This window comes from Coffea eugenioides, chromosome 1, assembly GCF_003713205.1.
Source record: "Coffea eugenioides isolate CCC68of chromosome 1, Ceug_1.0, whole genome shotgun sequence".
In the NCBI taxonomy this organism is placed as follows: Eukaryota; Viridiplantae; Streptophyta; class Magnoliopsida; order Gentianales; family Rubiaceae; genus Coffea; species Coffea eugenioides.
In genome coordinates this window covers 44612075-44752455 of record NC_040035.1, presented here as the reverse complement: position 1 = coordinate 44752455, position 140381 = coordinate 44612075, and the positions used below count along the sequence as shown (strand labels likewise).

Genomic DNA, 140381 nt, shown 5'->3' with positions numbered 1-140381 from the left:
GAATACATATTTTCCAATATCCATCAACATTTTATACACAAAAACAACTCCTTTGGCCATTTTGGCACCTTCACATGTGAGTCTCCTCCATGTGGACATTCTTCAACATCAGTAGCAGCCAGCCAACCCATGCTCTATCTACCTGTAACACAGACAAACTCACCAAAGAAACAAAACAGATTGAAACTAAATTTAGTCCAATCGCCTCGAAATTAAACAGAGAGAGCGGAATACAGATTTGTACAGATAAATCTCATTCACAAGTCATAACCAATGAAATAAGTGGTATTGCAGATTCCACCACACGACTATCAACATTATAGCAAAGGAGATCAGCAGCAGTAACTCGAAATGCAGTCCGCGTCAATAGCAGGCCTCCCTTTTTTTTTTTTTTAAGTTGGATACAAGGGAGGGGCACGGCCTCTTACTCGGAATTAGTCTTGGGGCAGCTACCCCAGTTACATCCGCACCTGGTAGCTCCTTAAGTTTTTCTGGTGGGCGATCTATTGATCCCTGGTTCCATTGGCTTGGGGCTGCCTCTTTTGCTAACCAATCAGCACATTTGTTGCCTTTTCTCCATACATGTTTAAAGCTGCATGATCACTCCTTTCTTTTTCAGCATTCTGATTTGTTGCACCATGTTATGATATGGTGATGTTTCCTCCGCTACCTCAATCAAGCCCATCCCTGCTTTGGAGTCTGATTCAATAATCACTTTCCTGTATCCTTTCTCCCAGGCTAGCTGTAGGCCTCTGAGGATTGCCCATAACTCTGCTAGAATATTGCTAGCGGTCCCTAGCCCCACTGAGAAGCCTCCTAGCCAATGACCCGCCTCATCTCTGATAATTCCTCCTAGCGGGGCGGGGCGGGGGGAATTAGTAGGCAGCGGGGCATCCCTACACAGAATCCTCTGGAGGTGGCCACCATTTGATGTAGCATTCCTGCCTAGGCATCTTTCCAATTCCATTTGCGAGTAGTTGCTTTGCTTGCTCTGCCAATTGCAATAGTACAGTATGAGAAATTTTTAATAGTTGATCTTCCCAGTGCTGTGGCTTTACCTGACTTCTCCAAACAGGCTTTATCCAATCACAATCCCTTATAGCATGCATGGTGGTTTCTGTGCACTTCTTGCGGATTGGGCAGATGTCTTCTTGTACTAGCTCTCTCCTTTCTTCTCGCTTTGAGTCATCAATTTATCATGCCTGCCTGAGCATCCAAAGAAAGAACTGCCATCTATCCGATCCTTTTAGCTTCCAGATTTTCTCCCAACCTGTAATCTTCTGCTGTAATTCCTCTGCTTCCCCAGTGAGTTCATACCAGGCCTCCTTAATCCATCAGTCCAACGATGTTTGGACACGTGTCAAGTCCGTGCATGTTTGTGTAAGCTACTATACAATAGAAAGAGAAGAATGCCAGATTCTGAAGGTGATAATCCCGTTAGTTAAAGCCGCCCCAAGCCCCGGGGCTTCCCCGCCCAGGTGGACGCAACCCTGCCTAATGCCTTCCCTTTTTTAAAACCCTAGTTACAATACCTACATACCCCTTAAATTTCGTACGATAATATAACTGCCCCATCGCAACCAAATGCCTACAAAACTTACGTTTGAATATATACCCCTCAATTTTCTGAAAAGTTTCTTCAGTTGAAGAAAGATGGCAGTCCTTCCCCTTCATTGTCAAGTGCAAATTTCTGTAATCTGATTCCGATCGAGTCTGAAAAGAAAATACACCACCAAAAATATTTTGGGAAACAAGATATGTATGTTTACCAAATTTATAAATACTTGTTTTCACGTTACTATCACGGGAAAAAATCCATACCCAGAAGCTACATACATTAAAAAAAAAAAAATTCCTCGAACAAGATATTGATAGTGCCAAGATCAAAGATCAATTACCAAACTGAAACACAACCTACCTATTAACAAACATACCATAATGTAGACTTTTTTTCTTTTAAAAAGTAGTAATTTATGTATCCTCTCGGCATGGTTGAACATTTCAGCCATAGCATCTTATGGCATCATTGCAACCCTTAGCAGCAGACTGCCCAAAACCAAATCTACCCCCTTTTTCAAGGTATTGTTGGTGATACTCCTCAGCTCTGTAAAATTTCTTGGCAGGCAAAATTTCAGTAACAATCTTCCTGTTCAAAAGCTTCTGATGTTGGTCTCGGGATTCAAGTGTAGCCTTCTCTTGTTCAGGTGTATAAAAGTAAATTCCCGATCTGTATTGAGTTCCAACATCATTCCCCTGCACATTGCAAGTCAAACTGTTAAAAAAGTAATACAAAATTGATATCATGAACCTGAGAGCAGAAGGCCAAAGCTCCCAAGACAACAATGCGCTCCACTGACCACAAGTAAAATAGAGAAAAATGTTGCCAATTTCATAAAAGAAAATGGCCTATTATGAGGGTGTTAACTATGGTTTCAACATTAAAGGTACTAACTATAAAATTAGTCTGGATCTCTACACACTAAATTTTAAAGCTGGAATACGTTGAGGGACCCTTCAGATACTACATAAAAGCTATTTACTTTACCAAAACTTATTGGGAAAACATTATCTATCTTTCAAAAAAAATTACTTCCTGAAATGAAGTCCTAGGTTGTGACAAAAATTCTGGCACAACTTCTACAGACTTCTCGAACTCTTTTTCTAACAATCCGAATAGCACATGAGAAATCACCATTATAAATTCCCAATATGCTACATAACCTGATTATGCCATTCCTAAAGTCACCACGATCCACCTTTCCAAACAAACAGCAAATGCTACACCACGTTTCACTTAAAAATACTGTTCATTTTACCACCAATCATTTTATTTATCAACTTCATGAAGTCTCATTATATTGTCATGTCTAATCTTGAATCAAAATATAGAAAGGGGCTCCATCATTGTCCTGCCTCAGTTTCCCCACCAACACCTACCCGTAGTCCACAATACACTAATAAACAGTCATATGATCTTCTCACCTCCACAACTCCCCCCCCCCAAAAAAAACAAAAAAACCCCAAAATAATAATAATAATAATCATCATCATCATCATGATCATGTGAACTAATACTTAGCAAGCCAATATGGAGAAATGCAATGGTGCTGCCTATCTGAATGAGTACAGCACAATGAATCAAGGAACAGCACTCATGCACAACATCAGCGGCAAAAATGCAGCTTTTTTATGTAAAACCTGTAAAATAAAACTGGATTAATCTGGATACCAAACTCCATCGGGTAACTTCTAACTTCTCAGTTCCTGACACCACCAACCCCCCCCCCCCCCCCCTCCTTTCTGAGGAAAACAAAGTATCATATGCAGGCTTCGAAAACACCTCAAAATTACAGGCTCCAGAAGCCAAAAATCTAAAAACAACAGAAGCAAAGAGGTTCAAAAGTCAAAACAACCAAACTACAATGAAGATGTCAGTTTGTCGAAGTCTTCCAGTTTGTACAGTAGTTGTCCCAGAAAAAAGGGGAAAAAATTTGACATCAGAGGTCCATAATACACTATAATTATCAGCCTGATGTAAAACTAAGCATCAAATCTTTGACTTGTCTTAATTTCAGCTCAGTTAAATGTAAAAAGGAACTGAAAATTATCCTTAAAAATCTAAGGAAAACACAATGCTACTTCAATAGAAATTATCCGTTATCAACAACTTGGAATACTCAAAAAAGTTGGAAGTCATTAGCAATTCCAACCGAAATTCATCAAAATCAACCATCAAAATAACCAAAAGAAGCAAGATAAAATTCCGAAGAAAAGCTTACCTGGCGATTGAGAGTGGTGGGGTCATGGCGAGCCCAGAAAACATCGAGCAAAGTATCAAAGCTGCACTCTTTGGGATCATACTGCACTCTCACCACTTCGGAATGATTAGTAGTCCCCGAGCAGACGTCCTCGTAGCTGGGATTGTGAAGATATCCCTGTGAATACCCGACCTCTGTTTTTGTGACACCTGGCACTCTCTGGAACGCTAACTCCACACCCCAGAAGCAACCTGCTCCGAATTGAGCGAACTGCTGACCGGGAGCGGGGATATCATCATCTGGGCCTTGGGCAGTCGAGGAGTCCATGGAGGATTCGGTCGGGGTACGCGTCCCGAAACCCAGCTTGTTGAGCCAACTCATTCTCGGGGATGAAAAGAGAGAATTGGGACGGTTGCTGTCGGAGGCGGTGGTGGTACAGGGGAATTTAAAGGAGGGTTTCGGGAAGGAGAAAGAGGGTTTTGAGAGGGACCGGAGGAGGAGGAAAGGAGGGGAGGCTTTGGTGGAAATGGCGTTAGTGCTGGTGGTGGTGGTGGTCTTGATGAGGAACATCGTGATTGCTACTGCTGCTACTACTCCGGAATATAAAACTAGTAATTTTGGGGGCATTTGTTTGTGGCCAAAGGTAAAGATGGAATTTTGCTTTTGATGAGGTGCCAGCATGCGAATTACGTGAAGATTCCTTCAAAAAAAAAAAAAATACGTGAAGATTTATCTAGTACTAGTATATTATCAAGGACTGATCCTTCCTTTTCTTTTCTTTTATTAGTTTGTTTCTGTGTTTGGAATTCTTTTCTTTTATTACGTTCATACATTTTTATCTTATTTTTCTTTAGATTACTATTATTTTTGGCTGTTGGTCCTATTTTTTATTTGATTTTGGCGAGCAACTTTGATCGAATGTGGAAGTGCGGTGTACTATTCTCAAACAACAAAAACGTCGGATACGTATTACTGCTACGCGTGAAGATAGAATATACACGTGGGCTTGCAATGTTCACTTGCAAGAAACGTCAATTTATTGCAGCAGAATTAACTGAATTCTTTTTGTTTTTTTGCTGGCAGAGAGGAAATAAAATACTAGCAAATGCTCGTTGAACCGCAGTAGTACTTAACCCCCCGCTTCAATGTTCTGGTGGAAGTTCAGAGCCTCTGCTTCAATTTGTCGAAGTCCTCAAACTTTGTGTCTCATACAGAAGGATTTTCTCTTCTATGGTGGAAGAATCCAGAACGCCAGCAGGCTCTCACCATTTTGGACACCGGGGGATGTTGGACCAGATTCCGTCTGGTGAATGGGAATTTTAAGGTACCTTCATATAAATAATCAAGAACTTTTTGGAAATGCGTTGAAGTCGGCGAACTTGGTCTGCTTATCCTAGCCATCGTAGCAAACAAACTCATTTAACGAAATTTATTCATACGTGTCTATGAATAGTTGGATATAGGTATCTTAAGCTTTTGTCGTATAGTTATGAATGAGTTATCCAATTATATTCATTTAATAAATAGATATAATTGGTTAACCCACCAAACTCAATTAATCCATTTAGAACTGTCTTCCCCAAACCTCCTCTTTTCACCCACCCATTTAAAAGAAATTTGAGATCCACATTTGATTATCGAACTCATTGTTAGAGATTTTCATGCATTAATATTGCTGAAACCATATATATAGTGGAATGTTTTATTTTTTAGCCTTAATAAATATTTGATGCATTTTTTACACAGATATATATTACTTAATTTTTTTTCAAAATTTTCATTTTGTCATGATGTTGACTACTTTGTTTTATTTAATATTATTTTTTATTAATTTTGTCTTATCATTTTATTTTTTTCTCATAGTTTGTTAACTTGCCCATTTTTTTAACATTACAAATTTATGACAAAATTTAGTCTCTTTTCCTACCTTACCAAAACAAAATTTTGAATTCACACAAAAAAATGATAGGGATTCAAAATTTTTGAATTAAATTTTTATGTTAACTTTCATAGTACATAGTTCAAATTTTTATATTCTTATTATTCAATTATTATATAGTATATAATTTTGCAACATAGAACACAGATGGAAAAATAATTGATAATTGGAGTTATTGAACATTATAAGTAAATATTTAAAACTAATGATGGGTGCAAAAAGTGATATAAATTGATAATTTACTTTGTAAAAATGAATTTAAATAAATTTACAAAAACTTAAAATAAATGAATTATAAATAAATAATTGGATCATCAGACTCATTTTTTGACTTACTCATTTATATCCATCTAATTAAATGAATATAAATGAATTGACTCACTTGTACCAACTACCCATTTCAACCCCCCCAAATCACCCATTTTCACACCTCTATCTATAAAGATCCCTGAGGAGTTCGTTGTGCAAACTGGGAGTTCACATATATCGGAATCATGGGATGCTTTTAATTCGTCTAGAGTCCAGAGTAGATAATTCATGTTGCTAGACTCAATCGCCCCCGGAATCTGAAGAAATTGACCATCAAATCTTCGCTTTCCCCTGGACTTGTATTATTTCAGCTATTGGATGACTAGCTAGAAAACTTGGCAGTCCTGAAATTACTTACTGGAGCCCTTCAGGGGCAAAGTGGGGACACGAGGGAAGGGGAGTTCCTTGGACTTGAGTACTTACTGCTCATGCTCATGACAAACATGATTATCATTGCTGAAATCCAGTCGGTGAACAAAGAGTCGGTTAAATATACTGAGTGGGGATTAAAATCATTATGAGTACCAAGATTCATCTTTGAGATCGTCATCTGATCTGATGACGATGAAGTGCTGCTGTATTGTTCCACTTCGATCAATGGCTGCGGCCTGGACAGGAAGCATCGTCAAGGCTTGGGCACCTCAAGAACGGGAGGAGGATGAAGTTCAATGCAAATATGGGTTCTTGCCCAGCTTTGAATTTGAACTCTCGTAAGACCAAGTTATCATATTGCCGTTATATAATAATAATAATAAAATCCAGTATTCCAACCCAAGCCAAATTGAAAAATCAACTGCTAAACGAATATGAGGCAAACAGAACAACTCTCACATTTTGAGTCCCTGCGCTACTCGATTGGGACTTTGTCTCACTTTGAGAAACATAGCATCGTAGTAACAACCAGCAAATTAGAAGATTGTGCACAAACTCAGACCGACAGAACATGCTGACCGGAAATAAGAAAAGACAAATATCTGCATCACTAGATTTGTTTTGCGTTACACAATTCACCCTTTAAAACTAACACAATACCTACACCACCTCCGAGATGCAATAATCACGTCTTAAATTAGAAACAGGAAGGAGGGGCTGATCAGATGCGAGTCAGCCTAGGCTCAAGCCTGAAGATCCACTGATTAATGCGGAAAAGAGGGCTTATCAAGAGCAAAAGGAATAGATCTTCAATTACACAACTAGCATATCACAAACTTCATCTACTCGAACAATCACCCAAATCAACGCTATTTATAAGTTTAAATATATAACGAACTTATCAAGGCAAAGGACAACAGACCAAGCAACTTCAAAACACATGGCTTTCCTTCTGTTCCAGGGGGTGATATGGCTGACACTCAAATGGGTTTGATCTTGAAGTGGAGTGAGATAAGAGAAAACACGAAACACTTCAAATCCTGCGATTACATGACAGAACAAACAGATATTCTCAGAGAACCGAGAGTCAAAAAGCAGTATTCACGCTCAATTCTATCAAAAAACCTAGCAGTTTGAACAGCGAGAGGGTATCATGGTTCTGATTGTAGGAAGCTTTAAGAATAAGCATGATAATGGAGGAATCAATGATGTTGCAATCACAACCATCTATTCAGCCATTCATCAGATCGGTAACAAGAAACATAGAGAGAACAGCACAACACAGACAGATATGTACTTCAGAAACTTCAAATCCGTAAGTGTCAAACAATGGGAGTACCTATTGACATCAAGAAAGAGAGTGCACGGTGAAGCCAAAACGAACGTGATCCTTAAAACTTAATGCTAATACCCTTTGATTAAATATTTGACAGTCTAACCAAGTTGCCCTTCCAAACTGTTGATGTAGATAACCCAAGTTCTAACTAATGCTACTCTATACTAAGCCCAAAAACACAAATTACTAGCACGCAATTTTCATAAAAACATCTTCAACTTTCTATGCACAATATGTACGCCTAAAACCGAAAATTCGATACTGAACCAAGTGGACACTTGCAATATAAACTATACAACCCACTATAGATATAGTGTCATATGATGACAAATTCTAGCCATCCCTTCAAATTTGAACATCAGCAAGACAACAACCTTGAAACCCCAGCCCAAAGAAGCAAGAAAATGAAAAATATGGAATAAAAAGTAAGGGGGAAAAGGATACAAATGCATGTCATCAAAGTTTCTGCCTTGGTTTAGACAAGCACAACTATATTAATGTTATCCTGTTTCTTTTTCTTCAGATCCTCAAAGATAAGCCCAGATACCCATTCTATTTTCACCCAATTAATATTTTAAAAAAAACACTGTGCAAATGCAAGGTTATTTAAATGCATCAATGGCCTGTGAAAAAACTAAAACAGATTCTTCTTCAAAAGGAACAGTTGAAGAACAATTTAACAAAATAACAAGTATGCCGCAAAGAATATAGTTCTCATGGTGCAATGGCAGAAAAATCTTACAACGAAGCATTGGTACAACAAATGAGAATAGACTCCAGAAAAATAAATCTTTCCTACTTCAATCATTTCCAAAAACAGCTGCCCATGAAAGAGCAGCAGGATCCTCCCATTCCCTACTATTCTACTAACCTTCTGCAGGAATACTCCCATGTGGCCTACGCATTCTATTCATATATAGAATACATGCCAAATGCACCTTAAACAAACACAACGCCATAAAGCTAAACCAATAAAGTGCTAAGAAAGCTCCTCTATAGCAATCCAAGAACTAAGCGTGCTTACAGTTACAAACCTGTGCCACAGGTTTGAGAGAGAGAGATAAAAGGCAGAAAGGGGCCACTAATGACCAACCATTAAGAATCATGCCGAGTGAAATATGAGTGCCAGCTCCCTTTCAAGTAGGGAAATGATTCAACAAATAGACAAGCTCAAGAGATCTAAGAAAGAATCAGACAACTTTAGGATTTCCTTACTTTCCAAAGTCTTTTAACTGTATCCCTTAAACTTCTATTTTATTGTGCCAACCATCTGCTTAAACGCATTGCTCATGACCTCAAAACACTATCTTCCAATTCCTTACTCTTGCAGAAGAAGGACGACTATAAAATTCAAGGAAATTGAACAAGGAACAAAAGTAAACTGAATAGCGTGTCATGAACATACATTAAGGGGCCAAAGCAGTAGACACATTACCTGAACAAGATAATAGAAGATTCGAAGACCTTCAGGATCTTTACTGGTATTGACATCCACGAGAGAACCAATCTTAGCAGTAGTAAAAGATATGTGCTCGTTCCCCATTACAATCTCCAGCTCTTGCCTTCCAACGCGATCTGGTTCTGGCCAATTGTTGTCATCTTCCTTCATTATCTAACAAACCAACAAGAACTATTTGAGTAAGTCTAACAATCTCCAGCACATCTCACACCAAACTCCCCACCTGGGGAAATTCCCTTTCATGATAAGAGGGCTAGGGTTTTTCCCCAGAAAACCCAAATTAATATTTTAAGAAGAAACTAAATTCACCAGTCAAGAAATTTTAAAAATAAAAATAAAAAGCAACATCTATGGGTTATTAATCCAAATCAAAGATATAATGTAATTGTTGGATGCAACCACAACACATCTAAAGAACTAAGCCCCCAAAAAAATTAAAGGAAGGAATAAGAAGGAAAAAGGTCGGACCTCGCTTTCAACGACGATGCGACGGCATTCTTTTAGAACGGCGGGGGTGACGAAGACCTCTTTACGGATCATGGTGTCGTTCTTATAGTTGGAATTATTAGCATACCGGAGCTTGCCGTCGGGCCTAAACTCGAACTCCAAGAACTCATGCCCAAATTTACCCTTGTGGCCGACATAGTACCTCAAGTAAAACTCCCCTGCATTTTCGTCCCCTGTCTCCGCCATGACTCTCTTCCTCCACCTCCTCTTCTTCGTTCCTAGCCTTAATGCTTTTTCTCGATTCTTTTTAATTCTCAGCCCCTGCCCTTCTCAGAAAGCGGCGTACAGGACCGCAAGACTTCACTTTTAGGCTTGGGCCGTGGGCCTTCTATAAATGTTCCAAGTGTTGGTGGTTATGTGCTTTCTCGATTCTTCAGTGTGTTTTGTCCCCGCCAAATGTACACATACTCTAAGGGTGGCATGGAGCAAGAAATTTCTCGGATAATTTTTGGAAGAAAAAAAAAAAGTTACAGCAATTTTTTATGTCACGTGACGTATGTAAAATAAAAAAATTATTAAAAAATATGTTCATACAAGCAAATAAAATTTAGTAAATATTTCACTATAAATTATGTCACGTTCGGTCAGCCGATAAAACTATATATTGTGACTGTATATAAAAAATTATAGCAAATAATATAACAACGGCATGAATTCGAACAAAATTCAGTCGTACTTGTCCCAAGCCTTTAGTTACTACCCAGAGAATTGAACTTGGCCTTATTGCACTCTTTAATAAGAGCATTATAAGTTCCAAACCAAATAGATGGAAATCTAAGGCCTTGCTTAGATTGCTGTTTTTCGTAGAAAAATTTTGTCATTTTCCGTGAACACATTTTCTTATTACCTTTTTTCCTCACATACATCAAATCGTTATAGTAATTTTTTCATGAAAAATGACGGAAAATGCATTCCAAACGGGACCTAAATCATCAATGCATTCGAACCGTATAACGCTTTCATTGTATGAAAACATGTTTCTATTATTGTATTGTACGGCAATTGCATGTAAGCTGTATAATTATAATCTGCTATTGTATGGTAACTATGGTTCAGCAATTACATATAAATCAAGTGTTTGTGCATGATATCAGGTCGAGCTTTGAGTGGGTTGGACGTGTTGTAGCCCAATTCAATGCACCATGAAATCTGGCTCAATTATGCCCAAAGTTAGCTCTGCTCACCTGCACATGACCCCGCACTTTAAACGCAAACCTTTAATTGACTCTGTCCTGTTGGCAATCCAAGACTCCAAGTTGAACTAATCTTGCTAGATATTTCAAAGGGCAAAAAACCTCAGCCACCATTAAACTATTGTCAGGATTATGTTTTGACCATCGAATTATTTTTTGTCAATAATTGATCACTAAATAACTTAATCAATAGATTCGTGGCCATTTCGTCGGTAATGACTCTTAATTTCTAAAATTAGCATGACACGTGGCAAAGCACAGGGACAAAGTTATCCAACAATTTACTGACCGTTTACCTCAGTTTTCATTAAATCGTTGAAGAGAAGGGAAGGGAAAATCTTGGTTTAGTGTGTCTGGTCTTTTGTGGAGGAAAAAATAGGGACTCAATTGGGAACCCTAAATTGGATGTCAGAAATCGAAGAAGCCAAAGAATGTCGAAACGCTCTCCTAAACCCATACGGTGTCTTGCAAGATCAGTTGAACTGTCGAGTTAAAGGCGAGTCTGTAAAGCCTTGTACCTTCCATTATCCTAAGGTTCGTGGGTTGTTCGCCGGTGTAGTTATACCGGATTGGCAGATTCCCCAGGAAATCATCGGTGAAGACACTGCTGATATTAAAGAAAGGGAAAATAACATGTTTTACCCTTCACATTTCGCAAATATATTCTTTTCGTCTCTCACTTTTAAAATAAAGCAAATTCATTCATGACATTTAAAAATTAAAACTATTACATCTCTGAACCTAATTTTCAATCTGAATCAAACCATTCAATAGCCCAGTAATAAATTTCGAAAATAGAATTGATAGATCACTCGGTCAATTTCATCATATTCACATGAAACCAACAAAATAAAAATTATAACATAAAAGGCCATTCTTTATCTTGGAATAGTGAGATTTTTTTGGTAAAATTTTTCATATACCGTTACTATATCCGCTTGCGAATTTAGATGTGTATCATAAATATAAAATTTGGTGTTTAAATTTAAATTGAAATGATATGGCGGTACATAAAACCGTCAGTGTATACAATGATAATGTAGGAAAAATTATTCTTTCTTTTTTATGTTATAATTTTTTATTTTTTCTTTTTTGGTTCATTAAATTTTACATGAATATCAAGTTGAGTTAACCAAATGATCTACCAATTACACTCTCAAAATTTGTAATCAGGTTGATTGGTGGTTTGATTCAAATTGAAATTTGGGTTTAAGGATGTAAGAATTTCAGTTTTTAAATGTCAAGGATGAAATTGTTTCGTTTTAAAAGTGGAGGATGAAAAAAATATTTTTGTGAAATGTGAATTGCGTTTCAAATTGGTTAGAGTGAGCTTGCCAATTCTCCGACCCAAAAAAAAAATAAATTAAGAAGTTAGGTTGTAATCTTGAATTGCCACCTAGCTTTCCGGAGGCGATCTAAAGAGCTAACAAGTGTCTCCAGATTCATTAGCTTTCTGTTAAAAATTAATGCGTATATCCCATAATGACCAAATAAATTTGTGGTCTTGTAAGAATCTAAACTAAAATAGGCAAGCTTTGATCCTCGAGGACTTCCGCTTTTCGAGAATCAAGATGAAAAATGAACGAATTTTGATCGAATCATTGGATCAACCTCGTCCAATCGGTTACCACACATCAACACAGTAGTGGCTTGTGTCTGGACGAAAAAGGAGATGTTTGTCCGTTAGTACGGGAAATTTTTTTGTCGAACTGTAATTGATCCGACCGACATGAAAGTTTCCGGTACGGTTAGTACGAGAAGCTGCACCTGATTCCGCAAAGCCGGGGGCCTAAAAAGCCGTTCGATCGATCCCTAATCATCCATCATCCCTTGTCACCCAGCATGCTGTATATGGCTACACGCAAACTTCTATGCGGACGCGCGCACTTAATTAGTACAACCACAGACAGAGACGCCAAAGGGCCCACAATCATGCATGTAAAACCTTTTAGGCATTTATTGTACCTTTTTGGCATTTAGTGATGCGCCCCCAGAAACCCAGCTAGTGTGTTTGAATAATTAAATAATGGCTAAAAATTATTTACTTATATCACAAATATAATTTTTAACATATATTTTTATTTTTATCATATCACAAAAAATGTTACAGTAATTATTTCAAATAATCTCTTATCCAAACACACTCGTTATTTCTTTATATGCAATAACCCACAAGGCCACGACACAATGTGCTTTTGGAATATGACCTTTTTGGAAATTCATTTTCTTTTGAAAATTTTTAAGTTTTTCATAAATATATTTTTAATAATTTTTTATTTTATATATTAAATTGTTACAATCTATTTTTTTACGAAATTTCAAAAAATAACAATTCAAATGGAACTAAAGTTAGATGATCTTTTTGGCATAGAAATGTCCAAACCCGGCAAGCCGCTTGATTCTTGTTTCGGGTTTTGGGTTTTGTTTACATGAATAAAAAAACAGTAGTATTTAGCACAACGTTTTTAATGGTCCTTATTCGTAGCACTGGATTTGCAGTTGTATCCATGTTTCAGCGGCACATATTCAACTTGTCATTCGCTTTATTTCAATTCATAATCATAGATACCCATACAAGTTGGGATTTGGGGCAGGGACGGTCATACTGATGACCGTCCCTGCACGATTGAGGGCCAAGATTGGCCCTCAAAATTTTGTGCGGCTGAGATTACACCATGTAACTCGATTTTCGCGTCAAGTGTGGGACCCATCACTATCTGTTGTGAAAATACATCCTGTGAAAAAAAAGTTACACGATGTACAAAGAAAATTACATGGTGTTGATAATGACCAAAATTAGCAGGGACGGTTGCACCTCCGTCCGTGCCCCGAGTCCATACAAGTTGTGGGCTGATCAACATCTTCCATTTCTCTGATTTAGCTGACAACTTTGAGAGCCTGAATGAAAAGCAAGTTTGTGACCTTGATGGAGGCGAAACATGAGGAATACAGCTCTTTTCCAATGGGCAAAACCCCGCAGGAGAAAGGGGGTTTCGGCCATGTTCCTCAATGCTACAAAGTTGCACCCCTGAGCAGGCCTAGTTTACATCCAGAAATTGCAAATATCCCTGTGGTCGATTTGAATGGTTTGAATAACTCTACAAGACGATCTGCGGTCATCAAAGACATTTCAAGTGCTCGTGGAAACAATGGTTTCTTTCTTAAGGCCGTTTGGTCACGGTTTCTTCCTTAAAACCGTTGTCCAGCCTCCCGCAAGGGTTCGAATCCCTTGGTTACCGTGTTCGGAGGGATGGGACCTCTTTTCCCGGATCGGAGTGGGATTAGTCGGGTCCTGTAAGGATTGATCCGGACACCCACTCCGTCAGCCAAAAAAAAAAAAAAAAAAAAAGATTTCTTTCAAGTACATGTTCTTGTCTCACCAATTAATATAATAGACCCGTTTAATTTTATCCCTTAAGCTTTGTTCCACTTCTTCCCACCATGTTGTACCTTTGTCTTGACCAGGAGGCAAAATCTTAGCACTGATTAGCTATATTTTGAAAATCTTCACCTGAAAATAGATTTGCACGTGAATATTAAGGCTTTGTTCTCGACTACTTTTAAGCATGTAATTTTTTTTTTAATTTAAAAGGATCAATAGTAAGCTCCAACTTATCTTTCAATCATAGGTGAACCCTTTTAACAATTAGACTGCCTTTTGTTGTTGAGCGTTAAAACTTGATTTTAGAGAATTTAAATTAGAAAGTGTCAAAATAAATGCTTTTGGTTATCAGCTTTTCTAAGTTCAAGAAATCCAAAATCACGACATGGAAAACGAGAAAATAATCTATATGCATTAATTTTTTTTTAAATTATTGTTTCGGAATTTTGAAGATCGTCGACCATGGGATATCTCAGTCAGTTTTGGATGGAGCGCTTTCAGCCGCCTTCAGCCTTTTTCAACCTGCCGTCGGTGGAGAAGGTGAAATTCATGTCTAATGACGTTCGCAAGCCTGTTAGGTACGGCACGAGCATAAAGGACGGAGTTGATAAGGTCCAATTTTGGAGGACATTTCTCAAACACTACGCAAATCCTCTAGACGACTGGTTGTCGCTATGGCCCGATACCCGTCATGACTACAGGTACTGCAGCTCTGCACTTAAAATTATTGTACCCTGATTGATTTTTAGTTTCATTCCCAAATTCCAGCCACTGCGATTGGCTAATAGCTGACCTAGATGACTGCCAGTAAGTACGTCGCGTTTTTTTTTATTTATTTATTTATTTATTGGAGGACTCGAACCCGAGACCTCTCGCTTACACTCCCTCCCCCCGTACCACCCAACCCAACCCTCCCCCAAGTACGTCGCGTTTCATCATTGTTCACGCATCACCTTGCTAGAGTATTACTCAACTAGTATTTTATAATAATAAAATAATAAATTTTAAGTCATAAATGATACCGTAAATTAATTAATTAGTTACAATTAGTGCCGGGCGGATCTATGATGGGAAACTGGGGGCATGGGCTTCACTGTCCTCCTTAAATTTTTGATAGTATCCATAGAATTTTGATATAATTTCAAGTATGTCCTTTGGAGTTTTGTGTATCCATTTATTTATATATTTCTAAAGTTAAATTTGATTTTGCCCATTGCTATAGCTAACGTAGAAAGAGTTTTTTCAGTTATGAATATAACGAATAATTGGTTACGAAATAGAATGGAAGACGCGTGGATGAATGATTGTTTAGTTACGGACACTGAGAAAAATATACTTCGTTAAGTTTAAAATGAGAAGGTTGTAAACCATTATCAAAATATGAAAACTCGTCCTAAGCAATTGTAAATAGTTTAGTTTGTTTTTTGAAATAAAATAATTATTGCATTAATAATTTTGAGTTTTTTTTTTATATTTTTCATGGAATATATGCATCATTTATACTTGTTAGTGAATGTTTTTCTTGTTTAAAAAATTAGAAAAAGAATAGGTAAAAAATTTTAGAGTTGCTTTTATTCCACTGAGGATTTTTTCCGGCTCCACCACTGAATTAGTGAGAATTATGATATGTCGACCATTTGTCGGTCAACATTCATGGATGCTAATTGCTTAGCCTTCTGACTGACAGGGAAAAGATGAGCGAATATGCCAGGGAAGCAAAAAAATTAGGAGTATCCATCATGGGCAATCACTGAAGGGCTAGGACTTGGCCCGGATTATATAAGCAGGAAAATGGAGGAAGGAATGCAGGTGATTGTGGTGAATTGTTACCCACCATTACCAATGCCAAGCCCCCAGCAGGGTCTGGCACTGGGATTGCCCCCCCCCCCCCCCCCCCCATTTCTGACTACTCTTGCTTAACCATTGTCCTCCACAGCTCGTCTGGCCTACAAACTGTGGACTCCCGCGACGGGAAATGGACCGCCGTCCGATGTATTCACGGTGCCTTGCAGGTTAACGTCGGCGATCAACTTGAGGTGCTTAGCAATGGCTTGTACAAAAGTGTGGTTCACAGAGTCACGCTTAGCAGCGACACCATCAGAATCTCCATCGCTAGTCTTCATAGTTTGGGCATGGATGAGAAGGTGGAGACTGCAAAAGAGCTAATTGATGAACAGCATCGGAAGGGTTACAGGGACAGTAGCTTTAAACACTTTCTCGATTTCTTTGCTCAACATGACATTGCAGATGGGAAGAACTTCATCGATGCTCTCAGGATTACAAATCAATAATCCAGGAGTAGAAGCCCTGTCAAGTTCCTGGCCCCGAGGACCCTCTTTTGGGCTCTGAAAACAAAAGCCTTTTGTGATGTATCAAAATGTACGGCTGAATCTCCTCCATGCTTCAGTCATAGCGGTCTGTACCTTTGGTGAATAGATAGGCCTGCAGGCTTTTCATTATAGGACTGCTGTCGGACAATGAAAGCAACGAGTACGGACTACCGTGTTGCCGTCCCCACGATATCTGTGGTTCAATTTCCAGTTTTCCCTCCTTTGAACTCAAAAAGGACTGGATTGTTATTTATGTCGTCTAATTTTGGAAATGGGGCTTACAAATTGAATTCTATTCAGTTGAAATCATTAATCTAATTCTTACAGCTTATATGTATAAATTTAAATTTATCAGCTTATATAATTAATTGATGTAAAATCTACTATTACATTAAAACCATAGGAGTTTACACCAAATGTATTAAAAATTACGTAAATCGGTTTGAACCAAATAAAACTCAACTCTTAAAGCCTCGAATCCTCTACTTTTGTGTTGTTCTCGTTGTTTGTCCATCTCAAAGGTCCTTGTTATAAGGCTTGGAGGATATTTCAGCTTGTTTATCCCAAAAAAGTATTTAATCATGGGTAGCGTTTTGTTGCAGATTCCAAAACCACCATTTATTTTAGCATATAGTCTAATAAATAGAAACTATATAATTAAAATATAACGAGCGTGTAAATAACAAAAATGAGAGTGTAAATAACATTTTCTTTGAATAACTAGTAGTAACAAATGAAGTTATCAAAATGGTTAGTGAATCCCATGATATCTGAAAAGTCGGACAACTTTGGATTTGGTCCAAAAGAAAGTAAAAGCTGAATCCCCCAATTTGCTTATTGTTACACAAATTTGCTAAAATTCAGAAGATTTGGCAATACAAGCAAGAATATATGGTCATAAATATGCAGTACCATATAACAGATTCTCCCAAATCCCAAGCCGCTTGCATATATTTCGGCAACTAATCGCTTTCCCTCTCAGTTCTGTTCTTCTTCTACTACCTTTGTTTTTTTTTTTTTTTTTTTGTACTGTTTCCAAATTCCAATCGTCTCTTTGCTGTGAATCGAAATAAACTAACAAAACATGTATAGATCAGCAAGCACTAACCGAGTCACCGATGATCACTTCAACTACCTTTCGCCGGCTGCGTCATCGAAGGTGTCCACAGCCCTGAGAGCGCTGTCGCTGGAAACTAATGAGTTGCCCGTCTATGAACCACTCTCCGAGGCCTCTAAGAAAGAGAGAAGCCGTGCCAAATTTGCAGAAAATGCGGTTCATATCATTCCTTTAGTTCTGCTCCTCTGTGCATTCATTCTCTGGGTTTTCTCCAATCCAGGTAGTTTCCTCTGTCTTTCTTTACATGGACGCTAAAAACAATTACAAAGATAACATGTATTTTTGGTTAGCAAGAAACGACAGCATGTACTTCTGATTAACTTAGTTTTAAAAATTAATATTCACCCTACCAATCTCTACATTCTAGGTTTCTTCTTTATTTTTTAAGTAATTTACGAGCAAAAGTTTAAAAAAAAACAGTGAAGTAAATTTACAGTAAATTTTTTTTCGTAACGGCATATCTAGCATAACTTACTCCTACTTTAGGGGTGGCCTAACTGAGTCGAGAGAATCGATGAAAAGTGAACCACCATCGGATCATACGAGTGCATAACATACGAGTACACCACGTATTCGTATGAATTTAGAAAAAGTTACATATAATAGCATATTGATTGGAAGTAAGGTGCCATATTGATTGAACCCTCGACTTCTCAGCCCACGATACATGTGGTGGCCAACTCCTCTAGAGGAAGTTAGTTAATTTACAGTAGTTTATATGGAGTTCCTATAATTGAATTGTAGATTAGAACTCATTCAGTCGCATCCTGTCTCAAAAGATTCTCCATATCAAAAAGTTGTGTGATTAGAGGAAATTAACAGATTTTTAGTTAGAGAAGGACTGACCAACTTTTGCTAAGAAGCTATCGGTTGGGGCATCATTCCTCTGATTGTAGTATTGGCTATAAATCAGGAACCAAATAGTGGTTTACAAACAACAAATTCGTTTGTTTTTGTTTACTAAACTAAATTTCTGATTGCAAATGCACTGACTGAACCATTGTGTGCAAGGCAGATATTAACCTGCAAACGAAAGGTAATTCTGGTGCGGCAAAAATCGAAGGATTGACAATCGAAGGCGACGTAGATAGCGATGGTACTCAAACGGCAAATTTACCCGTAGAGTTGGGAGATCTGGATTCAACAAAACAAGAAGATGGCCTTCGCAAAGCTTCTATTTTCGGGAAGGCATCACCATGACGACGATGCTCTTCAGCCTTTTTCAAATACTAATTTCTTTGCCTACCATTTCTCAGTATATTTTCTTGGAAAAAACGCCATCCCAAATTTTCGGTTTGATCTATCTTGTTTTTCCGAGCTATTTATATTCATTGATCAGCATCTGAGAAAAGTTATTTAAATGTTTGTGGTTCTTTAGTTGGCCTTTTTGGGACTTTCATTGGGCCCTGCCTTTTGCCAATTCATACTTGCATCTTGCCCAGATACATTTTTTGTAGGTTACGCCTACGTTTTCAAGTCCAAAAGAATGCACAAAAATACCCAAGGAAATATCACTGGAGTTACAACTTCTATACATACATACATATATATATATATGACGATTCACTACCTAAATCTCTCTAGTTTGCCGGTTGGATCGTATTACCATGTGAGTGCTAATTATTGAGCTAAATTTGTATAAATACACACAAATTCGATTAAATCAGACTAGAGTTATTAAAATCTATTAAATTCTCTTAAATTCTATTATATTAAGTGGGTTTATTATATGTCATTAAATAAGACTAGAGTGATTTTCATTTGCCTCAAATTCTATGAAGAGAATAGCAATTAAATATCCATTGGCTCAAAGTGACAGGTGAAAGAAATTTAAGTACGGATGCAAAATAATAATTAATAAAAGTTTAATGTAAGAACTATCAAAATACCTTTATTATGGGTTGCAAAGGTGGCATTAACTTACTTTTAGCGATTTATTTTTTGGTTAAGAATATACGAAATGAGATTTAAGATTATGCACCACTCTAAAAGGTTGATAATGAAGTTCCACCTAATGTGAATGAAGTCATAGACAAAAGATAAATATCTATTGATCTTATGGACAAACGATTGCACGATTAATTGGCAAATAAGTGTGTTTGGATTGCCAATTATTCCATTTTATTTACATCTTATTTACATACACTAATTTGCTTGTATCATCATTATATTTTTCAATCATTTTTCAATCATCTTTTTTTTTCATACACATCATATCAAAAAAAAATGCTACAGTACTTTTTTCACAAATTTATCTCAAATAATTTACAATCCAAGCACACTTTTTGTTGATTTATTTCCGTAGTATTTGGTGGGATTCCAGGACCTGTGATTGAAGAGGAAAATTTTGGACCCGTAGGGTCTGTTTGTTTGGAAGGAAAATATTTTCCAGAAAATGTTTTCCTGATTTTCTATTGTTTGGTTGGGTTATTGCTTTGGGAAAATTTTTTCCTACCGAAAATATTTTACATCAGATGGTGTAAAATGACTTCCCATATAAATAAACTGAAGTTATTTTCCATGTCCGCCTCGTAAGTCGTAAGACTACCCATTCAAGCTCCCCACCAGCCTTAAGATTCAGAACAAAACCCACCACTTGTACAATAGCCCACTAAAAATTTGTAGTTTTCATCTCCTTCCAAACACCGGAAAAAACATGGAGAAGGTAATTTTTTTTCTCGATAAAATTTTCCATGAAAGACATTTTCCGTTGAAAATATTTTACATTGAATCAAACGGACCCGTAGTTCTTACAAAATTGCAAATATTCCATATGGAAAGCCAAAAAGAAAAAAAAATATAAAGCAAAAGAAAGTAAGCCACCTCGGCAATTGCACCTCATATGCATCCTGGAAATTGTCAGGTGATGCGATAGAATTAGTGACATGATAGCATGGAGTATTTTTTAGGGATAATTTCAGAAACCTCCCCTGAGGTTTCTGACACTTTCACTGACATCCCCTGAGGTTCTCAAAATTTCACTTACCTCCCTTGATAAAAAATTGGGCCCCTTTTCTGACGTCATCAGGGCCAAAATTACAGATATATCCCAAGTAGTTGGGGTTAATTACTACCGTTTATGTTTAAGTTACATAATGAATTTTCTTATTCTTTACGTACCTATTCTTGTCATGCAAGATTACACGCCTGACTTCAAATTACGTACTTTGCAAGAAAATGTCTGTGGAGTCATTTGTTACAAGACAAGAAGTTCAATCAAATAAGAACAATTTATGTACACAGGTGGGATTGGGAATTCAAGCTTGTCCTTTTTGGTATTTAGGATAATGTTTTTATATGAACTCAAGGAAGATGGATAGCCTATTTTGCAAGGTTATTAGGTAATTTACCTTTGTGGAATTCTTGATATCAAGCCATTTGATTGCTAATGTGGACAGGTGGCTTAAGCGCGTAATAAGTGCCATGGATTCGAAGTTCGGCTGAAATATCACATATCGAACGAAGTCTTTATTAGAAACCTAATTAGAAACCTATTAGAGTTCAGTGAGCTCTCGTACTAAGCTCCACCGCCAACCCTCCATTTCGAAAAAAAAAAGACAAAAGCAAAACAAAAGCAAACACACGAAGCGCAGAATAACGTTGAAACCCGCAAGCGGGATTATGTGGTTTTTCTATTTCAAGGTTAGCTCGCATGCGGGTTAATGTTATATTTGAGCGCGAGAAGAAAAAATTGGTAATTAGGCTCTTTGGGCATTATAAGTAAATATTTAAATTAATGGCAGTTTTATTACACCAATATTATTGTATTATCATTATTATGATTATTGTATTATTTCTTATGCAAATATAACATTTAATTATTTAAATTTGATTTTATTTTTACAATTTATAAAATTTTTATCACTTATATAATATTTTTAAAACCCTAATACATCTAAATTTGATTTTATTTTTCAAATTTATAAGATTTTTATTTAAAAAAATGGGATACGGATAAGATATCCGGTTGGTTCGATTTGCATAGGTGCATATGAGAATATCCGAATACTCCTGAAACCCGCAAGCGGGATTCTGTGTTTTTTCTATTTCAAGGTTAGCTCGCATGCGGGTTAATGTTATATTTGAGCGCGAGAAGAAAAAATTGGTAATTAGGCTCTTTGGGCATTATAAGTAAATATTTAAATTAATGGCAGTTTTATTACACCAATATTATTGTATTATCATTATTATGATTATTGTATTATTTCTTATTCAAATATAACATTTAATTATCCAAGCAGTTTGATTTTATTTTTACAATTTATAAAATTTTTATCACTTATATAATATTTTTAAAACCCTAATACATCTAAATTTGAATCTAATTTTCTACAAGTCATACTTATAAATGCGAAATCTAACAAAAAAGTTAAATACAATTTTTGCAGGTCAAATTTAACAAATGCGAGCTATTTGCAAAATTTTAAATATTTGCAACATTTTTTAAAACAAAAATTAGAAGCTTTCTGCAAATAATTCCCTACCTCTCAAAAAATACCAAAATAAAAAAGATAAGAGCTCGCATTTGCTTCCTAGAAATAATTCCCTAGCTCTTAAAAAAGGAAAAAAAAAATTGAGAAGAGCTCGCATTCGTGGAATGCGAGCTCAATAACCAGAGCTCGCATTCCACGAATGCGAGCTCTTGTAAGCTCGCATTTGTGAAATTCACAAATGCGAAGACCCCCCTGACGGAAATTAAACCCAAAATCACCCCTTTTGTAGAATTTTTTTAAAATTCATCACAAAGTTGGAAATTTCTCAATAGAAATACAACTTGTCTGGATTCCTTTCACTCTCTGATATCATTACGGTTGCTTTGCGATTACAGCGGCAAAACCTGTTTTTAATGGAGAAAGATGTAGGTGAATTCCATGATTCTCCCCTATGGCTTGAAGAGGCCATGGTTGCAGCTAAAACTTTTTACTCAGAGCTCTAATTGTAGCACAGCAAATGCACTTGTTATCACTCCAAATTAGTAGCAAAGAATGTTAATAGCTTGAAACCTCAGAGGTAGTTAAGTTGCTTTGCTTTATATGCTATTGCTACTGAAACAGCAAACCTTCTGGCCGTTGCAAAATCTGCCAAATAACTGTTGCATGGCACATCTGGTGCATGCAATTTTTTGTATTGCACTTACCCCCCCTCAACTTTACTAATTAGTCCAAATCATTTATTCTTCTTTGAATCTTCTACTAATACAACTTCTGCAAAGGGTAGCTATGGAATAAAAATACCTTCTCACACATGAAAATAATATTTTAATCTGATTTGGACTGGATTGTTACCACAAAATCAAAAGCAAGGGAGGTAAGTGAAATTTTGAGAACCTCAGGGGATGTCAGTGAAAGTGTCAGAAACCTCAGGGGAGGTTTCTGAAATTATCCCTATTTTTTATCTGACGGTCATCTACAAAGCGGTTATTAATACACGTAGATTACACATAATACACCATGTTATTTGTATTTATTACTGTCTTCTATATTTAAATATATTATAAAATAAAATTTTTCCAGCCAGTGTCACACTCATTAAGACATCTAAATATTACTATCAGACACTCATTAAAACATACTCATATAAGAACAATACATTTATTGCACATTTGAATTATAATACTTTTTTGAAAAAACAAACATCTGAATTCCTCTTAATCGCACTTTTTTTCAAAAAACTAAACATCTTAATTCCTTTTATTATTGAATGCTTAATGATCACCCGTTAATCAAACTGTTTTAAAATTAGTTTTACATCTACCTGAAATCCATTCCAATGAATTCCCATTCACCAAACCCAAACTAAGCCCAAACGAATTACAATATTCCCTCTGTCCTAATTATTTGGTTCTGTTTTAGGAATTTAACTTTTTAAAAATAATAGTTTAATTGTGATATTTATATATATATTTTAACTTTATCCCTATAAATTTAAAATTTTAAAAATATGATTAGATAGAGGGGCTATATTAGAAAAAAAAATTAAAAGGTGTTTTGATTTTCTTAATAGGATAAATGTTTTGAAACATTTCAAAATAAAAAAATAAGACATTTTCGATATGATGGATAAGAAATTTTTAATCAACTATCTACTTGGATAAGAAATACCCAATGCCCTGTTAGAATGACGTTTCCAACATCGAATTCCTTTATTCATGATTTATAATTCCAAAAAATATTATTGAATATACAAATCAGAAACAAAATGAGGGGATGCAAGTACTGCGAATGGGTGGTCCTTATAAGTTTAAAGAACCCAGAAGGAGACGCCTTTCGAAGCTAACATAAGAGAGAACTTCCCCGTCGGTGCATATAAATATCCGACAAGTAATCATCCCCTTCGATCCCATTCTCCTGAAAATCCATCGTTCCCGGGCTCTGCGGTTCCTTCGGTCGGTCAGCTACTCTAGCCGCCCAAACTTCCGGCTCCAAAAGTTTGGATCGACAGGCACAATCCGCTTTTAAATCATGAATCCTGAATAGTGAGTCACCCGATCTTGTCTCTCTGTTTCTACACTCTTTGAGTAATTTATAGGGTTTGCATATTTCATTTTATCTTGGCTTGATTCATTATTATTGTGGTTTTAAATTTTATTGAGTCTGCATTTTCGTGCCAGATTTAGCTTTGTTTACAATCATGCACTTCAAGTTTTGAAAATCATCTCGTGTTTCAGATCCTTGATGGAATGATTGTTCTCAGCTATACATTTATCAATTGTTTCGTTCATGTCAACAGTTTTCCTACTACAACTACTGCACTAGTTGTGGCAGATGTAAGGCTTTGATGCCTTGCATTAAAAAATATTCATAAATCCGAATGCCGTGACTTTCCTAAACCCGACTAACCTCCCTTCTTGGAATTGAGCTGATTGGAGGTGTTTCTTGTTTCTTTTTCATGTTTTTCATGCTAAAAATTGCGAGTTCTTAGACAACGTCTCCCGATGATTTTGGGATTATCTGCTGGCCAAAACCTATTTTAGTGTAGTTTGTCTGTTTGGAGTGTGGACTCTGGGAGTTCTTGTCAGTAGGTCCAAATTTAATTTTTCGTTTATTTTAAAGCTTTTCTCCGTAATTTGCCAAAAAAAAAAAATTTTTTTGCCTATCAATTAGCATTCTTCTAGCTTTCTTGATATCTTTTGGATCATGTTGAATAAGTGTGGGATTCATGTTTGGAATGTTCTGTTCATTTTTGTTGCATTACCACCTGGTCTCATTGGCTTTGTTTTTACTTAAGATTTTTGAGGAGGAGAGCAGTCTCCTTTTGAACTATTACTTGAAATTCTATGATCTGAGGACGAAAAATTGGTACTCATTCCGCACTAATTTCTGTTGCAGTGATTACCTGTTCAAGCTTCTGTTAATTGGAGATTCAGGTGTTGGCAAATCTTGTCTTCTTCTGAGATTTGCGGTTAGCTTCTTGCTTCTCATATTCTTTGTTGTATCCATTCTATCCTCCTCGTGCCCTTCATTTGGCAAGGCAGTTCTTGGTTAATTCTGGAAAAGTATGTGCTCCTTGACCAAGAACTATCAACTACTAACTGTTGATAACAAATTGTGGCAATCTTAGTTAAGAGGAGCTAATTCACATTAATAAAAATGAATTATGGATTTCTCTTCTTGCTAAATTGGCTTCGTATCACCATATTGGTTGACTTTCCTACTGGTGTGTTTGATAACTCTTCATGTTTGAACATTTAATTGAAGAATGACTTCTCGCTAGACATTGATATGTGATAAGAAGTATTGAATGTATTGTTCACTTTTTAAACCTGCACAGCTGAATTATTTTAGGGCTTTTTATAAGTTAATCTTCTATGCCTTTGACATTGAATGAACCTGTCAATATACAAACATTCATTTGCTTGGCTTTCTTTATGTGTGCAGGACGATTCGTACTTGGATAGCTACATCAGCACAATTGGTGTTGATTTTGTAAGATTGCATAATTCATGCAGTGGTAAAGTCTTCTCTTACCTTATGACACTGCTCTAATTGCTGCTTTCTTTACACTGTTGGCAGAAAATACGAACTGTGGAGCAAGAAGGGAAGACCATTAAACTTCAAATTGTAAGAAACTCTGTTATCTACCCTTTATGTATATTAGTTTATCTGTGCTGCAGAAAGCTTTTTAGCATTACATTTTGTCCATCCTTTTCTTCTTCGTGCTTCCACTTTTCAGCTGCCATTTAAGCTGCCTAGTCCTTGTCTATTTTTTGACTTTTGTGTCCATACTCTTTTAGCAAAATGGTAAGGTTAGTTTTCCTTGACCTGAGTAGTGATTCCTTGATTGATGCTTTTAAATCGCTTCCCTGCTTCAAAGGTTAAGGTTTCGTATACCTTGCTTTTCAAGAGCCTGCAGTGTGCAATGGACCTAATATCATGTGGTTGGGCGTTTTATCTTCATTTCTCACATATGATGGCACTTACATTGCACACTTTGGGTTTTTCTGTATCTTGGAATGATAAAAAACGTATTTCGGAAGATAACTTGCAATGTTCTTCTTTTATCAGTCTTTGAATAAATGTTTGAATGCATTCACATCTTTTTTTAAATCTTTGTCTGGTGCATGCAGTGGGATACAGCTGGACAAGAGCGTTTTAGAACAATAACTAGTAGCTACTACCGTGGGGCACATGGCATCATAGTGCGTAATTTAAGATTCTTTCTTATAATTCAGCTGGTTGAGTTTATGTATTTTTACTAACTTGTTACCTGATGTATTGGCAACTATGTAGATAGTGTATGACATAACTGATCAAGAGAGCTTTAATAATGTCAAGCAATGGTTAAACGAAATAGATCGTTATGCAAGTGAAAATGTAAACAAGCTGCTGGTTGGAAACAAGTCTGACCTGGCTGATAACAGAGCTGTGTCTTATGATACAGCCAAGGTAGAAATCTTCTTCCCTCTCTCTCTCTCTGTTTTTTTTTTTCGGGTGCATGCTCGTTGAGGGACCTGCATTCTTGCTGTTCCTAAAAGGCTTTTGCGGATGAAATTGGCATTCCTTTCATGGAGACCAGTGCAAAGAATGCCAGTAATGTCGAGCAAGCTTTCATGGTTATGGCAGCTGACATCAAGAATAGGTAATTTCTTTTCTTGTACTCTGTTTTTGTTTGTATACTGTCTGTTTACTCGTGTAATGGATAGTAGTATTACCCTACAAGTAATGTTACAAGTGAATTTAAGTAATTGTCATTGTTCAAAAGTCTTTTACTCACATGATTACAGTCAACTAAATTACGCCTTCTTCTTCTTATTACATTTTCCTCTTCTTCTTCTTGTTAATATTTTACCACTATGTTGGATTATCTGGCCTTCCTGCCCTTGTCTTCCTTTCTACTGTCTATTAACATGGTCTGTTAGGAAGTTCAAATTTGCATCTACCCATTGAATTCTTGGATATTGTTTTGTGGGTGTTCCAAAGTGTTGGTTTCTAATATTTTTTTATCTTTATTATATCTGTTGCATTCACCTTAATCCAGATATGCTAAAATCTTTTCCTGGATGTTTTTCTTTTTTTCCTGCAGGATGGCGAGTCAACCTTCCGCAAACACTGCAAGGCCTCCAACAGTTCAGATAAAGGGCCAACCGGTAAACCAAAGGAGTGGATGCTGTTCTTAGTGAGCAACCCGGTTCTTGAACAATATCTCAGTCATATCCTGCTAAGGAGGCTTGTCACCTGCGATGCCAATTGTTGGTCCCTGTCGTAGTTATTTTATATATAAGCTACTCAAGTTCTATTCTTTCAAATGGATTGGATTTTGTAGTGTCCAACTTAACCATTGTATTGGATTTGTTGGATTGATAACAAATTTTTTGCTGTTCCACTGTTTTTTGCCTCGAGATGCGTCCACGCATAGCAGTGTTACTCTATCTTCGATCTATTCCTGGCTGCTTTACCAAGCAGTTCCATCGTGGGGCTAAGTTTGGATCAAATATTGGAGAAGTTTTTTGTACTACATGTTAACTGAGCCAATAATGAAGTAAATTGGCATGTAATGGTTTGTGAAGTGGCTAAATGGTGAACTACTTGGCAACTTTGTAATATGTAAACACCCTGTACGTCTTTGGCCGTCAATTCATGTTTAGTTCACACGTCCACAGGGTGATGCGTCAAGCCTACAACAAATATACAATCTCTAGGGATAATTTCACAAACCTCCCCTAAAGTTTTTAATAATTGCAAAGAGCTCCCCTCAAGTTTTAAAAATTACATATACCTGCCATATTTTACTATCTGTATAACAATATTGGTTCAACAAGTTAGATTTTCTCTCAAAAATCCTAAGTTGTCTTTTTCCACAAAACTAAGAAAGAAAAACAAAGTATATTTAATCATTTTCTTCTACACTTTACACAAATCGACAAATTGAATCTCTGGCAATCATTCAATCGTAAGTTCCAAATCTAAGTAACTATCCAAAAGATCTTAAATTACATGTACAATTTCGATGCTTGCCATGCGAAAAAATAAAAATAAAAATACAAAAAATACATACACACGTTATTGACAATCAATTTTATGCCCCAAAATTAAATTTTAATACCCAAATACCTTTTCAATATAAGCTCATCTAATCTAAAACCACCATTACAACACTTTTATGACCTTAAAAATATTAATATCTCAAAAGTAGAAAATAAATTCTACATCTATAATAAAACCATGACAAAAAATTTCTCATCCAATGAAAGAAATCCTCGTGCAATTACTGACATTTTACAAAAAAATTTCTTGACAATAAGCAAACTATGACAAATTTCATATTTTTGGTTCTTCTCTATTATCAATTTTATTATTTATTTCTCTATTACTGTGAGTCTCTTCATTTCCTTATAGTTTGACACATAATCTACACCTTCTGTCAATTTTATAATTTCAATTTGCTAATATTCATAAAATTAAAGATAATAAAAAAGGGTATAATAGTATATTAACTAGAAAAGAAAGGACCAAAAATAGATGAGATGGAAATATAGAATTTTGTTTGGGTTTTGTAAATCTATTGCTTTAAATTGAGAATTGTTTATCAAGTGAAGGGCATTTTAGGTACTTTACTATGCCAGTGAGGTTAGTGTAATTTCTTAAACCTAAGGGGAACCAGGTGAAATTTTTTTGAAACCTCAAGGGAGGTTTCTGAAATTATCCCTAATTTTTATGAGCTTATAGGTACAGCATCACATAAGGCAGTGTCAGCCGTGACGGAGCCAGGATTTTTTCCTGGGGGGGCCAAAATTTTTCGAACAAAATTACCTTAATATGTTATGTTCAAAATAATTTTTATTTATTTAAATATATGACATCTTAAAATATCAAATATTAACTTTAATTATAAGGGTATGTCTATTTCATAAATATGTAACATAGTCATAACTAAAATTAAGACAATAAATAACCTTTGATTAAATATCTTATAACATCACAAATCACCTAAGTTGCACATTATGAGAAGATGCTCCAATGTGTCAGTGCAAAAACAAAAATATAACTATGCAATATAAATATAACTATTTTCAATTAAAAAAAGAAAAAAGTTATGTTAGCATACCATGAAATTTCATCTTCTTTTATTAAAAGTAAATTGAGATTTACGTTCTTTTATGGAACTAAATTCATGTATAATTGAATCAATGCTAAATTTTCGAACAATTTCCTTTTTTTATGTACATAGTGAGACAATCATTCAAGAAATTATCTTTTATTTTGTTTTGGAGCTTTGTTTTGATTATTTTCATAATTGAAAATATCCATTCTAATGACTATAGAACAGAGCCAGGATTTTTTCCTTGGGAGGGGGGTCAAATTTTTCTGCACAAAATTATCTTAATATGTTATATTCAAATTAATTTTCATCTATTTAAGTATATGACATCTTAAAATATCAAATATTAATTTTAATTATAAAGGTATGTCTATTTCATAAACATGCAGTATAGTCATAACAAAAAATAGGATAAGAAATAATTTTTGATTAAATATCTTATAACATCACAAACTACCCAAATTGTATATTATGAGAAAATGCTCCAATATGTCACTTGTGCAAAAACAAAAATATAACTATGCAATATAAATATAACTATTTTTAATTAATAAAAGATAAAAGTTATGTTAGCATATCTTGTATTTCAACCTCTTTTCTTAAAAGTAAACTGAGCTTTACGTTCTTTCATAGAACTAAATTCATCTATAATTGAATCAGTACTAAATTTTTGAACAACTTCCTTTTTTTATATATACATTGTTAGACAATCATTCAAGAAATTATCTTTTATTTTGTTTTGAATCTTTGTTTTGATTATATTCATAATTGAAAATGCCCGTTCTATATTTGCAGTTAACATAGGAAGAGTGAAAACAAATATAATCAATCTGTCAACAACAGGATAGATCACTCAATTTATTGTCTTCACCAAGCCTTCAAGTAATTATTTATATATTTTGTATATGGGTCAACAAGAGTATATATCACTAATTTTAAATTTTTTATCAATTAGGCTAAGTTGTATGTTTGTATATGGACCAATAAAGTAATTATTTTTGTTTTAGCCCATTGATAATTATGAATTGAGTCTTTTATTATAATATATCAAATTGGATCAATTTACTATGAATTATCAAATTATATGTTTAATTTTTTGAATGTTAAATAATTAGCACAATAAAAAATAAATAACTTTTTTTGAAGAAAAAATTAAATCAAAGTTGGTTAATTCATACACACACATGGGGGGAGGGATGGGTTGGGTGGTACGGGGGGAGGGAGTGTAAGCAAGAGGTCTCTGGTTCGAGTCCTCCTGCTTACACTAAAAAAAATAAAAATACACAGACACAAATATATATATATATAAACTTTCATAATATAAACTAAAATTGTAAAAAATTAGGGGACCAACTTTATGTTATACATATACTTACATATTATGAATTAAAATTTTCAAAACTAAGGGTCCCTTGGCTCCGTCATTGTGTGTCAGGTCAATGTAGTACGTTCTTGATTGATTCATATACCCGAACGCCTTTTTTCTTCCCCTGTTTCCCTGGACCTTGAACTTTTTTCTTTTTTTTTTTTCTTTTTTTTGGTTGGATTGCGGCAGCTAAAACATTCGTCAAGACAATATTCTTTGGTTCTTGCCAACCGAGCACCAAAGGAAAATTTTTAAGAATCTCAACTCAACATTCCAGTTAGAGGTGGCAATTTGTCCCAAGTCCCAATGGGTTACCCATGTCCAAGAGGACTTTGGGCGGGATGGGCACTGAAATTTGACATTGGGTTTAAAATGGGACAAATCCCAATTGTACCCATTAATTGATGGGAAATTTTGGAAAATACTTGGGTACCCATTGGGCTCAAATAGCAAGGGCTCCGTTTGGATTAGCTGTTTTTGGGTGGTGTTTTTGAAATATTTTATTGTAACAGTGTATATGAAAAATTTTTACTATAAAATTTTTTGAAATATTTGATATACTAATATGGATGGGATGTTTTTTCACTTATTGTATATTACTGTAATATTGTATTTGAAAAACTTATTTTTTGAAAAAATAGTCATTCCAAACAGAGTCTTATATTCAAAAATTATCTTTAACAATTTTTATAGTCATACCAGCGAATATAATCTAGTAGTCTTCCTAGTCATTATCCACAAGAATTTTCAGCATTTCAGTAAGTTTAGACCTGTCATCCTTAGACAATGATGAGGATAAATATTCAATACCCTAAGTAACTTGGCCATCTTGATATATGTTGGCATATGGATGTATATCTATCTTTTCCTTTATTTGTTAATCCAATTTTTGGTAGGAATCCTGAGTATAAAGCACTTGCATGTTTATTTAATTAAACTAAAAGAAATTTAATAAATAAAAAATATTAAAATTATATAAAAAATAAAAAATGAATTAAAGGAAAAAAATATGTAGAAAATAGATTTGGGTATTGGGCGGGATCAATCTAAACCCATCCCAAAGTGATCCCGTCCAAGTTAGTCCCAAAACACATATGGATAAGGTTGATTCCAAACCCATATAACTCGATTCCAACTCAAACCCAAGCAAATCCCGTCCATCCCGCCCATTTTGCCGCCTCTAATTCCAGTATACAAACTCATTTAATCTTCAAACTCAACTGGTGTCAGAGCTTTGTTGTATTACTGCCTTCTTTTTACTCTGTCGGGGAAATATGCAAAGGTTACTGACGATCTAATAACGTGAAGCAAGTAAAGTCGAGAAAATGAGGTGTGATGTTCTCCGTGAAACAAAAAACACGATGGAAATTTCGGCAGCAAAAGTAAAAGCTCAATTTACGAGGCAATAAGACTAATCATTACATTCCATTCTCTTTATCGCCAGTGAATTCCTATTATGTCCTGCTGTCAAATTATAATGTAAGAGCTTGAACACCGAGATCAAGTCCATCCTTGATAGCTGCTTCATTTGCAGGGCCTGTTAAGGGTGGAATATATGAAGGAAACCGCGAAAATGCAGCGCTGGGTGGTTGAGCTACAGCAGGGCCACGAGTATATTTTGCAGCTGTAGTCGGAGAAGGGGCAAACTTTTGATTCGAGAAGTTCCAGATGGGGAGAAATGAGACATTTGGCGGCGGCGTGCAAGCTGGAAGCCCCTGCCCATGATCGCGAACACCAAACTGCATAAAAAATAATGAATCAAGCCAAGAAAACTTAAATATTGTAGCTAATCAGAAGGTCATCCAAAATACCGCTCTTAATTGTAAAACGTATGTGGCTTCACATTCATAAATCTGTCGAAAAATTTGGTGACTTTTAAGGAAACATGCATGGTAGAGTTACAAAACCTGCTATCCTTCGACATACATTCACTAAAATTGATAGCAACAAAACCTTTCTGATTACCATGTATCGTGGACGGTGCAAGTCAGAAACAGCATGACTTGTAGCCCTGGGTGAAAGTGGGGGTCTTTCACAGGTTTTAACCTGCGCTGCGGTGGTTGCCTGGAAAACGATGAAAAGATAATGCATTTAAGTACCATGAAGTAATTACATGTTTGTCTATTAAAAATCCATTCCACAAAGGTAGATCGTCTGTAATCTGCTAGTATTTACTTGTTAGGCTGATCTCAAACACTTACAACTTGGCAGTGGTATCATATCACTACAAAATGGAGGGAAATGTATACTTCTATATCGACATTTCCTGACCAACTCAATTACCTGTGGTGAAATAGGAGCATCATGGGAGTTTGAAGCAGAGGGCAGTTTAGAAGTTGAAGCCTGCGAACATGCGCGTGCAAATCAAAACTATCAAGTGCTATCAATTGTGTGTATAATAATAGTAACGTATCCCCACCTCAAAAGACCAAAAAAAAAAAAAAAAAAAAGAGGAGGGAAAGATGAAAATTCTGGCACAGGATGAAGTCCCACCATTTCGTCGAGAGGTATGTCGAACACGCTTGATCGGCGTTTCTTCCTTTCGGTTGCTGTCATCAATCTGAGAAAGTACTTCTGTGCATGGCTAGCCACTTGAGTTGGAGTCCTGCTGTGGACAAAGTTTTTCGAAATTCCCTTCCAGTCGCCTTTCCCAAGCTTTTCCAATCCGAGTAGGAAAGATCGGTGTTCTTCCTCGGACCAAGGCTTTCCTGATGGACAGATTGAATGAGTTTTAATCATCCAGAAATTTTGACAAATTAACTTTTGATCCTTCAAGATAGAAGACCCTGTAGTCTGTACTAATTAATTTGTCCAACAGCCAACAAGACCACTTATCTGTTCCTTATTTTCCCAATTCAAGTGCAACATCGAGTACCTTCAAATCCTTCATCTCACTGTCATGCATGGGAGCCACGATTTTTCAATAATGTGGTTTACTACATCTCCCAACAGGATGAGTAGATTACACTAACATGAAAAGAATATATACATCTGGGAAACGATATTCTCCAATAAGCAAACCAAATTCATCATCCACCATTCTACCTCGGATGTTGCCAAGAAAACCAAGTGAAAACTGATGTACATGAATTTCGTAGAGCACTAGAAAAAAATTGTAAGTGGAGTGTTTTTGTCTAGAAGTTTTAACATTGAAAAGACAATCAAAGGATACCAATCAAAAGTGATAAAATATAAACAGCACTCAAACTGGAAGCAACAAGATATTGTTAACTTTCTCAACTCAAACCCGGCCAAGAATAAAGAGGCGGGCGGGTGACATAGATTCTCACTTTCTGTTATTGGGCAGAAATAGATTAAATACACGATGGTTCAAGATAAAGTCAAAAGCTTAATAGAGAATAGATCATCAAATCGTTTAAAACAGAAAATAAGCCACGATGGTGATCCATATATATTGCACGATCCTGTCAGGAAATTTGATCGTTCGAATACAGATCAAGACTGTAAAACACATGGTAGTATTCTTGATGTATATATCTGGAGATAACAAACCTTTCCTTCTTTCGTGGGCAGTTTTGGCTCCAGATGACTCGTGAATGAGGCCATCAGAGACATAACCATCAGCATCATCGGGCACGTTGCATTCACCATTGCATGTCTCTAAATTTCCCATGCTTTTGCTCTTTCTAATCGATTCATTTTGCCGGTTTGCATAATCATCTTCCACCACATTGATTTTTACTCCAAATAATTTGATCCCTTTGCCATTGCATGTTCTGGAGCAGTTTCCATTGTGCCCACAATGGGAACATTTCCTCAACGACGCTTTAACCATTCCCCCGACCCTCTTTTTCTCTCTACAATTGTATGATGGCTTTATTTATATTACCACAAAAACTGTGCTGATAAGTGATCGGAGACGAAGAAGATGTCCCATAGAACCAGGTTTCTTTTTGGTTGGGTACAAGACTATCAGATTCCTAGCTAAATGCTAACACGAGACTAGGCAAAAATAAGCCAGTCCATTTCGGTGCTTCAAGGACGAAGTACTCTGGTCTTAAATTTATAATAGGGAAAATTATACTTTACCCCCTGTGATAAAGCTGATTTTTACATAACCCCCCTCTAATTTTACAAGCTATATAAATCTCTCGTAGTTTGGATTTAGTGTGAACCTCATAACCCCCCTCATTAGTTTTACTAATCTCGGCATTATCGTTACTCGTCTCTAGATCATTTCCATTTTCAGTTGACATACAATCAAAATGAAAGCATTTAGCTTGTATATAACATACATCAATTTTAATTTTCTAGAAAATTCAGTGTTAACCTCACTGAGCAATTAATTATCTAATAATCATTACAATTTTCTAAAATACAACTAATTAAAAATTTGCAAATTGAATTTTGGACTTTTAACACATATTTAATGAGAAAGCCCTTGGTATATTGATTGCTGAAAGTGGAAAATATGTCAAAAACTTTTTCAAGTTCTCTATTACATTTATATTGTGATTTATTAAACGCTCCCATACTTATCTGATTCCCTTATGGATAAATGGTTATCATGAAGTTTGAGCAATCGCTTTTTTGGTGCTAAAGAGTTTTCATTTTTTTCTTTTGGTGTTGTGTTTCTTGCTCAAACATGTTATTGAGCGTTGAATATGAAATTATTGTGAGCATCAAGAGTAATTAGTTCGAACTTCAGGTGGTGATTTATGGTCCTATCCTCTACTTAAATGTACAAATATATAGTAAATGTACACTAGCAAAAATTAACTAGTAATTGGACTTTTAAGTTGTTCATATGACCAATGAGTTACTTCTCCAACCTAAAATAAGCCATGAACTTTTAGGTTTAAGTATATTCATCAAAATATTACTTTATTATTTATGTAAAAATGGATTCAACGAACACGATAGTTGAAATTAGACTTATCTAACTCCACATATCATATGAGAAAAATATTACCAATAAGTTATTTCTCCAACCTAAAAGAAGCCATGAACTTTTAGGTTTAAACATATTCATCAAAACATTACTTTTTTTAATGTAAAAGTGGATTCAACGAACGCAATAATTGAGATTCGACTTATCTAAATCCACGTATCAAATGAGGAAAATATTTTCAGAAATTTTGTATGTGTGACATGGTCACCTCCGGCAATTAAATGCGTGAAATCTTGGAATATTTCGTAATTAATGAATTTGTGTTGATAATAATTGCTCGACCTCCGGCAATTAAAGGCGTGAAATCTTGGAATATTTCGTAATTAATGAATTTGTGTTGATAATAATTGCTCGATTTGAACTTTAATTACTCGATTACTCACAAAAACAAGCAAAGAAAGGAATGTATGAAAGTATGAAATGAAAGTAGTTGAGTATCAATCTATTTAATAAATTTTATGACCTTAACTATTATTATCTACCTATTTCTTAGTTGTACTATAAGCTACTATATTTACCATTAATTTGTTAAAGATTGTTGCTGTTTATGCCCAAATTAAAACATCTTTCGGTCATTAAAGTACTTCCTAATTTGAATCCTCATTTTTTTTCCCAGTTTGATTGCAAAAAAATGCTTAACGTTTTTCACTAAATGGTTTGTGCATACCATAGTTAAAGATTATTTAAAGCTTAAGATTTATGAATGCACATTGGTGTTATATGCCAACTATTCATTTAAAGTTCAAGATGTATGTAAAGTATTCCGAAAATATTCGAGAACGTTGTTGATTTGGTATATCGTTTACTGCAAATAGATTGCGTCCTAGCAATTTTGAAAAGAAAAGTAGTTGGACAGAGTATTTAAGTATTTCTTGATTCTCCCAATTTAATATCGTTGCATTTGGATTATAAAAAAAAAAAAAATCGTTGAATCTGGAGTACGAAAGCAAATGTTGGGGAGGTTATTGATATTTAAAAACCTACAGGGGAGGCCATTGATATTTTATTTTGTTTCTTTTCTTAATTTTTTGTGCACTTTTTTTTCATTTGAAAGCTCTTCATAACTTCATTTGACGTGGCCTCTTAAGAATGAGACAGAATGACACTAACACCACCAGTTTGTCCGAGAGCCGCTAGCCGCTTGTAAGCCGGTAGCCGGTAGCCCCATCACCCCTAAGGAAACATCCGGTTCAAATCGGAACGCCGTCGCTTTGAAAACCTGTCAGCTCCTACTTAAACCCGTTCAACTCTTACTCCTCTGTCTCTCTCTCCAACTTCTCTTAGCATTCAAGTTCCTGATTTGGGGACTGTGAGAATTAGGGCTTCCATTATTTTAAGGTAATTATTTATCTCCGTTGTTTGTTTTTTCTGTTTGTTGTATGGGTTTGGCATGATATCTGCGGCTTTTTAATTGATTTCATGCATTTTTATTTCTTTACGTGTTAGAATTCCTGATCCCTAATCATACATGGTTGGATTCCAGCTCCGGTTTAATAGCATATTTTTCTCTTTGTCGTTTAAATTAGAATTTTGGAGCAATTCTGTCTTCTGGAACCAAACTTGGCTTTGCGGTATTTTTTGTACATTGGTGTTATTTGGCTTGATTAAACAGTGGTTATCTTGACTGATTAAATTGCACAGTTGAGTCTGTTATTCAATATGGCTCTGATATACAAACTAGAATGACCATGAAGTATCATGATTGTGATTTCCTATTTTTAACCGTGTCTTTGTTGTTTCCTTGTTTTGATGTTTGTTTAGGTATATCTGTTATATGGTATGTATGTGTGTGTGTGCATGTTTTTATGTATCTGCATACCATTTCTCTTTTTCCGTTTTATTTTTTCTTTGTTTAACTTGATATTGTGATTGTAAATTTGCTACTTGCCTTCTCTCTGCATTGACGCCGATAAACACTCGTTGCCTTTATCTATTGGGTGATTTTGTTTTAGTTCATAAATATCCTTGCTTTTTTGTCCTGCCTTTTACTTTCCAATTTTGTTTCAAATGGTATTGTTGGTTGTGTTTTCGAGATTAGCGGAAATATTTGACTGCTTCTTAGTAATCTCCTTATCTTTGGCAGTAGACGAAGGGTTTTGACTTGGGTCACTTGTCACAGGTTTAAAGTTTCTTAACTTGTTATGTCAAGGTTTTGAGGAGCTATGCTCATTTATCCTGATTTTGCCTAACAAGGATGCCAGGCATACCTTTAGTGGCTCGTGAAACCACGTAAGCTGTCATTGTTTGGAGCTACCTCTCTTCATGCAATTGTCATTTTTTTGGTTAGTGATGCAAGTAGTTGCTTGTATTTTGAGGATGTATACTGACAGGGGTCTTCTCTCTCTCTCTCTCTCTCTTATACACACGCACACACGCACGCACGCACGCGTGCACGCAGGTGCACACTCACACTCACCCCTTCTCCCTCATGTTATTTATTTGTACTGAGCAACTGGATTTGTTTTTCTCATTAGTGGCTTTTTGTATTACTAGTTTTTCTGGTGCTAGATATTGGCACCTAAGTTGTGGATTAGTTTCTTTTTTTCTGTGGTCCTTTTGCCCACTCAATAATTATGAAATAACCAGGCACTTTAACTATGGTCACTAGAGCAAGGATAGACACATCATTATATTCTAATTCGTGGAACAGGAATTCTCTTTGCAATTGCAGTTGTTCTAGAGGGCCAGATCAGATGTGTCGCCAAGATTCTCGTCTGAATTTGTCTGCTGAGGAGGAAATTGCAGCTGAAGAAAGCCTTTCAATTTATTGCAAACCTGTAGAACTATACAACATCCTTCAGCGACGTGCAATTATAGATGTAATTCACTTCACTAATGAGTTTTTTGACCTTGCTTCTAGTAATCAAAATGCATTGTTTGTTGAAATTTGAAGGATATTGTTTCATATATGAAACAGGTATGACATATTGAATGTGTGTAATATCAAAGTTGTGTCTGAAGATGTGATAATTCGAATACCATTAAGTTCTGTCCTTTTGATGTAAATATGGTTCAAATTACCATCAAGAACATTCACATTGATGAAGATAGATTAGTTGGACTGTTTTTAGCATCCAAGTAGTTGTATTCTTCTTTTGGTCAAAGTTCTAGTGCATCAATTTTCGGTTTGACTTTGTGAATTTTTTTGCATAATTTGCTAGGCTGAGTGATCTGTTATTGAGACTCTAAGCCACTTGAACATGGTATTCAAGTGTATTGTAGCAAGGTTGTCCTAATAGTTATATGTTCTCCAAACAGCTTAAGCTTAGTATGTTGAGAAGCTAAGCTATAGTGATACTTTCTTGTGCTTGTTTAAGCTGTAATGATGATTTTATGCCCTTTGCATTTGTCTTAATACGTCTGAGATCTTCTGGTAGAGGAAAAGGCAACATTGTGATATCATATTCATCCTCAAGGTAAATAATAGGACCAAAAGAAAGGGAAAGATGAGCTCTAGTATAAGTATCTGTAGTCTCTCCAACTCCACAAATGGAACTCTCAGAGGCATTCTTGAGATATCTAGACTCAAGAAACTAATTACACTATCTATAAATATGATGTTTGGTGTTGTCAATTTTGTTACAAGTGCTTGTTATTGTCTTACACAGTGGGACCCATAAGGTTAACAACAGGTTTTCTACTTTCCAACTTAAAATTGAAGTTAACATGTGAAGAACATATTTACCTGAGCACAGATGGGTTTGATAACGTGACTGGATAACATCCACACAGATGTTGGAGAAAGCTGATGAAGTTACTGACTACATCTAATTTAGTTTGCACTAGAGAATCAGGAAGTTTAAGTATATTGTCGTGTTTCCATGAGAAAATGTATGAACTATTGATTGAAAATCTCATGCTAGTTTTGTAGATCGAGTTGCCAAGCGATTTATCGAAGTTTAGGAGGTTTTGGTTTCAATTGTTTCTGATTTAGGGAGATGGAGTTGACAAGTGTAGTATATTTGAAAATATCTAAGAGCTTGTATATTTTTGTGATGTAGTTTGAGATGTACTGTCAAGAGAGAGAATAAGGACAATATTTTGACTTTATGCTTCTGGTTTCTCCTTTAAACTTAATTGATTGTAGACTGATGGTACTCTAACTGCTCTGCCAGATTCTAACCTGTATATCGGTCTTTATGCAGCCTTCATTTCTTCAGAGATGCTTACGATACAAAGTACAAGCAAAGCATAAAAGAAGGTAGCTTCACTTGAAACTAACAATTGTTTTCTCTTTTTCCATTTTACATAGTATATATTCTTTTATTTTTTACATTATTTGAAGTCCAAACTTAAAATCCGATGTAAGATCTTCTCAGCCTTGCTGCCTAATATATCTGTGAATTATGCTAGCTGTTTTTATATTTTTGGATTTTTAACTTTTGAGATGTCCCTTGAAGGGGATTAGATTGGCTGTAGCTGTGTAGGGAGAACCTTTCCTATTTACCTTCAGTTTTGGGTTGCCTTCTGTCTCCAAGATTGCAACTCTTTTCCTTATCACTTTTTTATGTAATTGTGTTTTTCTCAAAGCAGCTCTTGGCAGTAATTTTAACAGACTTCAGTTGCAGGTCTGCTGTAAAAGCTTTGGATTCTGTCTTTCTTTCTTTTTTAATTAAATGTTGGATTAAAGCCAATCCGTTAAAACATTTGGCTTGGCTGGTTTTACTTATAGAATTTGGGCAGTTTAGTGTGGGCGTACTAATTAGGCTTGTCTTTCATTAGTAATTAGTTTCCAGCCAAATTTTAAATAGTTTAAAGTAGATGAAGATGTAAAGGTCTTAATATCTTCAAATGCAGTGAGAATTTAAGAAAAGGTAGGTCTTCAGGTTGTTGAATATTTGTTTCTCTGGGTTTAATGATATTGAGAATGCAAGGCTGAGCAAGAGGCTTAGGATTTTCACTTCACATGGAGCTTATTCAAAGCTATTTGAGGACATATATTCATTTGGAAATGTGTAACGTATCTACAAGGTTTCTTGTTTCATGTTGCAATTTTTGGTGCGTTTGAGTAATAAAAATGGTGCTATCATCCGTTCTGCATGTTAATGCATTTTCAGTGGCTTCTGACTAAACTATTTTGAATCACCAGGATACAAATGACAGTCTCGCTGCCAGCTACTGTAAATGATGGTTTTCAAATTCAAAGCCTGTTTCCTTTGTGCATAATGTTAGGAAAACCTGCTTCTAGTGCCGAATTCACTGAGGTAGAAGTACATTCAGTTTATCCTATCAGTTCAAGCTTGTGGTTTTCTTCCAAGATTCATAATTTGGCTTAGTCTGATGTCCCACAGGGTTGTGCTTCTTATAATTTCAATCGGTCCTGCATATTGACCTCTTTTCATGGAGATGAAGGAGTAAATCATGCTCAAGCAAATTTTATTCTCCCTGAGATCAATAAGCTATCAGCAGAGATAAAATCTGGCTCTCTTGCTATCTTGTTCATCAGCCGTGGTATGCCAGTGTGCGTGTTTCTTGATCATATATTCAGATATTGAAATCTTAACTGTGCTATTTCTACTACTTATGCCATTCTTTTCAGTGGAGTTCACTAGAGATCGCATGGATGTTTCCTCATTTTCATGTAAGCCGTGATGCTTTTTCATTCTTAGTGTTCTTTGAATAGAGGTCCCTAAAGATGCCTTTGCATGCAAAATGTTAAGGTGCTACGCAGCCTGGACAAATAAGTTGGATTATTGGGAGAAAAGCAATCAAATGGATGCTATCTTTTTTACATTTTGGTTAACTGTATTTAGTTGCATTTTAATGAGTACTTTTTCTTTCATTATACCTAATCTAATTTCATAGGGAAGCACTTGCTAAAGTAATTTAATGCATTCACAGTTACTAAAGCAAGTCTGATTCTAACATTTGACAGATAAGGTTCTGCTCCATTTGGATTAGGTGTTTTTGGGGGTGTTTTTGAAAAATTTTACTGTAGCAGAGTTTTTAGAGTATATTTTGGGATATTTTTAGAAAATATTTTGGAATATTTAAGAGTAGTAGAGTTTTTAAAATATATTTTAGAATATTTTTTAAACATAAAAAAAAATTTAGACTACTTTTTAGAGTACTTTTTAAAAATTTTTGTAGTATTTGAAAATCTGAAGAATCCAAACAGAGATCTAGTTTTGATAGTCAAATAACTGATTGACTTGGTGAATTCAAATTGTTTGTTTATAGTTGTGTGTAGTCAAATGGTGTACTCATCAGAATGGTTATATCAAGCATGTGGGGTAACGTATGTTAAATCCTGAACTTTTTCAATTTTCATAAGCTTATTATTGATTGTGTACATCACAAGCAACAAGCTATAGTTTCATAGTTCTACATCTACCATGTAAATGACAGAAGCTGTGTGCATTTGGACAACCTTGAAGCTTCTCCTAGTATTGGCTTAAGACTGTATTTTCTCAAAATCTTAGATGATTAAACCTATATGATAGTCAAATCACCCTAGGTTCAATAAATTGAAGTGTTTCTCCACTGCTGCAGTTCTGCTTTGTTTAAATTAGATGACTTTGAACTGTAGGGAAACTGCTAATCTTGTCTTTTATTTTTTGCTTCAGCTTTTTAATTTGTGTGTGTCTTGGTAATAGCAAATGCTGGAGGGCACTGCTTGTTGGGCAAGATACCAATGGAGTTAATTCACTTGTCCTGGGAGAAGTCTCCAAACTTGAGTTTAGGCGAGAGAGCTGAGATGCTATCTACTGTTGACATGCACCCTTGTTTTATGACGGTATGTTAGAACGTATAGCTACTGTTAGTCAATTATCAATTTTTGTAAGAACATTGGAGCCGTCCATCACTATAAATGAATTGATAGATATATCTGATGTTACTCATTATAGTAATCCTTAATGCCCAAGTTTAGTTTACGTTTTTAAAAGATATGAAAACAGATTCATCAGAAAATTGTGATTCTGTCTAGCAGGAGTGGTTACTTTTTTATCTATGGTTTGAAAATTTCCACATATTGGTGCCCCTAGTTTGAAAATTTCCACGTTTTGGTGTCCCTATCATATGTGGATGGGTGTTGACTTTGTAGAACCAATATTTATTCTTTGAAAATTTCCACGTTTTGGTGTCTCTTTCATATGTGGAGGAATGTTGACTTTATAGAACCAATATTTGTTCTTTTATGGACTCCTTTCAACCTGGGAACATAATTTCATCCAATATGCTCAGTGATTTTTGCACTCTGTTTACCCTAAGTTTACCAAAAACGTGGAAACATATATTTGCTTTGGCTACTGCTTCATTGAGTAGTTGTCTCTACAGGTTCCCCTTTGCTGCCTCCAAGGTGAGAACATGTTTAATCCTTTGGTAAGCATTACATAAAGAAATAGTTTAGTGCTGCCAACAATTGTTTTTCCGCCCCAGCCATTCTGTAGTATAGGATATTACACATGATGTTTTTTTCCCCAAATTGCTGTCAAAACAAACTTGTGCTTATGTTGTTTCCCTTAAATTTGTTTAGATGGGAGTAAAATACCTTTTTGTTTTCCCTAAATCATGTTCTATTCTTTCAATCAATGGCTGGGGACGAATTAAAGTGTAATTTTTTGAATGTTGCAGTTCAGTGACGTATTGATAGTCTAATGTCTTTAGCTATGAACAGAGGGACGATTTCATTCTCTTAGCTTATGTGTAGGTCTAGTGGTGCATTTTATTTTTCTGCTTATAGTTTTTTGATGAATTTTGTGGTTCCTTGAACAGTCAAGCTGTTTGGAAGAGGATAGATGTGTTTCATTTCAGACAGCCCATTCTTCTGGAACTCTGGTACTCCTAATTCTCTAATGTGGCTGTATTATGGTCTTATCAGCTTTGAGTTCAATTATCATTTTGTTATGATTTTTACTGCTTTGGCCATTAAAGGCTTCATCGCAGCAATTGCAAGTCATAGTCACTGCAGAAGAAGTTGGAGCGAAGGATAGATCTCCTTATGATTCTTACTCCTATAATGATATCCCCTCCTCGTCATTGCCGCATATTGTAAGGTGAAGTCCCATCTTTCTGCACTCATAAGTTCACGTGTGCACTCTATGTAGGTTAGTTCTTTGCAGTGTTTCTGGTGCCAGAGAGCTACTATTTGCACACTAGTTCTTATTCGTTTAACGAGCATATCTTACACTGGCATTTTGGTGTTAAACTTCCATTCTATACCAATCCAAACCAATGATAATCCACATTGTCTCAAGACAATTGAACCCTGTTCAAATTTGCTCTAATGCCTGAATCAGCAATTGTTCAAGTTGAAAATAGTTTTTTTTATGACTTTTATGTTTGCTTAGATAAAAAATAGTCTACCTTTTAGAGTAAGAAGTGACTTTTAGATAAATATGGTTTGTTTATCCTTCCTTTTCTTTTGCTGCATTATGAAAACAGAAAATATCTTCTTTGGATGTTTATTTCATGAGTTCATTTTTATGTTATCGAGCTTCATGTCAGGATGTCTGCACTCCTAGGACGCCTGCTATTCTAGATTTCACTTATTTGATTTGGCACCAGTGCAGAGCCCTCTCTTTTGTTGGTTCAGTCTTTGTTGAACTGAAGATATTTACTGTAAATGATGTTTGACTTATTACCAATCTGTCTCTTGTGAATACAACCTGCAAATTATTAACTCTGACTATCACATTATAGGTTAAGGACTGGAAATGTAGTTTTCAACTACAGGTACTATAACAATAAGTTGCAAAGGACTGAAGGTAATATTAATCTCTTTTCAATGCAATTGGGACGAATCCTTTCAGTAGTGCTATCAACTTATTGTGATGGTGATTTTTTTTTCAAATTCTAAAGTCTGATTTTTTTTTTTGGGGCATAAAGTCTGATGTTTGATAAGACTTAAAAATTTTGACATGAGCCTAGATCCTAAAGTATGCTAGGTCCAAATTGCCTGAAGTATTAATGAGTATCTTACAGATTAAATGTATATGGTAGCTACTGAAAGAAATTGTGTGTTAATCTTTGTTTACATCTAATATCATACAGATAGACTTAATTTAACTGGATCTTTGTGGATTAGATCTATGTAGATTTAGACTCTGTCTTATCTTCGAGTCTTACAGATGTGGTTGGGCTTGATTTGGTATGCTAATTGGCAAAACCTAGACCGCAATTAACATGTATGCTAGGATTTCATTCAAAGCTCACTATCTGTAGTTTTACTTTATTTTGTATTGTTCGTACTGTCCAAATTCTTCACATAATCTACTGCTATGGTGTCTTGGACTAATGAAGCTGACTTTATTCTGGATGCCATTAACTTTTCAAGTTTGAAGTTGAAAACCATGTTGTGTATCACAGAAAAGTGCATCAACAGAACACTCACAAAGAACATTGGAGTTAAACAGTGCTCAAAATGATTCTTCCTCTGTTGCATCTCTTCTAATGCTATGGTTTATTTCCCTATTTTTAAGTTAATGGATTGGTTTGGGAAGTCATATTTTAGTTGGTGTTTTTAACTGTTAGGAGAAATTGACAAAAGGTCATTTAAAAGTCTTCTGCAAAAGTAATACGATGTCTACTAACTATAGTTTCTGATCAAACACATTTTATATTGTCTGGAAAACCAGGTGATTAACTTGATGAAATATCATTCATCCCTACTGGTACAAGGTGATAATTTACATTGTATAGGTGATAAACTTATTAGCTGCTCTGAATTTGCAGTTACTGAAGACTTCTCCTGTCCTTTTTGCTTGGTCAAATGTGCTAGCTTTAAGGTGATTGTGGTTTTGAGATTTTTCTTTTTTCTTTTTTTTTTTTGTTGTTTTTAAGTGATACATGCAATTGATTATTTGTATCTCAAAAGTTTCTTATGAGTATTGTGATCTTTTAGGGCTTGAGGTATCATTTATCCACATCGCACGATCTCTTCAACTTTGAATTCTGGGTTAGTAAACTTCAGCTTTCTTCTTGAGGCTGACATTTCTTTCTTGAACTATGGAAGCTGATCTTCTATTATCATATAGGTGACTGAAGAATATCAAGCTGTAAATGTGTCAGTGAAGACAGACATTTGGAGATCCGAGGTGAGGAGACTGATTCATACGGGAAAATTAAATTGGAGATATTTGTGATGTTGGTTATTGAGTTGAACATATATGAAAAGTTCATGGTGTGGAGTTACTGTCATACGCCAGTGATTTTACAATAAAAAAATATTGAAGTCCTGCATAGAGAAAAAGTATCTCCTAGCATATCATCATATGTCTAGGCATGGATACATATTTTAAATTCTAATTTGACATGTAAGACATGGTACTTCTTCCTAATTGTTTAATCACATAGACGCCTCTTAAAATTCTTGGCAATTCATCAAGTCCAAGTGGTCTTTTGGGTACTGTAATTGACTGGAGAGGGAATTGCAAAATATCATCATATATATATATATGCATAAATACATTTATTAGATTCTTATTTGACATGTAAGACATAGTACATCTTCTAATTGTTTAATCAACACAGATGCCTCATAAAATGAACATGAGAACTAAGGAAAAATCTTAGATGTATGAACAAATCTAATGTTGTGTCAGGAGTTATTTTGGCAAGTATTATGTAATTCTTACTGCTAGTGAGTTATTCTGATTACATTAGAGTGCATTTATTGATTTAAGTTATACCTGATTCTTGGAATGGTGACATGCAATTGTAATTGGTTAAAGGGATTTAAATTGCCCTCATCAATTGATTCGTTAATAGCGTATTGAAGCCCTAGAAGTAGACAGACGTAAACAGATGTAGATGTTCACCCCAGCCTAACCATTCCAGGATCAGTCTGCGAACTGATGGATAAATAACAAGAAAGTATGAATAGTGCCCATGACATGCTTTTATGGTTGTTACATGAAAAAAATTGGTTACATTTCGAGGGAGATATATATACTTGTGAAACACATTTTTTGCCTTGTTTAGATACGTCTGCATCATAGGTTTTTCACTTGTGATCTAAGAGTACTTTTTTGTCCTTTGCTGGTTGAAAATTTGTTTTCCAACGTTTTGTTTTAAAAAAAGGGTGGGTCATTCTCAAGTATGTAATGGACATTTTGCACCATGTGACTAGATTGTTGCAGATGGTGTTGATCCCAAGCAGCAAACGTTTTTCTTTTGGTATGTACTCTTCTAAGCTTCAGTTTTGATATTCTTTGCACATCATATATTGTCAGTTTGGTGAAATCTGATAAATTTAGTGACAAGGACCAGTATAATGTATATGCAGTTCAAAGCCATTGAGACGCCGAAAAAGAAAGAGCCTAGTTCAAAATGCGAAGCATGTACATCCGCTTGTCTTGGATTCAAGCTTACCTGCATCTTTTGACGAACTTCTTGATAAGACTGATGGTATGAGTTGTCATATATAAGTTTATCTTATGTTCATTTGCATACTTCCTTTTGTAAAATTAGATGAGACTTTCACTTTGGGTGATCCATCAACTTAACCTTCATATATCCCAAAGCGAAATTTCTTAGTCTGGCCCAACGTGTCATTGCCTTTCAAAACATGCAATCAATGGGACTTTTGCTGGTGCTGAGACATACTTCTTGATAATCTTTAGAGCATTTGAAAGCTCAAATCATGGGCCATAATTTTGTCAGTACTTGGAAGTAATGTTATAGTTCTTTACTCTCCTAGAGAATTGGAGGATGAGATGTTCATTACAGATGGGTAAATTAGTGGAACATTTAAGTTGGGGTTTAGGGACTATATATTAACTGATGCAGATGTCATGGCTAATGACATGAATGGCATTTTCTATAGCTATTTATAACTACCTTCCCAGTTGTGGCTTAAAATTTTCTCCTGTCTGTGTATGGTATTAGTAGTATGACCTTTTCAGTTTTAGTTCTTGACAAGAATAGTTTTATGAAATGCACTTCTGAAGACGGACTACGAAATCTGGATAGTGCTTAAAATGCCAAGATATGATATCGATCGGGTTTGTTTGGATAGTCAACTTATCCCAAATATTATTTCGCTTGCATCATAAACACATTTTCCAACCCACCTTTTTATATTCCCAATCACCTTTTTATCTCACATACATCACATCATAAAAAGTGCTACAGTAATTATTCCAAATAATATTTCAAATAATACCCTATCCAAACTTATTTATTGTGTGTGTAAGATGTGATAGCATGCCCTTGGAAGTGGAGCTTATCTGTTTTCACTTGAACTACGAAATCTGGATAGTGCTTAAAATGCCAAGAAATATTGTTCTTCCCCTCCTCCTCTAGTTGACTGCTTCAGTTTTCTAGTAGAAATGTTCCTGCATTATCATGCTGCATTAGTACGTAAACACTTACAAGTTCAAGTCATGTGGGGACAAGGTGTCTTCTAAGAGTTATGTAGTGGTTTCTTCTCATTGCAATTTCTCCTGATCATATGAGGAGGAATTGGAAGCTTACATCTTCATGTCATCTTGTCAATCTTCTTAAAGTTGCATAAAATAGTTTGAAATCAGGGGTCTTTTGTTGTTGTTGTCTCACTTAATAAATTGTTTGTAACTATTAGAAGGTGTTGCAGAATTTGTAGAACATGATGCATCTAGTCCAAATATCCCAGGGTTATCCTCAGCTGGAAATTCATATGCAGATCCTGAATGTCTTCCTTCAGTGCCTGGAAGTAACATTGCACCTCCAACTGTGCTGCAATTTGCAAAAACAAGGAAGTTATCAGTTGAACGCTCGGATCCCAGGAAGTATGCTAACAAAGTGATTATAATGAGCAAGTTTTACACATCTAATTGCATTTAGTTTGGTGTTCCAAGCTTCTGGATAAATCTATTCGAATTTTGTCATGGACAATAGTGTCTGTATTAGGTGTTTGATTTTGCTGGAAGGTTATTTGCTTGTGTTGATCTACATTAAATTGGCACCCTTTTACTTTGTGATATCTGTACTATGGGGTCATATTGCTGGAGATTCTGTCTAAGTTGTGTTTATAGCTGTCATCATGAAATTTCTGATCTTTTTGATTGATGAGAAGCTTCCTTATCTTCCAAAGTAAAGCCAGCAGACTCTCTCTCTCTCTCTCTCTCCCCCCCCCCCCCCCCCCCCCTCTCTTTTCTTTCCCCCCCTTTGATAACAGAATTAGGTTTTGTCCTCCTGAGGCTACTTGTGTGATTTGCTGGTATTGGTTTATGTCTGATGTGTCTCTTTCTTTGTCTTTTTGGTTTGCCTCCCAGCCGTTTGCTGTTGCAGAAGAGGCAGTTCTTTCATTCACACAGAGCTCAGGTGACTGATTCTTTTCGTTATTTTAAATGAATGATATTCCTAATTTATGAATCCTTTTTCTGCTCTTTTTATCTGTCTCTTGGCTAACAGTGAAATGGTAGCTATTAATCCCTTGATGAAGTTCTAATTGGTATAAATTTGGAATGCTTATTGATATTTTTGGTTCCCTATCGCTCTCACTGAGCCAGACAATACTTTGTCTTCTTGGTTAAGGTCCAAAGATTTGAATTTGAACTAATAGAGTGCGAGGCAGATTCTGGTTTTATGCACTGCACAAAAACCTGGTGTTTGAGACCTTGGTGTCAATATGGTTTCAAACTTGATGACTGCTATCTTGCTTGGTGGTATCCCAATAGTTGCTTCAGGGTCTAGATTGCTGGACATGTTATGATGCTCCACAACATATTTTGGGATTGGATGTCATCCTTTTTGTAGCAAACTATAGTAGGCAGCTGCTTCATATTTATTGCCATGAAATATCTGAAATTTGATTTCCCTTTATTCAGCCAATGGCATTGGAGCAAGTCTTATCTGATCGGGACAGTGAGGATGAAGTTGATGATGATGTAGCAGATTTGGAAGATCGAAGGGTATGTCTAGTCATTATACTACTATTAAGCTTATACTGCATCTATTAAGCATGCTCACTATATTACCAAGTGACACTGAGTTTGTTGATGCTGGAGCCTCGGGTTATGTGTCTGATGTTATTAAAGCTTCCTTGAATTTCAGCGAACTTGTTCTTTTGTTGTTGGTGAACTCATGCTGCAATGCTTAATTTTAATTCATTGCAGATGCTAGATGACTTTGTGGATGTTACGAAAGATGAAAAGCAAATGATGCATCTCTGGAACTCTTTTGTTCGAAAACAAAGGTGATTGTTGTTCTTGCTCTCGATGTGTCTTTATCGTTGATTTTATGTTATGCTAGAAGCAATGTCTTTTTGCTTTTTTTTTTTGTGAATATTGAAATAGTAAAATTACGTACTGATTAGATAATTCGTTGAATGTTTTTGAAGTCCGATGTGGTCCAGACATATAGTATCATTTATAGTTCCTTTGTCTCGATTGTTATTCTTAATCTTGGATGTTTGTTGAGTGCATATGAGCTCGGCAGAAAGCACCACCGGAGTGCAATTATCCCTTTCTTTCTACCTTGAGTATTGTTCTTACTTGTGGAAGTTTGTAATAGTTCATACTGTGTTGTGGGCAGAGCCTATAATGTTTTGCATTGCAACATTTTATTGCTTTACTGGTTGAAACTTTTATCAGTACAAGGACATTTTATTTTGGATTGTGATTGTCCTTGATGTAAAGTGTTTCATGTGTCATTACCATAGGGTGCTGGCAGATGGTCATGTTCCCTGGGCTTGTGAGGCGTTTTCAAGGTTGCATGCACAGAATCTTGTCCAGGCACCTGCATTGCTTTGGTAGGGTCTCTTTGTTCACTTGTGTGTTTCTCTTTTTCGTAAAATTTGGAATCATGCTTTACATGACTGTCTTCTATTCTGCCAAACTCCAATTCTTTTTCCAGTTTTTCCTGAAATGCATGCGCTGGGTAGAAACATGCATGCTAGGATATTACTATATAATTTGTATGTATGGATTGGTGTATACGGAAAACGGATTAAGGAATCCCTTTAGCTTTCTACTTGCTATTTTCAGTAATATATTTGTAAGGAAAATTCCATAACTGATTTGTGGCTGGACAATTTAAAATAATGAGGGTGCGTGCTCTTAGTGATCGTGCACTCTCAAAAGGCTTGTTGATAAATGTTCTAAGCATGAAGAGGGAGGGAGACGAGGATGCTACTAATAAAAAATCATGCCATATGCATATATAACAATCAGATTATATCTGGTTTTCGTTCACATCAAATGTGCCTATGCCACTAGTTTTTAATTACTGTAAAAGATGTTCTATAAATTTGCCTACTTTGAGGAAAGGTTTCTACTCTGATTGTTCACTTAACACATGATTATATTTTCCTTCACAAGTTTTTAATTCTCTCTAATGCTGCTTGCAGGTGTTGGAGACTGTTCATGATAAAGTTATGGAACCATGGTCTGCTTGATGCGCGTACTATGAACAATTGTAATATAATTCTTGAACAATGCCAAAACAAAGACAATGACCCTATGACAAGCAGTAAAGGTGGTGATTAGTTTTTCATCACTGGGCGTGATGAGTTGTTCTCTACTGGAAGATCCATGGAATGATGTGAGCTGGTTCGAGAGGTGAAAGCGATTGTTGCCCATTGTAAACGTCCATGGATGTAGATCTTGCCAACGTAACATATACATTCATCTGGCTCTCTATACATCCCCCCTTCTCTCTACACCTTTTTATTCTTTTGGCAACTCTAGGAGGCTTCATTACCTTTTTCTGAAATCAGCAGTGTAAAACAGTTTTGGACCCAAGTTTATTGGTGAACATTAAGAACTTATTCATGTGTCAATTCTTCAAGTTAAGAGGACAAGCTCTTCTTTTTCAATTTGTTGTACAGTTTTAAATCATTATTGTGTGTGTCCTTCTTTTTCCCCTCGTGTAATTTGCTCTTGGCAGTTTTGCTGCCGTGATTTCAGAGAGTTTGAGCAGTCTCTCCGGTTGTGTCAAAGCCAGCCAATAGTTAGATGCTTACCAGAAGATTACCACATTTTTTTCTTAAATAGCAGAATTTAGTTTAAATTACGTAATTTGTAGAAAATATGAGTAGAAAAGTGACAATTGAGTACTGAGACTAATTTTTTTATTATGTGAAATTTTCCTTTATTTACTTTATCCTCCAATTTACTTATTAAATTATAAACTTTCATATTAAATGGGTCAACCCATGGTTGATCTGATTTGGACCTTGTTTACTTGGCAAGTTATTCGGATTTGGACCTCGTGAAGAGTAAATTTATATCCATTAATTTTATATCAAGTTTGAGCCGTGTTTTCGAGTCATATCGAAAATTGCAACTGTTACTCCTACTCTCTTGTAAAGCTTGAAGTCTTCCATTGGATAAAAAGAAAAAATTGAAGGCTTGCAATTTCCTATTGGACAAAATAAATAAATAAATATCTATATCTAAAGTTTTTTAATCTCTAAAATTGTAGTATTTCTTTTTGGCTAGATTCAAACAGAACCTGTCATTAGTAAATCATTTTAGAAAGTAGCCTTTTCTTTCTTATGTTGTTCTTGCTCACAAACACCCGGATTTAAACGGGTAGAATTAAGCAGAGTCGTTATGCTTCCTTTGTTTGATTTGCTCATTCTCTTGCTTCTTCTAGCAAAAATGGTATTAATGGTTCAAAAAAGAATTGCCTAAAAAAATTAATTCTCGGAATATATGAAGTAGAGCTGCAAACGAGCCGAGTCGAGTCGAGATTTGGCCTAATCGAGCCGAGCCTCGACATAATTTCATTGAACTCGAGCTCGACGAGCTGACAATTTCAAGCTTGAGCTTGACTTGATTCGAGCCGAGCTCGAAAAAATAAAATAAATAATAAAATATTAAGAATATATATGTAATTTTACTATTAAAATTTAAAAATATAAAATATATATATACTTAAAATAAAAAAAATATATACTTAAAATAAATAAATAAATAAATATATATATATATATATATATATATACTCGAGCTCGCGAGCCGGACTTAATATTTTGAGTTCGAGTTCAAACTCGGCTCGAATTCGATATTGATCGAACTCGAACCGCTCGCGAGGTGTTTGATTCGTTTGCAGCCCTATTATTATGAAGTATGGGTGCACGATGAAACCACAGCAGTAAGTTTTATTTCATGTCAAATATATAGTTCATGCTATTAGCTGTGGAGTGTGGAGGCAGGATTCTAAATGTTTGGGTCGGGACAGACATCGGATTGGAACCTGCGAAACACAGGAAACTCGGGCCCCCACATCAAAATAGTAGAATACTATAGATCAATACTTGAATAGAGTTTGAGCACTCAAGTTCAATTTAGAGTATTCATTTTGGACTTACGAGATTAGAGCTCAAATAGTTGGACTTAACTATGAGACTCTAATATACAAGCCATCTTTAGAGAATTCGATACGTAAACCAATACATAAGTAGAGTGTAAGCATTCAAATTTTACTTGGGATATTCATTTTAAACTAACAATGAAATGCTATAGTCTCATTCTTATGTAGAGGTTGAGCAGTCAAATCCAACTTAGAATACCCATTTTTGAGTTAGTGAGAACGAACCGAATAAATTGAACTTGAATTCTCTACTTAAGCACTCAAATCCAAGTTGGAATACCCATTTTGAGTTAGTGAGAACGGAATTCATTCAGTTGGACTTGAATGCTGAGACACTGGTCACGTCATAGACTTACGGGCCTAGGGCATGATATAATTCATTATCCAAGTTATTTATAAGTGCTCAATTTGTATAATAAGGAGAAGTATGAAGTGTTAGAATTCTAAATAGTGAAAGTTAAATCAAAAGGGTATCAGAGACAATTGTCAATAGCATGTTGGCATGTAAATTGGTTGAAATTTTAGATGTATTTAAAAGTTGAAAAATCGTTTAAAACGTCTCTCACATTTTGCTAAATGAATGTTTTCATCCTTTACTTTTAAAATATTAATTTTACGTCATTTACAAATTCAAATTAGCAATATTTGATCCTAACATAAGTTTCTCGATCATTTTTTAATTTGAAATCACTATATTATCTACGTGCAGTTATTTTTTATGTATAAAAAAGTTCAGATCCCACTTTTTTTTGTGACAAAAATGAATATAGATTGTGTCAAATCTTCTTTTTTTAAGAAAAAAATGAATATGGTTCATGTAAGATCCAACTTTTTTTAGAGAGAAAAATGAATATAGATCAACTCATTTGTTTAATTACGAATGAAATTTAACTTTTTTTTCTCCTAAAAAATGATTGTGTGTGGCTTATGTGATGCATTCAGGGTTAAAAGTAATAAAAAACCTAGGTTGAGATCAAAATTTATCAACTTGATTTTGTAAAGGATGTAAAGTTGCCATTTTAAAAGTAAAGAATGGAAAATTTTATTTAGCCAAATGTGAGAAATATTTTGAACGATTTTCTCATTTTAAAATGTAGGGATACATCATACATGCCATATAATAAACCATATATAAAATGAAAGTGAAGAAAAGTGATTTCTATCCGTTTTATTTGAAATTGGAGTTTTGTTTTAAACGAGAAAGGGAAAAAAAAAAGAAAAGAAATAACTAAGTGTTAATTAATTGGAAAAGATAATAAAAGATGAAAAAATTTTACCATCCTTATGGGTACTATACCCATAATTATAATCTATTTGATTTTCCCCATTTATTGCCATGCACATATGAATGTATGATGTGTGTGTTCATTATAAGAAGGGACATGATCATTTTAAATTTGATTAATCTTAATCTTTATTAATAAATGAAAACAATGTCATGCATTCATATGCACGGCCAAAAATAAAGAAAAAATCTACTGGAGAAGAGTCAAGTCCTAGAAGGTATTGTAGAGCGGACTCGGGGCACGGACGGTTGCACCTGCAACCGTCCCTGCCAATTTTGGTCATTATTAACACCATGTAACTTTCTTTGTACATCGTGTAACTTTTTTTTCACAGGATGTATTTTCACAACAGATAGTGGTGGGTCCCACACTTGACGCGGAAAACGAGTTACATGATGTAATCTCAGCCGCACAAAATTTTGAGGGCCAACCGTGCAGGGACGGTCATACTGATGACCGTCCCTGCCCCAAATCCATTGTAGAGCTGATCTTTTAAATTATTTTATTAAATATGATTCTTTTCTCAAGACTTCCGCCCATGTTTGCACGTAAACTACTTTGCATTTATTTCCCTTCTCAAAATTCATCCCAAACAATAAAAGTCAAATTCCTCCGACTCCTCTTCTTTCTTTTCCCTCCCATTCCATGAATCCAAACGGTGCCTGAGTTAAGCCAACATAAATCTCTCACGGCGCGGTTGAGGCGGCAGCCCTTCAGCCGATGTCTCACGGCGGTGGCCGACACGACGTCGACAGCTCTAGGAAAAAGCTTGGCCTGGCTCCACACTCGCCGGCCCAGCTAGCTGCATAAATATCCATCCTAATACTTCATTGTCTAACAGTATTTTAAAATCTCCCTCCAACGTCGCTTTACTCCTAAACTCTTTCTACAAAATTCCAAATGCTAACAAAACTAAAACCACCCTTTTCCCCACGTCACATGATTCATAATTCCTTCAGTTTCAGCACCTCTACTAGTACGATTATTCAGCATTATGATCAATATCAGTATCCGAACCCCGTATCCCCTACTCAACAATATGTGTCTCTCCTCCAATCTCTAATTGCTCGACGGGCTATCGAGCCTGCAAAGCAACTCCACGCCCGTCTCCACCTAATGGGCCTGGCTTACAACGTTAATCTGGCCACAAAACTAGTCAATTTGTACAGTGTTTGCGACAATTTGTCAAATGCCCATAATTTGTTCGATAGAATTCCTCGGGGAAATCTTTTCCTATGGAACGTTTTGATCCGCGGCTACGCTTGGAATGGCCCTTATGAAGTTGCCATTTCGTTGTATTATAAGTTGCAGAATCATGGGCTCGAACCCGATAACTTTACATTCCCCTTTGTGCTTAAAGCATGCTCTGCCCTCTCCGATATTAGAGTGGGGATGGATGTTCACGAGCACGCCGTGAAAACAGGGTGGGAAAGGGATGTTTTTGTGGGTGCTGCTCTTATTGATATGTATGCAAAGTGTGGTTCTGTTGATAGATCGCGACAAGTGTTTGATAAGATTTTGAATAGGGATGTCGTGCTTTGGAATTCTATGCTGGCTGCTTACACGCACAATGGGCATCCGGAGAAGTGTTTGTTGTTAAGTGGTGAAATGGCTTTTGCCGGTGTACGGCCTACAGTTGCTACTTTAGTGACTGCTATATCTGCTTCTGCTGATGTTGCGGCTCTGCCTAAAGGGCGGGAGCTTCATGGGTATGGTTGGAGACAGGGTTTCGAATCACAAGATAAGGTGAAGACTGCTCTTGTGGATATGTATGCTAAATGTGGTTCAGTGGAAGTTGCAAGGGATTTGTTTGAACGACTTGTGGATAAGAGGGTTGTATCTTGGAACGCTATGATTACAGGCTATGCTATGCATGGTTATGCTAATGAGACACTTGATTCGTTTAACAGGATGGTGAGAGAAGCTCAGCCGGATCATATTACTTTTGTTGGGGTTCTATCAGCTTGCAACCATGGAGGAATGTTGGATCAGGGAAGAAGATTTTTTGATTTGATGACTAGAGATTATCAAATAGAACCTACTGTTCAACATTATACATGCATGGTTGATCTCCTTGGACATTGTAATCGGTTGAATGATGCATATTGTCTTATATTGCAGATGAAAGTGCAGCCAGATTCTGGTGTATGGGGTTCTTTGCTTAACTCGTGCAAGATACATAAAAATTTGGAGTTGGCAGAGCTGGCATTAGAGAGGCTAATCGAGCTTGAACCTGATGACGCTGGCAACTACGTGATATTGTCAAACATGTATGCACAAGCCGGGAGGTGGGAAGGAGTTGCAAAGTTGAGAAAATTGATGACAGATAGAGGTTTGAAGAAAAGCGTGGCTTGCAGTTGGATTGAGGTGAAGAATAAAGTCCATGCATTTCTATCTGGAGACACATCTCATCCTTTGTCTGATGACATATATGCAGAGCTAGAGAGAATTGGAGGCTTGATGGCACAGGCTGGTTATGTTCCAAATATTTCACCCGTTTTCCATGATGTTGATGATGATGAAAAGAGAAAAATGATTTTTAGCCATAGCGAAAGGTTAGCAATTGCATTTGGACTCATTAGTACGTCACCTGGAACTAGGCTCTTAATATCCAAGAATCTTAGGGTGTGTGAGGACTGCCATGTTGCAATAAAGTTTATCTCAAAGATTACCCAGAGGGAGATCACCATTAGAGATGTCAATCGGTATCACCATTTCAAAGATGGTGTATGCTCTTGTGGTGATTTTTGGTAAATGGTAAATGCAGTCTGAACTCTGAAGCCGGGATGGTCAGTGTGAGTTCAGAAGACGAGTCACTTCATGGGAAACTCACAGATGCTCGAATCTTTGTTCGAGTGGAATTGGAGCCTCAAAGGAATGAGTTGGTCATTACCATACAGAAGGATGCCGGCAGTGTTTCTCTCGGCAAGAAATGATGTCAGAAGAAGAAGAAGAAAATTGCTGCAAAGTGATCGCTGTTCATGGCATATCATCAACGGCAGTAATCAGAAATCACCACTTGTTGATGAGATGCCATGAGCACGATCAGCTTGCAATAATTCGTCGGAAGTTGAAACTCTCGTCTCAGGGAAGTCTGTCCGGTCCGGAGATGATATATAGCATTTAACCAGTCGCCGTTTTCCCAAATGACAACCAATTACTACCAACTTAAAAGCAAGACCCCGTATGGGCCGCCGGGGGGGGGGGAGGTGGGTGGTGGTGGTGTGTGTGGAGGGAGGGAGGCTGAGTGCTTGTTTACGTCAGCCCTCGTGGACCGTTCCAGTTCTAAGTCCAGGTATCCACTATCCTATGTTCGTAGTGGATCAAGTTGGACGTGGCACCCAATTAGGCTAATACTGTCTATATTTTAGGACCAGTTGCTGGCTCGAAGTCCGAGGGGGATCCAAAGCCCTACACTACTCCTCCTCCTCCGGCTCCATCATATTAGTACGTGTGAAAAAAAGAAAAAAAAATACCTCCGGTCTTAGTACTAGTAAAAGGGGGCAAATGGCCACATCTAAAGGATCTTCAATCCCGAGCTCCGGCAACTCACATGATCATCAAGATGATGATGCTTCTTTCAGAGTAAATGAGCTGCCCAGAGCTCGTTTCTGGGATGCCATGGATATTTGTCAATGGGAAGGCAGCTGGTTCGAGCCTGGTCTGGTGAAGCCCGCCGTGACTTTCCGGACAACCTTCCAAGCTCACCACGACGACGTTCTCCTTGCTTCACCACCCAAAACAGGTACCACCTGGCTCAAGGCCCTTTGTCTTTGCATCATGCAAAATCCCATTCCCATCGCTACCTCTGATATTGGAGTCAATGCTGAAGCTGCTGCCGACGATGATGATGATATTTTGGCCAAAGACAATCCCCATTTCCACATACAAACTATTGAGAGTATGATTTATGCTACAAAACCCCATCCTGATCTTTACTCCACCCCTTCTCCCAGACTTTTTCACACTCATTTGCCTTACAAAGTCCTGCCAGATTCAACCAAGAATAGTCCCGGCTGCAAAATCGTGTACATCACCAGAAACCCGAAAGACACCCTAATTTCACTATGGCATTTTTTCAACTCCATTTTCAGGCCAAATGGTCTAGAACCTTATCCTCTAGATAGAGCGGTGGACTGCTTTTGTAGTGGTGTGCATCAATATGGACCCTTTTTCGATCATGTTCTGGAGTACTGGCTGGAGAGCCAAAAGAGGCCCACCAAGATTTTGTTTCTCAAGTATGAAGAGCTGAAAAGAGAACCCAAGGCAGAGGTGAAGAAGCTGGCTTCGTTTCTTGGAAGGCCCTTCGCTAGCGAAGAGGAGGTGGAGAAAGTGGTGTGGAGGTGTAGCTTGGAGAGGCTGAGGAACTTGGAGGTGAACAAGAATGGTTCCATCTTGTACGGAGTGCCTAACAGTTCCTACTTCAGACGGGGTGCGGTGGGAGATTGGAAGAATTACTTGACCCCAGAGCTGGAAGAGCAAATCAACCGGACTGCTTGCTCCAAATTTGAGGGCTCTGGTCTCTGTCTCGAGGATGCTTGAAGCTGTGTACTACCACTACTACTTTGCTTATACTCCTATATCTGTCTCTTTGTTTTTTAAGATTTCTTTGTTTTTTTTATAGGATGCTTGGTGAGAATTTCATTTCCTGACGACTGTTGCACTACTCCGAAATTTTTTCCTTTTTTCGTTTGTTTCCCTCTGTAGAAGTACTATTACTAGTGTTATTTTTTATTTCAAAATCGATGGTATCTTATAGACTTGAATGGACTGGGCATATCGTCCGATGTGAGCTGTATCAATGTTTATCTTATTAATTCTTTAGTCTACACTCTCTATAGCACATATTCCGTCTTGATTGCTATTTTAAAGAGTTTTTTAAGAAAAATATACTATAGCAATTATATGTTTATGAAAAATATAAAAAAATTTCTGCGAAAAATCACAATCCATACAAGGCTAATTTTTTTTTTTTTTTAAAAAAAAAAAGGAGGTGGGTGATTAGGCTTCAGAAGTAGCAATAGAACCAGGGATGGCAATGGGGGCGGGTGACCTCGGGCACCCATCCCGCGGGGGGCTAATGGGGAGGGGGTTGGGACGGGGCCGGGGGGAATTCCCCCCCCCCCGCTTAGAAACGAGGCGGGGGTACACTTGCTTTAAAAAAATAAATATATAAAATATATATGTATATAATTATATATAATATATAATTTAATTAGTTACAAACTTATGATAATTATATTATTAGTTATATGTATTATATGATGTCTATTAGTATATATAATATAATTGATATTATTAATTATACTAATAATTATATATGTGTATTAATACAAATTATTAATTAGTTATACTAAATTTACTAATACATTTATACTAAATCCCTAATTACACTTAATACAATAGCATTTTTTTCATAAAAAAAGCACAAGCACAATAATGAATTAGTGATTGTATTTGTGCCAAAAGTTAAAACTTGACTACTTTAGTTATATTTATTTCATCATGTTGGATTGTATTCAAATAATTTTTGTTTGATTATTTTTATAAGTTTCAATTATAAAATTACAATGAATAATAATTTGATGATGTATTGATATTTTAGTACTTGATTATTTGATAAAATTTAATCATAATAAAATTATATAACAAATTTTTATTAGTCTGACGGGGCACCTGTGAAGGAAGTGGGGCGGGACGGGGACGAGGCCGGAGGAGCGGGGGACAGGGGATGGGGCGGGGGAGTTTGTAGGCAGCAGGGCGGGGGATGGAGGAGGGGTCCCCCGGCCCAACCCCACTGCCATCTCTAAATAGAACCCAATTACTGAAATCTTCTGCCCCTTCCTCTAATAGTAATAATAACTGGTGTCTAATTTTTCAACTCAAATTGGTATTCAATTTAGTGCCGATTGGTGATGGTGTGCAAGAATGTCAGCCCACAGTTAAAATTGCCTGGACGAGAAATAGACAGAGACAAATGGAGTTGCAACAATCAAGCTGAACTCTTCAGTGTTCAATCATCTTGACGTCGTCTAATAATTTATTATTCTTCAGGGTACTATTTGGTAGCACAACAATCGAATACACTGTTAACTGCTATATAGTTCCATGTTATTAGTGACGTGTGATTGATTCTTAATACGGTCTCGTTTAATTGTTTGTCGTTTCACGTACGTTCCTTCTTCTATCTATACATCACCACCTTTTCTCAGCCTGGCGGCCATTGGAACTCCACTTTAATTCGTCATTCTACTTTCTTCTACGTATACCGTAAGTGACTTTGGAAAAAAAATTACATACCCACAGAAACGAAATACCCGTTTAACAGCATATAAAAAAATGTCCTTCTATTTCAAAATGGGCCTGAGCCCAGAAAGCCTCCCAAAATTCACCGACACCGACACCAACAGCCTTTTCCAGATGATGACTTGAACGTCTTAATCCAAACCTCTTCCTCGAGGCCCAATACTCGCACAAGCGGCAGAATGCGCAATGCTTTAAGGATTTCAATCCAAAGAAGGCGCATATTTCATTTCTATAATTATTTAAAAAAAAAAAAAACCAAACATTTGAATGTGATTAAAACTTAAAGAGACCGTAAGTTGTAATTCATGGACGGTTTAAGAAACGATGATAAATAATGAACGCATGGTCTGTAGGGACATTTTAAAAAAAAATATATATATAGCGATGGAAACTCATCCCTGACATTACAAATTCGAAGAAATGAACGAAAGACAATGCATGAATACCACAACTCACAGGATCGACCATCTATGATCTCCTGACTTAGGATAAAACTAGCCACCAGCTACATGACAATTCCACCTATCCACACCACAGGAATTGGAGCTGATCATTGGCTTAAATTACCATATCTAGTGCTGCTGGGAACCGGCAGGTATGGTCTGCTGCCCATACTGCTCAGCCCTCTCCTTCATCTCCCTAGCCTTAAGAGCCAGCTTTTGCCTTGCCCGGTCCAGCTGGTCCGCTCCTGGCGGGTTCTTCCCCGTCACGTACCTGTAAATCCAGGACAGCACGCTCAACGCTGCCACCCCAAACCCTCCCGAAGACATGAACCGGTGACCAGCAAAACCACGTGATCCCCGCGGGACCACACCGGCTGAAAATCACCAGCAAAGGCGTGGCCAGAGCTAGTGCAATCACAGTCCTGCTAGCATCAGGCCCGAAAGAGACCAGGAGCGACCCACCAGCCGTCACCGGGGTGGCCGCCTTGACCATGGAGGGATAGCGGCTGCTGCTGACGAATGTCCGCCATTGAGGAGGAAAGAGGAGGAAAAGAATTCCTAAGGCGAAGGGACAAGCGGAATGGTGGGAATTTTTGTTGTGTGCTGGGTGAGAAGGAGAGGGGATGGTGGGGGCTATATAGAAAAAGGACGAATCGGATGGAGGTGTGGGGAATAGTGTTGGCGGGGAGTTGGCACGTGTTGGAGGCTTGACATGCAGGGGTTGCATGCAGGAAAGATGGCGTTGTTTAAAGACCGGCATTTTTTTTGGTTGTATCTGCTGCTGTTTTCGGTGTCCTCACTGAAAGAAGCCAGAACGGAGCGGACGGGCGGTCAAGAAACGGAGAAAAGCCCGAGCCGAGGGCATTCTACTTTCTAGGCTTAGGCGATTCAGTGTGGTTGAGTGCACGGGTTTCTTCTGGAGCTTCAAACCCGCGAGTGCATGTCCGTTGGACTGTTGTAGAATGGAGGATTGGCCGATTGGGGATTTCATACCTTGCAATGAAACCCACCCAATAAGGCTCCCATTCGAGGCCTAATAGTTCTCCCAATACAGATCCACGGACCTCTTGTTACAGTCTACAACGAGGCCCAGTCAAAAGGTAAAATAGACTTTGGCCCAACATTAAATGGCACGGCACTTCAATTAATACTCCCGTCTCCAGTCTCGTGCGACTATTTTATGTTCCGGAGACCCAACTCAATTAGTATTGGTTTTGACTCTCGAACGCCCTCCTTGTCCCTTTTCCCTTTTCCCTTTTCTAGACTTCAAAACCCACAAATTGGAAAAAAAAGGGTCTTGTTGTATGATTATGATGATGTTCTCTGTTTTCAAAAACAAAAGATTCAATCCACAAAGTCGCATGAACGATAAATCGTTGACAAATTCTTTTAAGAAAAGGTAAATTAATGTAGTGCAAAATTCATAACTCGCTTGACAAACTTAGCTAATCAAATGCTTTTTAAGCAACTTGATCCGCTAAATTAATGTGGTGTTGAGTATTTGCTGCTTTTGTCTGCTGTCCTTTTTTTGGGAAGGTAACAATGTCAAAGCTTTTGATAATTGCATCTGTTCAATTTAAATGACGGTGGAAAAATTTAATCAAGTTGGAGTCGGATTCACATTTGTCTCCATCTAAGGTCATCTGGCAACAACAAATGCCCGAGAAAAAATCCATGGACAAGGGTGAAAATTTTCTCCAGCTACCTGCGTTGGATAGATTAGTCATTTTCCGCCAATAAAACGACTAGAGCACAAATAACAGCCATCTTCTACGTTGATGGTTGCCTCAGTCTTCGGATGAATTGGAAGGCAGTCGAAAACTTGGAAATATAGGTTAGCTAGCTAATCCCATTCCGACATGCTAGAAGAGAATGTACCGTTACAAGGGGAAGAGGACGAGAAACTGGTTAGATAGTCTGGGAGGAAGGAAGAGTAGATAAGAGATCTCGAGTTCTAATCCTTTCACTCATATTAAAAAAAATACATATACTAGTACGAAAATTACTTGGTGGCTAGAAGACTAAAACCTACTGACTACTTTTGTGCACTCTTTTTTTTTTTATTTTTATTTTTTTTTCCATTTTCAGCAAAGAGTGACTTTGGGAGTTTTGAAGTGCAAAAGCATTAACTGACCAATACTAGTATTTTATAATAAGAGAATAAAGAGAAGGTCAATATCTTTGTAGCTGCGACATTAGAATAGATAAATTAGAAAAGTTATTTTGCTAGAAAAATAAAGCATGTAATGATTTTCTTTTGTTCAGCGAGTGTGAAAGCAGATTGTGCAAGGATATTCCTCTCAGTTAACTTCATTCAAATTGAATAATTCCTTCTTAGCAGATGAATTAGAAGAGGTAGACTTGACCATGTATTAAGACTGGGGTGATGGATGCCCGTAAACTTCAACCACCAGAGTTTGAAGTTTGAACCCCACGATACTGCTACTGACACGACTATCCGAACCTGGACGTTTCAGGTCGCAGTTGTATTCCCCTTTAAATGCCTTCCATTGCATTGCGACCACGATATTTAAAACTTTAAGAAATTCCATTTTAAACAATTTCAGAATTTGTTGATTAATCCTTCTTTTTTTAATTTCATACTTTGGATGGAAAATTTTGAGTTAGCATACCACATTAGTCTTTTAATTTACATAAATTGCAATTAACCTTTCCCTTTTTTTTTCAGTATGAAAGGAGTGGGACTTAAGTAGAGTCGAGGGGATATAGAGGAATCTGTGCTCAAGACCTCTAATACGTGAGATCTTAACCTGATTATTAGATCAATGTTTCATCGGCAAATTGCAACTAACCTATTTTGAATGGCACACTCTAAATACTCGTCAAAGCTTAATGAGAAAGACAAAATTAGAAGTTGATAATTCTTATTTTCTAATGAAGACGAGCTGAATAATGCAATGCAACGACCGATGAAGCATGCACACAAAACGCTTCTACTCGTACTGCTTTATTACGTTCTTTGAAAGTTTATAATTTCGACTCTCTAATAAACTTAATTGTATAAAGAATACGCAACAAATTTAGATCTAGTTACAACTATAGGGACTAGATTGAAATTTTTTTAGAAGACTTTAAGGCCAAATTTTCAAAGGAAAAGATAAAGTAAATCTTTTCTACACGTGAGCGTAAAATCACGTGTAGAAAAGATTTACCCTATGACTCACCATCAAATCAACAGTAAACCTCATAACCTGTTGTAGCCTTTCACAAGCTTTACCCATTATTAAAAATCAAACACTTTTAACATTGGAAGAGAATATCCCTCGGTCAATGACCAATAGAAACGAAAGTCTTACCGCCTCAATTTCAGCCCATCATCTCATAACCGACAGGGATGAAAATCCTTCCCACCTTGAATCAAATTGTCCACTGGCTGAACTTGTTTATTAGCGCAACCTTCAAATTCTTTTGACTTTCGAAGTCACAACCAATGTTTTTAAATTTAGAGCGAAGAGTGAACCGAACGAGCTTCTGATTCGTGGTTCAGTCGGATTCCAATTCAAAGATTTAATTATTTTTTTAATTTATTTTAGTATCAAAATTTTGAATAAATCGAGATATTTATTTTAGAAAATAAAAGAATTAGTGAAAATCGGTTGAACCTTCCGATTTTTGTCGGTTCATTGGATTTTTTATCGAATTTGATTGATTCAATTGAATTGTTGAGTTAATCATTGAATCGGACTCAAAGCATAATTGGTTCACGGTTCGACCGGTGGTCAGTTCGATTTTCAAAAAATTGGTCCTAACAACCATATATTAGGGAAATGCCTAACGCCAACCAAAAGAAATATATCAGAATAAATTGAAGAAGAATGAAACAACCGCTCGACAGCATTGAAGGAACTACTTTGTTAGTACTTATGCTAAAACATGCATGTATTTCGTTGCTGGAGTTTACTGCAATTCTGTACCATATTATCAAGAAATATGGAAGAAAAAGAGTGTAAGTTTCTCGCGTGGTTGAAGGACATTGCTTGATGGCCATGAGAGATTAATTGATATAAATCTCACTAAGGGATTGTATCGATATAAAACTCTATAATTTGTTTAACGGGTTGAAGGAAATTTTAGTTGATAGATAATTATATCCTTTTGATAATTTTACGATGACTAATTAAGCTTGCAATAGGTTACAAAGTTTTATTGATGATGTGGCATATAAAATGGTGAACGGTCAATGTAGAGCGGGTTTGTATTGACTGTGTCAAAAATATTTGGGCAAATTACATTTTACCCCCCTGTGGTTTACCCTTTTTTTACATAACCCCCCTATGGTTTCAAAAGTTATACATAACCCCCTCATGGTTTGGATTAAAGTGTCAAAATGACGGAAATAGTCACTCGTAACGGAACTTCTAAAAATGTCGAAATTGCCCTTATTAATACATGACACATTAACCCCGTATGCTTTTTATATTTTAGCATATAACCCCCTTATGGTTTAGTACTTTACCATATAACCCCCCTACGATTTTCAAAATATACACATAACCCCCCTTGGTTAATAAATAATTTTCAACTTTACATAAGGGTAATTTTGACATTTTACATGACGCCGTTACGAATGATCATTTCCGTCACTTTGACACTTTAATCCAAACCATAAGGGGGTTATGTATAGTTTTTGAAACCACTGGGAGGTTATGTGAAAAAACGCTAAACCACAAGGGGGTAAAGTGGAATTTACCCAAAATATTTACTTAAAAAGAATTATAAATAAATATATGCATATAATTAATTTTCTATATATTGACAGTGTATAAATTATTAAATTTGAATATATTATCAATAATCTAAATTTAAATTTAAAATATAAATTTTACATATGTTATGCATCAAATAGTATGATATATAATATTGAATTTTTGTATATTATACTTTCGTACTTTTTTCTACTCCTCCGGAAGGACAAGAGTACAAGCACAGAAATTTTGGTTGCAAACGGAGAGAAAAGCTACCATATCACCAAACAGTCCTCGTATTGGTGACAGGTGGGACTTGAAGTTATAACGCCTTTCACCGACTGAAATCTTCTGGTTTTCGAATTACTGTAATTTATGAAATCTTCTGGTTTTCGACTGAAATCTTCAATTTGACGCAATCATATCATATGATGGCGGAGAGTCGGTCTTTGCTGATTGTCCACATTTTCAATGATTATTTACGTGATGAGTTAGCAACAAGTTAGTCAAAGTACCTCATTACCAATCAAGGGGAAGAAGACGAATGAAGACGGAATCATATATAAATTATAATACAGATTGACAATTTTCCTCAGGCCTATGTGATTTCGGAATGCAAAAGCTTGACTTTGGAATTTGAAATAAGGAAAAGTCACAGCTTAAATGTTTACTGCTGAATATTGAATCACCATATATGGCTAATATAAGCTGGTTCAATTAATAAGGACGGATCATTTCTTCACAAAATGTCATATGTTTGAATCCATCTACTAATAGGAAGTTTGTATTGGCAGATGATTTATAAGAATCTCTATAAATGACCTATAGTTTCGAAAAAATGCTCTAATCTGTGGTGATAACCGGAGGCTAACTCATACAAACATTTTCATACAAAAAAAAAAATCACTACATATGCAATGTAATAGTAAGGTTCAATTTTATTTGTACTTTTTTTTTTTGAAAGAGTTCAAGGTCCAAAATCCTGATATCACTTGTAAGGAAATTCACATTCCGTTTGTATTAAACATAAACTAACAAGTTAGAAAACTTACATATCCAAAATGGAATGAATTTTGTTTGGAAAATGTGTCAATTGTAAAATCAATTTTTTATACCTATTTATTGTTGATAAATAACAATAATTTCATTCAAAATAAGGAACCCAAAGCGGAAACTAAAATTAGCAAATATGCAAAAATTCATAAGAAGTCGGGTAGATATGGTTAAGTTAAAGGTCAAGAGCTCAATCAAAACTTTAGAATAAATGTAATCGTAATATATACTTATGAGTTAATATTTTATATATATATGTGTGTGTGTATGTATGTATATTAATAGTGTACACATTATCACGATTTAATTCAAGATATATATGCACAATTTGGATTACAAATTTAAATTAGTTATTATGTATTTAGTAGTGATAGTGTATACACTGTTAATATATAAAAAAAATTGATCCTATACTTTTATCAATTATATGCCAAAAAGGCTTCAGGCAAGTTATTGTAAAAAATAGAGGATTCAAAGTTAACCTCATTAGATGTGAGTTATAGTGACATAGTCTACCTACATATCTTAGGTTGCATTTGACAAAATTGAAATTTGAAAACTAAAATCTTGAATTTGAATCCATTAACTTATTGAATTGTTAAATACTAAATCTGATACATTTGAATGTATATCATATTAAGTGAATAGTTTATCATTTATTTTTGGAGCAAGTTTAGCCTAGAAAATTTAGTGTCACTTAATTAATTCAGATGTTCAATTTTTTGTTATTAAACGTGTGTCAAACATCTTTTTTTTTTTTTTATAGAACAAAAGTCAATATTATTAATAAACCAATTAGAAATCGTTAGCACTGACAAAGAACGCTACACTAATGACAGAAAATACATAGAACATGTTACATATATATTTTATTAGAAAAATTATTAGATTTAATAGTTACAAAATATAAATGATTACACTCTGGATCATAAAACATAATATCCAACCAATTGCACATACTACTCCATAAATTTTTATGCATGTCTATTCCCTCAAATTCGCTATCCAAATAGTTCAAGTTCAAATTTGATATTGAAAACCAACGAGAAGATTTAAGAAATTTCAGATCTAGCATATATATTTGAAAAACTCTTTAAGGAAAAAATAGTAAAAATTAAATAAAATGCCCACTAAAATAGTCTAAGAGAGAGAAAAAAAACTCTCATTAGTAAAACACTCAGAGAGACAAAACTTTCACTAGAATACCCTAACGAGACTTTATTAAACATAAAAGAGAAAAAAAACAAACGAAAAGAAAATGAGACCTTGACTTTATAAACCTTGGCCTTATTGGCATCATACTAATTGTGGATTAGATTGTAATATTGCTAAAATGTTATGTTGTAAACTATTGATATTGATCATATCATTATGAATTGATTATAAGAGCAAATCTTATTTATACAAACGGTATATATATATACTATCACCCTTATGAAAGTGTATGCACTAAATTAGAAAGTATACTTAAATATTAGTTAATTCTTCGTGACTCTCCTTCTACTAAGACAACAAGATTTACTGTTAAAAGTTAAACCCTGCGGAGTAATTAACTATGCGCTTAGAGATTGTAACTACATCAATGTTTTCCTTGCTCTTGTCTAACCATCACATCTACGACATTTTAAAGTGATTGGAATACCTTGTTACAAAATTGGATATTGATATAATAACATTTCATTGTCTCTATATTGGTTGAACTGTTTTAAATTCTATCCCGCTTAAAGATTTTTTTATTTTTTTCAAAAGAAGGGAGAGATAAGATTAAAGAAGCGTAGAGGGAGGGAGCTGGAGCGGAATTGAATCAGGGTCTCTAACTTTTAGAATTTTAACCTTAACCATTATATCAATTTCTCTTTAATGGGCATGATTGTCATCACACTGATCAACAATTTTAGCAACAAATTTACTGAATGTTCATTTTGTTAGAGCCTACAAGACAGCGCAGCCTTTCATTCCGCTACGCCAATTGAACCAAATGCCTGTGTTTTGCTCTTTCATTCTGTTCGTTGTAGGTTATGGGCGTACGTATCAGGTCGCGGTTTTCCTGCGCTACACGTGTGCGTGTGTCAACTCACAAAAAGCAGACGAGAATATGGCCGCCTTTGCACATGATTCTAGACCACGTCATATTTGCTGTGAGACGGTACGCTTCAAGTGTGAGGAGACAAAACAGTAAAACTCTGCAATCGTAGGAATTAGGATTAAGAATGTGCGATTGTGATTCCTGACGACTCAGTAAAAAGTTCAGGAGGATAGAAAGTTCACGATATTACAAGGCTACAGCCAATGCCACCGACATACCCTGCGAAGTTGATTCATATCACCCACCTGCAACGCCTGTAACTATCTTCATGTTCTTTTGGAATTGGAAAAAAAAAGGGTTTTAAAAGTTAATGGGCTCTAGCTGGCACTGCTGCACCAAGAGCCCAGTACGAACACAACGTATTACGGACTGGCAACGGAATTGGCCCAAAAGAAAAACTGGATTTGGACAGACCTTTCTTTTTTGGGGGTGGGTTCAAAACAGTTACAGTTAAATCACTCGTTTTGGTGAAGCAAAATACGACATTGCAAGTGAATAGTAGTGTTATGTAATTGTGTATTAACAATAATCTCTCAAGAGGAGAGGTGGCATCATATTGGAGGAGGATCCCGATGAGATGAATGGAAATACCTCGTTACGTTTCCGTATTTCACCAAGGCTTGAGCTTCAATTGTTTACACGGCCCCTTGGAATTTAAAAGGGCCAAACAAAAACTCAAAAAAGAAAACGGGGAAAATTTTAATATTCACACATAACCAAAGCAAGCCCTAACTACTCATTGCGTTTTGTTTTTTTTTTTTGTTTTTTTTAAAACTTTCCACGAAGTACAACTCAAATTCAGCTTACCAGTAGCTGCTCGCCAACTGGCACATGCGTCATTTGACAATTTACTCGACGATACGCATTCGATTGGCTCTCAACTTCGGGCTCGGGCTCGGCTGAAAGTTCAGCCGCAACAACTTTCCTCCTCCGCTTGGGCGATGGCGAGGGGGAGCCGCTCTCCGAAGCCGATGAAACAGATGACGGTGATGAAGCAGCCTGCTCAGGCGACCTTCTCTTAGCTGTCACCCTAACCGGTTCCGGCTCGTTCAAGCCAACTCTGTGAGGGAAATTCAATAGAGCCTTTGAACCCCTCATCCTATAAGCCGCTCTGTCGTAAGCCAACGCCGCTTCCTCAGCCGTCTCATAAGTACCAAGCCAAACCCTGGCGCCATTCTTAGCCGGGTCCCTAATCTCAGCCGCGAACTTTCCCCACGGCCGTTGCCTCACGCCCCTGAAATGCCTACCTTTCGGTTGCGCCGCTCCGGCAGTCGCAGGAGGCGGAGCCGAACAGTGATCAGCAGCAGGCGAAGTGGTAGCCGGCTCCGGCGCATCACTCGGCTCAGCTTTAACTCTAACGTCAACACTGACGTCACTAGCAGCTGTCAAATTAAACGGGCTCCATCCAACGTTAACGGCGTCCCGTAAAAGCCAGTAAATTACCATGTCTTCCGAGTCGTCGACCTTAAGAGGCAAGTCGCCCCAGGTTTCGGTTAAGCAGGGCACAAGGCTACTGAAGCTGGAGCTCCGACGATAAGCCGGAAATTCGCCGGAACTATTCGCCGGTGGGAGTTCAGCGGAAATGGGATGGTACATAGTATTCCAATAAATTATGGGTTCTTACTATTTCCAATAATCCAAACAAATACTAAATGAAGTAGTTTTTGCACGAGCTCTTTATTTCACAAAGTGGGTTTTGTTATACTAGTGCTTGCTGGAACAAAGTGAAGAAGGGAGGAGTGAGGAGAAAAGGAAATTTTGAACTTCTGGGAAGGAAGGGAGGAGAAGGGGTTTTATAGTAGCGTATGGTGGGGAGGAGAGAGAAACAGATGCATGAACCTTGTGGGAATTGATTTTTGTGGATTAGCACAAGCAGATATGTTTTGTCTTTTTGTGATTCCTTATTCTATTTTATTTTATTTTTTTAAAAAAATTTTCTCTGAGTTTTTTACCAATATACTGAGGTTCGTTGAAACTTCATTATAGCGCAAGTGGGCAAGTTGATGGCAGTACTGTGTGTTTTGCATCACGTGGATGATATGGAATCCACACTGAGGTCCGGAGAGTGACGTCAGTTGTCGTCACTAGCATGACTCACCAACACTTAAGCAGCATTATGCTAACTAGTCCTCCTCAGTGCACACCCAATGTTTGTGCAATCAAAAAATTGTACATAATATTTATATTTATATATTTTAAATAAAATTTTTATTACTAAAGTAAATTTTAATCTTTTAAATATTATTTATAAAATAATTTTATATTGATAGCTATAAATTGTTTATAGGAATAGTTATGTTGAAAATATATATTTAAATAGTTAAAAATAAAAATAATCATGATAGTTATAAGTGGTTAATCTCAATGTTAATCCCAACTCCCTCCCTAAGACTTTATATATGATATAGATAGATTTTAACTCCAAATTCCTTTCTCCGGCTTTATATATAGTATAGATATGCTATGGAGGGAAAAACATTACAAATAATCAACAGATATAAGTTTGTTTTTTTTTTAAATGCCGCTTGCATATGAAATAATGAATTTTCATTTGTAAAAGTCTGTCATACATGAAATGATAATTTTTTTTGTCCCTCACAAATGAAAAATACACAGTTTTAGCCCCTCATCTTCTTTCTACTCACATTTTTGTTGAAAAAAAAAATCACGTACGTCTCATGCTTCATAAACTTTAGGAACAAAATTGGAAGGTTGCAAGGAATAAGGAATAAGGGAAAAAACATCCCTCACATCTCTTTATTCCTCATCCTATTTTCCTAGCCAAGAATGTAGCAACAATCGTGGCTACCTTTAGCCATGCTGGCAGTCACGAACATTCAACTTCCTACTCACATTCGACCAGCCAATTTTTTTCTATTTTTTCACGCACATTTGTTCATTTTTTGCAAAGAATAATATCGAGATCGAGTTCTACATGAAAATTTGAGTGAGGAGTTAAATTTTTGTGACCAAAAATGGTAGGCAGTAGACGGTGATACCATTAGCACAGCTGGCGGAGGTAAGCTGGGCTGCTGCTACATTATTGGCTACAAACATAGGAGAGACATTTTTTCCCTTTTACTTACGATATTTCAATTTTTCTCATAAAAATCGTGAGACTGAACTGCACATGATTTTTTTTCTGACAAGAATAAATAGAGATGAGTCGAGTGACTAAAAATATAAGTACTTTTTTTCATTTGTAAGAGATGAAAACTCATCATTTCACATCAAAGGGACACGAAAGGTACTAAACAATAATATGTGGGGATGAAAAATCATTATTCCATATGTGCGGAATGTAAAAAGTACAAAGTTTATATGTGAGGGATTACTTATATGATTTTTTGGTATATGCATCTGGTCCGTCGTAAATTTCAATTTAAAATTTGATATTGTATCAAAGTTGTTGTTCTATGCATATACTACATTAAATATTAAAATCCATTTGAGTTGCACTTTTTGGACGTTTCTGAGAGTTTTTTATAGAACAATAACATTTTAGATGTATATAAAGTAGAATTAATAGTGAATGAAAAAATATGTGGAGTGAATATTTCTAAAAGAGCCACAAAAACTGGCAATCCAAGCAATGCTTATTGAATCTAATTTGTTTTTTTTTTTTTGGGTTGATAAGAGAACCTACGGCCACTATCCGAGAGTGCACATTAGATAATCCTCACCATGTGCAATAGCTTCCCAACCATAAGAAGGATAAGAAGCACTAGACAAGCCTTGTACGACGAGCAAATGTTCCAAGAGAAATTCGAACCTGAATTGACAGGAAGATATGGACATCTACTTTGTTGATCCATTTCTAACAACTAGTAACCGATAAGTATGGCATTTACACCCTAAATCTTGCGGAATTACAACCTGATGGTCCTAACTTCTCTTATCTTGAATTTTCAAGGAGATTATTTGAAATATTATTGTAACACTTTTGATGATATAATGTATGCGAGATAAAAAATGATTGAAAAAGTAAAACGTTGTATTTGCAATGCAAGTAAAATAATTTTAGTAATCCAAACACACTGTGCAAGTTTTTTTCTTACCAAAGTATTCGATGCTTTGAAGCGCGCAACGGTTGCACTTTCTCTTGTGATTTTGTTTTTCTTTTTCTTATTAAATTTGCGGCGGAGAAGATATTAGTAATATATTATTATTGTTTTCGCTTTCTTTGGTGCCTTTATGCTTTCCAGAAAAAGGGTCTGATGAATAGAAGCCCACAGTAATGGAAGTTCAACTTGCACCAACAAAACCAAATCTGGTCATATGTCCCAGGGATCTTCATCAACTATTTCAAAGACCGACATAAAAGGAATCGTTTATTGCCAGCCAAACGAGTTTTTTTACACGTCAGTTAATCAAGACATTTTTGGGCTATTACCGACTTGGTTGCGAATAAAATATGTTCTCCCTTCCTGCGTCACACGCCTTATGCAACTAAAATGATTCAGTGACTTTGCTTCATCCTTTAAATCTGTTTTCCATGCTCCATAGTTTATTCGTAAATGCAAGATAAAGAAGATTAATTACTGTGCGATATTTTGACATCCCTGATTAGCAGATTATAATATGGGTAAGCCCTTTTGTCATTATCGATAAAGCAGGTGTTTTCAAAAGGTCATGTCCAAATGAATCCAGCATTTTTAATCCTCTTTAGTCTATTCTAAAAGAAATATTGATAAAAAAAAAATAAATGTAAAAGTATGAAGTAGGCAGGAAGCATCATCCTTCATGCACCTTGGCCAGCAATTGGCGGTATCTTTCAGGCATAGATAAATTAATAATTTAAGATTCCAAGAACGTGCAGTTTTGCAAGAGCCATCCTTGATGTTTATCCACAATAATGGTGATCTGTAACTGCAAAGCACTTGCAGTGGTTTTATGCAAAACGATCACATCCACCATCATCTAGTGCTTCATCAGCCTTTTTAATCTCAATGTCTACAAAAGTGCTGCCCATAATGAAAAACAGTAGTAGTGGAAGTGAGCAATTTCTCAAGCAACGTAAATGTCGTTGGCTGTGGTATAACTTAAAGCTGAAAAAAAAAAAAAATTACCTGGGGCAGAGCATATTCTCTCATTTTTTCTTTCCCACAATTTTGATTCAGGGATTTGTGCGAAGTTTTCCTCAAGCGGCATATTACGCGCTACCTGAGCAAAGCGTAGAATGAAGCGCGCGATTAATGATCACATCATGTAGGTCATTCATTTTAACGAGTTTACTTTGATCTCACTCATTGTTCATTTCCCATTCATTCTCAAAAACTACGCCATTACCATTATTTGCGTTTAAAGGGTCTTGAAATAACATATTATTGTTGTTGTTTTTCCCCCTTATTTTGAAGTTATCCGCTCGGAATAAGTTGAGGTTAAAACACTTAGGTCGTGTTTGGATTGCAATTTTCTGAAATTTTTATAAAAAAAATATATATTGTGACGATTTGATTTGATATATTTGAGATAAAAAAAGTAATTGAAAAATGTGTTCTCGGAAAACTTTCCGTACAGATTTTTTGATGAAAAATCCCTTTCCAAAAGGTCGCTTTTCACATCTGATTTTAGCTTTGCATAAATTAAGTTGAGAGAACCTGAAAAGTGTAAGTGTGTGTGCACACGTGCGCGTACATATATATATATATATTCCGGAGTCTTCGTTTAACTTTTAAGAATGATTTGATTGAAGTTGGAGATTTGCAAGTGTTACGGCATATACCTTGATTTTTTTTTCGATACGATAAACCTACAATTATTCTATGCTATGGGAAGAGTAGAACTTAAAGAGATCAACAGAAAATCGGAGGGAATTGAATCACCTATCGATCCAGACGAGTGCACTATGCAACCGTTGCGGCATATACCTTGGTGCTTTTGAATGTTCGTTGCAGTAGAGTCAGGTTATAGCTTTCGATTACGTACTGGTGCTACTAGTTCCTGGTTAAATTGGTCGTTGTGACTTATGAGTGTGTTATGACTAGTTGCTTTCCTGCCCGTTTTACGCTACCACGAAGGAAAAGGCGTTTCGTGCACCTTGGATACTGGATCCTGTGACTTCATGGAAGAGGAACTTAGAAGTGGAATGTGCAATAATAGGCTGAAAAGAGCACCACCAAAGACTGTTGAATCTTGCGCCCTTAGCCCGTGACTTCGATGATGCAAGACCAGGAAAGATCAACAAATTCCATGGAAAAAACAAAGCAGAATGGAATGGATATCCCCTCCTGTCCTGTCCCATCCCATCATGCTTTATTACTCTTAAAAAAAGTTAAAACCAACTCTATTCATCGGAAGATCATTCAATTCCAATTCCACATTCCAATTTCCATGGCAACGAGCAGCGCCCAGCAGATTTTCTCGTATACAGAATCTTAATCCGACGACTGTGGACTTCCTGACGGAAATCATCCATATTATTTACTTTCGGTATCTTTTAAGTTGAAATGAAGTCGATATATATTTTTTCTTTGAGTGAAAAATACTCGATCCAAATGGAGCCTGTCCTGGTCAAAGCACGTTCATTTTACAGATGAGAAAAAAAAGTACTACTAATATTTGAAGCCTAAACTTATAAAAACTCAAGCTGAGACTGAGACCGAAGACGCCTATAGCTAGCCCGGATCCTTTCAACGACCCGACGGACCAGGTTCAAAGCACCTTCGTGTAGGTATTTGTTAAAATATCCACCTGCTTCTTGTTGATTTCGTCTCTAAAGCAACAGTCATCATTAGGTAAAAAAGTCTGAGAAAATTCTGCAGGTACACTTAATTGCAATATATATATATATAAGACGATTTTCCAGGATTGCACATGCGCAATTTATATTGAACAAAAGTATAAATTAGTACCGGTTTCATCATCATCAGATGGAGATTCAAAAGACTGCAATTTAAGAACAAAGAAATGGTAGCATTTTCAACAGTCAACCTTTGAAAACAGACGTTGAATTTCCTGCTTCAAATGGTCGCAAGTCATGACCAAATTTGAGTCCACGGCCAGGCTAGCGGTTTCCAATTCCTCTCAGAGCTGAGAGTGCTGCTATGATTTGAGCCCTCGAGCGCCCCACCGCAATGTTTGAGTCTCCAGTCAGCGGAGCCGCTAACGGACATAATAAATTAATGCCAGTAGTATTTCCCAATTCCCAGTGGGTCACTCCTGTTGATGTTTATGGGTCATTTTGTCTAAAACAAATTGCGCAGCAACAAAATCAGCTTAGCCCCACTTGGATTTTACCGACTTAACATAACTCATTTGATTATAGACCAAAGTTTGCAACGAGGGAGGGATGATTCTAATATCTTATCTCTCTTAATAGTTAAACTATTTCAGTCGCGTCCCTCTAATCTTCGTGATTGCTCTTAAAAGCTGAATCAAGTACAGGAGGATGATTAGGCTCAAGCACTATCATCAAATTAAGTCCCGGAGAAATAATTAAAAAGAAAAAAAAATTTGAGAGGAGGCATTGAACATCTTTGAAAAGCGACGGTACGTAGAGTAGAAAAGTTCCATTTTCTATTTTCCTCCACGGAAAGAGAAAATGCGAGCTGTGATTTCCTTTTCGACATCATTAGTTTGAAGAATTGAAGCAAAGATTAAAAAAAAAAAAAAAAAAAAAATTTCCTTTGGCTTTTGCCTCCAAGACATTTAAAAGGGGAGTTGCGTCACTCAACTGATTTGCCATAGACAGAGAAATATGAGACGATGAGATTAGCTTTAAATTCTGCTCTCAATTATTAAAATGAGACGGACGGACTTTAGAGCGTTGATCAATGGAAATAAGACAGAAAGAGTTGCACTTTATGGAAAAAAAAAATAGCTGCACAAAATATCTACTTTATAATGACGAGTGATTTAGTTACTGTTATATCTTTTTCGGTCAAGATTTGGTACTTCGATTAGATTTTCTACTTTACTGCCGCATGAAGACATGACATTAGTCCCGGTATCCATTCGTGTACACACACATACAATTCTCAGTCGATCCATTGGTATGGGACTTGCTTTAAATGCCTTGCTCCAAAAAGCTAACCGGTAAAAAAAAAAAAAAAACTCATAAATTTACTCCAACTTTGAGCGTTTCACAATATTTTAAAATTTTTTTTATTCCATGCAATTCGTATGAAAGAGATAGATAGAGAGAGAGAGAGAGAGAGATTTGGGGAGTTTATTTAAAGGCAAAAGAGTCTTGGTTTCATATTGGCCAATGAAGAAAAATATGAAATTCAAACTAATGCTATGGTATATATTTCCAACAGCGATGGGGTAGGGGTGGTTGGCTTGTTTCCAATCCCGTCTCTTTCTTGTAAAAAAAAAGAAAAAAGAAAGAAATTCAAACTATTGCTAATATGGCAGGTCGGTAATACACTTTCAGATCACAGGGGGAGAAATGAAAAAAAAAAAAAAAAAAATCTCGATAGACTCGTATATATCTCTGAAAATTGTGTTCTGTTTGGCTATCTTGTTATTGTTCATGACAGGCAGGTTTTTTTTTTTTTTTTTTCGTTTGCTAAAGAAAAAAGGGATTTGAGTTTTCAATCGTAAAGTAGAGGTCCATTCGTAACCCACAGAAGAGTAAAAGTACAAATCGGACAAGTAAAACCACTTCCGATTGGATTGTGTGCTCATATCATTACCAGCCATGCAAGGATCGACCTAATTACTCACTCAGCTCCCTGCCGACGTCCACCATAATCCTATCAACAATGGAAGTGTGACAAAATGCTTTTAACCTTTATCATTCTTTCGCCGTGCAAAAATATCTCATTATTGTATTTTCTGTACTCATAAAAAAAGATTAAGGCTACAACACAATTCCATACATTCCAGCAAAGTTGTAAAATGCAAACCACTACTTTGGGGTCATTCTCCTATTTTTTTTTTTTTTTTGTGACAAAACGATAACTTCTATCTCGAGGTTATTCAACTGATGCAGTTTGTTGCTATGACATGATCTTTTTCTCTTCATGCATATTTTTATACGTGTCAAAATTGCTTTCGCGGCTGCTGCTGCTGCGTATCTTTCTTTTTGTGCCAGTAGTGTGTGCAAAACTAAGGTTGTGTTTGGATTGCATTTTCCGTCATTTTTCATGAAAAAATTACTGTAGCGATTTGATATATGTGAGAAAAAAAGATGATAGGGAAATGTGATCACGGAAAACGACAATATTTTCCGACGGAAACAAGCAATCCAAGCATGGCCTTAGGTCATTCGTTTCCCATTTTGGAATTGGACTTGGAGAGTTGAGGCTTGAAATCCTTATCAATCAAAATATATTGTGCTAAGTAACGACAATAGTTGATGTCGGCTAAATCTCCCATCAAGCGGTTTAGTTGGAAGATTATATGTTGATTTTTCTATTTTCTTCCTTTCCTTCCTTTTTTTCGGTCCAAGAGTTGATTAGTATCAAAACACTACTGTCGGGACTTATAATTCTGGACTAAAAGATGATTAGCTCTAAGGCTATGGCGCCCAACTGTTATGATTTGGGAAAAAAGTTAAAAGGGGATTCTGGCTCTGGTTCTGGTTCTGGTTTTTGGCAGTCTGCGCAACTTGCAAATTGAGAGAGAGAGAGAGAGAGGACCCATCACAATTCAAAATGAAGGCAAAGGGGAAATATGCCTAGCGCCAGGTTGATAACTTTGAAAGCGACCGTTGCTACTTGTCGTCGTGAGCTGGAGCAATGCAGTTTTTTCACTTTTTGTAGAGAGTTAAAAGGGGTTAGCGTCCAAATTGCAATTAAAGTCAGTTTACTTACGCAACGGCTTAACGATTTAATACGAAGAAGAAAACGTTGAATACCGGATAACGTTGAGGTACAAAAGTCAAGTTTAAAGTCTCTTAGTCAGCTCACGTGCTTCCCAATCCCGGCAAAGCGTGATTTGTGATGCGTTTATGTGTTCTGCGTTTTTCTTTATTTATGGTGGCAGTATAAAGAAGGAAAAATTATCAAAGTGGTCCTTCACATTTCAAAAGATTTTTTTAAAAAAATCGTTTTTGGCCCCTCACATATAAAATGTTGTAAAATAGTCTCTCACATATAATAACTGTATTAATTTAGTCCCAAAGCCTATTTCCGACCAAATTTCTTGCTAAAAGAAAACGGGGAGAGGTTCGATTGGAGGAACGGAGAGGAGGAAGAAAGAGAGAAAGGTTGCAGGTTAGTGGAAGAATGGAAAGGAGGAGTGAGGGGATTTTATTTTTTTTGGGGAGAAAATGTGAGGCACAATTTTCCTGAAGTATCTGTGAGTGACCAGCTACAGGTAGCCATGGCTACTTTCATTTCATGCATAATTACCCGCTCACCAACCGGCGCAATTTGACATCAACTTTACCAAAGATTCGAATCGATTACCAACGAACATAAGCTCTATCGACCGAATCCCGACCAGACTCACTCCCCCTAATGCTTCTAAACAATAATATTATTGCTTAATCCCTAACTAAACATTTTCTTGAAAAAGTGCCAAAAAATTAAGAGACAGGAAAGAAGGAGGGAGAGAAGAATATTCAGCCAGTGGGGTGGTACAATGGTGCGGTTGAGCTCTGAACTGTCCCCACAACAGTTGTAGACTGGAAATACAAACATGAGAACGTTGAAGTCTAGCACTACAATTTTCTTACAGAAAAATTTTTTTTTTGTTTGGGTACAGTAGTCGGGTCCACGTGCTTTCATGTCTTGAAGACTTGGAACTGGTGAGGTAAAATTAGATTTGTTTCTTTCTTCTGCCCTATCATTATCAGTCCAGTAAGAAGAGAAGTCGTGGGGGTTTTATTTCCAGTCCAGGAGCAGCAGCAGCAGCAGCAGACAAGATAGTCGCTTTCTCTTAAGCTTCCAATTCCAATTCCATTTTCTTTTACCGGATTGAAAGTTAGGATTCCAATTCCATGTTTGACCTCCAAACTGCATCTTCCGGGCAACTTGAAAAAAGAGTTCAAATCTGAAGCGCATTTTAACATCATTTTTTTCCCAAAATACCAAAAAAAAACATTAGAAAGGGAAAAAAAGAAGAGAATTTATCTATTTCTTTAAATAAGTTTAACTTAAAATGAGAACGGGCTTAACAGTGTCGATCCATCGGAGGATGTATGTATCGCCATGCCATGTAACAATAAAATGTAAGCAACAGTAGTAGATTTATTTTTCTTTGTTTGGAAGGAGAAAAGTCAAAATGAGGTATCGTCTTCGTCTGTTTCCACCATGTTTCCATTTTTTCTAACTTGCTTGACTTGGAAGAATAAAATAATGGTCGCACGCAATGGAAGTAACCGGGAAACCGGAACATCCATCCTACCCACAAATTAAAAAAAAAAAAAAAAAGACGCCAAACAACACAACTTGACCCCCAAAAGGCAGTGCAAAAGACTAATGAGAGCGGACCATCCGTCATCCATGATCCAATTGATCATCCGGATCCAGCCCCTCAAATCTCATCATCATCGTCATCCTCAATCAATCCTCACCCACAATTATTAATTACTACTATTTGCTTTCAAAATTTAGGAAAACCCACGTAACATCAGACATAGAGTATATCATTTCTTTGTACGCACGCAGCTTCATTCCGCTTTTCCATGTTTTGGATGATTATCCTTTCAATTTTTTTCCTACTAGTAAATTAATAAAATGATTATTCGCGAAAGCCAACAAGAAAGAGGGAAGTATCCTGGCTCCAGCCAAGAAGCCTCGTGTGAAGACTCCTCCCTCCCCTTAAGGAAGGCCTTAACTTCCACTCATGCTCGAAACTCAGAAGACCCTTTATAAGCACCCCAACCTCACTCCCTCTCTTCCACTCAAAGGTTTGAATCCAAAAATAAACCAACAAAAAAAAAAAGACTCCAACCGATAATCCCTTCTCCTTCCTCCTCTTCCCAGAACAACTTTGACATCTTATCCTCCTGGCTGCTACCAGGATGGCCTCCCAAACCCAAATTACTGAAACTTCTGCCTTGGAGCTGATTAAGCAGCATCTTCTTGATGATTTCGCCTTCATGGAAAACTATTGTGTTTCAGACGATCGCTTGAGCCAATTTTCACACCTCTCCACTTCTCAGTCTAACAATTCCTCCGATTCTGATACTTCAAGCTTTGCAACCTCCAACGCTTCTTTCAGCTTTGCAACCTCCAGTTCCAGCTCCAGTATTAATTACATGGAATTGGAAACGAAGCCGAACGTCGCGTTAACTACTCCAAACCACCCAAGACAAACCGCCACCAGCTTCAGCGAGCGAAAGCCTGTTTTGAATATAGCAATTCCTCCTCCCGTTAAGAAATTGTTGGACTTTAACAAAATGAATACCTCTAATACCACCACCACCACCTACGAGCAGCCTAAGGCTAAAGCGGTTGAGCAGAAGAAAGTTCAGGAAGGTTCCGCTGAGAAAAAACATTATAGGGGAGTCAGGCAGCGGCCCTGGGGAAAATTTGCGGCTGAGATTCGTGACCCCAATCGTAAAGGGTCTCGGGTTTGGCTGGGAACTTTTGATACCGCCGTGGAGGCCGCCAAAGCTTATGATAAGGCGGCCTTCCGTCTCAGAGGGAGCAAAGCTATCCTCAATTTCCCACACGAGGTGGGGAATAATACTTTGCCGGAAAGTGAGCTGGCGACGACTTCTGGTCGGAAAAGGGCCAGGGAGCCGGATGTTGTGAGTGAGGACATTGTGAAAAAAGAGGTGAAGAGGGAGGAGGTGTCGCCGGCGTCCGTCCGGAAAGGTGAGGAGCGTGGTTTGCCCACGGATCCGTTAACGCCGTCGAGTTGGACCGCAGTTTGGGACTGTGGAGATGTGAAGGGTATTTTTGAGATTCCGCCTCTATCGCCGCTATCTCCACACCCAAGTTTGGGCTATTCCCAGCTCATGGTTATCTAATCAACCAAATCAAAATTATCCACGGGATCACCGAATTAATTTAAAAAATAAAATTTTGAAAAAAAAAGGGGGGAAATACCTGAAGGAAGAAAAAAAAAAAGATTGAGAAAGGGAAGTTATTCAATTCTTTTTGGATGATGGGCAAAAGTAATAGAGGAATCTAAGGACTTTGAAACCCAAGACTGCCTCAAATGACGGGATCAAGCAACAAAGCGATCCTTCCAAGTTTAAGGATGAGTTGTTAAATGCGAGTCGGTAGATTATCAAGATGCACCTGACAGTCATGAAGTCTGAGGTGATTAGGGGTGGGAAAAATATATATGTATGTGTATATTTCAGCTGTTGTTTTGCATCTACATTGATTTTCCTTTGTAGCTTCTTTAATTGGTTCAAGGATGTAAATATAGAAAAAGTAGTGTGGCATTTGTAATTGGTTCATTCGTTTAGAATATGAAATTGAGCTATATAATTCTGATGAAAACATTTTCTAAGTTTATCTTCTTACTTTCCATCCTAAAAATGTAGTAGTAGTTATTTTTACCTGAGACGGCAAAATTTCCCAGTATATTTTGCATTTAGACGCTTTCCAATCAACTGCCATGTCCATGGCTTTTTTGGGTCAATTACAGGAATCGGTGGCAATGACACTACTGCTATTTTAACACTTGAGCAAAATTGGACGCATATAATATAACAGTCTAAGGTGTGAAGCATGGAAAACAATTATTAAAAAGACAAAAGGGTATAAAGACACAGTTAGAGCTGCCAATCCTTCCAAGCCCATGAATGAATTGTTGTCATGTCATATGGCTAAACAATCAAATTGGTTGCAGCGGACCATACATGTGCAGGGCCTCTAAGAATATTCGTAGTATTGGCGTCAAAGGAAAGAAGATGTAGAATCTTCGTAGTATTTGCGTCAAAGGAAAGAAAATTTTGTTTTAGTACTACTTTTTTTTTTTTTCTTTTATGCTTAGAAGTTCGGCTCCAATCATCATCACGAGGCACGGCAGGTCTTCAAGATCATAGCTTGAGATTCGAACACCAATGCTTTTAAACTCGAATCGGAGAGTGAACCGGAAAACCTTCAGGTTCACGACTCGACCGATTCAACCTGTTTGATCCCGGTTCAAATGTTTAATAATTTTTTTATTCATTTTAGTATTAAAAATTTTGAATAAAACTAAAATATTTATTTTAAAAAATAAATACTTAATAAAAATCGGTTGAACCTCTCGGTTTTGATTGGTTCAACCGATTCTTGACCGGTTTTGGCTGATTCAATTAATTCTTTGGATTTTTTAATCGAACCAGACCGGAGGCATGGTCGGTTCACGATTCAATTGGTCAAACCCGACCGGTCCGATCTGGTTTTCAAAACATTGTCGAGCACACGATTCTTTTTTTTTTTTTTTGTAAAAAAATGATCCATGCTTATCAATTGAACTAATTTGTATTAGTATTAGTACTACTTGACTATTCGCGAATTACATATAATGAAATCGCGTTCGGAATTCTTTTCTTTCGTGAGAGTAGGACTTAGGAGTACTCGAAATGAAGTGGAATTTTTGTCTACAATTGCGATTAATTATTGCTAAACCACGAAAAAGAAAAGGCCAAAAGACAAAACCAGCAATTCAGCACTTTTGAAGTTCAAGTTGATTAATGCAATCAATGATGTATTGTCATGAACAAACGTTTCAAAATGATTACCTACAATTTCTGAATTTTCAACATATCAACGGTGGGCATAGTAAAAAAGGAAAAAAAAAAAACATGTAAGAAATACGCATCTATCGTTGTCGGAGCATATAGATCTTACAGAATTTTCTACAAGTGAGGGATGAACGGATGTAGCAGTTGAGAGAGTTGAGTCCACCCGACGCCAACGCACACAGCTATCGATTCGCTTACAGATCCCCAAGTCCCAATTCATTAATTATTCATCCCCAAGTTGCACCCAAGTTCATGCCCGTGACCTTCGCAACTTGCAATTTGGACATGGGAGGATAACGACGATATTAATTTCTCGCAAGTGCAACTTGGACATGGCGGACAACAACGATAGTTTTGGATGGAAAACGACATTATCGATTGAGTTTTTCAACTGCAAAACTTCCGCACTATTACATTAATTTACTTCTTCATGTATGGATTAAGCAAATCTTCGGACCTAACAGTTTTTTATCTACACTACACTAATGACAGAAAATACGTCAAACGTACCTACCACAGATCCGGACGGATGCATCACATTTGAGAAAATCAAAAATATTAAATAGTAAATTTTCAACATATTCTAGACAATGTCAATCTCTTTGAACCAAGAGACCGTCTATGCATTTCTTCTTCCAAAAATTTCAGATCCGACAAACAGATTTTGAAAAGAATGGGATCTAACAAAGAAAAAGGAATAAAATAAAAAAACTATCGCTAGAAACTTTAGGAAAGAAGAAACTCTCATTAGGAAAACTGCAGAAAAGAAGGAAGCTCTCACTATAATAAAATCTTAGGAGTGGGATAATACTAGTGGGAGTGTTTGAATACAAAACTTATCCCAAATAATATTTCGCTTGTATCATAAACATATTTTCCAACCCACATTTTTATATTCCCAATCACCTTTTTATCTCACATACATCACATCACAAAAAGTGCTACAGTAATTATTCTAAATAATATTTCAAATAATACCCTATCCAAACAAACCCAAAAAGAGAAATCATTTGGTTTTTTTTTCTCAGTTGGTTTTTTGGATCAGCAGTTTACTTTAGCTGTGAACTGTTTCAGTTACACGTAGTCAACCAAGAGCGAAGTACATCGAACAGCGCATGGACCGGGCCATTTATGTAGAAGCAAAACTATCTCACTTCTTAGTAAGTTTTATTGTTATAAACCTAAAATCTATTCTAAGTCCAATACCGCAAGATTTTAGGTTTGTAAACCAATATTGATACTAATAATAGTTTAATTTAAAATTACTAAAATTCTAATATGCTTTGATTTAATTCTTCCAACATTACCTCTCTCACATCAAGTTTTTCACTGTACTCAATTCCAATTCCATCTCGAATAATAACTTTCTGTTTGCAGGATAGCTGATGTGTAATTAGTACCCATCATCACCTTCTTCATGAGTTGAGGATGGATGAGACTTGTAATTTGCATACAATTTTGCTGCTAATCCTCCTCAAATTTATCCACCCCACTAATAACATCAATAACAACAAATAATTTCCTTCCCACTTGGATTTCTTGACTTCCTTGTACCTTGATTGAATTCTACGGTGGAAACAACCATAATCAACAATTTGAACCATCCATAATCAATGCCCACACAAGTATCGATAGGATAGGATAGGGTCACTCTTTTTAAACCTCCGTTCAATTAAGATCACTTTTTCCTAATTATCAATAAATGAATGAGTACCCCAAACCCGACCTCATGGTTCAATTTTCTAATATTTGAATACTCCACCACAATCTCTATCAGAAATTTTATGCTCTCCTTGTCACAATGACGACAAATACCCCAAGATTAAATTCTTGAATTTAAGTTTCTGATACCATTTATTAGTACAAAAAATCATGCAGTGGAAACTTTTTCTCTGAACATTTAGCCTGCGGTGTTTCATTCTTGGACTCTTCCTTCATTGTGTGATACTAATTAAAGTTCCATGACTTGGTTAAAATGTTCAGAGAAGAAGTTTTTGCCGCGTGACTTTTGTGTTAACGAATCCAGGAAGCCATCATGTACTAAATAAACTGATGTTTGAACCACCACGTAAATTTGAACTTTTTTTTTGAGGGATTTTAATAGGTGTTATTTCATTTCAGGTTTTGATTGACAGGCAAGAGGACCAACCTGTGATTTGACTTCAAGAACAACTATCAGTAAATTATTTGTAAATTGGCTCCGGACAATTGTGAAAGCAATTGCATGATACTCTACTAGTATTCTGCTCATGCAAGTGTAGTATGATTTTTATTTTTCTTTTGGGGGTTCAAGAATTTCAATGCGGTGGGTCATTGAAAGATGGTAACGTTGGCCTCTCACTATGCGCAATTCAGTGCACCAAGACGACAATATACTGCAACTTGGGAATTGGAAGGCCTATTACGCAGTTGGTTGTTTCAGGTTCACCAAGTGTCTCTCTATCATTCGTTTGTTTGCCTTCAATAGAATTACAGAACAAGACACAAGTCGACTTTTCCATCCTTGCGTCTGTGCAGCTCATTTGAAGAAGACCTCTTGTCTTGTGCAAGGTTGGGAATTGGGATGGGATCCCTGCTGTTTCTGGGGCCCCAGAACCAGAAGCATTTACACTGCCAGACCAAAACCGGTGAATTCGAACCCGGAAAACTCCGTTGCTTTTGATAAAGCCAGACAACTCTGAAAAGACTCCCGTCGCATAATTTTCTTGTAGCCAATAAATGGCACCCCCCAATAAATATAGCACTAATACCATACGTAAAATACTAGTATATGACTTCAAAACTAGCTGGGTAGGTGCCCGGCAGGTGTTGGGAAGTAGTAAATGTTTTACTACGAAGGTTAAACTTCCAGGTGTAATGAACAAATACCAACACTTCCGATTGATTCTCATGTACTACTCCACTCCAGTATACATGATTGTGATATTGTACTATGCACAATGCATTTGTGTGGCTTTCGGGTTCTATCCTATCCTCTATCCGACTGGCTGGCTACCCGCTACAGGAATGAAGGAAGTGGGGGGATCGGAGAATAAACGGCATATCTTTATCTGGGTATTGATCTGTCATACTCGTACTGTTGGATTCGATATGGACAGGCAGAGCAAAGCCCAGATTCATTCAAGACGGATTAGCATTACCATATTTGGAGAAGGAGAATGAGATAACGCCGTTGACCACGAGATCTCTGTAAATATGCGATGCAGTGATGCAAGAACCACGCTAGCTCGCACGCACACACCATCCAGAGGCTCCCAATTTCTTTTTTTCTCAGCAACAAAAGTCAATCACCACATGTGGCTCCCCTTTCTCCTGTTCAAATAAACAAGTCTTGTTGTTAGCATTCTCCTGATTTTTATTTGTGATTTGGTTTAGTCAAGCAGAAGATGTCGTCATGGGAACCTGGCAGATTCTTTTGACAAACGATTGCTTTTACTATAATGTTCAGTGCTCCTTTCACCAAAAAAAAAAAAAAAAAAATTAATAATATTAATTTGATTGGTTGGTATTTCAGTACTAGACAATTTATAGCCTGAATAGAGGTCATGTCTGGGAACTACCGAAACACAGTGGAATGTTCTAATCATGTATTTAATGAATGTAACTCCGAGAGAAATATTTTCGGCCGGCAAGCACTTGATGTTAATCCGATCGGAGTAATGGGCTCGGGGTTTAATTTATTTTTATGAAGGCCACGCTAATCCAAAGAGTGTACGGCGAAGTACAAATCCAACAATTTTGAAATGAACTCCTTTAGTTAGGAAATGGAGAGCCAAGCATAACACAACATGTGATGATGTGGTTGGGTATAAGAATTTGGAAGCTGTTGAAGTAGTAATTGGAATGGAATTGTAGTAAATTTGTCGTCCCTCGCGAGTGGGAACCTAAATCTGAAGGAAAAGCCTTGACATATCCATCTTTGACAAAAATGAACTCTGGACTGGAGGGGAGGATTCAATTCTGCAGTGCTCATTTTTCAAAGATATTTTTGAGAGGAAAACAACGGATGAAATGAACGTACGTAAAAGACGACAGAATAGTGCAGCGTACTATCGGTACAAAATTTTCTCGAGCGGAACAAAATAATAATTGCGTAAATTATGAGATATCCAAACAAAGGGGTTCAACAGGAAAAAAGCCACCGGGTTCATACTTCATAATAGGCGCCGTCGGGCCCGCACCAAATCCAAATGCCTCCCCACTTGACAAGAAGAGATTAGGAGAAGGGACTCATCTCCCCGGCGCCGGCGGAGATTTTAAAGTGCCTCTGTTGGTTTGATGCAACTCACTCGCAACTCGCAAGTTGCATTCCTCCTCCTCCTCATCTACAAAGATCTCTGCCTGGGGCCATCACCGCCGGTTTGCTAATAGCAACATCCCGCCATCAATTTCAGCTTTAGCATATCTTCTTCCTTCGTCCAATTTATATACTCCGAGTCCTACTATTAATCTTAAATAATCGCGGGAACTGTTGTTTCGTGGCAGCGGCATCCCACCACCGACTTTTGACCGTTGTGATAAAATTGTTTCCATCTTTTTCTTTTGACCATTGTAATATAATATTTTTTTATTGTAATATTTACAATTACTTGATCAAATCAATAGTAGCTGGAAATAGCTAATTTCAGGAAGACCCAAATCAATTATTAGTTCACACATCACATCGTTTGTTGAGCACTTATGGATACTGCAGGCAAAGAAGCAATTGACAAAGTTAATATTAATCATGCATGTCTCTCCCAAAAACAAAAACAAAAAAAGGCTAACCTCAAGAAGCTATTTTGAAGGAAAGTTGTGTGTGAAATTAGAACATTTCACATTTCACAATTCACAATACAAATATACAATACCGTGCAGTAAGTAACCACATTGGTGAATGTCGCCCAGCAATCCCGACCCCACAAATTGATCCATACTACTAAATTGGGTGTCAAAAGTCCTACGCCCCCACCATACACATTACAAACGTTACATATTTACACGCCCGTGTCCGCTTGCTATATAAACCAGCACCCGCTACTCTTCTTTTGCTCCCACACTATTATCATACTGCTACGAACCACCACTGGCAACCAGATTGCAGCAGTGGTAAAAAAAAAAAAAAAAACACAGGCGAAGGCGAACAGCTCCAAAACTCCGAAAGGTGGGTGGTGTGGGTGATCACTTATCCGTATCAGCGAGTGATGTCGGCGGACGAGTCAACAACTTTGGAGCTCATAAGACAGCATCTGCTGGGAGACTTCACTTCTAATGATACGGAATCTTTTCTTAACAACCTTAGCCTTTGTTTCGCAGATGTCTGCAACGACGATGATCATAATAAAACCACAATCAGCTCCGGAAAGCCCGACCCAACAACTTCCGAGTCGGATTCCAGCTCTTTCATTTCAGACCCCTCAAAACAGCCCGACACCCCCGTTTCTCGTCACCTCAAACTCGAGCCCGATTTCTTCGATTTCGAAACGGAACCCACCATCCTCAAACTCGAGCCCGTTTCGGGCAGTCCATACTCAGACAATCCCTTCAGGCCCGCTTCTGCCTCGGTAAAGTCCGACCCGTTTGCAAATGGGTCCGGCGGAGTTCGAGACGGCAGGCATTACAGAGGGGTAAGGAGGAGGCCCTGGGGAAAGTATGCCGCGGAGATCCGAGACCCGGTCCGCAAGGGATCCCGGGTCTGGTTGGGGACGTTTGACACCGCCATGGACGCTGCAAAAGCCTATGACTCTGCAGCGTTCAAGATGAGAGGAAGAAAGGCCATCCTCAACTTCCCTTTGGAAGCCGGAAAGTCTTCCCCGCCGGTAAACTCTCGCCGGAAAAGTAGAAGAGAGTCTAGTGTGGCGGTGGATCATGGACATCATCAAGTTTCTGAAACTTGATGGTGTTGCCGTTTGTGGAGTGGCATTTGTAAAGCACTTTCACGTTTTAATCTGTCAATGTCAAAAAAATAAAAAATCTTTCGCAGAAGTTTTGCGGTAAATATTCAAGTGCAAGTGGCACTCGTTCGTAAAATCACGCTATTATTTTTACCTCATGCATGTTCAATCATCATGCGGTGGCAGTCCCGCGTGATTAAATACATAGATTAGATTAGCCCCCGAGAATTTCATAAGGGTACGGTGGTAAATACAAATTCACACAAAATTCATGTTGACTCTTGTTTTTTTTTTTTTTTTTTTTTATCGATACGATAGAATTCCTATAATCTAAGTTAGCCTATTCTAGGACGAGGGGGAGGGGATTCTATGTGAGTAGAAACTCCATCGAAACTGATCAATGAAAATCGTCACATATTGTGACAAATTTTGGTGGGAGGTAAGATTCTTACCCTTCTCTCATGTTGACTCTTGTTACCGTGCTTTAAATAGAGCAAGAGTCGTCAGAATGTCCTGTGTCAATGTGAGAGTTCCATCATTTAATCTTCTGCCCCTTTCCTTAATCGAACGTCTATTTCTTCTATCCGTAACAAATTTAATGGACATGAGCTGCCGGGTCAAATCCAATCAAATTAAAGACGAGAGAGAAGAACGAAAGATGGTGCGGGCTTATAAGTTTTAACCCTAAAAAAAAAAGAAAGGAAAAAATTGAGGGAGATGCAAAAATGATGCAAGCTAAAGACTATAAGGATAAGTCTCGTTGTTATGTTGTCTAATGTAGTTTTCAACTCACAGTGCGTAGAAATTAATCTCAACAATGTATTTGATTTTACGTGTTGCACCCTTCTTATCTCGACAATGAAATAAAAGTCAGAAAGAAAACCTATTCTATTTAGCATTATTTTCTTCATTCAATTCGAGCAATCTTGCTGCAACGATCGTCTACTTTTTGCTCTGGACGTAATTCAAGGCTGAACAAAATCGATTATAATTTTTTGTTATGCCAAGTTGGGTTGATTTCAGAGCCGAAGCAGTTTGAATTTTGGAGGTTTTCCAGAAGAAAAAAACACAAGATTAAGCAGCTTTCCTACTTGTACGTGACATCATGCAGCAACTTTTCCAACTCGTACAAGGCTAACTAACGCTTTTCCAACTTGTACAAGACTAACGCTGCTTTATTAAAATCCTCTTTTGCAGCTAAAATGTGAGCTGTAGACGGATTGAGATGGAACCTGATCCTTCTCATTAACGTTTTCTTCTTTTCTTTTTTTTTAATGCACATGAAATATGTCATGAGTTACGACGAGAGAATTTTGAAGAAAAAATTCTCATTTCCGACAAAGGTAGATAATTTGCAGGGTAAGGCACGCGCCTGTAATAAATTAACCGACAAAGGTAGATACAGAGTGCTCCCTGAACCTGTTTTTAATTTCATTGCAAGGAATGGAACCTCATTTCCCATTCAACGAATTAACGGATCAGATACACAAATCGAGAAAAAAGCTGATATACAAGTCAAGCATGACATGCCACAAAACACATACCTGCCTTTCATGCTCAGTCTTCAACTTCCATTACTATGCAGCTTTAGTCAGATATCGTTCTTCCCTCATAAAACGACACAGATAGTAATAACAAACCAAAATATCAGTTTCTAAGTCGAACATATATTTACAAGTCTTAATAGATAGTACCAGTTCCTGAACTGGAACGTTTTAATGGGGTATTGCAACTTGACCCCATTGGAAGTTGACGCTTGTTTGGCCTCGTCGACCGCAGATAAGAAGCAGTGACACGGGAAGTTAAATGACCAGGCTAACCTCTACACTTGTTGTGACCACCAAACCGCTTACGACAAAAAGAACCTATTGATCTACTTGCACAAAGCAAGGGGACCTCTAGGACCAGCTGACAAGCTCTTATATGCGATGACCATATCCAGATTGCCATGGCACCCATCATTTATGAATGACAACTAGCGATAGACATCATTCTGTGCTTAATATTTTCTGTCGTCATCAAAGTTTGACAAGAATTCCGATGAGACCTGACTCTCGTCGGGTTTCTCTCTAGGATAAACCAGGGCAGCTGACATGGTACAATAAGAGTGAGCCTTTGCAGTCATCCTGGCAAATCTAACAAGCAAGCCAAAACTGGACTTGCCTGTCTAAACGTTCGAACATGAATAATCATGTTGAGTAGATCTCATAGAAGAACTGCTCATCATAAGAGTCAAAAAATATTGCTAAGCTTTATCAGCCAATTCAAAATAATAGGTACAATAAGTGTCCGGGATAAATGCAAATGGAAATTCTCATCCGACCAATGAGAGCAAGATTAACGTTGTCAGCTTACACAGCCCTGCTCAAATTGCAAAGAATAACTCTTTCCAAATATACAAGAGTCCGTGGACCTAAGACGCTTGCTGTGCTTGACACTTCTCTTAATGCAGGCGCTGACAGAAGACTGACAGTCTAGATAGAAGTAATCCTCATGTCATCAATTACCTCCATAGTTTCTTTATCAGCTCGTTCTCGCACAATTTCACACTTTTGCAGGAAGCTAGGTTGATTAGTGGATGCAAGAAGTCGGGCCCACATCCTGTCCGTCAACCTGACAGTGTTCGTTTTCTCTGTCACCCGCTGTGCTCCCAATAGCAGATAGTAAGTAATAGAAATGAAATTTTGTTATAAGTTTGTTTTTGCAATTATTTCATTCCCATAGATAAATTCAACATATTGGACCTCATTAAATGAACTGCTTGTTCGAGATTCAACAAAGTAGAACTGCACAAGCATGCTTATGAATATAGATTGCTTTGAAACTTAACGTAAACAATCCAGAAAAGCGCTTACATTAATTGGAATGTACGCATGTCTGCTGTTTACTGGTCCAACAGTGAAACCTGTATATCCAGCCATGGTTCCATGAACAGCACTTTGAGCGAGGAGTGTGCAGTAGATATTATCATAGGCATTGCTTGGAATAGCCCGAATCATGTAGGTAGGATCTGCAGACAAAGGTTACACAAAACGAGTACTCAAATGATACTGCTATTGATATGCTTCCAAAAGAGGAGTTGGGACTTGCTGTGAAAATCACTTTGGTTGACAAAGAAATAATGCAGGACTGGATATGTGATAGAACACACAGCGCTATCTCTTTATTTGGAAAATGACATGTTTATTGTTTTTGGATAACATCCTCAACGATGTTAATTAAATCACCCACTACAAATGAGTAAATGCTTTAACATCAAAATAATAACTGGCCCAGATTCTGATATCTTCTCAGGAAGTCACTAGGCTGAGTAGGCTTTGTGACAAAAGAATGATAAAGGAAAAACTTGGTAGTTCTGCTGATTTTAATTTCTGGAAACTTGATATGATTATTTCTGGTAATTTATTACTGTTAATTGACTCGTTACCAGTAACTTTTTGAGGATAGAAGAAATAGAAGAAACAATCATGTTTCCTCCATTTTGCAGTAGCAGTTGTTACTCAAATGAAGAAGTCATAGCCTAGTATCCACGAATGTTACTGAAGAACTACAGAGGCAGTTGCTAGTAATGATTAGGTACAAGGTCAAATAACAAAATAAAAACAAGAAATTGTCTCAAACAGAAGCTAATACAACAAATTCAAGATAAAAGTGTAGGGCTTTGAAAGTACCAATATATTTCAGGTTTATTTCCATTTTCCGGACGTTCGTAAAATGATCCTGTTACATAAGAAATTACCAGAACCGTCAAGAAATGCAAGATGGTTGCCAGTAACAATGTCACACAGAAAAGATACTAAACAAACATCCTCCCGTGGCACAAATGGCATTGCAAGAAACAAGCAAAGGAAGAGCACCTCATATAGATGATACATTAGAAAGTGCTTGCAGCAAGAGCTCCCCCAGAAAAAACAATATGCTTTCTGGAAATAATTCTAAGAACTTCAAGTAATTTACTTTTCTGGTAAGAAAATCTCTCAAGTAGCAATAGATGTATTCAAGATTTAAAACAAAATTTCAGTGCACAAGAAAATATATTGAAATTAAAAAAAAAAAACACTTTTACACTGAAGAGAAATGCTTGAACAAAAAACGCGCACATATCATACAGTGACAAAGTTTTGGTTCTAGACAGAAACACTTGATAAGAATGGAAGTCCATAGCCTGCCAAGATTGAAAAGCCTCATGCCTGTCAAAGGGCAGACTTCTTAATATCAGGACAGGGAAGAAGGGAAAAAGAAACATTCTCAGTACCTTTACTTCTTGTGTCAACCAAAGACCAACATCCAAAAGTAGCCGATTTCCAGATGCATCTGTCCCATTAACAGCCTGCGCACTCTGTGAAACATATTCTTGTCCTGCACCCTCTGCCAACACAATCAGCACATGTCCATTTTCTTTAAGACGCTGTTCAACATATTCCAATAGCCCACCCTGGCCTTCCAAATAGAATGGGGACTCTGGAATCAAACAACAGTCCTGTCACAATCAACATTCCACTTGAAATGTCATTGGGCTTGTCATCTAAAATCAAACAAGACATATAACTACTTCACAACAGGACAATTGAGACCAACTCCTTTAAGTCTACACTAACTATAAATTCACGTAAGTAAATTGTTTGTCATAATAAGGAGAAAAATTCATTACATTTTATAATTTTACATCATTTCTGGATAATCAAATTTTCTGTAACAAGTGTGCATGACTTCTTTTTCATGATTTATTTTTTAGAATTAAGATAAATATTAGCTTTTTCCACGAGGAAGTTATTGCATGAAAAACACAGTCAGAGTTGCAGTACATGGTGATGAGAAAATTGTCTAACACGTAGGAGGAAACTAGTCAAATTGCCGCAAACAGAGGGATCCAAATGTCTAACGTACAAAGTTTGTTACAACTCCAATTCTTTAGTCTTGCCATCAGATGACAACTTAGGCCCACCCCAAAAGGTTATAGCAAAAGTTTCCAAATTGGAATGATAATTGTATCAAACACACTATGATTAGTTTAAAGTAAGTGCAAATTGAAATGGTTAAACATGAACTGATCACCACTCTAAGTCTTACCACATCTCTGCTTGCCAAAGTTGCAAACATAGCAATGAACCCTGCAAAGTGCAAGCAAGTATACTTTGAGCTGAACTTCTAAGTTCAGACACCAAAAAAAAAAAAAAACTAAACAGTCTGCTTACCACTATATCTACCCATGAGCTTTACTATTCCAACTCCATTTGCCACACACTCAGCCTCCACGTGTGCAGCATTGATGGCCCTTTGAGCCTCCTCAACGGCAGTATCAAAGCCAAAAGATTTGTCTATCACCTAAATCAGTATAGAAATGTCATCCCTTGAAGTTTACTAAGTGATTTCAAATGCAAGTCCTTTCAAATTCAGATGCAAACTGAAGTAGTCCTTTCACAAGATCTGAATTCGAACTGAATAGTGACATAAGAACAATAAACAACAGGGATTTTTGCAAGAATAAAGAAACCTTTCAACAAGTCAATATTGGCCGACAAACTGATTGAAAAGCTTACAACCAAGATGTGGACTAAGTTATCACACTTTCACTTAGGCAAATTAAAATGCATGTTCTCAGCTCCAATTAATCAGAGCTACTATGATTAGCAACTGATAACAAAAATGAATATACTAAAAACTTTGTATGCTATGTCCAATTTTTTCTAGGGAAACCAATCAGTTTACCTGCCAGCCAACTAGTACCTGGGTCAACCAAAAATGATTTTGCAAGAGGTCCTGATCAGCAGCTCAAAATTTTTATTCCTTGGAATACTTGCACAAGTTATTAAAAATCTGAAAAATGAAATGCCAAAAACAGATTCCACAAGTTCTTCCCACAAATTTCATATAAAACAAAATACTTAACTCCTAAATCATCAAAATCAATCAAATTTTAAATGAAAAACAGTTACAAAAACTAAGTGGGAAAAATCACATAAACAAGATAAGCTGGTCAATCATTTCACCAATTTCAGTAGGATTTGATTGATTATCATTGCACCACCAACATGCGTGTGTTCTGATGCCTAAATGTGCAGCGTGCAAAAATGTCCTTCACCAAAAATGCTTGCCACAACACAATTCCTCTATTAAAAAATCTGCATCATCAACATGCTTCTTGCTACCTTAACAAGCCCACATTCTATATCTTCAATTGTAAGTAGCTGACTATTCAAGCCACTACCTACAACAGAAAATATTAAATTCAACTGCCACCGTCAGTGCAATAGGTGGAGTAGAAGGATTAGGACTTTAATGTCTTGAAAATACAGTGTGAAGCTCAAGTGTCCTATCTCTTGAAAGAACAACTCTTATAATGTAGTCCAAAAACTAACTTTACATAAACAACTTAATATAGCTTCAATTGACATCTTATAATGATCTCACCAAATTTAAACTTTCCTCAAGGATGGGAATTCCATCATTCATGGATTCAGACCCCTTTTCCTACTAATCTTCTGCAGTGATTGAAATTGAGTAATTTTAGCATTGATGCAAAAGATTTGCCCCAATCTCAAGTACCACATAAACATATAATGCCAGATGAGTCTAGTAAATGTCAATGTCAACCCTGTAGCCGAAAAGAACAACTGCACACCTAGCTTAGAAACAGAACATCAAAATGAAGTTTGAAGGAGAGAAAAGCATCAAAAGGCCATAGCGTCAAAAGTTGGATTACAGCACTCACAGCAATATCATTATCTATTGTTTTGGGGATTCCAACTACTGCCACCTGCAGCCCTCGTTTTTCAACTTCCTTGACAAAACAAGCAAGTCAGCATCAAGCCAACGAGATTAAACAGAAAAGATGGATGTCTGCAAGCAAGTTTGGCATAAGGACCTTGGAAATTGCAGCTGCTCCTTTATGAGTGCCATCCCCCCCAATTATGTACACCTGCAACCCAGGGAGAGATCATAGTGACAAAAACTATGGTTAAAGAGTTAACTATTATCTAAAGGTAAAACATTCACCTGATTTATTCCACGATCTTGAATGTTATCAACTATCTTCTTGGTATCATGACCTCCCCTTGAAGTTTGGAGAAAGGTACCACCACGTTTATGGATGTCATTGACAAGTTTTGGTGTCAACTTAATAGTGTTCTGAGAGTAAAATCCCCTATACCCTCCCTGTACACTTCAACAGAATTAGGCTGTGTAAACAGATAGAATTTTCACTTCTATATGAAAGAGGCTGGCTAATAGAGATCTTAATATAATTCCTAGCGAGGATTGCATCTTTTTGTGGTACATCTACACAGCTCAGCATTGTTGCAAAAGGAGAAAATGCGAATTACTGATTGCATGTTAAGGGATAGAGAACGAATGGGGCTTTGCTTTCCTGAAACTTACCTGGATACCAAGTACGTCATCAACACCATACATATTGTGCAAACCACATACTATCTCACGGATCACTGTATTGATTCCTGGACATAAACCCCCACATGTCACAATACAAGCATGCACTTGCTCCGGCTTGAAGTAAACCTGAAATGAAAAGATAGTTAAGACCACATCTATCAAAAGATCACTCTTGTGAAAGGTAATCAACAGGAAGCAACAAACACGTACCTTTTCTCGAGGACCTGCACGTCGAAAATGTATGCCTCTAGGACTGCCCTTCTGAACAACAATCTGAAGGCAAAACGAGGTAACTGCTAAATCTAAATAGTTGATTGGAAAAAAAAAAGGCTGCTAAAAATTTGACTTACTTGCTGAGCAACCACATCCTCTGGGCTGACAAATGTATTCCTGAAAGGACAAAATTGGTGTGCATCAACATGACAAAACTTTTCACTTTAGATGTGATAAATAGAAAGAAAATATTTGAGAATGTTAAACTTACTTGACAATAGCATAAGCTTGGCTATATTTCAGTGGATTGGGATACGGCTGCAAAAAAAGAAAAAAAAAATCAAGAATCAAGTCAATTCATGGTGAACTAGTTCGTTGCTGAAAACAACCCAGTGTTTCAACATGAAAGATCATTACTAGGAGATTGTATACATTTCCCGCAAGAAATACGGCTCAAAAGGCATAGTTTACAAATTATACATTTTTAAATAAAATAATAAAACAAGCAGTTGAAAGCTCTTGAAAAGGATTCTAGATCTCTCTTTTTACCTTTTTGGTTACAATGCATTTATCTGGTAACCAGAATATGAATTTAGTGCGGAACTTTGAAGTTAATGATAATTACAGACTGAACAATAATAAAAAGAAAGTCAAAACCGAAATTAACTTCGTTTCGGAAATTCAAGTGATTAATCCTCCACCACCTTAGACCACCCGTAAAAGAGCTAGACAGAGCTTTTTGTCAGGTATTTACCACGACCTTGCGTCCAGCAACAATCACAAGTCATGCTCTTGCTAAATAAGTAACAGTCATGATCGCCCCCTACTTTGCTAAATTAACTTCACAAGAAAACACTACTCAGTATAAAACGGTAATTTAGAGAAGTATTGCGGTAATCAATTCAAAGCATATGATGGGGAGAATTACCGGTAAATCAGGGAGGAAGCTGGTGAGGTGAGGAACGTCTTCGAGGACAAAACCGTGATCGTCATTGTCATTCGTGATCTCACTGGAACTCTGACTTTTGACTATTACAGGGCGTGGTTGCCGTAAAATCGAGGATTTATTGAATTTGAGAAGAACTCTAGAGGAAAAATTAGAAGCCGCAGCGGAAAATAATCCGAGATTTTGGCGCGGAGGAGAAGTTGAATTTGTGGAGAGATAGAAGGATGCAGGAGTATTCGAATGAAGAGAGGAAGAAAGAGAGAGCTCCATCGGCGAATAAGTGTTGGGGCCAGTAGAGCTCCTGGTCCTCGGATGGGGGCCTGTAACCGGCAGCAGGCAGTTCTTCCACTCGTTGGTCGAGAAGGGGAGAGTTTTTTTTTTTTTTTTTTAAATAGTAAATAACGGTTTTGAAGGACTGACTTGCTTTGCGGGAGTTTGTCAGCTGAATTGCTATTGGATACGTGTTGAGATACGATGGCGTTATTAGGAGCAGAGATGGCGCTGCAGGCAGGAGATGTGGACTGCTTTTTCCTCGAGGAAACGCGCTCAGGAGCTAGGACAGAAAGAAAAGAAGGGGAAAGACGAGAAAGTCAATTTCCAATTATTTGCTAGTTTTTTTTATCGTTTTTTTTTAGAAAGACAGAAAAGAATGGAAATGGGAAGATGCACAAGGATGCAAATTGTGCAGTGGCCAAAACTTTTTGGGCGCAGAGACGAAGAGGAAACCTGCAGAAGCGTGTTAAATATTTTTTAAAATACCCATTTTATTTATCCTTAGAAAGGTTCTTGAACAAATATTTAATGACTGCTGCACATCCAAAATCATTCCCCGTGTTCTTTGTAACTCCCAAACAATTCCCTTCTATTTTCTTCTTTTCTCATAATTTAATTTTTCCCTTCTTTTCTTCTTTTCTGTCCTAAACTCCCAACCTAGCCGACCTCTCGCCGTTCCCACTCATCAACCACCATTCTTATATCCTCATCTCGGAATTGTACCAGACACTTTGTAGAGTTCTTAAACTAGGACTAACAAATTGCATTGCAGTCTTTACCACTTTTAAATAAAAAATAAAAGTAAGGCACAAAAATTAGCTTTTGGACAAAGAGAATTCGTGAAATACACAAGAATTTTCAATTTCTTGCCTACAAGTACAATCAATGAGCCTTCTATGCATAAAATGAATTCCTTCATGCATCCAAAGTGCGAAATATAACAAATTTTCGTGTTAAAAATCAGCTTTTCTCTTCTAGTTCCTTTTCCTTTTATTTCTTTTAAGATCGATTTTCTCTACACACCATGTTATCCGTTGCCCAGAGAGAGGTTCACCATCATGGAGCTGCCACTTACAAGAGCAGCAATTTAGCAGCAACTTGTGTTTGGCTTCAATCTTTTATATGCCTGTTGTAATGCCCAAAGCACACTAATTCCAGTCACAATATCCTGCATGGCATAAACTATGAGTTCGATAGCAAGACAAGTAAAACCGTACTACTTTGGACCATTAAAGGATCATGAAGGAAGCACGGGGTGATGATATCGATACATTTACACTCCGCATCATGAAATGTTCCCGTTAGACCAGCACAGACAAGGGGATGTTTTTGCACGATCCTTGGTACGGATGGCAACATTCTCATTTATTTAACACTGTCCGCACTATGAATACATTATACTGTACTGTAAATGAATAAATTTTCTGAAGCACAGCTCTCTTAGCTGTCAGCCTGTCACCACTAGCAGGCGTAATCATGTGGTTTAGACGTCGATACCTAGGAGCTCCTTTCAGCCAGCAACCAAGGCAATGATATATAGCTCAACGAACATTCATCGAGCAAGGATCCCAATGCATGCAACTGAATATGCTTTTTCGAGGAGAACAATAAATCTCCGGCTTCTATTTTAACTCTACAACATAACTGAGAATTCTCAGCTTTGATCCATTCACAGAAACTTAACTGGCTTCTATAGAAGAAAATGATCGATCATATGCCGTATAACGTCTGCGCCTTCTGTATGCATGTAGTGGTATTTCACCTGCAAGATATTCAGTCACAAGCATCCAATTAGCTGATACATATTGTTAGGTAACAACAGTACTTTAAGGGCCAAGGCAACCGAAAAAAGCTGGTAAGCAAAAGGAAGGAAGAAATGATGGGTGAATACTGCAACAATTTAAAGGCTCCAATTCAATTGAGCACAAATTTAAAATGCTCTAATATGTTGAATGAGAAAAGGTCAATATATTTAAGTTGTTCTCTGGATGGTAAGACAATGGTTCTTTCTCTTTTTCAGGTACAAAAGACATAAAAAAGGTGGTCATGGTTAACTTTAGGCTGCCTCTGCTACAAAGATATCCCTTCAAGTACATATGCCAGCAATGACAGTACCAGCTAATAACACAGCCCCTTTGATTAGTAGGAAATTCTAAAATTAGGCTCAAATTTTCAGGAACCACAATAAACATTCCCTTGCAGTAAGTTAATACTGCTTCACTAGCAGTCAGCATCAAGCCAAAAAAAAAAAACTTGAGACATTTTGGAGTAAAAAATGTCCATGCACACAAGTAATGCAAGAAATGATATAATAAAGTATCTTGAAGAAGAGGCAGGAAGAAATAATATGTTCGAAAGAGAGAAATCAAGATTATTAAGTAAAAATTCTGAGCAAGGTCAAGGAAGAGCTGGATGCCGGAGCAAAAGCAACATTGGCTCCACAACACTGCAATGCAAGAACAGACTTCGGAACTTGCCCAACAGAATCAAACAAATAGTTCACATCCAAGTGCCAACATCAAACTATGCCTAGAAGCCACCAACAACTGTCTCTTTTCAGCCTCTGCCTTTTCCCTTTTGCTTTTTTTTTTTTGTTTTTTTGGGGGGGGGGGGTGGGGGGGAAGAGAGAGACCTGAATAACACTATGGGCAGCAAATCTCATCCTGCTGCTATGGAAGCTGACATCCACTTTCTCCCATGACACACGAGATAGCCCTGTCACCATTTCCCCTGCATCAACACCAAATAGAAAACAGCTCACCATAACAGACTGCAAGTTACTAAAGAGATTTTAAGAAACGCTTCACAGTATCCTCATGAAGTAAAAAGTGCAAAAAGTAACTTGAATTTGGTATTTTCAAATGAGTTGATCACTAAAGCTGTTGCCACATGCCAATCTGTCAGCAATTTTGTTCTGAGTACTTCCTTTTATTGGAAAATAGTATTCCAATAAATCAAACACAAGTTCTTTTAGATGGTTGAGAAAAATTTTCTCCTTTTAAAGATGAAGGGTGTTATGGATAATTAAGTCCCTCTAATGGTCTGAAGTAAGGCAAACATAAAAGAACTTTGCACACTATACATGAGGTAGTTCCCACAATGATTCTGTAGTTATTATCTACTTTAATTCATTGATAGAGCAAAGAAGAAAAATAAAAGCATCGCACTCTACAAAATTAAGAAGTTACGTACGCAAAGTATTTGTTACATGAAGAGCAACACAAATCAGAAACATCAAGAATATGAATATAATACAGAAACCAAAACCCCAAAATATGCTTGGATCGTTTCCTTCATTAGCAAATTCATTGCGAGGTTAGTATTGACCGGTGCTGTCAATCATCAAACAGATAGTATGAACAGAAAGAGTTGACTATAAGCACAATAATACCAGGATATCCAATAAGCAAGCAGAACTATGAAGTCCTTAGGGTTAGCCAAACATCAAGCTATATATTTAAAAAAATCAAAAATAAAACATTTGCCACAATCATGCTGATCACAAACCTTCTATCTCATCCAAACCATCATCTTCCACCAAAACTGAGTCACACTGCTCACCATCACAGGCCTTGCAGCGTTCTTCATACACAATGTGAGGATATTTTTCGTTGATTGAATCCTCCCACTACAAGCCATAAGATACTCAGATAATCATACGGTGATGAAAAGAAAGCAAATATGATCATAATGCCATTACACAAGCAAAAGAGACTACCTTTGGTAGTTCATTATGACGCCTAATCGATGATGTCCTCCAGCCGACAATATCTAAGCAACAGTTTGTGAAGGAATAAAATCAAGGTGAGCAAAAACTAGAAGAGAAAATCAACAATCTGATAGGATACGGTCATAGCCAACATTAGAATATGCCACTCGGCGTTTGAATGCTTGCAAGGCAGACCTGAAAATATTAACATGCAGCTCATTGCTAAGTTGCACGTACAACAAAAACATACATGTCTGTCCATAAGCTAGGGATATGAGCTGGTTGTATGTTATATGGTAAGATTCTGGAAAACATACATGAAATGGCAGTCACCATCATCTTCCACCAGACGTTTTAGTAATGGAGGTTTGCCATCCACATGATCTGTAAGGAAAAGGTGACGGCCTGTTCTCCTAAAAATCCAGTGAATAAATAAGCCAGCAGCTTTCTCAAAGGCAGGCACGCCAAAGAGAAATGGCACCTGAAACCAGAGCAGTTGGAGAAACAGAACAATCCGCATCAAAAATGGCATATTCTTTTTTATATCAGCTTTAGCATACCAGTTGAGGTGATAAGAATACATGGAAACTGAAACCAAGAAGATCAAATAACATAACATAAGCAAAGGCTCTGCTCTAAACATCAATATCCATCCTTCAGCCAGAATGACATATGATCACTTACCAAATCCAAATACTGTGCCATTTTCGACTAAAAGGCAGCAAATAACATAAGATTCTTTCCAATGTAAACTAAACAAGTACCACAAAGACATGAATTAACAATAAACCTGAAAGAACACAGATTTTCTGCGGCTAGCAATATGTAAGTGAATGAGTACCACCTCATTTTTCACTCTAATCTATGGACCTTTTTACAGAATACAAGAGGTATCAGACAACTAGGCAATTCATTAGGCATAACAAAATCTAGCCAGGTCTCAATTCTTCTTCTTCTTTCTTGCATTTTTTTTTGGTTTTTTTTTGTTGGGGGGGGGGGGGGGTTGGCGGGGGCTGTGGGGACGTGGGGGGTTTACTCGAGGAACCAACAAAATCATAGGTTGCCAGGTTACAAAGTCATGTAACCGATGGAGAGAGTAGGCAAAATATTGGATCACAACCAACCAAAAGGCCTGAAGGTATAAAAAACCTAGAGAACTATGGAGATAAAGATTAGTCAATGTGACCACCACAAAGGAGATATGCTTAAACAAGAAGTACCAATCAATAAACTCACTCAAATGACACCTATATCCTTATCCAACCTATGGTGGGTGGTCATGTATAATCACTTTTTCCTCATTTTTCTCTTTCTCAAGCCAGGTCCATGACTTAGCCAGAAGATAACTAAATAGAATCTCTTAGAATTCGACAGAAATGCCAAGCTCTGAGGAGTTCTAAAAGAACCTTAAAAAAATATATACAAAAACACACTGGCATCAAGCTGAAAAATGAAACCTGTCATCAGGCTAAAAACACCATGATAGAGGAAAGTCCCTAGATTATCCAAATTGTCAAATGAAGGTAATTTCTGCAGTCAACAATATTCACTTAGCTATATTATGTGTATTTTCCAGCCTTGATTATTCCCTGTGAGTCAAATCTGTAAATGCGCAGCATAAGAGGGAAATCTATGCTAATAACCAAAAATAGCTATAGAAACTTACCAGTCAAGAGTTGGGAGTAGAACAAATACCTGTTTATTACCCCTTGACCCAAGATGAGGAGTCGCAAAAGTGATGAAATTTACTGGTTCAAGACCAGCTATTGTAGCCTTTGACTCTTCTGCACTGGAATTAGATGACGAGTATTCTGGATTTCCCTTGCTCGGAGGTCTATACAATCTACCAATGGTATATCTCGCCACTAAACCACCCACAGAATGCGCAACAAAAGAAATTTTTCGCATATCTGGCTTTCGCTTAATCACATCCAGAACCTACATATTTTATCTGTGTCAATAACAAAAGTTTTGTAGAAGACACAAGCATATCTTTTCACAAATTATAATTTATTGATGTATACAAGGAGAAGAGAGCCAAACCTCTTCACTTAATCTCTCACCCATCACATCCACACCATCCAATGTCAGGGCAGCCATATTCTTTTCACTACCTGCTTTGTAAATTATATCAGGTTATAAACATGCTCCAAATACAAACCCAGACAAACGCACGGAGGAAAACTTCCAATAGCAGGTGTAGACAGTACATATGACAACATAAACTAGTTGCCAACAAAGTCTGATAAAGAATATTGCATCCCACACCACTCACAATAGAAAATATGGCTACATTTAGTAGGCTACTTACAGTGAACAAAAACTTTATCAGGAAGCATCCTGACAAATTGCTCAGCTGCAAACTTCCAATCAGAAGCACTGCAACAAAAGACAACATCCCGAACATAAACCATCAGTGGCAAGGTTTTTCACTAGAGTGGGAATAGAAATTCAATTCCCAGTGAGATCCTTTCACTTCATTTACTGAAACAGTAGTCAAAAGCTAAACCAGAGGAATGCTCTGGTTCAGTCAATAACCATTTCAGTTGTCTACACCAAATATTCATATAGGTGAAACATGGTTCCAAGACATACTTTGCATGCGGAATACAAGTAGACATGTACCCAGAGCTTCTTCCTTTTTTTTTTTTTCTTTTGAAGGTAAAATTCTCTCATCACTTTCTTCTCACCATATCTGATCACTGCATCCACTAACAAGCAGCAGGATTTTATGATAGCAGTCAGTCAATTTTGGCTCCTTCAGTTCAATGCACATTTCATCTTTTTCTAACAGAAAAAGCAAGCGGACTTCAAGCAATAACCAACTGCAGACATCGTTCTGCCCTTGACGCCCCCCCCCCCCCCCCCCCCCAAAACACAAAACAAAAAAAAAAAAAAAGAAGAAAAGAGATAATAGAAAAGCACATATGTCCTATACCTATAATATGCATAACCTAGACTCTCATCACAAAGAAGTGATACTGGGGATCAGAAAGTTAATCATGATTGGAAAATTTAAATTCAGAAGATTGCTGCTAAGCAAACAACTATGCAGCAATGAACATTTTACCAAAAAAATTCTTGACTCCCCAACTCCATCAAATTTCATGCTACGGTAAGATTCATTTACTTGACAGGAAACTGAAATTCACAGCAATATGTCCAAAAAAAAAAAAAAAAAAAAAACAAAGCATCATTATTACCTTCCAAGAATTCCGTGGACCATTATAACAAGATGATCAGCGGAAGAAGCATCGGATCCTTTGCAGCTATAAACATCTTCTCCTCCGTTGGCCGTCGGCGTTGAGCAAACGCCGGTGTTCTCCACTCTTCCGTTTTCGATTTTGTCCATTTCTTACAAATCAAAATTAATAGTTATTTCGTTAATTCCACTCAGTCAAGGTGACTGACTACTCATTTGACGTTTATTAACCAAACCTAATTTTGTAAATTTCAATCAATTCATCAGTTAGTAAACTGATATTGAAAGAAAAAGCAAACGGAGCATTCAGTTTCTGTTGTATTCCTTGCTTTTTTCTTTTGAAAGCTTCCACCGGAAAACGATTGTGTTAGAAAGCGCAGAGCGTCGAGATCTCTCTCTCTCTCTCTCTTGTATCCTTTCAATTTGGTTAGGGGTAATTTCGCAGCGGGCTTGAGCTTGCCTGAGAGTGGACGGAGGAGAAAGACCTTCTTAGAGATATGACGTGGCGGCAAATCTACGACATCCCTTTCCCGGGGGGTACTATTTGAGCTCCGGTGTAATTAATAAGGCTAAGTTACCCCACCCCCATTTAAAGCTTTTACAGTTGGTGGTTGATACAGTGACGAACGAATTGCCTACTTACAAGGTACAGTATGCTTGCCCAGTCTGGGTTCGGTCCGGTGGTTGTAGCCCAGTTGGGTGAGAGCCACCAACCAAGGATCGAATCCCAGTCGTTACCATTGACCGATGATGTTGGGCAGTCTCTCGCGGTCACGCAGTGGGATTAGTTGGAGCGTACGGTAACCAGTCCTCGGCCCCAGATACCCACTGTGCTGAAAAAAAAAAAAGGTACAGTATGCCCCTTGCATATTCTAAAACCGACTTTTTTAAAAAAATATTCTGTCCTTTTCTTTTGGGACATTTATGATTTGGAATATAAAATATTTTCAGAAATGGAAAGGGGAAAAACATTCTTAGTTAGGTAACTTTTATATTTGAAGTTGAAAATCCTAAATTTAAATAAAAACAAGAATTTAATATGATATTGGAAACAACTGAGTTTTAGTTCAGTAGCCACCAAAAAAGGATTAAATCTTTTTTTAGACTATAAGTCCCGAGTTTGAACACCATCTTTAATAAAAAAAAATTCAAAAAATATGTCAGAACACTAATTTCTTATACAATTTCTTTAAACTCCCTCTTCCTGTAGAATAATATAATTTAGGTTATACAAATGTCCCATTCCTGTAGAATAGTTGTAGCAAAAAAGAATAATATGACCTTGGGATGAAAATGAAAAGGTTGTTACTACACCTTTGGAGGATTAGTGGTAATTACTACAAGCACGTTATCAAATTAATGGCGCTGTTTAATGTAAGCGAAGCTTAATTGCTTCTCCTTAAATGGTACTCACTAATTTCTGTACTCACTTTCTCTTTTTGTGAGAATCCGTAAATTTTCTGATTTTCTAGACTTTATTTTATTTAATTGCACGCCTTTTATACCTTTTCTTTATTAGAAAAATTTTCCAGATAATTGGTATGAGCAAATAGGGTTTTTAAAATAATTTTTCTAGTATAAATTAGTTCATGAGGTTTTAAGAGTGTATATCAAATGTGGGACCCACTAGTGCGGTAAGTTCGATGAAATTCGGCCGATTAGGTTACGTTTAGTATCTAGGGATTAATTTATTAGGTGTTAAGAAACAATTAGAGGTTACCTAGATGGATGATCATTGGAGAGACAAAAGGATAACTCTAAGTCTAAAAGGTGACAAGTGTCACTTTCTTACTCAAGGGTGGACTTTGACCATTTTATTACCTTTACTAAATCACCAAAAATTGACCCAAAATTCATCTTCTTCACAAGCTCCTTGGCCGAACTCCATATTGAGAGAAAAGAAAGAAAGCTTCAACCTTCAACTTCCATTTCTTGCACAAATCTTGCAATCCAACCATCCAAACTTGAAATTATTCCATAAAAACCTCTAGCTAGGTAGAATTGAGGAAGTTGGTGGAGTTGTGTTGGAAGCAAGAGACTTAAGCTACTACCTTTTGTGAGTTATCAAGGTATGGTGTGTAAATATTCATTGTTTGTTTCCAATAATGGTGAATTCATGACTTGTAAAGGTTAGTTAGGTGATTTTGTGGAGGTTTTCATGACTTTTGGTGGTGTTTGATGAATTTTTGATTTTATGCATAATTTTTCTGTTTTTATATGTTTAATGTTGATTGGCCATGTATGATGGTCTAGTATGGGTTAGAATGAAGCTTTGGTATGATAATTGTAATGATTAGTGGAAATTTTCTGGTTTGAAGCAAAAAATTCCAGATTAGGGTTCCAAACAGGGCTGTTCTGTCCGGATTTGTTTGAACATGTTAGAGGCCGAATTAGCCTTAGGTTAAAACATGAAAGTTGTAGAGAATGATGTTTTATTGTTTCTTGTAAAATTTCAGCCCAATCTGAGCTTTGTAGCTTGTAAAAACTTGGAAATACCCAGACTGGTCTAGGTAGGAGTTCAGCGAACAAGGTTGCCATTTCACCCAATCTGACCGTGACTTTTCACCCTGATCCTTACCGAATTAAATTTATGCCAAAACATGAAAGTTGTATCCAATGGTATAAAATAGTTTCCTGCAAAATTTCAGCTCTATCCTAGCACTGTAGCTTGTGAAATGACCGAAATACCCATGACTGTCCATGAACCCTGTTTCGCGCCCAGATTTCTGTTTTCGTGGAAATTTCCATTTGTGACCATGAAAATGCATGATTTGGCTTTGGAGGTCTTCATAAAAAATATAGGTATATGTCTTAGCTTTCCAACTCCCTTAGAATCACCTCTTTTTGACTTTGGTAGCCTGAGTTATTGTCGTTACGCATAAGGCGGTTAACAAGCCCGAATGTGAGATTCTGGTTCTGTAAATGACAATTTTGACTTAGATACACTACAAACTGGACTGAGTGATCTTCATCAAAGTTTTAGCTCTTTGTCTTAGCTTCAAAACAGTGTAAATTACACCTCAATCCGATAAGTACAGCTTCAGTTGTGGTAATTCCGCTAAGCAACAGCAAATCTGCCTTTTGTTTTCCAACCCAAACTTCGTTTCCGCATATGTCCTAGTTTGATTTTGCACTTATACGTTCCATATGATTTTACTCTCGTGATATATGGATTTGGTTTATGACTCATATTTGAGCCTTATGGTGGCTCTAATTAAAGGTGTTTGATAGCTTGTGATTTGTGGGTGTTGAGGTTTGGTTGGAAAGTAAAGAAAGACAAGGGAAATGCTGTCAAAATTTTCGCGGAGCTTCTGCACAGTCTCGGGAAATTTGCTATATCTTGATGTAGAAATGTCAGAATTGAGTTCTGTTTGTTGCGTTTTAAACTAGATTCATAGGGCTATCAACCGTGTAAATTTTAGACCCTGTTTATGTCTATACCATTTATGGTGATTTTTCAAAGTTGACTAAAATATTGTACCTGTTCTGTCTTTCACTGGATAAAGCAACAACTTGAGGCTTGAATTTGACTGACTTGTGTTCTGAATCTTATGAGGGTGTTTTCTGGAAAGTTATATCCCTTTGAATGTATTTTCCAACGGTATAACTTTTACTAATTTTGGACTTACAAAACTTGAGATATGATTTTTCTTATAAGGTTGTGCAAAACTGGAAAATCCTATTTTTCTAGTATTGATCTTACTTTCATTATCTACTTCAAATTTGGATTTGGTCAGTCATTGTAGGTAGGGTTTTGAGGTTGTTCATGCCTTTAAAACTGATTGTTACCTTTTCACTCCGAGGTCACCTCTTTGCTTTGCATTAATGGTTCTTTTGACTAGGCATATGGCTCGTAACCGAGTCTCACTTGCGAATTCCATACTAGGTCTTGGAGTCGAGTCTTAAGTGTTTGCCTTGATTGTTCTAGGAGGTGCCGACGATTAAAGCCACACTTGGGAAGGAAACTTTTGAAGTTATCCTTATTTGAACTGGTGAGTGCACCACTCCCCTGAGTTATTGCTAAACTGATTTTCTGTACTTGCAACTTGCTATTTGAATATCTTTCATGACTGTTTATCTTGTATGAGACGAGGTGTACTTTATCACACTCGTTCTCTTGCCTGTACTGAACGAACTGGAATCTATTACTCCCTCCGTCCCAAAATAAGGGACGTTTTTGGGGATTCTAATTTATTATGCACAGTTTAATCAATTTGAATGTGAGACATTTTTTTCCAATTGTGCCCCTTTGACTGATATCAAATCTTAATTGCTGTCTATGGTGATGTGAAAAGAATCTGTGGGTCCATATAAAATGTAAGCTCTTTTTCATGCTGTTGCCAAGCACGCGCCTGTTTATGGCCATCAAAATTTTTGGTGCTGTCCACGCACCTTTTTTTGGATGTCTATTTATTGCTTTTGTGGGTTCCATCATACTTGTTTTTTATTTTATCAATGTCTCTTTTGAGGCTACAAATGGAATGTTAGAGAAAAAAATTGTAGTGTGACTCAAATTTTGGGACATGAAAAAAGGTGAACTATGACAATAACAATGGGACGGATGAAGTACTTGTACTTGTTATGTACTTAAACTTGTTACTTGCACTTGTTATGAGATCGTTCGGAAGTGAGTCCAACGATCGTCCTGTTAAACTTGATCGTCCTGTTAAATTTGAGTCCAACCTCATGGGGAGTTTATTAAATCGAGCCAGTAATGGTTTGATCGAGATAATTGACAATCCATGGGTACCTGTTCCTGGGGAATCTTTGGGTATTGAGACTCTTGATTCCGGTATACTCGAATTGTGAGAACCTGAAAATTTTCACATTTTCTAGGCATTATTTTATTTTTGCCTACATTTTTATACTGTCCTTTAAAATATTAAAGTTTTATACATTTTTATAAGTGAAAATAGTTTTCAAGCCATTTTCTTGGTACAAGTTAGTGTACGTTATATTGGAAGTGCATTATAGACGTGGGACCCGCTAGCGCGATAAAATTTTGAAGACTATGTGATTTTTGTGCTAAGTGTTATTATTTTACCAAGTGCTAGGAGATAATTGGAGGTTAGTTAGATTAATTTGTATTGGGAGACAAGAGGATGAGAATAACATTAAAAGGTGCTAGGTGTCGTGACCCGATTGGAGTTGGACTTTGACTTAACTTTCTTACCTTTACTAAATACCAAAATTTGACCAAAAATATCCCATTTCTTCTTCCTTCTTGGCTGAACACTTGAGAGAAAGAAAGAGAGGAAAAGTTTCATCTTCAACTTCAAATCCAAGCCAAATCTTAAGTTCCAACCATTGGAAACTCAAATTACTTCATACAAAGTGCTAGTTAAGGAAGATTACGAACTTGAATGGAAAGATTTTTTGAGGACAAAGCCTAAGCTCCTACCTTTCTTGTGGTTTTAAGGTATTTTGCCAAGAACATCCTCTTTATTTCAATTAATTGCTTATTAGTGGTTTTTAGTTGTTTTAGATGTTGTTTTGTGGAAGATTAGCACTTGAATGCATGAATTCCAGATTAGGGTTTCATTTTTTCCCAATTCTGCCTGGTACTGTTACACCTAGTTAGAGGCCGATTTGGCCTTGGTACAAAACATGAAAGTTGTAGAGAATGATGTTTTGTAGTTTCCTGCAAAATTTCAGCTCAATCAGAGCAACGTAGCCTATGAAAAGACTGAAATACCCCTGCTACCTTGTTTCTGTCCGAAAATGAAAATCAGCATCTGTAAGTGGTTAGTTTGACCAGGAATATTACCGAATTGGTTGATGATATCTTTTTAAGAATTATAGTCTTGTATCTTATCTTTCAAATGGCTTTAGAATTACCTAAATTGGAGTTGTGTGTGCTGAGATATGAGTGAATAAAGTTGGACTGCTAGTTGATTTCTGCAGTGAATTTTGAACTGGAAAATTTGGAGTTATTTTGGTAAATTTGACCTAGTTAGGGTGAGAACTAGACTGAGGGGTCTTCATGAAAGTTGTAGGAATTCGTCTTAGCTTCGAAACGGTATAAGTTGCACACCAATCCGATAAGCGTAGCCTCGGATGTGTCCTTTCCGCAAAACCCTATCAAATCTGTCTTTTACTAAAGCTTATTTCCGCACTTGTTATTAGTTTGATTTTTGTCCTTATATTGTTTTGAGTCTATTGGACGGCTATTGAAATTAGATTGTTGTGTGTGTACCTTTGGGTTTGAATGAGAAAAATAATGAAGCCATAAATGGCTGGAAAATTTGGTAAACACAAAGGGCATGCTGCCCAAATTTTTGCTCGAGGGCTAAGTTTCTACTTGAACTTGTATATTTTCGTTTGGCAAATACTATGTTTTTTCATTTTAAAACATGATCCTTCTTCAATTGAAAACTCCAAATGTTTACTTACTCTTACCCAAATAAAAAGGAGTGGTTTAGGGTTTTCTTGGGTATTTTGTCCTCCCTTTTACATGAATTTCATTAAGACATTTAGTCTATATATCTACTTGAATATGAGATGATTTTGAACCATATAAATGATCACGAAAACAGTATTTCTTAGCCTATCTAGCTGGATTCCGACTTGCCTTTAATTCAAGTGTTTCCATTGAAAAATTTTATAACCCTTTTGAGTTGAGTTTTACGTTTAGTTTATGAAACCCTAGCTATTTCCATCTACCGGTCCAAATGCCCTCGTTTCACTTTAAAGTCATTTCTATACGTTTTATTCTTCAATTGGTGGGATTCTTCGAATTCACCTAATTGTTTGTGCTAGATAGACTGTAATATTCTTTCTTATTTACTCTTAGATTTTCTCGGTGATTGAGGTAATATCCGGAAGGATATTTACACGTTATTTTGCGTAAATAGGTGAGTGTTCCTTGTTTATTATATTTTCTTGACTTATTGGCTTGTTATTATTGATTGATAATGTGTTAAGTGCTTTCAATGATTGTTAAAACGAGTTTTCTAGGCGAGTGTGTACTTTATTGCACTCGACCTAAATAAATGTGAAATTTTCAATGATTAAATGATTAAATGCTAGTTGCGCATGAATGTAAGCCGTTTGACTGAATTGGCCCCTGCCCTTCGTTACCGATCGACTCGAGCCAGAAGCGGACTCGGTCGGACGATATGGTGACCTTGGGTGTGAACGTTGGTATACTCGAGTATTACCTTGTAGGTTGGTGGAGTCAGGCCAATTTCCAGGAGGGGGTGAACGAAACGAAAGAACGAACGAGGGTTTTATTTACCAAAAATATATTTTATTTAATTGACCGGAGGAATAAGGGGAATGACAGGAGAACGAACGAACGAACGAATATATGGCTCCCTGTGAGCCCGTATCCTTTTAATGGATGTGTTATTATCGCTTTTCATTGTAAATGTTTCTTGAATTACTGATACTCTATGTTTAACGTATTGGATTGATTGTTTGGTTATGTGTTCGGAACCTTACTGAGCTTTTAACTCATCCTTCTAGTTTTGTTTTCCTTAACAGGGGAAGGCGGGCAAGGACGAGAGCTCGGTATAGACTAGCTTGGTCTAGTTCTTTCATTTCTTTTGTAATGGTTCTCGCCCTAGCGCTTGGCATGGGTTGGATGTATGAGGAATGGAGAACCTTTGTATATTCAATGGTTGTATTTCCTTTTGAGATAGCAATGTATATAAGTTTCGTTTAAGTTTTGAATTTTGTTATGCTATTCCTATGGTAGTATTCCGGATTTGGTTGAAGTGAACGACTGAGTCCCGGCGAGAGATGGGCAGGCGGTCCGCCGAACCTTTCGGTTCGCTTTAGGAGAAGGTGGGGCTGTCACACGAGTATTACTATTCCTGTTTCTGTTTGGCGTTCGGACCCGATAAGGGATATGTTTGGTGAACGGGATTTTGGCGTTAAAGTGATGTTCTACTTGACTGGTTTCTTTATTGAACGTTGACGGAGGGTCAACGAGACTGGATCAAGTATAGCAACGGGGATTTGGCTCCTGAGAGCCACCTGTATCCTTTACATTGTGACATTCATTCATTTCTCGTATTTGATGTGAATATGTGCCTCCAAAGTGCTTTCACATGAATTCTATCGATTCTACTGTTTATACTGTTGGTACCTCATTGAGCTTTTAACTCACCCCGTTCCGTTATCCTTGTTTTCCTTACAGGAAACCACCTTTTGGAGACTTTGATATTTTGAAGCATGAGTTGAGCTAGTTTTAATCTTCTTTTGTGTAGCTCTTCGATGTATGGAAAACCTTAAATGTATCTTGGTCCAACGTTTTCCTTTTGAATTGTACATTTGCAAACATGTGTATACAAAAGTGTTTAATCATGTTCATGAGTTATTTTGGTTTGAAAATGTTCTGTTCTAGGGTTGTAGAAAGTTGTTATGCTTGTTTGGATTTTCGGACGGTGAATACTTTCTTCTCGACGTTCTTTTGAGCGTTTGGTAGGGTTTACGTTTGTTCCGGATCTGTAGTCCCGGCGAGAGTTGGGCAGGCGGTCCGCCGAACCCTTTGATTCACCTTAGTTATAGAAATGATGTAATAAAAATTCATTAAACATGTATATAGCGCCAAACGTCCAAAGTAAATTAAGCAAAGATTGATGTAATTTTTTTTTTCCCAACGAAGATAACAATTCGTTATTGTATTTAATTGAATCAATAATTTGAAGAGTTATACTAAGTAATAGTAGTATAATCTTTTGCAACTTTACAAAGTAATACTTCAAATTTACAATACGAAAGAGCGTCAATGCAACCTATATGAGAGAAGTAAAAGAGAATTTGCACGTTATTCTATCTCTATTGAAGATTATATATAAAAAAAAATATATATATATGGTACAACATATTTCATGATTCATGACGGTTACTAGATAAATCACACAAATTACATGAAAAAAAAAGAAAAAAGCTTTTAGGTTTCTCAAAAATTGAAAAAATCCCTCTTTACGTGTATTGGACGTGGAGAAAAATTAAAGCAATGAGTGAAAAGCCACGTGGCAGAGTTTGGTGGCGTGGTTAGAGTATGTGGCGGTGGTTGGATGGGATTAATATCCATGACCTTCAGTGATTAGTCGGTATTAGTAGCTGTTTGTTTTACGTTTTGTGTAAGAGCGTGCTTATAATCCAGCCGCGTAACCGCGTTACTTTTCTCCGTTACTTTTATCAATTTGGGTCCATGACGAGGAGGTCTCTAAATTCCTTTCGTCAATCGTCACAGCTCTCGGATTTGTGAACCTGAAAGTTAGTAAGTAGTCCGTCATTAACCAATCTATCACGAGTCTAAACTCGGCGGTGTCTTAATTCAAATTTCATGTTGCGTGGTTTCTTTGATTGAATTTTTAATATATTTCAAGGAGTAATAAAATAAAAAATTGCTGAGGTGGGAAGCAGGAAAAACGAACTCTTTCATTCCATTTCATTGTTGAAAAGGGATCTGAAATCTTGTGTTTGCTTGCTCGCAAATGTTACAAAGACATCCTCGTCCCCCCACAAAAAAGGGAAATCCAATCCAGCCAAGGTGCGTCCCACCACATGGATCTGAAAGACATGAAAGTCGACTTAAGTTGTATTGTATGGATTGGTTCTTTCCACTTTGACGACGGATTGCAATGTAGATTGCATTGCGCCACGTGAAAATTGTTGCGTTGCCGGTAGTCGGTTACAGGATTGGCCCTTTGAAAATCATCTCTGAGTCTGGGCATAATCCTGCAGCCATCGATCAATCGTGAAATGTTGCTGTGTTTGAAAAAAATGAAAAAGGGGATGAGTTACCTTTTACACGGTATAATTTGGGGTTTTATCACATTATCCCTTATAATTTAAAAATCTATATACAACCCTTTGATGATTTGGGTTAAAGTGTTACCATTAGTTTTTTTTTTTTGGTTAAAATTAACGGTCTATAGTAAAGAGTCAAAATCAAGCTGATAAATTGACAAATTTATCCATTTATTACTTATTTTTTCCTTCAAATATAAAAAGAAATTAAAATAAAATATAGATAAATAAGAATTAGCAAATAGCATCAACGATTTGGGTTTAAAAGCCTATAATGATATTAGTAGTTAAAAAAGATTTGGGATTTATTTATTTATTTTATATTTCGTTTCCATCTTTTGCTTCTTATTTATTTATTTTTATTTCCCTTCCATCCTTTTTGTATTTGGAGAAAATTGAGGTCTTGTTTGGATTGTAGTTTTATATAAAATTTTTTTTATGTTTTTCGTAAACACGTTTTTCGATCACTTTTTTACTTCACATATATCAAATCACTATAATATATTTTTCTATAAAAACTTCCAAACACAACAATCCAAATCAACCCTAAAATTTTGTAAACCAAAGTATAGGGTTTCAAAATCATATCTTTTCTTCCTAAAAGGGAGAGAGAGAGAAAGAAAAGGAAAAAAGAAACAAAGGAAAAAAAGTAGTGAAAAGAGTAAATTTATCAACTTATTAGTTTGACTATGATTTTTTACTATTGATCATTAGTTTTAACGAAAAGTGATACTTTATATATAAATTTTTAAATCAAAAGAGATAATATGATAAAGTATCAAACTACAGGGAATAAAAGATAACTAATATATATATTAAAAAAAAAAAGGCTATACCGCTAGGAAAATTGCTTAGAGATCAGGCTATACAGCATAGCATATACTAGTAAAATTTTGCAATGGAGAAAGTCAAGCAGACACATAGTATTAAAATTTGCTTAGTTTCTTCAAAGTCTTATCGGGGTAGATCACCATTCTTGTTATGATGCTGCAGTTGACAAAAAGGAATTAACCCAATACAGCACGCTAAAGTCTAAACAGGAAAGTCAATAAAGTCATCCGTCAAAATCGAAGATCAAGCCGATTGAGGTAATGGATCCTCGTCTCTGGCACAAAATTGCTGCCATCTCCGGTATGGCAGCGCTTGGGTTGGGAACCTACGGTTTTCATGCCTTCAAGCCCAAAAATCCTGCTTACAAAGAGGTTTGGTATACAGCATCCCTATACCATTTGGTTCATACAGCAGCCCTTCTGGCTGCTCCTACGACCACTCGCCCTAACATTTTTGGGGCACTTTTGACGACTGGAATTCTGGCTTTCTCTGGGACGTGTTATGCCGTTGCCTACCTTGAAGACAGAAAGTATGCTACCTTGGCTCCTTTTGGTGGATTCGCATTCATTGGTGCCTGGGCAAGCTTGCTGTTTTAGGAGCTTTTTATCTTCCCCGTTGCTGCAATAGGATCTCTCACTTCATGTGGTTTTTCGGAACGTATCTCTTTAATAACCTCCACATGCTCATGATCTGAAGACTTCCGAGTTCAAATCGTTTGTCTTCCTTCTTTCACATGTTATCTGAATACTTTTGACTTTGCTATCCAGAATATTGGCAAAAACTGAGGATAGTTTAGTTCTTATATATTTTTTTTACCAGTGATTATTTTTTCCAAAGGGGTATAGCTTCGCTGCGAAACTTTTAACAGCATTAGGACTCGTTTCGATTTAGCTAGAAGTACCTTTTCACTTAATTGAGGAAAAATATAGTCGGAAGTTACTACCATCATCATCTTATAGTAAGCTGTGTTTTTCTTAAGCAATGAGTACGTTATTTGGCCAATAGGGATCGCAGTAAAATGCAAGTCTCGATCAGCTATTGGTCTACGTGCCACCCTAATTCGATCATAACGGTAAATGCCACTGGTATTCAGCCTTTACATCCTCATCCTACAAAAGATCCAACCTTTTTAGTCTCAATTGTAATACTGGATTTACCATTGATTCTCAACTAAAAAGGCACACATTTCTGGGCGGTTAATACAGACAAGAACAGACCTTTACAATAATATATCAAGCAGTACCACCGAATCCATAGAATGACTCTACCCAGTTGGCAATCCAAACGTCATCAATCATCTGAACTATAATCACTGGATTCTTGTAACATGGGCACAGCAGCACAGCAGAAAAATTCCTTGTCCTTGAGAAGGAGACAGCTTCCATCAAAATTCCATTTCAGGTCAGTTACAGAGAAATCGGTTAGAGGAACATTTATACAATAGGCACCGGAAGGTGTCCACATGTACAAGTGGGAGCTGCCTGTGCATAAAATCAATCGTGTGCATATTGGATCCCAGGCAGCTGCTCGAACAGGCTCTTTTTGGATTAAGATGGCAGCAAGCTCAAGACGCTGTACATCCCATATCCAGAGGACAGTGGGCATGCTGTCATTGCGAGTACAGATGTACAGGCTGTCACTGCTCCATGATACGAGACCTATAAATTTGTTTTGGCATGTAAAGAAAGCTTAGGAAGAAGTAGGTGTTTACCAAAGTAACAGAATGAGTTTTCAGAAAACATGCATAGGCAGTTAATAATAACCCGATCAAAACAACTGAAAAGTTATCATTCCAGAAAGCTTTTTGTAATCAGTCACAATTCAGAAGTACCATTCCAAATTCTCTTAATCATCTGTTGGAAAAAGAAAAACAAACCAAACAAACAGCAATGATGTCTCAAAGAATAGCTAAGGGTTCCAATCCATTGCCTCGCCACCATTAATAGATTTTCAAGTTCCCTTGCATCGAGATATAAGAAACAGAGAAAACAGGGTTCTGTCCTTCTAAATAAGCAGGTTATTTCAACTTCTTTCCGGTAATTCAATGGAAAGTAAAAGCAACAACACATCCCATTGCTTATAATCCAAATGTCTAAAATCCACAGAAAGGGATACGATTTTTCAACTCACATTAATATTTGGGGATGAGAACTAGTCTATTGCATATCCATGATAGGATTCAGATTCTAGCTTACCGATTCCTTGCTTGGGATTTGGTTTATCTGCTGGAGGTTTCTGGCAAGGTAGATTGATTGGCAGTTCCATCACATCATACCTAACTTCAATTCGTGTTTCAGGAGCATCATCTGAAAAGCGGAAAACGATAAAAGACAACATCAGACTACAGAAAACCAATGGTACAACAAAATCCCAAAAGTAGCTTTCGCTAACAACCATCCAACCAGAAGCAAACTCTCAACTAGAGCAAAATCCAATCATTCTTCCAAACATGTAAGGGTGAGAAAAGCATCCAACGAACAACAAACAAAATTTGAAGTCCCTACGGGCTTTAGTTCCTTCTTTGTTGCAAGTTAGTATGAGTTGACAGTCAATCCATCAAGAACAAAACAGTGAAGATAGAACACAGCAATATGCTGCAATTTCAAAGAATATAGTAGTTAAGCAGATTTACTTGATTCTAAAGAAGTAGATGGGATTTCACCCATCAAAAACAAGATTAATTCTTACCACCACTTTGAGGCACAAGATCATCACTTAATGTTAATTCCGACATATCAAGTTGCAAGGGCTCATCCACCTCCTACGATACAAGAAAGACAAAAGAATTAGATCCAAGTAACATAATGATCATTTTGAGCACAACACCCACAACAACCAATTAAGCAGCTTACCTTGAAAACAGCAGCAGAACAAGGTGCACGTACAGTCGATAGGTGTGTAAATTCTGCAAATACTTTCCATGTCAAGTGGTTCAAAACCCTCAGCATCTGATCATAACTTCCTACCGCTAGAAACTGGCTACAAGGGGACCATGCAACACTTTTGACACCTAGTCCACTTTCATATGCTTGATATTTGGAAAGACAACGCCCGTCTGGGGAATATATCAAAATCTAGATGATGCAAAGGAAATATAAACATCATCCAGCTACAAATGATTTCTTAAATTAAAAGTTAAACATAAAATGTGGCAAGTGAAAACTCATCTGATGCAAAGTCCAATTGTAGTTACTACTCACAAACCATTATACAAGCATCTAAATAGAAGACTAAAGAATTTGGAACTACTTTTCTTTGCAAAACATAAATATCCCACAAATTTGAATAAAGGAAACAATACGGAAGGAAGACCGCAAGAGTATGTGATCAACTAACTTCACTAACAAATATTAGCAAATTTTAATAGGTTTTGCATTATTCACTGGGGATGGTCCTTCATCCACGTGCACAAGAAGGAACATTACTAATATAAGCTTCAGAATTAACAAGCCCCAGTTCATTATAAGATGAAGGACCAGGAAGTATCAACAAAAGCACTAAATCCATCGTAAGATGTTGGGGAGTCAATCTCGCACAATCCCTCTCTGTTAGACAACATTTCCTATATTCTGAACTTGCAGAGAAAAAAAACATGAAACTTTCCCATAAGAGAAATCATACAAGTGTAAAGATCATATAACATGAAAGCTATAATTGTAGAAAGTGTAATCTCTCCAGGAAGTCAAGTAAGAATACGAAAAATATGATGTTGATGGCACAATATTATACAGTAGAATACCTTGTACTCCAAAGAAGAATCCCATATCACTATTGCACTGTCATCAGGTGACCACTGAATATCTGCCAAATCCAACGTGTCAACAGCAAAGACACTAATTATCTCCCACGTATGGCAAGAAAGCAGATTGACATAATCTTTGCAATCACGCCTCGTACAAACTGCAGCAAATTTTCCGTCTTTGGTGAACGAGACCCCCTTAGAGCCATGCTTTGGCCACTGGACATGTATGCATGCCGTGTTCAAGAGTGACCACACAGTCAACCTGAGCTGAAATTCGGATGTTGTAAGTATGTGGCGACTGTCTGGACTCCATCTTGCATAAGTAATACCAGCAGGCCCCTCGTCTATTTTACACGTCCAGTCAGGTTGCATCAACGACCACGCCTGTATCATTGGTCTCTTGTAGAGACCACAAAGTATGTACTCAGAATCCAGAGCCCATTCAATGTATGTAATCTTATCCAAGCATGAATACAGCTGCACCACCTGCACCAATTACAACTCAAAACGAATAAACTTGAGTTGAATGCCAAAGCAAATTATAAACCAGTCTATTCATTTTAGCTAAATACAGGATTTGGCTATATTTCGCCTACGAGCATAGGCAATCCCAATCGAACCAAGTACCACATTTTCAAGCCTAATTCACAACAATGCATTAAGAGTCAAGTTAAAATGAGCTTCAGTAGCTCGATTTATTGTCGATCAAGCTGTCAAATTTATAAAATGGTGACAAAATTTACAATAAATATTCGATTAATAGAGAGAACTTGTCAGACTGTCAAACAGTGCTACATCACTACTAAGTCAAATGAAAATCCCACATAAACGAGCGCTAACAAATGAAGCTTGACAATCCATTACGTTTAATTTCAAACGCGCGAACCAAAAATGGGAAAAAAAAGGACGAGGAATTAAGTAAAATTTTGCTCTTTATAAGGGAGACAGAAAAAACACCTTGAGTGTGAGTACATCGCGAATCACGAGACGGTAATCGACTGCGACAGCAATAAACCGAGCATTGGGCGAGAAAGAACACGGCCCGCTCTGCTTGTAAGGCTCCGTAAACTCCATTCGAAGGTAAGATGATTTAAATTTGGGATTTTCAGCATCCAAGTATGCAAGCTACCCAACTTAGACAAGTACCCGCATTGTAGAAGAGGTCTAGGGCAACTGGGCAAGCAGTTAAAGCTGACATGCGAGTAGGCGAGCGGATCTGCAACTTCTTGAGGATTCGTTTGGGTCTACAGTTGAAAACTGGCGCATTTCTATGGGGAGTGAAAATAGAATGAAACTGGAAACGGGAAATGGTACGGAATGAGCAGTGTTTTCAAATATTGAAATTTACGGCACGCAAATAAATTTAAGGCTTTTTAACCTTGCCTCCCACCAATATGCCATTCTTGTGGCTTGCTTCAAATCCAGACGGGTGCGTCGTGCACCCGTTTGGTCCGGTGGTGGTTCTGTCCCCATCAGTCCCCATAGGCTCAGTTGAGCCTCCCCGTAGATAGAGTAGGAGTAGCAGTAGGGTTGACAATTGACAAAAAATAAATAAAAAATAAAAATAAAAATAAATTTTGGGGTAATTTCACAAAACTTCCTTGAGGTTTCTGATAATTTCACTAACTCCCCGAAATATTTGTAAAATTACATTAACCTCCCCTTGAGTTATGATTTTGTAACAAAATCAGTTCAAATAATAAAAAGTACCATTAAAAAAGTATTTTGAAAAGAGAAATAAAAGTTTTATCTCACAAATGCCCCTTTTTCTGCTTGTGTATAAATTGTATTGTAAATAAATGAAAAATATATTAATAAAAGTAAGGGAATGTAAGTGCAAATAGTAAATAATAAAAAATAAGTAATGATTTTTTTCTCTACAAAACTAGATGAACGGCTAGTGAATTGGATTACAACGGCTATTTTTTTAGATCTTTACTATTTTACATATAAAAAGGAAACATGAAGCATTAAAATAGATCTCACTTTCACTTGGAATAGCAAAATTTGAGGTGAAAAAATAGTGATTTTGCATGAATTTCCAAAGGTGAAAGTAAAATATAAGCACATAAACCATAACACTATCAAGTTATAAAAATAAATTATAAAATGTACCCACATCCTTTAGCATTAAGAACAAATATTGCAAGTATAATTGCAAAGTAATTGTAAAGATTTTTGAGAGTACAAAAAAATCCAAACGAGTTACTATTTGATGTATCAATTTATAAGAGTGAACAAATATTTAGCACATCAATTGGCAACATTTTGCAATTGGCTATTGTTCATCATTAAAAAAAATCCCAACAACTATGTTTGTTTATTGGTTATTAACAATTAATTAGTGCCCTAATTACTTAATTGTCATATGTTAATTTCCAATAAAATATAATATTCGATGGTATATGAGTAATTTTTCTTTAATAGGACACTATAGGGATGTTAGTGTTATTTTATAAATCTTAGGGTAGACAAGTGAAATTATTAGAAATCTCGAGAAAGGTTCTAAAATTATCCCATAAAATTTTGCCTTATAAATGGCTTTCAAACAGTTTTAGAGGGCAATGGGGTAAATTCATGCATTCTAAAAATACTGTAGTTAGTCGAATTTTCAACAACAAAATGCCGGAAACTTATCTAAATTAAAAAAAAAAAACTAGTAACCTTCTAGGCTCGACAAAATATTACTTATTAGTCATATAATTGCATCCAATGTCATGTTTTATCCTCCACTTTTGTTACAACAAAATGAAATAGTTGAGAGAAAATTTTGTAACATTACAAGAAGTAGACATTATATTAGTTATATTCTCTTTCTATATTAGATAGTTAAGTTTTTCAAAATATTATTTTGTTTATATTATAAGTATATTTTTAAATCATTTATTTATATTTTTAATTATCTTTTTTATTTTACGTACATGACAACATAAAAAAGTGATACAATAATTATTTTAAATAATATTTTTAATAATTACCTACCTAAACACACTTATTATGTCTCTTATTAATCAAAGTTTATTCTTTTAAACTTGTCCTAACTTGAGATGATGCAATATACACACATAATTCTTCTGTCTCATAAAGATAGGCTTATTTTCACACTTTTATACACATTAACAAAGGTAGTTAACATAATTTTCAATGTTTAGTATTTTTCTTACATGTCGGTCCTCTGTTGCTTTTAAATGTTTAGAATATTATAAATATTTGCTTATTAAGATACACAATAACTATCGATATAGTGTGCCTATAATTCGAAACAAATAAAATGGTTAGAATATTATATTTGTCTATTAAGATGCACATTAACTATAGACAAAACAATAAATTTATACGTTAACTATCCTTAAAAAAAAAAATTAAAGTATGCCTATAATTTGAAACAAATGTAAAAGGGTAAGCGAACCTATATTTATAGATGGGGGCAGTGATAATCAATAATTTGATTCTCATCTATTTTCCAATTTTAAAAATTACCCCGGGCTGTACAGTGGCGCTTTCCCGCATCCCAAACGGAACAGCCGCTTAACTGGAAAAACCCTAAACCCTTGCGCCATCTTTCATGGGCGGTTGGTCCGCATAAACCTTTGACGTCCACCGTTCTCCACCCTGCGGCAACACCTCTTTCGAATCTTTTCTTCAGTTTCCCGAAATATTTTTGAAGGAACCTATAGATATTTCAAGTACTGAACAAGAATGGGGACTTCAATAGCTTCGCAGTTACAGGCACTCAAGTCAGTGGTAAAAGTCGACACTGAGCCGCCCAAGAAACCCTTTACTCGACCTTCTATTCTATTTAATCCCAAAGATGCTGCGGATATCGACATCGACACCATTTTTAGCCTTGCTCTCTCCGGTACAACAAATTAATGTCTTTATCAATTCTCAATATTCGCTTTTGAATTATTTGCACTTCTGGAGTTTATGTGTTTATCATCGCCTTTTCAGGTTTGGAGATTCTAATTAGTAAAGAAGAGAGGTTTCGGAACTACAAGAGTACATTATTCGGTCACAAGAGTAGGGAGTTGGATAGGGAGCTAATGGGTATTGACAAAAATAATCAAATTAATAATGACATTTCTTCATATTTGAGGTTATTGTCTGACCATTTTGAATTAGTCGCTGCTCGAAGGACACTTGAGTACTTGATACGTAGATACAAGTAAGAGTTACTACTGTTATTTCCTGCTGGCCTTGTCATTATCTACGGTCTCCTGACGTTGTTTTCACTTTTGATTTTTTGCTCAAATATAGGATTCATATCTACAACCCAGAAGAACTGATTTTATGCACTTTGCCGTACCATGACACCCATGAGTTTGTTCGAATTTTGCAATTAATTGATACAGGGTGAGGAGCTCTACTTTGATCTCTTTAAATATGTGAATGCGTGCTGTGAAGTGCAACACAATTAGGTGCTTGCCATTCTGCTGCAAGTTCTGTTGTTAAAAAGGTTAAAATGGAGCAAGAGCAGCACATTGGGTGATCCATCTATGTGTGTGTATGTGTGTATACGTATGTGCTTGTGTTGTATGTGGCAAAAATCTCAAAAAAATAAATTTTGATAGTTAGAACTCCCAAATTCTGTTTGATACAGAAATGGTAGATGGAACTTTCTGGATGGTGTCAAAGCATCAGGTGCACCACCACCTAGGAAGGTTATTGTGCATCAGTGCATGCGGGATCTGGGCGTTTTGGATGCCATTTCTGAATATGTAAGTAGCTATTTCTGTGTGTGGTGTTAATTTTTTTTGGAACTCCTGTTATAATTGTGTGAACTTTGTAAATTCTACAGGCAAGGCCAAAGAAGATTCAACCAAAGATTGCTGCTGATTTTTGTACCGCAATTATGATGGAGGTTCTGGGCTCATCGCCAGCTGTTAACAGTGATGCTCTGAGGATAATTCTTCAATATGTTCTTTCTAGACTTGAATCCAATCCCAAAGAGAAACTGCAACAGAAGGTCTCTCTCTCTCTCTCTCTCTCTGGGTTTGGGTGCGTGAGGATTGGCATGTTGTGTGGGTGTGGATGTACAAGTGTGGGATCAGATGCATTGCGGAACTTGATGATATATTTTTCCCACGTTCTCGTGTCTTCATGTGACTTGGTCCAAATTCATGCCAGTTAAATTTGCATATTTTGTTGTTTGTTGTTATGCAACCTGTATTAAGAGTTGATAGAACATATAACGCTCTATGTGTAAGTACATGCACGTATGTTTGACCATATATGCATTAATTATGTCCTTTTTCTACTGATTGTGATCTCCTTGTTACTAGGCAGGGGCACTGATGATTGTTGGTTTGCTAGCCCAAAAAGTGGCATTAGCTCGTGAACCTCGTAGAGCGTTGATTCGCTTGGTCGTTGTTGTTGCTGAAGACTGTGCAAAACAGGCAAATGATTTGCAATGGGTTCGTATGTCATTGATGGCGTTGATTAATATCATTCAGGTACAATTAAACTCTTAGTCAGGCATGCTAACAAAATGAGACTATCCTGATTGGTTTGTGGGTTAAGCTTTCTGAATATGTCTTTTTCTTCAATTTAATATTCCTTTAGTATTGTTGTTCTTCCTTAAGCTCCTGGTGCAAGATTAGACACAGAAAAGCATGGAAGTTAATGCAACAAGTATTCATTGCATATAATCTGGTGATGTCATTTTGCTTTAATTTGTTTGTGATGTTATGGGGATTGTTGTTAATATGTCGTTGGCATTATTTTAAATACTTAGATGGTGGCTAAAGAACTCTATTATGTGAAATTGGAGATATTTGTTTGATTGGTTCTGTTTACCATCTGTCAATTTCTGTCCTCACTTCCTCTTGAAATTATTAGTTGCAAAGTCTGAAGGAGATTCCCAGGAACAGTGTTGATATCCTTGTAAAAATCAGGTATTTCTCAAATACCTTTAGACTTTGGTGCATGCAGAAATACATAAAAGTAATAGATACTGTTTTCTTGGTGTGAATATCTGTTTATATCTTTCTAATGCTTAATGTATCAAGTTTTTGCCTTTGAATTTGAAGATGTATTTCAGAGGTTCTTGGTGGACTGACTGAGGAGTTCAATATTGACAAGTTCCTGACTGTGTTCCTGGACTCCCTTCTTCAGTACAGTTCTGAGTACAGGTTGGGAATTTCATGGCTTTCCAAATGTATTATGTATGTACTTCAACAAAAGTACTGTTTCCTGAATACCAAGTCTCGTACCTGCAGTTTTGCTGACCAGAACTACCATTGCACTTTGATTTCATTATTGGAGTCCATTCCTTTGAAATTCCATGTTGATCATGTGGTCTCCAAACTGCTGGAAGTATGCTCAACTATATCCAAAAAGATGGATCAGTCAAACGCTTCGGAATCAGGTTATCCTCTTTGAACATCAGAGCATTCTTTCTGCTGTTTTTGTGTCAAGATTTGTATTCAGGGCTTTTCTTTTCTTGAATTCTCTTTTTTTTTTCTTGGTGTTTATTAAGCTTTATTCTGTCTCACTGTGCAATTTGCATTTTGTAGTGGGAAGCCAACCTAAGGAAATTCTAGTTTCTCTATATAAAAAATATCCCATGGAGCTACGCCAAGCTATTCACAAGATTCTTCAGGTTTATTCGGTCTTAATTCTCTAGTTTTATTTCTATTTCAACATTATAAAAATGCAGACAGTCACATGCTAAGGCACGCACACTTGTCTACTGGTGCAAATTCATGTGTACATATTTCAATTGAACCTCTCTTTCTCCTGGAGGTAACTTGTATTGAACAAATATTCCTATTTGGTGTTGATTTTTCTGTTCCATCTAGGATACTGAAGTGCAATCTGGAAAAGATGGATCAAAACATGAAATCCTTTCCAGGATTTTAGATGGAGATGGTGATTTCTCATTAGAATTTCCTGATTCAAAAACTTGGTTTGCGCTCGAACATCCAAAGGTATCATTTCTTCCATTCAGTAAAGATGATTCAATCTTGTCCACAGCTTAGCAAATCATGCTCTCACCAGATGCAATTGACGTTTGTTTATTTCTTAGTAATTTAATTATATAGATCGATGTTATCTATTATGTCCTGGATATTCTTGACACCCAGGTTGCAGTTTTCTTGACTTATATTTTTATTGACAGGCTGAGGTACGCCGTTCTGCACTGTTGGGGTTGGATGCAGGTGGAATTCTGAGATATAAGGCTGTTAATTCGAAGGTGATATATTAATTTTTCAACATAATTGTGTAGTTTAAATTTTTTGTATGTAGCTTTTGAAATCTCCCTTTGTGGGATATTAATGTTTCATTGTCTCTGTTATTTAAGTTTTATTTTGGTGTTTGAAGTTTTACGTGTCTAGTGGATGCAAGATCCAATCTTCATTTTTGCACCCACCTCCTTTTCGCTGCTTAACACTAGCTTTATTGGCTGTTCAGATGTTCGACATTGTTCAAGATGCAGTACTGCGTCGACTTCAAGATGATGATCTGGCTGTTATTCAAGCAGCTTTAAATGTGCAGAGTCTAGATCACATGATAAGTCCTTCAATTCTTCTTGGCACCATCCAGAGTGTGCTTAGTAGATGCATTAAAATTTTGTTGATGGGTGAGTGTGCGTTGCTTTAATGCGTCCCTTGAAACAATTGCATATGGTGCATGTTCTACATTCTGTTGTTTAGTAGATGCATTAAAATTTGGTTGATGGGTGAATGCACTTTGCTTTAACATGTCCCTCGAAACAATTGCATGTGGTGCATGTTCTACATTCTGCACTGTTGAGTGGGTGATATAGGGGATAACACAGCTGATTGCATAATGAATGACATAACCTAGAAGGAACAGACATTGCAGGTTCTACATTTTTTACTTCACTGAATTTTCTTCAAGCTTGACAATTTTAATGTGCTAAATACATGTCAAGCGGGTACACTCATTTTATGGTTTCTATGCATGTAAGGACTCATAATTGTTAACGGTGACTAATCGCATAAAATAATCTGTGGCCATTTCTTTGAAGTTGGAGCTTTTAACCATCAAGTGATAGTTGGATCTGGCAAAATTTAGGGTTCAATTTCTATTTGAATATAGCCATTACAAATGTGCAAAGTAGTTCTAATGATCTGAATATGCTCACAGTTTTTAAGAAAAATTTGGATATACTTGTCATGAGTTGGTAGTGTTATCAAGTAGCATTGTATAAGTAGCACTCTTCTTAAACAGTATTTTCCGTTGAAGATATCTTTTATGCATTGCTTTTACGTTCCTGTTAAATAATGCAGGTGCATCTAATGAAGCATCTATAGCCAGTGAAGTTGCTGTGTCATGCTTGCAGCTAGCAATCACAAGTTTTAAAGATCAAGATGAATACATGAAACCTCTAGCAACAATGATTTTTCCTCTAGTTCTTATCCTACCAAAGGTTCCTTTACAGATCAGAATGATTTTTTTTTGAGTTTGCATAATTTTTCTTCTTTTGTTGATTTCTATTCTCTCTTTGGTGCCTACCTAGACACAAAGAGTGAATTTGAAAGCTTTGGAACTAGCCAAGGGATTGAAGTGGCCTTTCTATAGGAATCTAATCGGTCTTTCCTCGTCAAAGGAGGTAATTTTCCCTCAATGCCATAGCCTTGTTGCTATCTTTATTGGCCTATTGCTCTAAATTGGTCTTTCTTAACCTGGAATGTACCACGAAAAATCTTTCAGTGCAAGATATGTCCATCCACTGGATGAAAGAATTTTCCTTTCCTCTCTTTATGAGTATAATTATATTCGTTTTATTTGGAAAAGAATGGAAGTATGCTTAATTGATGTCCCTTATAATCTATCGAGTCTGAAGAAGGGTCTTGGCTGAAGTTTTTGTCGTTATAATACTTATTGGAGGGACCCTTTTGCTTTCTTTTAGTGAGTGGAAACAAATCTAGCTTTTTGGAAGTTGTGATGATAACAAGGTTAGGTACTGTTGGAGGTGGTTGTCCAAGCATGTAATCCTTCTTCGGTTGTAGACTGGAAACATGGTTATAAATGTAGCTTTAATGGTAGTTGTATTGCCCATCATCTATACCATTTTTTTTTCAGAGATTTTTTTTAGACAGGTGCACCGTCTAATTAGAAATTAATACCTGACTATGTCTTTGATTTAAAGCTGGACATCAAGGCAAAGTGAAATCCCGTTCCTTGCTTTGAAGCTGTACTTGAATTACATTACTATCATGGAAAACACAGTAACGTTAAGTACTGTTGGCTGATTTTTTTACCTTGTTTGAGCAGACATTGTCCTATGCAATTTCTCGTATATAGATAGTTGGTATTGGGTCAAGATATCAGATATCAAGTAAAGTGGGTCATTAAAGATCTTTCTAGATATCGTCCCAAGAGTTTATGAATTACTGAGCAGTCAGATCTCAATTTGATGCAGAAATTTGGACTTGAGCGTATGTCTTCAGTAAATTTGGATAATATCGGCAAGTTAGCAGAAAATTTTCGGATGCACCATGAAGAGTTGATACCTTGGCTTTTGGAATGCTCCAGTAGATTCCAGCTATCAAAAACATTGCTCTTTTTAATCCTTTTGCAATCATTTATGGTTCCAAAACTAGGTAACTTGCTGTATCTTACTTTTTTCCTCACTGTTAGCCTATAGACTACCTGTATTGTTGGCTTCAGAAAGCTATAACTAGATGTTCTCAGATTGTGTAACAGTTCTTTCATGAGCATGTAGGAGAAATTAACAATGGTGACTGCTAATCGTTTTTGTATAACAGAAACCTATTTATTGATATTTCAACTCCTAGGCTCACTTATAACATGCAACATTTATCAGAATGTTCTCTACTTTGTTACAACTTGTGAGTGCATTGTGACTGATGTCTGTTGATCTTTTTTCTTCTAGGGGAAAAGGGGGGGGGGGGGGTTTCATGATGTTTGTGCTAGTGGATGCTACTGATGTTATCCATTGGCCAATTGTTTGTTGATTTATTTTGGCGGTCTATTTCGAGACAGTATGAAGGTTAAATTTGGAAAAGTAAAAGGTAGGAATGAAGTTAGGTTGGACGTGGAGAGCTAATTTTGCTTAGACTTTATGTTAATGTTCTACAGAGGTCCTCCTTGACTCCCCATTTAGACGTTGCCATCTTTCGTCTTGAACACTTCTTTATCATGATGTGATTGTTTTCACCAATGATATCTTTATACTAAAGAAAAGCAATGAACTTAAGCTTATCTATAATGATTGCTAAAAGGCTGAAAATATTATTAATTGGAGGTTGAACATCTGGCCTAGTCTTCTTTTTCCTCTCTGGATGTGATGCTATTTGTGTTGAACTTAGTAGGATGTTGGCTTTCCATTTTTATTCTCCTCTGTGTTGGGTGGCTGTATGTTTATTACTTCGTGTTTTTGGTGTTTGTAACAGTATCCACAAGTCAAATTTATCTAGTTATTCTATTGATGTGTTCCAAACAGCTACTTTCCAGTCTAGAGCAAGTTCTCTCAACCTTTTTGTGTTGACTTTTTCATGAAATTCCAGATCTTTCCGTTGTCCATTATATCCCTCAATCTATAGTCGAGGCAGTTCTGAATCTTTATCTTTTTGTTTGTTAATCTAGTATAGCCTTAATAAAAATATGTCTTCATTAGAACCTTTTATTGCCAAAAGTCATGACCTAGTTTTTTGTCCTTGTATATTGTTATTTTTTAAGTTCAGTCAAACACTTTTTTTTCAAGGATTGGAGTCAAACACCGTTAGCGTGGACAATTATGCTGCGTTTTTCCTGTTGGGCGACGTTTAAAGTTTTGCCTTCTGTAGTGCATAGTGTTTATGCAAACTTTAGTCTCTAAATCTATTTGCTTCTATGCTAAACTTACACCCGCCTTTCCTATCCATTTTCTTGTTTGCCAGATTTTGTTCAGTTTTCTGCATTATATGATGCCTTGTTTCCAATCCTTCAACGTGAGTGGGAAATGTTGGAGTCAACTGGGAATGTTGCTTTTGCAGAAGCGGTACGAGACTTTAAGATTGTTTTAATTATTTTTTGTTATCAAATTTTATGGCATTTTTTTTTGAGCTATATACTACGTTGCATGGCTGATTTTGATAACTTGTTTTGCAGTCCAACTTAAGAATGCTGGATGGGGATTGCAGAATGTTTGTCGAGCGTCTATTTGACAGCAGCGTCAATGAGTTGGCTTCTGAGATCCTAGTTTGTTTATTTTGGAGATTGGTGGAGGCATTTGTTACTGCAGCACCTGACGCTGTTAGTTTTGTTGCTGATCCTTTTGACTTGTGAGTACATTTGACTTTTCTAAGTAAATTTCCCTATTGAATGTGGTCCTCTTTTGTTTTTGCAGGATAAAAATGCAATATGGTTATGCAAGCTTAAGAACCTTTATGTATTCTTTGCATCTCAGTCAAGTCAACTTTTCAAGAAGCACCTTACTCACCTTGTCACCAAGTGCAAATCCTCGTTGTCTGAGTTTCTCCCAAAGTTGTTCACTGAAGAAGGTTTCTGCTAGGCAATCCTTTTATTCTTGCTGTCATGATTGTTTGTCTTATCCTGTCAAATTTATATCTTTCATTACATGCACAGATTAGATTATTATGCATTTGCCTTTGTAAAGAATGCAGCTTATTCCTAGATTGAAAATTCTGAGTCTGATCTCTGTAGCACTTAATGATCTCTGTTGGTGATAGCTTTTTTGAAGTATAATGTTCTGAAACTATAATGTACAGATATAGAAATATTATAATACCTTTTGTAATCTGATATGCAATCCAAATGTTAGTAAGGTTAGAGCCTCGGAAATGCTTTGCCTGCATAGTATGCCATATCAGCTATGATCAATTGTTGAAAACTTCTTTATGGTTACCCATTCACTTCTTTTTCCTGTTGAGCAATTGATTATGTTGCCAGTTATTAAACTAGAAAATTTGAGTAGTTTAGCAATTCTTTTTGAGTTCAATCTGTTTTTTATCATATATGCTTTCCTTGGTTGTTCTTTTGCCACTTCCAGCCCCTTCTTTTGCAACCATTTTGTGAATTAATGGGGTTGTATTGAATTACAATTCACTCTTTTAATTTTTTAATCACAAGAGGACAGGGAAATTGTTTATTATTTGTAGGACTGCTTGGAATGATCATTAATTGCATTTTTCTCAATGTTTGGTCATAGGTTTAAAATAATTATATCACTCTAAACTGCTAGGATTATATTTAGCAGAGTAGTATAGAAGCTAGCATACCTCCTAGGCTATAAATCTTGCAAACACTAATCTCAGTCCAATCCTGAAAGAAGTTTTGAAAGCAAGAAGAATTATGCTTCTTATGATTATTTGCATGAGTTTTGCTTTTTGCTTAGGTTTATAGATATATTAGTTGCGAACCTGATAACAAATATTGTAAAATATGTTTTACATCAACAATTTTTTGGCACATGTAGCTTATGAAAACTTTATCATGCATAATTCTGGCAGATATTACTAGAAATATTACACATTAAACTTTAAGTACACGTTGCTTGTAAAAGATTGGAATTATAATCATTATATGCATAAATCACATACAAAAAATTGATTGTGTTTTTGATGGTTAACCTTTGGTATTATGAAGAGCTGAAGCTTAAGGTCTTTGTTATTATTGGCATTGTGGACAGACGCTAGGAAGCTTATTTTTAGAAACAAATTGGAGTTGATATATAGAAGTAAAAGACTTGCTCTGTGAGTTAGAAGTGGTAAATTAGCTTTTTAGTGTGTTGTTTGATATGCTTTACCTATTCTATTTGTTAAAAAAAGTTTTTCCTGTAGCTTTTGAATCATAATTTCTTGTCTTTTGGACATTTTGGGTGGTTTGAAAATTTGCAGGGGTTTGTTCACGAGTCCAAGTTGAGAGTCTTCATTCCTTCGTGCATCTTTCTTCTCAGTCAGATGAGAATTTAGGAATTCAAGTGCTTGCTGAATTTCCTTCTGTTCTTGTCCCTCTGGCTAGTAATGATCAGGTTAGCACATTTTTTTACAGCCATTGTAATCTTGACAGGAATATCGAGCACAATATAAAAATTAGTATAAGGACTGTCATATCTACTGTCCATATGCTTGTGTCCTCAACGTTTAGGATGTCAGTTCATCTGGCTGAGTAAAGAACTTGTTTTTCCTTGATCAATTCCAAGAAATGGAATTTTGCAGTGCATCCCTTTGAAAGTTGTCGTCTAACTAAAGTTATCAGAGTAGCTTTTGCTTTCCATATGATGAATATTCTTCTATCTCTAGGATGTAAGGATGGCTGCCATTAGCTGCATTGAAGGATTATTTACAGTGTGGTCACGTGTTAACCCCTCTGGATGTAAAAATGGTATGACACTTTGCAATAAAGACTCCTTGGTGTGTTGCATTTGCGTGTTCTCTCTTTCTTCAAGTGGGATTTGTCTGATATAGAAAGTTATCAGGAAACAGTGCTGTTTGGGTTTACTTTCTTGGGGAGTTCTTCAGCCTGGTGGTTCAGCAGAAGAAGCTAATATTATCAGACCAGAATGTTCTTCCATCTATTTTCAAGTCTTTGTTCAGCTCCTCTACTGATAACCTTTTAGTGCAACCGAATATTGGAAAGAGGTAATTGTTAGTTCTCTTATTTGCTCATCAACATTTTTGTTATTGAATGCTACTGGATCACCTTCATTGGAATTATCTTGGCACCCAGGCATTCCCTGAACTTGGTGAAACAAGTTTCTGATTTCACCATACTGGAGAATCGAACTGTTTATGTTGCTTCTTGTTGATTTTGCTGGCATCTTCCTTAAAAATTGATACAGCATTACTTTGGACTTTCAAAAAGCAGCTCAAACTTATTATCATTATTAGAATTTTTTTAATGGGTTTCGTTAATAAATTTGTCAATTTACTTAACGGTCCCTTTTTTATTGTCATTTCCAGGTTTGATGCGTCGACAAAGGATGACTTCCTGGTTTTCTTGTTAGGCTCAGCATTAGGGCTTCCTGCCTTTGCAAAGGTTGGATAATTGAAATGAGTTTAATCCTGCTTTCATGGTGTAAAACAATTTGATTTGTACCGAGGATTTCACTTGAACACTTACGGGTTTTGTCGCCTATGGCAGCTGAAAGTTCTTTCTTTGCTCAAAGGTTTGGGAAGTAAAGTTACAGAAATTACTGGTGTGAAATCATTGCTTCATGATCTTCTGGAAAGGCGGTACCAATATCATGTTTTGCACAATAAGTTAGGTCAGAAATTGTCAAAAACTGATGTTGACATCCTGTGCCTTCTGCTGGAGGTAAATTTCTGATATATGCCTTCTTGCAATATTTCCTATTTATTCTTTAGGATGTTATCATGAGTATTTTGTTGTCTTTGTTTTAGATTTGTACAATGCCTGCATCGCCAGTTGATGGAAATCAATTTGACGATCTTTTGCTAGTTAAGGCATTGGAGGTGAGTCACTGATATGGTAAGCTCTGCTGTTTGTTTGCCTAATAATTGAAGTAATTTACTTATGACTATGCGATTTGTTTCCAGATAAATGGAAGTGTATCTGAAGACCCAGCTGTGGTGGAGCCTTGCTTAACATTTTTGAAGAATCTTAATAGTTCTTTGTATGGAGGTTTAAAGGCTGAAACTCAGGTGCAAATCATCTGCCCTCAGGCCACTAGCTTATTATTATTTATTTTTTAACTGAATAATTAGTATAGCATTTTTCCATAGTTGTTGTATACGTTCCATATATATGTGTTAAGTGGAAAGAACAAATAGCTGATGGTTTAGTCTGAGATTATAGTGCTTTAGTTGGCATTTTCCTACTTTAGATGTGTTGTTACTTTGTGCAAAATATGCAGTTGTTAATTTGTTGTTTGTTGTACTGGTACATGTAGCTGTTTGTTTTGGATCGTTTGTGTCTGCATCAATTGTCGTAAATGGAGTTCAATATCTTGTGTTTTTTTATGTGCTTTGTGGATTAACATTAGCTTATTTCACTGGTCAATTTTTATTCTCTTTAAATGCTGGTGGCTTAGTAATTTCTTGTCCTTCATTCTCATTTTGGAAAACTCCAGTTTGAAATAATAAGAGATAACAAAAAATTAAGAAGAATGTCAAGAGACAATGTCAAGGTAGAAAATAGTGTGTGGTAAAATTCTATACCAATAAAAGTAATTGACTATTAAAGTCCATAAAGTGCCTTGATTGATTAATTAGATAAAAGACTTTACAAGTTTAAGTTTTTGAGCTATTAGATATTATAATGAATGATGTTCACCAAAATGATGAGCAATATGCTTGTACACTTACTTCTCAAGAGTAAGAAAATTGTCACCTTTCTTCTGCTTAATATTTATGCAGAACTAGAGTTTAACCTTTGACAACAGTCGACTATTTTGTTTTGTGAATATCTGGACTTTTTTTTCATGGAGTTGAGGAACATGAGAAATACCTACTGAATTTGGATCAACTTAGTTGTTTATTGCTTTCTTGTTTTGGAGACAATACATTGCTGTCATGAAGTTTAATTTTGGTTCATTTTTGGCAGGAAATTCTCTTCAGATCTCTTGTTATTCTGTTCCGGAGTGGGAATGCTGATGTGCAGAACTCCTCTACAGAGGCCTTGCTACGGATAAATGTGTGTTCCCGTTTATCTGAAATGTTTCTTCATTCTGCTTTTATTTTATGTCGTCTTTCTGTTGTTTGTCCTGCTGTTGAAATATTTATTTGTTTTGTGGATATTTGGTTTTAAATCTGCTTTGAAAATATTTTGATTTCATATTATAGACCTAGTGGTTTCTGGCAGAGATGGAATAAGTGTTGATTAAATAGGTGAACTTAGATGGTTCAATAAATGGTTTCGTTGCTCATAATATGACGAGTTTCTTGGACTAGTAATCTTTTAGGTATCATGAAGGATTTAGGAGTTGAGATTTACTTAGATCAACAATTTATGGGAAATGTTTTTGTCTTGTCATTCTTGTCACATATTCATCTTGTAAGTCAACAGTTTCTGCCTCCCTGTTCTTTGCCATTTCAGTACTTGTTAGCTGAATGACTCTTTAAGGATTTGTCTACAGGTACTTTCTGTACCACGATTCACTTATTGCAAATTGGTTTATGCAGATTAGCAATTTGGTTGTGAGCAAGATGCTTGATTTCGCAGCAGGTTGTATAAGTAGTTCTAGTGGTTCTGCTGTTGCGAAGAAGAAAAAGAAACCAGTTACTCATCAGGACTCTGATATGTTAGGTGATTTGTCTCAGCAAGGAGAGATTGCAATCTCTTTCCTTGGCTCTCTGCTTGACATATTGATGTTAAAAAAGAACATGGAAAACAGGTTTGTCTAATGGAATATGAATGGCTCTACCTTATTTGCTTCCAGCTGTTGTTGATAAAGTGCTCTGATTATTCCTTTCTACTTATTGTCAAACAAATTCACTTATGCTCACATTAGTTTCCTGTTTATATGTAGATCTTCTCTTCTGGGTTCATTGTTTAAACTTCTTCATCTGATTTGTATGAGTAATGAGGGGGTGCTTGGGACAGTGGATGAAGCCAGCAAACATATCGAGGCATCATCTGGAGTCTCTCAGACTGTTTCCAGCAGTCGAGTTTACATTAAACAGGCATTGCTATTAATCTTGGAAGACATTGCTTCATCAACCGTAAAGGATTCTCCAGAACAGGTTTTTCTCTTCCACTGGGATTCAATATTGTTCAGTATCATGCAGTTGCACTTAGTTTCGACATAGTGAGTCATGTTTATGTTCAATTCCAGGATGACATTTCCCATGTGTTCGACTTGGAACTGCTGGTTAAATGTGCTAGTTTGGCAAGTGACACATCCACGCGCAATCATGTGCTCTCATTGTTCTCCACTGTTGCAAAGATCATACCAGATAAACTTTTGGACCACATTCTGGACATACTGAATGTCACTGGTGAATATGCTGTGAGCCAGGTTTGTCATTCTAGTTACAATTGTACACTTTTAACTCCCTGTGGTTTCAAAACCTATAATTTAACCCCTATGGTTTGCAATTAAAGTGAAACTGTTAGTATTTTTGTTAGATTTAATGGTCAAATTAGAATTGTCAAGATATTTCATTGAAGTTAAGATGAAATTATCAAATTGTCCTTTGAGATTAGGTAAAGATAAAAATATCAATAAGTTGGGGACGAGATCAATATTATATTTTCTTTCATCATCTTCCCAATTGTGCAATCCCTAATCTGAACACCGCAACGCAAACATGCAGAAAACCAGAACCAAAACAGATCAAACAAATTTCTTGATTTGTACGAATACGAGTATATGTGGGGACCTGCACTGTTTCACTTAAGGCTCACAAGCTGTGAATTGAATTCAAAATTTTCTTCAAACCTTTTGGTTATGTGAATAAACTTGAAGTCCACATACTTCATCTTTGGTGTGAAATTGAAAGTACAGACTCTGGGACATTGTTACAATTCTGACTTCAAGCAGCAGGGTTAGTGATAAATTCATATCTATGCCAAAAAAAAAGTGGGAAGGAGAAGGAAAGAAATAAGACTTTTAAGGTGGAGAAATGGGCAGAGGAGAAGGGTAGTGTGGAAAGTGGCAGTGGGTTTGGGGTGCTGGTGAGCCAGGGTGTGGGGTGGTATTGGAGGAGAAAGAGAGTGAGAAAGGGCGGAGGAGGGCAGTGCGAGAGAGATTATTGAGGATGGAGGAGGTGGTGGATAAGGAGGAAGAGAGGGAGAAGACTCTTTTTTCCCCTTAATATATTACTTATCCTAATAATCAAATGACCAATGTAACCTTTTGTCTGCTAAATTTAACAAGAAGACTAACGGTTTCACTTTAATCCCAAACCCTAGGTGTTAAATTTTAGGTTTCCAAACCATAATGAGTTAATATTTACAATGGCTTAGCCACAAGGGTGTTTTTTGTATTCAACTTTTTTTTTGGGGTTCCTTCTTAGTTGTATGCCTGTTTTCATGCTGCATTACAACTATTGTGCCTACAGGATTGTGTTGCTTGTGTTTGAAGCATTATATGTTGGCTGTACATTTGTTTACTTCTCAACCCTCAAATCCAAGTTTGTGTTTTCTCATAGCATGTCTGAACTTAATAAAATCTCTCCTACAGTGGGATTCTTATTCACAACGTGTATTTGAAGACCTCATATCTGCAGTTGTCCCATTTTGGTTGTCAAGGACTGGTGACATGGAGAAGTTGCTTCAGGTAATCTAATTATTGGATCTTCTATGGTATGCGTGTATTCTGCAGTCGCAGTAACTGTTTGCATAGACTTGATTTTGCTTGCTTGTATTCTAATGTGGCTAGAATTTTTCTCCTTCAGATCTTTGTTGATGTACTGCCCCAAGTTTCCCAGCATCAGAGGCTCTCAATCATTGTATGCCTCTTGAGGTATAAGAAAGGAACTACTTTCGGTGCTGGTCTATAGTTTGAGCTTCTGTTTACAATCTTCTTTTACAGGAATCTGGGAGAGAGCAGAAGCTTTGGTTCGTTATTGTTCCTCCTGTTTCATTCCTTAGTCTCAAACGAGAGTCTATTCACCTTTTTTGATGGAGAGCCTTCTATAGATGCCATGATAACTGTAATCAATACAAAATGGGAGTATTCATTTGCCAGGCAATTATCTGCACAATATTCATGCATGACATGGCTTTCTTCACTCGTATTGCTGCTCCAGAGAATAGGAATCAGTCCTTGGAATGAACAACATTATATGCTGTTGGTAGTTGCAATGCAGTTTGTGTTAGAGAAACTGCAAGATCCTGAGATTTCTTTCCTGCTTGATTCAAGAGAAGATATAGATTCAATTCAGGTTTGTTTATGTTCTGTTTGATAGTTTGTTCGATGAAGGATTAGGATTATTGTAGTTTATGATGAAAAGCTCAAACATAAGGAACGTGACTGGGCTTTAGATTGTCCATCCTTTGAGCTAATTTGGAACATATTTTCCCTTGTCTTAGTAGATTCTAGTACTTTCACTTATTAAGTGCTATTGTATTATTTTATGATGTTTTGATTTCATAAATTTTACATTTGGTTTGAAGCTTTTTCTGATGTAGAGAATTCAGCTGTTTGTTGCTATTGTTTGGGGGGGCGGGGGGGGTTTTTGAGATCAGTCATTTTGGTTGAGAGGCTTACAGTGCAGTTTTAAACCTCCTCTGGAATTCAATGAAGATAGATGACTTGATTGGTTCTTACACAAGGATGTTTGAGTGATGCAAATTTCGATCAACATTTTCTTGGTTGAAGGGCCATTCATCTGGCTTTTTTATCTTGGAACTATATCCTTCAGTTAATACTACAATGAACATCAAGTCTTCATATTTATTACGTAATCTGTAGTGATGGAATTTGATCTTCAGTACCATGTCTGGAATTGAGGGACTTGTCACATTGGTGCTCCTGTTTTGCCAGATGGAGTCTTTTTTTTTTTTTTTTTGTTTAGTATATAATCCTCTTGTGTTCCTCTTGTTTTTGCTCAATTCTCAAGTATTGTATCAAGAAAGACAGTCTTATGGAGCAATTGATTCCCTCCATGTGCTGTAACTTTGACCTGAATGTTGTATCTTTGCTCTGCAGACAACACTAGGAGCTCTTATGGAGCAAGTTGTTTATCTTCTACATTGGGTTAATGCACGAAAAAAGCGAATAGGTGTTTTTCTGGCTACAAAAAATGGACTAAAGGACCACTGTCGTGTTGTTTTGAAGACTATTGCAGAGGGCCTGGTACCGTTGTCATACTTCAAAGTGATCATTCAATTGCTGAGACATGATGACAAAAATGTGAGAAAGAAGGTAAGAGGAGTCTCTGTGTTGTCTGGTAATGGTGGTTTTTTGTGTCTGTTAGAGAAATTTCATTCTCTCTTGAATAATGTCAACCCTGCCTTCTCAGTTTGTATAGTTGATTTATGCTTCACTACTTAATTGGTTTACATTAACACGAAGGATCATGTGATATTTATGGTAGACAATCAGCCCTTTGATTTTGATGATGGTGATTTTGTTAGATTGTTTACCGAATGTTTAAGCTATGTGGTGCAAGTAGTCATATGCAGAGTCTTGTACCTATTTCCTCTTTTTTTTCCAATCAGCATGCCTGTGTTTCTATGGATTCCTTTTTGCTTGCTCTCTAATTCACATATATTAATATGTTCTCTTGTGGAAACAGGCTCTTGGGCTTCTATCTGAAAAGGTAAAAGAAAGTGGCACCATCAACAAACTTCAGGAAAGACGGCAATCTAAGAGAAGCCTTAGAAACTCATGGCTTCACTTTGATGAGAGTGCACAGATATCCTTTGATGAATTGTGTTTGGAAATATTGAAGTTAGTTGATGGTTCAGATGATAACTCGGGTGGTGCTTCATTGAAACTCACTGCTGTTTCAACATTGGAAGTATTGGCCTACAGATTCCCCTCGGATAATCCAATTTTTGGCATGTGTCTCAAATCTGTCAGTAAAAACATCTGTTCAAACAATTCTGCTGTTTCTTCTGGTTGCCTTCGTGCAACCAGTGCTTTCATTCATGTACTTGGTCCGAGGGCCCTGTCTGAGCTCCCTGGTATCATGGCATGCATGTTCAGCAGATCACGAGATATTTCTGTGCCTGTTGCAGAAGAATCCAAAAGTCATGATGTCAGTTCTTCTACTGCATCGAGAACTATGAGGGACTCTGTTTTCTTGTCTGTCCTCATTAGCCTAGAGGCTGTTGTCGATAAACTTGGTGGTTTCTTAAACCCATATCTTGGTGATATTCTGGAACTTCTTGTGTTGCATCCTTGGTATGCTTTTGCAGGAGATGTCAAATTAAATTTGAAAGCTGATGTGGTTCGGAAGCTTGTAACTGATAAAATTCCTGTAAGTTTTTCCATCATAATCTTTTGCACCTCCTATATTATGGAGCAATTCTGAACCTGTTCTTGGCCATATTTCCTTGAGCAGGTTCGACTTCTACTTCCTCCTTTGCTGAGGATATATACTGATGCTGTAAAGTGTGGAGGATCAAGTGTGTCTGCTGTATTTGAAATGCTTCAGAATATGGTGACTGCAATGGATAGATCTACTATCAGCACTTATCATGTGCAAATTTTTGATCTTGGTCTGCTGGCTCTTGATCTTCGTTGTCAGCATCCTGATTCGATCAAAGATATTCATGTTGTGGAGGAAAAAGTGATTAGTTCTATGGTCTCTCTGACTATGAAACTTACAGAAACAATGTTCAAGCCACTTTTTGTAAAGAGTATT

The 140381-nt window shown here is 36.6% G+C and overlaps 16 protein-coding genes and 2 pseudogenes across 25 annotated transcripts in view; 10 read left to right on the top strand and 8 right to left on the bottom strand.

The window, feature by feature from the left end:
- Positions 1–1739: 1739 nt before the first annotated feature.
- Positions 1740–4418, bottom strand: LOC113776977 (peptide methionine sulfoxide reductase A1-like). The gene is made up of 2 exons (XM_027322030.1): positions 3780–4418; positions 1740–2253 (listed from the first exon to the last, which is right to left on the bottom strand). Exons 1-2 carry the CDS (start codon positions 4383–4385, stop codon positions 2002–2004), a joined length of 858 nt encoding a protein of 285 aa, XP_027177831.1. The 5' UTR covers positions 4386–4418; the 3' UTR covers positions 1740–2001.
- A 2507-nt stretch (positions 4419–6925) lies between these two features.
- Positions 6926–9983, bottom strand: LOC113780096 (protein mago nashi homolog). Its single transcript, XM_027325917.1, has 3 exons — positions 9642–9983; positions 9150–9326; positions 6926–7418 (listed from the first exon to the last, which is right to left on the bottom strand). Exons 1-3 carry the CDS (start codon positions 9864–9866, stop codon positions 7359–7361), a joined length of 462 nt encoding a protein of 153 aa, XP_027181718.1. The 5' UTR covers positions 9867–9983; the 3' UTR covers positions 6926–7358.
- Positions 9984–13799: 3816 nt separating this feature from the next.
- On the top strand, positions 13800–16546 carry LOC113773420 (annotated as a pseudogene).
- Positions 16547–17669: 1123 nt separating this feature from the next.
- Positions 17670–18902, top strand: LOC113773411. The gene is made up of 2 exons (XM_027318058.1): positions 17670–17922; positions 18718–18902. The coding sequence occupies exons 1-2, from the start codon at positions 17670–17672 to the stop codon at positions 18900–18902; spliced, it is 438 nt and encodes a 145-aa protein (XP_027173859.1).
- A 5050-nt stretch (positions 18903–23952) lies between these two features.
- On the top strand, positions 23953–27540 carry LOC113778438 (ras-related protein RABD2a-like). Its single transcript, XM_027323854.1, has 8 exons — positions 23953–24177; positions 25031–25103; positions 25580–25627; positions 25715–25762; positions 26269–26340; positions 26432–26587; positions 26677–26780; positions 27225–27540. The coding sequence occupies exons 1-8, from the start codon at positions 24164–24166 to the stop codon at positions 27316–27318; spliced, it is 609 nt and encodes a 202-aa protein (XP_027179655.1). The 5' UTR covers positions 23953–24163; the 3' UTR covers positions 27319–27540.
- Positions 27541–32078: 4538 nt separating this feature from the next.
- LOC113773403 (probable transcription factor At5g61620) lies at positions 32079–34402 on the bottom strand. The gene is made up of 5 exons (XM_027318047.1): positions 34120–34402; positions 33100–33314; positions 32890–32949; positions 32572–32670; positions 32079–32345 (listed from the first exon to the last, which is right to left on the bottom strand). Exons 1-5 carry the CDS (start codon positions 34400–34402, stop codon positions 32079–32081), a joined length of 924 nt encoding a protein of 307 aa, XP_027173848.1.
- A 2240-nt stretch (positions 34403–36642) lies between these two features.
- On the top strand, positions 36643–51257 carry LOC113763573 (polycomb group protein EMBRYONIC FLOWER 2). Of its 9 annotated transcripts, none has more exons than XM_027307437.1 (23): positions 36643–36856; positions 37638–37747; positions 38190–38337; positions 39664–39719; positions 40608–40722; positions 40810–40969; positions 41058–41099; positions 42115–42254; positions 42797–42841; positions 43235–43297; positions 43394–43515; positions 44162–44226; positions 45194–45246; positions 45363–45416; positions 45496–45555; positions 46590–46636; positions 46746–46867; positions 48042–48228; positions 48715–48763; positions 49270–49353; positions 49558–49637; positions 50103–50192; positions 50790–51257. In XM_027307437.1, the coding sequence occupies exons 2-23, from the start codon at positions 37713–37715 to the stop codon at positions 50926–50928; spliced, it is 1956 nt and encodes a 651-aa protein (XP_027163238.1). In that variant the 5' UTR covers positions 36643–36856; positions 37638–37712; the 3' UTR covers positions 50929–51257. The 9 variants fall into 9 exon arrangements, with proteins under 9 accessions (XP_027163238.1, XP_027163281.1, XP_027163254.1 ...); XM_027307480.1 differs by having other exon boundaries at positions 38169–38337; positions 48123–48228; XM_027307453.1 differs by having other exon boundaries at positions 38169–38337; positions 48093–48228.
- A 3727-nt stretch (positions 51258–54984) lies between these two features.
- On the top strand, positions 54985–57184 carry LOC113773395 (pentatricopeptide repeat-containing protein At3g46790, chloroplastic-like). Its single transcript, XM_027318034.1, has one exon. The coding sequence runs from the start codon at positions 54985–54987 to the stop codon at positions 56797–56799; it is 1815 nt and encodes a 604-aa protein (XP_027173835.1). The 3' UTR covers positions 56800–57184.
- A 152-nt stretch (positions 57185–57336) lies between these two features.
- LOC113749490 (cytosolic sulfotransferase 12-like) lies at positions 57337–58703 on the top strand. The gene has a single exon (XM_027293250.1). It carries the CDS (start codon positions 57553–57555, stop codon positions 58585–58587), a length of 1035 nt encoding a protein of 344 aa, XP_027149051.1. The 5' UTR covers positions 57337–57552; the 3' UTR covers positions 58588–58703.
- Positions 58704–60730: 2027 nt separating this feature from the next.
- Positions 60731–61324, bottom strand: LOC113750304 (annotated as a pseudogene).
- Positions 61325–69217: 7893 nt separating this feature from the next.
- On the bottom strand, positions 69218–70389 carry LOC113766651 (ethylene-responsive transcription factor 2-like). The gene has a single exon (XM_027310824.1). It carries the CDS (start codon positions 70233–70235, stop codon positions 69438–69440), a length of 798 nt encoding a protein of 265 aa, XP_027166625.1. The 5' UTR covers positions 70236–70389; the 3' UTR covers positions 69218–69437.
- A 10035-nt stretch (positions 70390–80424) lies between these two features.
- LOC113765177 (ethylene-responsive transcription factor 5-like) lies at positions 80425–81991 on the top strand. Its single transcript, XM_027309267.1, has one exon. The coding sequence runs from the start codon at positions 80557–80559 to the stop codon at positions 81508–81510; it is 954 nt and encodes a 317-aa protein (XP_027165068.1). The 5' UTR covers positions 80425–80556; the 3' UTR covers positions 81511–81991.
- Positions 81992–88184: 6193 nt separating this feature from the next.
- On the top strand, positions 88185–89321 carry LOC113780385 (ethylene-responsive transcription factor ERF107-like). The gene has a single exon (XM_027326196.1). It carries the CDS (start codon positions 88410–88412, stop codon positions 89100–89102), a length of 693 nt encoding a protein of 230 aa, XP_027181997.1. The 5' UTR covers positions 88185–88409; the 3' UTR covers positions 89103–89321.
- A 1872-nt stretch (positions 89322–91193) lies between these two features.
- Positions 91194–98303, bottom strand: LOC113780365 (ATP-dependent 6-phosphofructokinase 4, chloroplastic). Its single transcript, XM_027326174.1, has 14 exons — positions 97630–98303; positions 96973–97019; positions 96839–96878; positions 96699–96761; positions 96477–96614; positions 96096–96254; positions 95965–96018; positions 95812–95880; positions 94295–94424; positions 94170–94210; positions 93355–93579; positions 92771–92819; positions 91955–92109; positions 91194–91741 (listed from the first exon to the last, which is right to left on the bottom strand). Exons 1-14 carry the CDS (start codon positions 97915–97917, stop codon positions 91574–91576), a joined length of 1626 nt encoding a protein of 541 aa, XP_027181975.1. The 5' UTR covers positions 97918–98303; the 3' UTR covers positions 91194–91573.
- Positions 98304–99119: 816 nt separating this feature from the next.
- On the bottom strand, positions 99120–105455 carry LOC113764211 (putative lipase YOR059C). 2 transcript variants are annotated; one of them, XM_027308303.1, is made up of 11 exons: positions 105292–105455; positions 104833–104983; positions 103941–104008; positions 103673–103743; positions 103325–103567; positions 101947–102110; positions 101769–101824; positions 101639–101691; positions 101428–101548; positions 100553–100650; positions 99120–99682 (listed from the first exon to the last, which is right to left on the bottom strand). In XM_027308303.1, exons 2-11 carry the CDS (start codon positions 104979–104981, stop codon positions 99611–99613), a joined length of 1095 nt encoding a protein of 364 aa, XP_027164104.1. In that variant the 5' UTR covers positions 104982–104983; positions 105292–105455; the 3' UTR covers positions 99120–99610. The 2 variants fall into 2 exon arrangements, with proteins under 2 accessions (XP_027164104.1, XP_027164103.1); XM_027308302.1 differs by having other exon boundaries at positions 105068–105454.
- Positions 105456–115687: 10232 nt separating this feature from the next.
- On the top strand, positions 115688–116023 carry LOC113773385 (transmembrane protein 256 homolog). The gene has a single exon (XM_027318022.1). It carries the CDS (start codon positions 115688–115690, stop codon positions 116021–116023), a length of 336 nt encoding a protein of 111 aa, XP_027173823.1.
- A 463-nt stretch (positions 116024–116486) lies between these two features.
- Positions 116487–120462, bottom strand: LOC113777379 (WD repeat-containing protein WRAP73). The gene is made up of 6 exons (XM_027322415.1): positions 120127–120462; positions 119167–119655; positions 118280–118501; positions 118116–118188; positions 117623–117733; positions 116487–117085 (listed from the first exon to the last, which is right to left on the bottom strand). Exons 1-6 carry the CDS (start codon positions 120241–120243, stop codon positions 116718–116720), a joined length of 1380 nt encoding a protein of 459 aa, XP_027178216.1. The 5' UTR covers positions 120244–120462; the 3' UTR covers positions 116487–116717.
- A 2208-nt stretch (positions 120463–122670) lies between these two features.
- Positions 122671–140381, top strand: part of LOC113778429 (uncharacterized protein At3g06530) — a 21055-nt gene continuing 3344 nt past the window's right edge. The window contains exons 1-36 of the mRNA XM_027323841.1: positions 122671–123028; positions 123121–123334; positions 123427–123522; positions 123770–123887; positions 123968–124135; positions 124452–124622; positions 125008–125063; positions 125199–125300; positions 125388–125536; positions 125685–125770; positions 125970–126098; positions 126290–126364; positions 126583–126751; positions 127425–127564; positions 127655–127747; positions 128561–128741; positions 130041–130141; positions 130252–130395; positions 130490–130643; positions 132000–132133; positions 132405–132486; positions 132581–132743; positions 133065–133140; positions 133246–133419; positions 133506–133577; positions 133662–133766; positions 134668–134757; positions 135246–135457; positions 135593–135806; positions 135899–136081; positions 137249–137344; positions 137463–137530; positions 137600–137951; positions 138719–138934; positions 139308–139994; positions 140079–140381. The exon at positions 140079–140381 is cut by the window's right edge and continues 101 nt beyond it. Coding sequence (XP_027179642.1) covers positions 122869–123028; positions 123121–123334; positions 123427–123522; positions 123770–123887; positions 123968–124135; positions 124452–124622; positions 125008–125063; positions 125199–125300; positions 125388–125536; positions 125685–125770; positions 125970–126098; positions 126290–126364; positions 126583–126751; positions 127425–127564; positions 127655–127747; positions 128561–128741; positions 130041–130141; positions 130252–130395; positions 130490–130643; positions 132000–132133; positions 132405–132486; positions 132581–132743; positions 133065–133140; positions 133246–133419; positions 133506–133577; positions 133662–133766; positions 134668–134757; positions 135246–135457; positions 135593–135806; positions 135899–136081; positions 137249–137344; positions 137463–137530; positions 137600–137951; positions 138719–138934; positions 139308–139994; positions 140079–140381 — 5733 coding nt within the window. The 5' untranslated portion in view covers positions 122671–122868. The remainder of the gene's footprint in view (positions 123029–123120; positions 123335–123426; positions 123523–123769; positions 123888–123967; positions 124136–124451; positions 124623–125007; positions 125064–125198; positions 125301–125387; positions 125537–125684; positions 125771–125969; positions 126099–126289; positions 126365–126582; positions 126752–127424; positions 127565–127654; positions 127748–128560; positions 128742–130040; positions 130142–130251; positions 130396–130489; positions 130644–131999; positions 132134–132404; positions 132487–132580; positions 132744–133064; positions 133141–133245; positions 133420–133505; positions 133578–133661; positions 133767–134667; positions 134758–135245; positions 135458–135592; positions 135807–135898; positions 136082–137248; positions 137345–137462; positions 137531–137599; positions 137952–138718; positions 138935–139307; positions 139995–140078) is intronic.

Bases quoted from the DNA above. Each gene is read 5' to 3' on its own strand.
- LOC113780096 (XM_027325917.1), bottom strand. From the start codon at position 9,866: ATGGCGGAGACAGGGGACGAAAATGCAGGGGAGTTTTACTTGAGGTAC. The intron at 9,327-9,641 runs GTCCGACCTTTT...TTGGTTTGTTAG, and splicing joins GCATCGTCGTTGAAAGCGAG to ATAATGAAGGAAGATGACAA. The intron at 7,419-9,149 runs GTAATGTGTCTA...ATGTAATCGCAG, and splicing joins TCTTCTATTATCTTGTTCAG to GATTTGAAGTGTTTCGTGTT.
- LOC113773403 (XM_027318047.1), bottom strand. From the start codon at position 34,402: ATGGTTAAAGCGTCGTTGAGGAAATGTTCCCATTGTGGGCACAATGGA. The intron at 33,315-34,119 runs GTTTGTTATCTC...TCTGTCCATCAG, and splicing joins TGCCCACGAAAGAAGGAAAG to GAAAGCCTTGGTCCGAGGAA. The intron at 32,950-33,099 runs GTGGGACTTCAT...GCATGTTCGCAG, and splicing joins ACATACCTCTCGACGAAATG to GCTTCAACTTCTAAACTGCC.
- LOC113777379 (XM_027322415.1), bottom strand. From the start codon at position 120,243: ATGGAGTTTACGGAGCCTTACAAGCAGAGCGGGCCGTGTTCTTTCTCG. The intron at 118,502-119,166 runs GTATTCTACTGT...TGCATCATCTAG, and splicing joins ATTCTTCTTTGGAGTACAAG to ATTTTGATATATTCCCCAGA. The intron at 117,734-118,115 runs GTAAGAATTAAT...TCCGCTTTTCAG, and splicing joins TCTTGTGCCTCAAAGTGGTG to ATGATGCTCCTGAAACACGA.
- LOC113765177 (XM_027309267.1), top strand. From the start codon at position 80,557: ATGGCCTCCCAAACCCAAATTACTGAAACTTCTGCCTTGGAGCTGATT.
- LOC113778438 (XM_027323854.1), top strand. The intron at 25,628-25,714 runs GTAAGATTGCAT...CACTGTTGGCAG, and splicing joins GCACAATTGGTGTTGATTTT to AAAATACGAACTGTGGAGCA. The intron at 26,588-26,676 runs GTAGAAATCTTC...TGTTCCTAAAAG, and splicing joins TGTCTTATGATACAGCCAAG to GCTTTTGCGGATGAAATTGG.
- LOC113749490 (XM_027293250.1), top strand. From the start codon at position 57,553: ATGGCCACATCTAAAGGATCTTCAATCCCGAGCTCCGGCAACTCACAT.
- LOC113780365 (XM_027326174.1), bottom strand. From the start codon at position 97,917: ATGGAGCTCTCTCTTTCTTCCTCTCTTCATTCGAATACTCCTGCATCC. The intron at 94,211-94,294 runs GTAAGCAGACTG...TGCACTTTGCAG, and splicing joins GCTCATGGGTAGATATAGTG to GGTTCATTGCTATGTTTGCA. The intron at 92,820-93,354 runs GTACTGAGAATG...CTTATGTAACAG, and splicing joins GGTTGACACAAGAAGTAAAG to GATCATTTTACGAACGTCCG.
- LOC113764211 (XM_027308303.1), bottom strand. From the start codon at position 104,981: ATGGACAAAATCGAAAACGGAAGAGTGGAGAACACCGGCGTTTGCTCA. The intron at 101,549-101,638 runs GTAGTCTCTTTT...TATGGCTTGTAG, and splicing joins GTCATAATGAACTACCAAAG to TGGGAGGATTCAATCAACGA. The intron at 99,683-100,552 runs GTCTCTCTCTTC...AATATCTTGCAG, and splicing joins CTGCCCATAGTGTTATTCAG to GTGAAATACCACTACATGCA.
- LOC113773385 (XM_027318022.1), top strand. From the start codon at position 115,688: ATGGATCCTCGTCTCTGGCACAAAATTGCTGCCATCTCCGGTATGGCA.
- LOC113766651 (XM_027310824.1), bottom strand. From the start codon at position 70,235: ATGTACCATCCCATTTCCGCTGAACTCCCACCGGCGAATAGTTCCGGC.
- LOC113773411 (XM_027318058.1), top strand. From the start codon at position 17,670: ATGTATAGATCAGCAAGCACTAACCGAGTCACCGATGATCACTTCAAC. The intron at 17,923-18,717 runs GTAGTTTCCTCT...TGTGCAAGGCAG, and splicing joins CTGGGTTTTCTCCAATCCAG to ATATTAACCTGCAAACGAAA.
- LOC113776977 (XM_027322030.1), bottom strand. From the start codon at position 4,385: ATGCCCCCAAAATTACTAGTTTTATATTCCGGAGTAGTAGCAGCAGTA. The intron at 2,254-3,779 runs GTAAGCTTTTCT...TGCAATGTGCAG, and splicing joins CCACCACTCTCAATCGCCAG to GGGAATGATGTTGGAACTCA.
- LOC113763573 (XM_027307412.1), top strand. From the start codon at position 37,713: ATGCCAGGCATACCTTTAGTGGCTCGTGAAACCAC. The intron at 42,255-42,796 runs GTATGTTAGAAC...TTGTCTCTACAG, and splicing joins TGCACCCTTGTTTTATGACG to GTTCCCCTTTGCTGCCTCCA. The intron at 45,417-45,495 runs GTTAGTAAACTT...ATTATCATATAG, and splicing joins TCTTCAACTTTGAATTCTGG to GTGACTGAAGAATATCAAGC.
- LOC113773395 (XM_027318034.1), top strand. From the start codon at position 54,985: ATGATTCATAATTCCTTCAGTTTCAGCACCTCTACTAGTACGATTATT.
- LOC113780385 (XM_027326196.1), top strand. From the start codon at position 88,410: ATGTCGGCGGACGAGTCAACAACTTTGGAGCTCATAAGACAGCATCTG.